Raw genomic sequence first — 102,845 nt, forward strand, 5'->3', positions numbered from 1 at the left:
ACCACAGCTGTACTGAAATCAGGTGGGTCTGGGGAGGGGGCACAAGGCACCACCAGCATTTGCTGCAGAGGGCTTGACTCCAAGAGCACTTATTGTCATAGCAACCCAGGTATCACTCACATCTGAGGAGGAAGAAACCTACACAAGGCCTCAGGGAGATTTGTAAGCAAAGGCAAGGTTTGAGCTCAGGGTTCCTACGCCCAGGCCAAAAGGTACTTTCTGAAGTTCTGCAATCTAAAGCATGTGTTACCAAAGGGAGAGGGTTAAGTGATACACACTTTTAACAGTAGAGGTGGTTGATACCACCAGTGCTGAAGGGGGCTAGGATTCTGGGGTTCTCTGCCCAGGTAAGTAGAGTTTGCTAAGGTCTTGGCCCAGAAGCCAACACCTTCAACTGCGGTGGGACCAGGCACAGTGCCCTGCGCTGACCAAAGCTACTAGTGTGCCTCCATTGGCCACTTCTGAGCCAAGAGCGCCTGTCCTACAGCCCCACCTGCACTCCAAGGCAGTGATGCACACAGGGATCTTTGCATATCAGCGTTTCCTCAGGGGAATGCACAGGTTCCCACCTCCACTGCACTGCCCCTTGGGCCCATTCCAAACATCACTGGAAATCACATTTAAGTCTGAAATTCAGTCAATGGAATCTTTTTAGCAGGAGCAGCCAATGTCATTGATGTTGCTGAGTTACAAGCAACATCTAACTCAAGCTGGGACTCTTAGCCCCTTTGCAGGACATTTGGTCCTGTCAAAAACATCCATGAGCACATGTGATCCCTGCCAAATGGTTTTGGACAGGACCAAATATCAAGGACCTTTTGGCGTGGACCGAAAGTCTCCATGGACATTTTGGACACCACCAAATATGACAAAATATCAAGGACCATTTGGTGTGGACCAAATCTCTCACGGATGTCTTTGACAGGACCAAATATCTGTTAACCCGTCGCCCAGCTCTGAAGGCAGTATCCAGAGAAGCCTTCTGCAAACTGTGAGCGGGGCTGCTTTAAAGGTATGATATTACTTTGTCGATGTGAGTTCTAATGGGGGCAAGTCGTCTCAATGTCCAGGGCCAATAAGGTAAACTAGTTGGCTGGTCTGAACCCAAGGGAGAGGCCAGAGGCCAGTGACAAAGCTTCTTGGTCAAGGGAGGAGTCCATGTCACATTCTCAGTGCCCACCCCAAGGTCTGGCAAATCAGAGCAAGTTGCCACCTTGCTTAAAATCCTTCAATGACTTCCCATCCTAGACTTCTGGTCTAGGATATAGACCAGAATCTTCGTGGCTTTCAAGGGTCTGCATCACTTGCCTCCAGACCTCTACATCAGCTGTATTTCCCTCCACCACCAACCTTGGGCCATGGATTCCAGGTCCAGTGTTACCCTTTCTTTCTTTTTTTTTTTTTTTTTTTGCGGTACGCAGGCCTCTCACTGTTGTGGTCTCTCCCGTTGCGGAGCACAGGCTCATGGGATCCTCCCGGACCGGGGCACGAACCCGTGTCCCCTGCATCGGCAGGCGGACTCCCAACTACTGCACCACCAGGGAAGCCCCTTTCTTTTTCTTAAACTTACAATATTTCTTTCCACTTCAGGGCCTTTACTCACGCTGGGCTCTGTGCCCGAAATGTTCTCATCCCCAACGTTACCTAATTAACTTATGTTAATCATTCAGATCCCAGCTCAAATGTTACTTCCTCAGGAAAGCCCTTTTGCATCCCATCAGACTAGACCAATTCCCCGAATCCCACCTTCCTGCACTCACATTCTCAGAGCATTCGCTACTTTATCACAGCTTTTTAATACAATTTGTAATTACGTATTTGAATACAAATGCCATAGTAATAAAGCTCAGGTAAGCAAAAACACAACTTTCCTTCTCTTTTCCTCTTACAAACAGCCCTTTAATACTCATTTCTACCAATGACAAAATTTAATCTTGCCAATTCAGGGTCAGGCTTTTCTGGAAGTTGCTCTATCTTGCTTCGGTGAATAGTCAATTCAGGATTCTCCTCCTACACAGAAAAGAGTAAACGTAGCAGGTCTGAGAATGTGTGCTTGCACGCTTGGCCCTTGGCTAGCATCTGGGAATTTGAATTTCAGGAGGGTTCCCCCCATTTCCTGATAAGAATGGCTCACTGTGCCTAATCTGTTTATAAAAAATATGGTTTATGCTTTCTTTGGGGATTCCAACTTTTGGTATGTGCTAGGCAAAGGGTGCCTGAGTAACTAGCCCCCCAATAAAGCCCCTGGGCATTGAGTCTTCAGCGAGCTTCTCCGGTAGATGGCATTTCACAGATGTCACAACTTGTTGCTGGGGCATTTAGCCTGTCCTGTGTGACTCCACTGGGAGAGGACCCTGGGGAAGCTCATGCCTGGTTTCCTCCAGGCTTCATCGCATGTGTCTTTTTTCTCTGCTGACTTTGTTTTGCATCTGGACAGGAAAGGACTAACTTAGCAGGCCTGGGTTGCTCAAACCTTACACATTCCAAAGAAAGGTTTGTCTTCAGGACTGGTCCTTAGCCTGGCTTCTTGGAGATAACCTCTGGCCCCTTAGAATATGCTGGCTGATAAGAGGCTTTGGGCCATGCTGCACCAGTGTGACCAGATAAGTTTATCCTAAGAAAGTGATTTATGTAGTGAACTCTTTCTGCTCTGGGGAGGCAGGGAAATTGTCGTGGCAGCTGAGGTCAGTCATACAGGCGTGGCGCACCAATATGACTTAACCCTCCATCATAAACCTTGGACACCAAGGCTTGGGTGCGATCCCTCGTTGGCAACATTGTTGCTGGGAGAATCGCATGTGTTCTCATGTGACTCCACAGGGAGGAGTCACTGGAAGCTTGCACGTGATTTCTCTTGCTTTGCCCCAAAGCCTTTTCTCCTGGCTGATTTTAATCTGAATCCTCTAGCTGTAATAGACCATAACTAGGAGGATAAGAGCTTCCCTGAGCCCTGCCAAGTCCTAGTGAATCATTGAGCCTCAGGGTGGTCTTTTGGACACTGACGTAGTATCCTTTCCCTATAATAAATGATAGCAATGAGTAACAACTGTATAACGGACCCTGTGAGTTCTCTCAGCAAGTCGTCAAACCTGGGGGTGGTCTTGGGGATCCCTGTTATTCTCCATCGCCTTTCTTTCCTAAACTCCTGAGAGACAGGGGTTTCTGTATCATCCTATCTTCTAGGGGGAAGGAAGGTGTCTGATCCATGGTCATCTCTGTAAGAACTAACTTGTCTCATCTGGTTCTCGTTGCCACGCCTGCCGACTTCGTTCATGATTGCCATCCCATTGTAACCTCTCTGGTCGTCTGTCCCATGTACTCCGCATCCTCCGTACCCAAACATTTAAGCCCATTTGGGTCTACCAGCCCTGTTAGCCCTTCATTTCCCTTACAGGAAGCCCAGAACTTTCCATGGCATTTTCTGGCACCATATTAAGGAAAAGAAACTCCAGGAGGCTTCAAGACCATTAGTCTTGAATCAGCCATTGTTGATGTTCCCACCTCTGGCAATGAATGCTGGGAGCAGGGTATCTGTTTCCTATGCACTAGGCTTTCCACGAATTTCACTGGGTTTCTGTGTCCCCAGCTCTCTCTATTATTCCGCCTTGGATTATTTACATCACTATAAATATTTGTGGCTCAGAAAGAATGTAATGTTCTTTCTAAAGTTATCTAGCTAACTCGCTCTTAATATTCAAACTAACTGCCCATCTATTTCCAGATTTAACTTTTGAAAATTCTCAATCATTGATGCATTAATGTAAGAGCACACACAATTATAAATATTGCAACATTGAGTCATGCGATTATAAATATACCTGGCAGAATTTTAACCTACAAAGCACATAACTGATTTTTCCTCCAAGTTCTGCCTAGAGTGTTTGTCTATGTTTGAAAGTGAATATTCAGAGGTTAATAATAAATCCAAACAAGGTGCCTCCTTCGCACTCTGGAGGTTGTATGCAAGTTAGAGGCGACGGGAACACCCAGAGTCACATGATTACTGATCGTTCACAAGTTCAGGGTTGCCTGATATGGCATTTGGTGTCCTGGCCTCCAACGAAGCTGGAGCCAAATTGGGGTTTATACATAGTTTCTGTCACTGCTTTTTCTAGTGAGACTAAAACAAAAAACAAAAAGCACAACAAGAACAACAAAGTATATAGACAGATATTTTTCCCAACCCTTTTCTTTTGAATACCGGACCCTGAACTCCTGACACTCCACACACCTTTTCATTGCATAGTCACCTCTTGCAGTTGCTCTTAGAATCACTACCAGAAATTTAAAGAGCATTTTTGTTGTTGCTGTTGTTGGCTTGTTTACTTGTTTTGGAGCTTCAGAGTTGAACATTGACACTGACCCTATCTTTTCACAGCCAGCCCTGCCTGGCCCCTTGCTCAGGCTTCCAAGAAGCCCACAGCAGGCTTCTCCCGCATTCAATGAGAACCAGAGCTCTCAAGTGTGGGATTACTTACCTGGGGAGATGTAAAGTCCTGTTCCTTCCTTAGACAGTGGAGTCGGGGATGCTAAGAAAAATTACCTGTCAATTTGTGTGGACTTCTTAGATCTCTATCCCCACCCCTTTCTTTCATTTACAGAAAGCCCTGAGGACTCAGAGTAGGGTTGACGGGGTGCTCTTGTGAAGATGTTCCTGCCATTGTGCCCATTTGGGATGGAGAGGAAGGGGCTGGTGGTTGATGGGGGAGGTTGTCATGTGGAGGTTGTTCAGCTGGGCCTGTGAAGGTGAAGCCACCACTGTGTGAGTGTGAGAGTGGGGATGGCCCATCATATCAGCAAGATCATTCAAAATGCCAGTCACCTGGAGATGAGGCCCAGCTCTCTGAAATGGACATCTTCACCTCTTGACCTTGTGCATGATGGCGTCAGGATGACTAGGAAAGAAGTCTCACAAGAGAGTCTACCTTTTGGAATCGGAATATAGGTATCTACAGATGGCCAGAGGAATGGCACAGGGACCCTGCATTTATGCATTTCATGTGACGGCTCTGCTTACTTTCCCGTAGTTGTTCCTCTAAAATTAGTGATGTCATTAAAAATCTAGCCTGTTCTAGATCTGAGAACATGGGGACTGTGTCCACCAGGGCCAGATTGTTAAAAGAGGAGCATTGCCTCTTAGGGTGACATGGGGGTAACAATGGGAACAGAAACTGAAGGGAGAGGATGAAACTTCAGGGTGCAGTGGAGGGTGCACCTGGTTCTAGCCAACAGGACTTTCTTCCAGAGTTTTACTTTGGAGATTATGGAATTTGTTTCAGGATAGGGAGTGGTTGCCCTTCATAGCTTTCCATCTCTGTTACACCAGAGAATTTTTCCTTCCAGGTTTGTTCTCTGGGGACATAGACTCCCAGGTCCCTGTTCTGTGGTGCTGCCTTGTTATCTCCTCATTTTGCCATGGTGGACCCTTGGTCCTGGGTCCTCTTTTGGACTTCTCTGCTGCTCGTTTGCTCTCCCAGAAATGCGCTGGACAGTTTGGCCTTGCGTGGCTGAGGGATTCCACCTTACTGGAGGGTAGCCGGGACCCTAGTTCCAGGACCACTTGTCCAGGCACTTCTTCACAGACAGTCCCAAGTCCTCCAGCCTTTGAAGGTTACACTTTTCTTTAAAATGCAAATAGACTATTTCCAATCTATCTCCTTTGATTTGGAGAAGTCTAGTATGCCCTCCCTGATATGCCCAAGGATGTCCAGGAAGGGGTGTGTTCTCCTGGTCTCCTTTGCCTTTGCATCACTGCTCCTAACTTAGTTCTTAATCTCCAACTAACTGCTTGGCTTGCTGTCCTTCTACTCCACTTTGTCTCACGTGAGGATGGTACACTGTCTTCTGCATTGTCCAAGCATCATTTCAACCAGGTGATGGTGCATACATAATCAGACTTCTACTCAAGGCTTGGAGATGACAACGCAGCACCACAGAGCAGGAACCGACTTAAAATAGCATGTTAGACATCTTTGTTCTTCAGGTGCCTTGGTCATCCCTGCCTAGGAATTTCTCATCAGCTACGTTCCCTCTTAGACTCTAGCCTTCTGCCACTCACCCTCTCTTCCTACCCAAGCCTTTCTCCTGTATTCTCTCTCTCCAGACTTATCCTGCCCACCCATTATTTAACTACCATACAACACCACCTACATTCCTAATGCTTTACTATGCAGGGCAATTGAGTAGCCTTGTTGCAACTCTTCTGTGCAGACTAGTTGAGACCCTTCCTCTCATAACCAAAAGGCCCATTAATCAGCTTTCAAGGAAAAAGCACCAGCTCCTCTGAGATGAATTCTGCCTGCCTGGTTATCTGTGGTATAAAAACAACCACCATTTCATAATGCTCACAGGTTCTGTGGGTCAGGTGAGGGCATGGCAAGGTTGACTTGTCTCTCCTCCATGATGTCTGGGGCCTCAGCTGGGAAGACTCAAGCAGGGGATGACTTGAAGGGCTAGAGGATGTAATCTTCTGAAGGCTTCTGCACTCATGTGTCTGGTGCCTAGTTGTGGTGACTTGAAGGCTAGGTCAGCTGAGACTGTCAACAGAAGCATCTACATGTGACTCTTGCTCATAGCTTAGGCTTCCTGACAACATGGCAGCCACGTGGAAGTCAAACTTCTTACACGGTGGCTCAGGTCTCCAATGAACAAGGGAACACTGAAAGGCCTTTTATTACATAACCTCAGAAGTCACACAGCACCCAGAATCAAGGCAAGGTAACATAGATTTTACTTCTCAATGAGAGGAACGTCAAAGGTGTTGTGACCGTGCTTTAAGACCGCTGCACAGCTCCCTCCCACAGAATGCTGACACACAGCTCCTGGCATTGGGAAGGGTCAAGGGCCCTTTCTCTGTGGCTTTGTTAGGCTCTTCCATCTGCCTAGCCCAAGGGTTCCTCCAGGATGTCTGGGATGTAGCTTCCCTACAACTTTCAGCCCTGGTTCAGGACACCTGGCTTTGGACTTCTTATTTGTACTTCTTATTTGGGTGTCAGGATTGGGAAATGGAGGTCTGGGAGTCCAGTACACCTGCTCTTGGCTCTTACAGCTATAGAACTCTTGTCTTTTGTCAACAACCTGGTTCCCTGGGGGGTAGAATCTGTGTTTATGATTACTACCTCCAGGGGCTTCCCCCAGGCAGGCTACAGGGGCCTGGTAATCAGTGCCCAGTGTCAGTCTCAGGAGGTCTCTGTGGCTGCTGACTCTGAGTTCACATGGGTTGGAGTGGGTGATGCCGCTGGAGCGGGTCCTCTCTTATTGTGGGAGTCCCTTCTGAGGTCCTCTTGCCCTTCCGTCAGTCCTTTGGAGAAAAGACATCTTTGGAGGCTTGTCTTATAACATATGGGTCAGAAGCAGTGGCTTCTGGTTCTGCAGCATTTGTGGGAGGCCCCGCAAACTCCGCACGTTCTCCAGATAGGGAAGTTCAGCCATCACCCCTACCCAAACAGTGAAATAAGCCTTCACAGAGTTGCAACAAGTTGGTTTTGGAGTCCCAATCCACCACTCCTGAGGTTATGGGTGTGCCAAGAGTCTTACCATCAAGATGTGGCTCAGAAGCAGTAGTTCTGTTTGGGGGGCAGACCATGCAGGTCAGTCTGTAAATCCCAAAGGGGGTAACAGTGGCTGCTTGCTGTATACAGCGTTCTGCTGAGCACCCGGCCCTTGGCGAATCTGGTTAATGATGCTCTGGGGCAGGTCTGAGTGCGTGGCAAATTTCAGAGCTATAGGGACCAGCAAGTTATGTAAGTGAGAGAAGCTGGCTGGCAGGGGCCTGACGCTGATGGGAGAACACACACTCCCCGTAAGGACAGCAGCCACTTCTCTGCTCTGTACCCGCCGTGCTGAAGGCAGACCTAGAGTTGCCAGATTTTCTTAGTTTTCAACACAGAACAAAATCCCAGTCTATTAAATCTCCCAATTTTTGTGCTGTTAATGAAAAAAAGAAAAAAACCTGCTCGGGACAAACGAAAACACATTTGTGAGAGGGACGCAACAGAAGCTGTGCCAGTTGCAAGCCCTGTGACCCACAGGGTTAACAGGTAAGGCTAGCTCCATGGGAGTTGACCCTGATCCGTGGATTAGTGTAGCTCAGGCCCTACCGCCCTGCCCTCCACCTCCAGGGAACCTTGGAACCTCCGCCCGGGCCTTGATCTCAGCGTGTTAGCGCAACCACCGCGCAACAGCGGCACTGGAAGGCCCTTCTTAGGCTTCCGCGACCTCGGCAATAAGATTATACCTGTAAATCCCCGCAGGCAGAGCCCAGGGTGGGGGAAGGGAAGGGAAAGAGGGGCGGGGCAGACCGACCGCCAGGCCGGCTCACTTTACCCCAGACCGCCCCACCCAGCGGACCCCTCTCCCATAGACCTTCCTCGCTGGGCCACCCTCAGCCAGGCGTAAATGAAGTTAAGCCAACAAAGCTGGATTTTTTTCCCCCCAAAGGATTTTTGGTAGTAATGAAGGGAAAAGCACAAAGGAAAACAAACAGAAAGAGATGGGCTGGAATGGGAGTGTTTACAGAGCTTGGTCCTCGGAACCCAAGGGGGCCACAATATGCAAGGGGAATCTGGCGGGGGAAGAGAGAGGGAGAGGTGGATTTTCACTCGGGTAAGGGGGCGGCTGAGTCTCGACAGTTTTAGGACGGGGGCACTCCAGTGGTTAAAGGATTTCCCTGCTGGGGGGATGGGGGCGGGGAGACGGCGGGAATCTTTGAAATTCTAGGATGGGTATTCCCATTCCTGAGAAGGGGGGCACTTAGCCGTGGCAGGTTGAAGGGGGTGAATGGGAAAGGAAGGGGCATCTCCGTCCAGGGTGTCTGTGTTATCGGGCGTTTATCCCGGACTCCTGCGCTAGCAGGAGACAGGAAAGCCTTTAAGTAGTCCCGGTCCCGGGAAGGTTTGAAAACAGCGGTGCCCTAGTGAAGCCGGAAAAGATGGAACGGTTGCTATGGCGACGTGGGGCACACATTGGAAATAAATAAATAAGTAGTCCAGGCTGCAGCAGCCGCGCCCCCGCGGGACTCGAGCGCGGGGGAGGGGGCCCCCGCGGGCCCGGGTCCCCGCAGCCCGCGCGTCTACGCCATTGGCAGAACCGGAGGGGGGGGGGTCACCCCCCCGGGGGTGGGGGCGAATGGTACAGTCCTCCGCCCGCGCCTTGGCCGGGCCCGCAGCTAGCAAGCTAGCTCAGAGCCCCGCGCCGCTGCCGCCGCTGCCAGCTTACCCCCAAGCAGAGTCGTGAGGCGGAGATGGAAGGAGTCAGCAGCCACCGGACCCTGTCTTACAGCCGCTGGAGCTACGACAGGTAGGGCGGGCGCCTGGAGGATGGGCTCCGCCAGGACCTCCGCGTGCCCCTGCGTGGGCGCCCTTCGACGCTCGCACTTTTGCAGGAGAGCGGGCACTCACGCCCAGACCCCCCAGGGTGTACTCGGACCCTCGAGCGTCCGGGACATCGGTACCGAGAGCCTCAGATGTCCGAACCCGGAGCCGAGCGACAGTGTCCTCACACCCGCGGGGCAGAGCTGTCAGAGGAGGGCACCGGGGCACTGGGAGCTGGCTCCCACCTCCCACCTCCCCCATTCCCACCCCGGCTATCCTGCGGGTGTCGATCGGCTCTGGAACAGCGCAAAAGAGCTTGGAGGGGCTGCGGGGCGGGGTGGGGCGAGGAGGGGCGCCCCTCAAGTCCAGGCCGCGCCCCCCCTTGGCACCGCCGCCGCTGCCTGGGTCTGCGCCCCGCGGGGCCCTCGGCGGGGACAGGGCTAGCCCGGGGCAGAGTGCCCTGGGTCGCTGTCCGGGACCTGCGAGTCGCTGCCTGCTGGGCGGAGGTGGATGGCAGCCCGAGGCCGGCTGTCGGGGAGCCAGGAGCGGCACCGGCGCCCACCGGGTTGCCAGGCTCCGTGCCAGCCTCGCGGGGATGCAAAGCGGCTGCCGGCGCGTGGGCGGTTTGGAGCAGCGCTCCCCACGCACTAGTTCTGGAGGAAGGGATCCTCCATCCTTACTGATGAAATGAGAGAAAGAAGGACAACGGAATGAGTCGGTCATAACACAGAGTAGATTTATTCTGAGATGTTGTCTTTTCTACCTTTCTTCGGTGTGTTAAATAACACCCCTCTTTTTAAAATGAGGTCATGAGGCTAGTAAAGAGATTTTTGATGTTGTTGTTAAAGTCCGTAACCCCACGTCAGTCTGCAGAATTCTGAAGTTAAGTGTTCTGATCCATGACCCTAAATGGTGAGGGCTGGAAGAGAAACTTCATTAGCCAGGCAGCTCTCACCTCCCTGAAGTCTTGCTTCCTGCCGTCCTCCTCTTCCCTCTGCTTAAAACCTTCCTGCATCTCTGACAGCCCTTGGTTTTAGAGATTCGGAGAAACAGGTGTTCCTCCTGCCCCAGGCCAATTCCCCTGGGACACCTCCTTACCCTCCCTCCCTGGGTCTCGCCTCCCACTGACCCCATGTCTCTTCTCCATCTTCACCTTCCCCCCTTTACTGGCCATCTCCCCTCAGCCTGTAAACATTTTCGAATCTGTCTCATCTCCCTCGGCAAGATGGGTGCACCTGGGTCACATCTCTTTCTTCGCTTTCATTGCCTTCTTTAAGGAAAAATATCAGTTTAATTCTGTTTCCTCATCAACCCTTCATTGCACAGTCCTAGCAATCAGCCTGCAGTCTGCCTCACAATTCCAGTGAACTTGCTCTTTTGAAAAGCAGTGCTCTCTATGGAGAGGAACTCTAAAACGATTGGAATATTAACCTTAAAAGAACGAAACCTGAGACTTACATGGTGGCACAGTGGTTAAGAATCCTCCTGCCAATGCAGGGGACACGGGTTCGAGCCCTTGTCAGGGAAGATCCCACATGCCACGGAGCAACTAAGCCTGGGCATCACAACTACTGAGCCTGTGCTCTAGAGCCCGCGAGGCACAACTCCTGAGCCGACATGCCGCAACTACTGAAGCCTGCGTGCCTAGAGCCCGTGCTCCGCAACAAGAGAAGCCACCTCGATGAAAAGACCGTGCACCACCACGGAGAGTAGCCCCTGCTCACCACAACTAGAGAAAGCCTGTGTGCAGCAACGAAGACCCAACGTAGACAAAAATAAATAAATAAATATTTTTTTTAAAAAGAACAACGAAACCTTCGAGCCTGTGTTCAGATCCTAAATCACACATTTATTCACTTAATCAACAAACATGTATTGAGTGCAAACTATGTGCTGGGCCCTAGAGGTAAGGAGATGAAACTACATTAATTCCTTCCCCCACATGAGCTCCCAGTCTAGATTCTAGTAGAAATACATGGTAACATATACCAAAGGTCTAAAACACATATGGGAAGACATTTTTAAATTGAGATAATTCTATATAGTGACTAAACTTTTCTTTCCCCTTGCATAAACAAACAAAAGTAGCAAGACTCTGGAATTAGACAGCCTGGACTCAAATCCTGACTTCACCTAGCTAACCTTGAACAAATTACTTTTCCTCTATAGACTTGTTTCTTCGTCTGTAAAATGGGGAAGTATCATGAGTATTAGATGGGGTAATAAACATAAAGGGCTTAGCCTTCTGCCTGGGACATAGTAATAAGTGGTACCTATTTCTGTTTTATTAATAAATACTATAAATATCTCTTGGGAACCCTGGTTTTCCATAGAAACTCAGTTTGAAAATCATTGTTCTCCTTTTTAGACCCCTAAATATAGATATTTCCAGGGGTTCTGTCCTCAGAACTCTTTCCTTCTCACCCTGACAACCTTAACACTTTGGGAGCTGTGAGAAGAAAACAGTTTCCCTGGCCTTGGTCCAAACTAACTGAATCTGATTGTCCAGGAATGGGACCTTGGAATCAGTATGTGTGTAAAACTTCCCAGATGACTCTGATACAGCTGGAAACGTTGATATATACCGCCCACCTCCGTTTTCTAGTTACTACTTAGTTTTCAAAACGTAAGTATTGCATTATTCAAAAAGTTACACAGTCTTCAAAAGAGCTGTTAAAAAGATTATACAAGCAACAAATGCATATGGTACACAGTTATTAAAAGTGAAACTCAGTGATTCTGCAGCCCCCCAACTCCAACCCCTAGGAGTAAACCACTGGTAACAGTTAACCCTCACTTTCCTACCCTGTTCTCTGGCTTCTGCCTCTACCACATCCTTGAACCTGGGAGGCACTCTGCGTCACATTCCCATTGAAGTTGACCTCTCTGCTGTGTGTAACCTATTCACTTAAGCTGTTTTCCCCTTTGCTTCTTTTTTTGTTTATTTGTTGTTTGGGGCTTTTTGACCATGCTGCTTGGCTTGAGGGATCTTAGTTCTCTGACCAGGGATTGAACCCAGGCCCCCCAGCTGTGGAAGCGCCAACCCCTAACCACTGGACTGCCAGGGGATTCCCTCCCCTCAGCATCTGAGGCCATTTAAGTATCATTTATCTATTTATGTGGAACAAATCACTCCTACACTTAATGGCTTAAAATAATAACTGAGTTAGCCCAAGATTTTGTGGATCCACAATTTGGGCTGGGCTCAGCTGGGTAGATTTTGTGGTCTGGGCCAAACTCAGCTTTTCTTGGCTACACTGGCTCACATACCTGGTGCCTCAGCTGTGAAGGCTAGCCCATCTGGGGCCTCTCTCCGCAGGCCCTCCCATCTTCCAGCAGGATAGCTCAGCCTTGCTCACATGCTGGTAGAAGGGCTCCCAGTGAGAGAGCAGAAGCTGTAAGGCCTCTTGGGGCCTAGGTTTAGAACTTGTACAACATCATTTTGCCACATTGTTATTGGCCAGAGTAAGTCAAAGGGTAGAGAAATAAGCCTCACCTCTTGAAGGGAGGAGCTGGCCGAGAATTCATGGCAATTTTTACAATCTATTACAATATACTGCCTACATTTTTTAAATTGCTGCCTCCTCTTGGTTCCTACTGTCCAAATGTGAGCACATGCCAAAGCCGTCTCCTCTTTTCCATTCTGTTCCATTCCATTCTATTCTCAGTTATCAACTCAATGCTTTATTTATTTATTTATTTATTTATGCGGTTGCACCGGGTCTTAGTTGTGGCAGGCGGGCTCCTTAGTTGCAGCACACGGGCTCAGTTGTTCCACAGCATGTGGGATCTTCCTGGACCAGGGATTGAACCCATGTCCCCTGCATTGGCAAGCAATCTTTATCCACTGTGCCACCAGGGAAGTCCAGCTCAATGCTTTTTAACATAGAAATCCATATCTTCAACCCCAATCTTTTTAGGAGTTCTTTATTTTATTTTATTTTTTTATTTTTGGCTGTGCTGGGTCTTCATTTCTCTGCGAGGGCTTTCTCTAGTTGCGGCAAGCGGGGGCCACTCTTCATCGCGGTGTGTGGGCCTCTCACTATCGCGGCCTCTCCTGTTGCGGAGCACAGGCTCCAGACGCGCAGGCTCAGTAGTTGTGGCTCACGGGCCTAGTTGCTCCGCGGCATGTGGGATCCTCCCAGACCAGGTCTCGAACCCGTGTCCCCTGCATTGGCAGGCAGAGTCTCAACCACTGCGCCACCAGATAAGCCCCCTGGCAGGAGTTCTTTAGACCCAACCAAGTTGTCAGTTACTTGCCGCGCAGTCTTAATTTGGATGTTTGGTGGTCGTCTGGGTGGATCTTTTCAAGTCCAAAGAGATAGAGCACTAGGAGAATGAGAAAGACTGAGTGGGAGAAGCCTTGGCCTCAGTGTGCTTCTTCACGGCCAGAGAACTGGTCTCTGGCAGATCCTGCAGGCGACGTCAGCTGCCCCTTAACGGGCTACTTGAATCTACGGCTCAGGGTAAGTCCCAGCCACCCTTCAGAGGGGAGCCAAAGCCCAACAGGCGGATCGAGATTATGGCCTTGGAGGCCCCGCACTGGGTGCCAGACAAGATGTTGCAGGAAAGAGAGTGGGGTGCGAGAGGATGGTCACATCCCAAGTCATGTCTGAGTCCCTGGGATGGCCGCCAAGTGTGGGTTCCTGGCTTCGTGCAGGCAAGAATTCAAGAGCAAGACATAGTAAAGTGAAAAGTTTATTCAGGGAGATACACACTCCATAGACAGAGTGTGCGCCATCTTGGAAGGCAAGAGGCCAACCCCAATCTTTCTGTTGAGCCTTAGCCCTACATCTCTACATGCCTGTAGACCTCTCCATCTATATGGGTCGGCCAAAAAGTGCGTTTGGGTTTTTCCGTAGCATCTTACAGAAAAGCCTGAATTAACTTTTTGGCCAACCCAATAGGTAGTCCACAAACACATCTAACTCAACATGTTCAAAATCAGACCCTTCACTGATAACTCTATATTCTCTATTTAGCATCCTGATTGGCAAATGAACACTTCAAGACTTTGACATTGACCTTGAACTTTCCAAGTCTAGTCATTTCATCTGTCTATTCTTATCTATACCACTGATTATTATGAAGATAAAATGAAACAATGTATCCACAATGACTGACACAAAGTGTCATTAAGTCCAGGTGTTCTCAACAGCTTGGCACTTGGCTAACCATCTTCTCTCTACTCAAGCCCCAGTCATTATCCCCAAAAGTTTCAGGGTCCATGTAAATGATTAGCACTCCTTCTAATTTCTGGATCTTCCCATTCTAGAGACTTCTCTTCAGTTATTTACAGGATAAACTCCTAGATGTTGATACCTGGAATTGCTTCACTTCTGATATCATTCACATGAGCATCCCATTCTCTGGGATGACACTATAGGGTCATCCAGTGCCTTCATCTGTGCATTTTCTCCTGGCCTGCCAGCCTTTTCTGGGCCTCTCTTCCCTTCCCAGCCTGGACCACATGAGAGATTAGTTAACTCACTTACTATCATCACTTTGTATTTCCTCACATATGCTCGCCGCCACCCCAGCCCTGCATTTATCAGTGTTAGGATCTGCACTCCCTTTTCTTATTGTGGCACCAGAACACTATATCACAAAACTACACAGCTATGCAGGTTGTCCTTACTTTCATGGTCTTCGTCTGCAGCTGGGACATCTCCATCATCTCTCAATCTTTTCATTTCTCCTGGGTTACCTTCACTCCCATTCCCTACAGCAGCCTCTCCAAACCATCATACTCAAGACCCCTGTTACTTGACCCTGACTCCACACCCCCATACTCTAAGCAAGTGGTATTGCCTTTGAGAAAAATTGATCACATCCGGCTTGATCTTCTGCGACTTCCTGTCTCTGCATCACTTCTACTGCACTTCAGTCACTCCCTTGTGGGGACCTTTTCGTTGTTTCCAAATCTTTGCTATTAGAAACCATTCCATGATAAACATCCTTGTATAACATTTTTTTCTCATGTCTGATTATTTGATTAGAAGAGGGGTTGTTAGTTTCAGATTTGGGGATCGTTGCCAGATTGTTTTCCAGAAGGAGGGAATTGATTTATACTCCCACTGTTAGTCACTTTAGCTCCACGGTTGTATGATTATCTGTTTGTGAGTTTGATCTCCCAGACTTTGAGACCATGTAGTACAATTGCTCAGGACTTGAATTTTGGAGTCAAAGTGACCTGACTTCAAAGCCCAGCTTCCTCAATTATTGGTTATGTGACTTTAGGCCAGTGACTTAACCTCCATCTACAAAAAAAAGATAATAATAATTGTACCTGCCTCTTGAGGGGGTCCATTCATTTAATATGTATTTATTGTGCACCTCCTAACTTCCAGACAACATTTTAGGCATGAGAGACAGAGCAGTGAACAAAACAAAGTGCCTGGTCCCAAAGTTCCTACTGTCTAGTGTGGGGAGATAAACATAGACCAAAATATTATATGTATATGTACACACACACACACACATCTACATATACACACACACACATATATATATCAGTGCTAAGTGAAATATGATATGGTAAGTGTAAAGAAGAAAAATAAAGCAGAATAAGAAGGACAGAGTCTGACTACATGCAAGTTGGGGTGGTGGTGAATATGCTGTAGTATATAGTGTGATCAGGGAAACGCTTTCTGATAAGGTGCTATTTCAGCAGACACTTGGAAAAAGCCAGGGAGTGAATCATGTGGCTAATGGGGAAGAATGTTCCATGGAAGGGGAAAAGCAAGTGAAAAGGTCCCGGTGTAGGAGTGGGCCTAGTGTATATTTGGGAACAACAAGGAGGCCAGTGTTTCCTTGTGCCTCTTCATAATACTTCCTTTCTACTACCCCCGTCATCCCACACTCCCCCCATCCTCAGGGAACCACTGGTCTGATTTCTTTGCATTTCCTAGAATTTTGTATAATGGGAAACATTCAGTATGTACTCTTTTTTGGTCTGGCTTCTTTCACGCAGCACAGTTATTTTGATATTCTTCCATGTTCTTGCGTGAATCTGTAGTTCATTTCTTTTTATTCCTGAGTAGTATTCCATTATATGGGGATACCATGTTTTGTTTATCCATTTACTTGGGTTGTTTCCACTTTTTGGCTATTACAACTAAAACTTTGTGACTATTCATATACAAGTCTTTGTATGTACATGTGTTTTTATTTCTCTTTGGTAAATACCTAGGAGCAGACTGGCAAGATCATTTGGTAGGTGTACATTTAACTTTTTAAGGAACTGTGCAACTTTTCCAAAGTGGTTGTACCATTTTACATTCCCACGAGCAGCGTATGGGAGTCCCAATTCCTCCGCATCCTTTCGCAAACTTGGTAGGGTCAGTCTCTTTAATTTTAGCCATTCTAATAGGTATGTAGTGGTATCTCATTGTAATTTTAATTTGCATTTCTTTAATGACTAATGATACTGAGCATCTTTCCACGTGCTTATTTGCCATCCATATATTTTCTTTGGTGAAGTGTCTGTTAAAATCTTTTTTCCCATTTTTTAAATTGGGTTGTTTCCTTATTATTGAATTTTGAGAGTTCTTTGCATATTCTGGATACATGTCCTTTATCAGATAAGTAAGTGGTCCCCAACCTTTTTTGGCACCAGGGACCGGTTTTGTGGAAGACAATTTTTTCACGGGGGTAGGGGCTGGGGGATGGTTTGGGCGATAATGCAAGCGATGGGGAGCAACGGGGAGTGACGGGGAGCTACAGGGAGCGGCAGATGAAGCTTCGCTCGCTCGCTCGCTCGCTCTCTCGCCCACCGCTCACCTCCTGCTGTGCAGCCCAGTTCCTAACAGGCTTCAGACCAGTACCAGTCCGCAGCCCAGGGGTTGGGGACCCCTGAGATAAGTGACTTGCAAATATTTTCTCCAAGTCTGTGGCTTTTTTTTTTTCATTCTCTTATGTATTTTGAAGAGCACAAGTTTTACTTTCGATGCAGTTCAATTTATCAGTTTCTTCTTTTACGGATTGTGCTTCTGGTGTCATAGCTGAGAAATCATTGCCTAACTCAAGATGACAGAGATTTTCTCCTAGGAATTTTCTAATTTTAGGTTTAACATTTTAGGTCTGTGCTCCATCTTGAGTTAACTTTTGTATATGGTATGAAGTTCATTTTTTAAAATGAATATCCAATTGTTCCATCACCATTCGCTGAAAGGACTTTACTCTTTTTGCACCTTTATCCCTTGTCCTTATATTTATTTCTATACTCTCTATTCTGTTCCATTGATCTTGTCTTTCTTGATGCCAATATCACACTGTCTTGATTACTACAACTTTATAATAAGTCTTGAAACCAAGTAGTTTAGGACCTTCAACTTTGTTCTTTTTCTTCTTCTTTTTCTTTTTCAAACCACAGTACTCATTTATTACTCCACAGTTGTGAAGATCTCTTTCCAGTTATTACAGTGTTTGTGGTCCTGCCTGGGGCTCATCCCCAACCCAGAATCAAGCTACATGGCAAATAAAATTTGGAGGTTTTTTGGTGAGTGTGGAGTCAAAACAAGATGAAAGGGACGATTTGGAGAGGCCCTTTCACCCAAGCCCTGGAGATACCAGGATGTTCTTCTTTTTCAAAGTTTTGGCTATTCTGGGTCCTTTTAAATTTCACATTAATTTTACAATGAGATTTTCAAGTTCTGCAAAAAACAAAATGAAACGAAACAATACGCCTAATGGGATTTTGATTAGAATTATAGATGAATTGGGGGAGATTTGACTCATTAAGATTGGGCCTTCTGATGACCTAGGAAAATGATATATCTTTCTGTTTATTTAGATCATCTTTAATTTCTCTCAGGCATATTTTGTAGTTTTCAGAGCACAAGTCTTTAACCTGTTTTGGAAGACTTATCCCTAAGTATTGTATATTTTTCAATGAAATTGTAAATGACATTTTAAAAATTCAATTCCAAGTTTCGTTCTTAGGGTTTAGCAGTACAGTTTTTTTCTGTGTGGTCACAATTTTGTGTAACCATCACCACTGTAGATTTCTGAAACTTTTCATCACCCCAAACAAAAACTTTGTGCTCATTAACAAAAAACTCCTCATTACCTCTCCTCTCAGCATCTGGTAACCACTAATTTACTTTCTGTCTCTATGAATTTGCCTATTCTAGATATTGTATATAAGTGGAATCATACAATATTTTTTCCTTTGTCTCTTGCTTAGTTCACTTAGGATAATGTATTCAAGGTTCATCCATGCTGTAGCATGTATGAGAACTTCATTCCTTTTTTGACTGAACAATATTCCATTGTATGCATATACCACGTTTGTTTATCCATTAATCTGTTGATGGACCCTTGGGCTGTCTCCACATTTTGGCTACTGTGAAAATGCTGCTGTGAACATTGGTGTGCAAGTTTTTGTTTCAGTCCCTGTTTTCAGATCTTCTGGATGTATACCTAGGAATGGAATTGCCCAATCATATGATAATTCTATGTTTAGCTTTTTTTTTCTATAAATTTATTTATTTAATTTATTTATTTTTGGCCGCATTGGGTCTTTGTTGCTGGGTGCTGGCTTTCTCTAGTTGTGGCGAGTGGGGGCTACTCTTCATTGCGATGCGCAGACTTCTCATTGCGGTGGCTTCTCGTTGCGGAGCATGGGCTCTAGGCGTGCGGGCTTCAGTAGTTGTGGCACATGGGCTCAGTAGTTGTGGCGCATGGGCTTAGTTGCTCCGTGGCATGTGGGATCTTCCTGGACCAGGGCTCGAACCCATGTCCCGGGCATTGGCAGGCAGATTCTTAACCACTGTGCCACTAGGGAAGCCCTATGTTTAGCTTTTTGAAGAACCACCAAACTGCTTTTCACAGTGACTGCACCATTTTACATTCCTACCAGCAGTATATGAGGATTCCCATTCCTCCAGATCCTCAACAGTGGTTATTTTCCATTTTAGAAATTATTATTAGGGGCTTCCCTGGTGACGCAGTGGTTGAGAGTCTGCCTGCCGATGCAGGGGACATGGGTTCGTGCCCCGGTCCGGGAGGATCCCACATGCCGCGGAGTGGCTGGGCCCGTGAACCATGGCCGCTGAGCCTGCGCGTCCGGAGCCTGTGCTCTGCAACGGGAGAGGCCACAACAGTGAGAGGCCCGTGTACAGCAAAAAAAAAAAAAAAAAAAAAAATATATATATATATATATATATATACTTATTTATTTATTATTATTATTATAGCCATCCTAGGATGAGTGAAATGGTTTCTTGTTGTGGTTTTGATTTGCATTTTCCTAATGACTAATGACGTTGAGCATCTTTTTATGTGCCTATTGGCCATCTGTATATCTTCTTTGGAGAAATATCTATTCAAGTCATTTGCCCATCTTTTTTGTTTGTTTTTCTAGTACTTTTTATTGAAGTATAACCTGCATAGGAAAAAAATTCACAAGTCATAGTGAAGAGTTTGGTGAATTTTCACAAAGTGAATACACTCTTATAATCAGAAACCCTCCTTGCCACTGCCCCTGACACAAGGGTGACCACCATCCTGACTTCCATTGGGCTAACTTCTAATAGCAAAGATTAGTTTTGCTGATTTTTGCCTTAAGAGTACCAGCTATAGTCTTGTGTCCTCCTTCTGTAGTTCAACAGCAGATTCATCTGAGTTTTTGCATCAAGTTGCAGTTTGTTCATTCTCGTGGCTATGCAGTATCCTACTGTATGAACTTACCACAATTCTTCCAATGCACTGTGACCAACACTTGAAATGTTTCCAGGTTTTGGCTGTTATTAATAGTGGACATTTTAATGCATGTCTTTTGGTAGATTTTCTTTGGTTGTTTGATTTTTTCAGCTTGAGATATAATTTATGCCTAGAAATTATTTATATTTAAGGTGTACAACTTGATGTTTTGATATATATATTTATTGTGAAATGATGACCACAGTCAAGCTAATTAACAAATCCGTCACCTCACATAGTTACCATTTTCTTTCTTTCTTTCTTTCTTTCTTTCTTTCGTTCTTTCGTTCTTTCGTTCTTTCTCTCTTTCTCTCTTTCTTTCTCTCTCTCTTTCTCCCTCTCTTTCTCTCTCTCTCTCTCTCGCTCGGTGAGAACACTTAAGATGTATCCTCTTAGCAAATTCAAGAATACAATACAGTGTTGATAACTGTAGTCTCCATGCTGTATATTAGAGCATCGGCATTTGTTCTTGCATAACTGAAACTTTGTACTCTTTGACCAACATCCTCCCATTTTCCCCCATCCCTCCAGTCCCTGGCAACCACCATTCTACTCTCTGCTTCTATGACTTTGACTATTTTATTTTATTTTATTTTTTTGGCTGCACTGCGCTGGCATGCAGGATCTTAGTTCCCCAATCAGAGATCAAACCTGTGCCCCCTGCAGTGGATGTACAGAGTTCTAACCACTGGACCACCAGGGAATTCTGACTTTGACCATTTTAGATTCCACATATAATTGATACCATACAGTATTTATCTTTCTGTGTCTGGCTTATTTCAGTTAACATAATGTCCTCCAGGTTTACCCATGTTGCCCCAAATGGCAGAATTTTATTCTTTTTTAAGGCTGAATACTCTTCCATTATATTTATATGTGTGTGTGTATATATATATACACATATACATATATATATATACACATATATATAATCTATTTTCTTTATCCATTTATCAGCCAACAGACATTTAGGTTGTTTCCATATCTTGGCTATTGTGAATAATGCTGCAGTGAACATGGGAGTGGAGATATCCCCTCAAGAGCCAGATTTCATTTTTTTCTGGGTATACCTTGAAGTGGGATCGCTAGATCACATGATAGTTCTGTTTTTAATTTTTTGAGGGACCTCCATACTGCTTTCCTCAATGGCTGTACCAATTTATAGTCCCATCAACAGTATACAAAGATTCATTTTTTTCATAATGTCCTTTGAAGCACATCAGTTTTTAATTTGGACAAAGTTGAATTTATCTTTGTTTTTGTTTATGCTTTAGGTGTCATATTTATAATCCATTGCCAAATCCAAGGTCATGAAGATTTACCACTGATTCCTTCTAAGTGTTTGTGGTTTTAGAACTTACATTTAGGTCATTGATTTATTTTGAGTTACTTTTTGTATATGGTGTGAGGTGGGGGTACAACTTCAATCTATTGAGTGTGGAAACTAAGTTGTTCCAGCACCATTTGTTAAAGAGACTGTTCTTTCCCCATTGAATGAACTTAGCGCTCTTGTGAAAAATCAGTTGGCCATATCTCAATTCTAAAAATTAAAAAAAAATTAATTGGCCCTAGATATATGGATTTATTTCTGGACTTTCAATTCTATTCCATTGGTCTACATGTATATCCTTATGCCAGTACCTCACTGTTTTGATTACTGCAGCTTTGTAATAAGTTTTGAATAGGAGAGAAGGGCAAGGAAGCAAGATGTAACCTGTACTAAACATGTCTAGGGAAGGCTGTGACTCCCAAGAGACTGGGTCCCTGGGATGGCACAAAAGGGGCAGTAGAAAGAACTTGAGCTTTAGTATTAAACAGACCTGGTTCAAATCGCAGCTCCACCTCTTAGTAGCTGTGTAAATGTAGCACAGTAAGGGAAAATCCTTACTGTTTTGGTTGATTATAGAAGTTGTATCTGCTGCTTATAAAAATAACAGTTCAGAAATGTATCAAGTAATCTCCTTTAGTCTCAGTTTCCCCATCTGTAAAATGGGGTGATGATTTCCTTATAGGGAAGGGTCGTTGTGAGAACTGGATGAGATAATGCTTGTGTACCCTTTCAAGTGGGCTGTGGATTAACAGAAACAGGCCACACACATATCCACTATAGGACTAGGTAAAGCGAATTTCCTAATTGGCCTGGATCTTATTGGTGACAAGGGACCACACTGGCCAGGGGTCTCTACAACATATTTGGATCCCTGGTTCCCCACACAGGGCACAAAGCTTCTGGTGATAATCTCTGCCCAGGTAGGTTTCTGTCAGGTTGAGAAAGTAGCCAAGTTCTTACTGTAAAAGGAACCCTTTCGTATTTAAGCCTTACTTGCCATTCCAAGAGAACGCGATACTAACAAAACATGTGCTTCTCTTCTCAAAAAGTAGGTCTCCTGTCACAAGAAAAAAAAAATTAGTCTATCCTGGTTCTTGAATCTAACTTGATGTCAGCAAAACCACAGACTTTTGGTGGGTTGGGGGGTGGGGCTGGGGTGGGAGGGGCAGCCAGAGTCATGTCTGGATGTCCCCCGAACGTTGGATTTGTTCTTTCACAGTATTCAAATCACGCACAGTACGTGTGTGACCTTGGGAAAGCTACTTAACTGCTGTGAGCCTCCATTTCCTCATCTTCATAAAGGACGTAATAATAGTACTTATCTCTCATAGGGTTGTTGTGAGGATGAAGTGAATTAATATATGTAAAGCTTAATAAATGCTGAGTGATTAGGATAGTGCCTGGCGCATAATAAGTGCTATTTAAGCGTTAGCTGTTGTCGTTATGAACTGGCACACAGCAGGGCTCCTCCACTAATATTAGGACTTTTCTGTCCAGTGGAATCTGAAAGTTGGGCCATTCCTAGGGAGAGGGACAGGTGTGGTGACCCAGGCAGGAGGAGCTCTGTGAGGAGAGTGGGCAGGAAAGGGGAAGAGGTGGAGATGGGTCAGACCTGCATGGAGGGAGGCTGTCCGGGGGTTGCAGAGGCTAATGAAGATCCAGTGGGCACCATTTGGGACCAGTTGAGTGAGAGGGCACATTCTAGGACCTCTAGGCCAGTGATGAGAAGCAAAGTACGATGGAGACTTGAGGGCTGGGAACCTTAGCCAGTGCCTGAGGCATGGGTGACAAGGTTCAGCTTCCCCGGGAAGGACTGGGCCTTTAGCCCCCGTGGAGAATTCACAAGTAGTTCAGGACACTGAAACAGACCCCTGTCTTAGGGCTTGGACCCATGCCACAGCTGTTGAGAGACCACTGCAGAGGGATCTGTAGGGATGAGCCAGCTGACTCCAGTCCCCACTGCTGGTGGGTCAGAATCAGCAGAGAAGCTGGAAGGAACTGGGCGGGAGCAGGGCAGCCCAGGCCCTGGGGCAGCAAGGGCGATCACTGTGGCCTGTAAGTTCACAGGCAGCTTATTCTGAGCTAAGGAAGGGACGCTCTTTTTTTTTTTTTTTTTTTTTTTTTGCTGTATGCGGGCCTCTCACTGTTGTGGCCTCTCCCGTTGCGGAGCACAGGCTCCGGACGCGCAGGCTCAGCGGCCATGGCTCACGGGCCCAGCCGCTCCGCGGCATGTGGGATCCTCCCGGACCGGGGCACGAACCCGTGTCCCCTGCATTGGCAGGCGGACTCTCAACCACTAGGCCACCAGGGAAGCCCAGGAAGGGATGCTTTTGCTGCCTGTACACGGGGTTTTATGAAGCAGGAAGATGTGTTGCACAGAGCACTTGGAAGGGGGTTGGAGTCCAGGATTTGATTCCGGCTGCCCCATTCATTCCCATTCTGGCTCTGAGTGAGTCCCTTGGCTCTCTGGGCCTGTTTCCCCTGAAGTTGAAGGGGCTGGACTAGGTGACGAAGCACTCTTGTAGTTCTGTGAATGCGTGACCTGTGGCCTCAGTGTGTCCTGTGATTGGAAAGGCTGGGATGGAGAGAGGAGAATGGTGTGGAGGGCTTGGGGGTCCTGGCCATGGCTGTGCCACCTTAGGTGTTGCTGGGCGGGTGCTGCTTGGCCACCAGAGGCAGGTGACTGGAGGCCTGCTTTGTTCCAGAGCTTTGGGAGTATAGCTACTTTTCTTTTGATGGATTTGTGGCAGTACAAGACCTAGACAGCTGGACGGGGTGGGGCAAAGGGGAGAGGTGGTCCAGGGGTCGGTGGAGGGATAGCTGTGGAGGAGGGTGGTGAGTGGGGGTGGTGTGTCTCCCATGTAGTTGGGATGATGGAGGCTCGGGGCGATTAGGGGATGGGGAAAGGAGCCAGTCATGGTTGTGAGGCAAGCACTTCTGTTTTTGTTTCTTTAAAAAAAATTTTTTTAAATTGGGGTATAGTTATTTTACAATGTTGTGTTTGTTTCTACCGTACAGATAAGTGAAGTAGAGTTCCCTGTGCTATACAGCAGGTTCTCATTAGTTATCTATACATATTAGTGTATGTATGTCAATCCCAATCTCCCAATTCATCCCACCCCGGCTTTCCCCCCTTTGGTGTCCATACGTTTGTCCTCTACATCTGTGTCTCTATTTCTGCCTCGCAAACCGGTTCATCTGTACCATTTTTCTAGATTCCACATATATGCGTTAATATATGCTATTTGTTTTTCTCTTTCTGACTTACTTCACTCTGTATGACAGTCTCTAGGTCCATCCATGTCTCTACAAACGACCCACTTTCGTTCCTTTTTATGGCTGAGTAATATTTTATTATATGTATGTACCACATCTTTATCCATTTGTCTGTCAATGGGCATTTAGGTTGCTTCCATGACCTGGCTATTGTAAATAGTGCTGCAGTGAACATTGGGGTGCATGTGTCTTTTTGAAATATGGTTTTCTCAGGGTATATGCCCAGTAGTGGGATTGCTGGGTCATGTGGTAATTCTATTTTTAGTCTTTTGAGGAACCTCCATACTGTTCTCCCTAGTGGCTGTATCAGTTTACATTCCCACCAACAGTGCAAGAAGTTTCCCTTTTCTCCACACCCTCTCCAGCATTTATTGTTTGTAGATTTTCTGATGTTGCCCATTCTAACTGGTGTGAGGTGATACCTGATACCTCATTGGAGTTTTGATTTGCATTTCTTTAATGATTAGTGATGTTGAGCATCCTTTCATGGAGGCAAACACCTCCTGAGTCCCTTAGGACTTGTCCCCACTGAGGTGTGAAGTCATCAGTCACTGCGGTTTCCCAGGTAGGGTTACTGGATGCATTCAAGCAAAAGCAGAAAGACCCTGGGACAGGGACATCTTATCTGTGACCAAAGGAGAAAGGAAGAACCGGCTATGCCCACAGTCTGGAGAACGATTGCCAAGTAGGGGCTCGTGGGCACCTGCTGATATCTAATCCCTTCATCCTGGAAAATCCTGTGGCTTGTCGATGGATAAATGCCAGCTGAGCCTGGGTCCCATCTGGGAGATTCTGGCCCAGCATGTGCTTGGGAGAGATGCCCACCTGTGCTCTCCATCCTGAGCCAGGTGTGTGTTCCCAGTCAGGCCCCCTCTGAGGTCTTGGGCAGATGATCTGGTCTTCTAATCTGAAGATGGACAAAGAAAACCCAGCATGTGTGTCTGTGTGTCGGGGTGGGGCGGGGGGAGTCAGCAGGCTTTAGGAGACAGCCTGTCTGTGCTGTTGCCATGGAGGCATATTTCCACAGGTGGATGATGCTAGAGCACCGTGCCAGCCCGAATGGAAGCCAGGGTCGGAATGAGGGGCAGAGTTCGGGTCAGGGAGGGCCTGCAGCAGGGTAATGCGGACCTACGATTATCTTCTAACAAGGGCACGTTCCTCAGCAAAGACTTCATCCCAACCTGGCTCTGCCTCCTCTGTGCCCCCTCCAGCGCCGCAGACCAACTAAACCAGGAATGCACAGGGCACAGAGAGGGCACTGCCCTCGTGTTAGCCTTTCCCTCCAGTCTGGTTTACCCTGGGTGGGACATTCTGGGTGGGATTCCCTCCTCTCCAACACCAAGTGGCAGAGAGCAGATGCAGTGATGGGAGAAGGCTTCTGTGAGTGTGTGCACCAGTAAGAGTATATCTGGTGGGCGTTCCTGTTGTGCCAGGGAGTGTGTGCACCACTGTGTGTATTGATGAGTTTGTGCATCTTTGCACGGAGGGGTGTGTGCAGCCACCAGGAGTGGCTCTATGTGGATGTGCATTTGAGTGGAGGCGGTGTGCTGGACAGAATTGACTCTGTGTGTGCTGGGGGTGGACTGGCCAGCTCCCTCCCTGCCTTCTCCCCTCCCTCCCTCCATCTTTTGTCCCTGCCCCTGGCAGGGAGGTTTGGGACGTGGAGGGAGGACGGGTCCACTGCTCTTTCCCACGGCTCAAGACTAGGCGTGGTTGGGCCAGGAGCCTGCTCTGACAGCCGCCTTGCCTGGGCAGTTTCTGGGGGCTGGTGGGCTGTAGCAAGGCCCCGTGGCGCTGGAGGGGCTCCACTTAGATCGCGGGCCTGAAAGGTGCAGGTGTGACCTTGGGTGGTGAGAGGTGGAGAGGAACCTCTCCTGCCCACCTGGCCCTCCCAAAGGAGTTGGGAGCGGGGACCCTGCGTCCCCCACGCCACGAGGGGCTCTGGGGCAATGCGGGGCCGCATCAATGTTGGATGAGCCCGTACTGCCTCTGCGCGGCCTCGATAGCATCTTGCTCGGTCTCACTTTTAGTGTAACTGGAGCGCCTAGGCACCTGCCCGAGCCGGCGATTCGCGATCTTCTCACGACGGCGCCACCTGCGGGGGGACCGGGGGTGGGGTGGGGAGGCTGGCGCAGGCTCCGGTGCTGTGTCCCGGGACCGGGACCGGGTGGGCGCCCGCCCGGCCCGGCCTCTCGGGGCAGGGGTCGGTTCCAGCCTGGCCTCTCCTAGGCCCGTGGGGCCCGGTGCCGGGTTACACCTCCTCCCCGCCTCGGGCCACCTCGCCCTCCCTGGGGTGTCATCTGTCCGGCAGCGGCAGTGTGTCCTTGGGCCGGTTCAGTCCCATCCCCCTGCCTGGCTTTGGGGGTTTTCTGCTCGGGAAGGGGCTGGAGGGGCATCAGCCAGACGGAGAGAGATCCCCTAGGGGAAGGAGGGGGAGTAGCCGCCACTACGGAGAGCCTCTCCCTGCAGGTGAGTGTCAGGGGCCCTGAGTGCTTGGGGGAAAGGGAGAGGAGAGCAGGACTGTGATCTGGGGGGTCCTGACTGGCCAAGCATCTCACCACCCTGACCTTTTCTACTCCAGCCCCTGCACCTTAACCCTTCTGACACCACCCCCAGCCTCACCCTGGGAGGCAGGGGTGAAGTGGACTGGTACTTGCTGGCAGCCTTTGGGGTGAAGTTATTACTGGGTTGAGTCCTGGGTGGTGGAGAGTGGACAGCCCCTCTGGTGGGCAGCAAGTTTGGATTGGTTGTGCAAACCATGGCTGGCAGACGGGCAGCCTGTTTTGGTAAATAGTAAGATGGGACCCAGGCACGCCTGTTGGTTTGTAAATAGTAAGATGGGACCCAGGCACGCCTGTTGGTTTGTAAATAGTAAGATGGGACCCAGGCACGCCTGTTGGTTTGTAAATAGTAAGATGGGACCCAGGCACGCCTGTTGGTTTGTAAATAGTAAGATGGGACCCAGGCACGCCTGTTGGTTTGTAAATAGTAAGATGGGACCCAGGCACGCCTGTTGGTTTGTAAATAGTAAGATGGGACCCAGGCACGCCTGTTGGTTTGTAAATAGTAAGATGGGACCCAGGCACGCCTGTTGGTTTGTAAATAGTAAGATGGGACCCAGGCACGCCTGTTGGTTTGTAAATAGTAAGATGGGACCCAGGCACGCCTGTTGGTTTGTAAATAGTAAGATGGGACCCAGGCACGCCTGTTGGTTTGTAAATAGTAAGATGGGACCCAGGCACGCCTGGTTTACATATTGGCTGTGGCTGCTCTCACACTACAACCTCAGAGTTGCACACAGCTCGGCTTGCAAGCCTAAAATATTTACTATCTGGCCCTTTAAGAAAAGGTTTACCTGCCTGATCTATCCCCCAGTACATGCTCCCCTTCACCCTCCACACCTCTCTTCCTCTCCCCCTACACCTGCATCTCCACACATCTGGCTCACCCCTGGCTGAGTGCTCTCCACACCTGGGGACCTTACTCTGGGGACCGCTCACCTCACGTCTCCTCACTGCTACTTTCTCTGGCAAGAGAGGAAAATGACTGGGGGCAACAGGCGTTCCATAATCAACAGGATATCTGAGAGCTGAGGGCTGAGTGCCTGCAGCGCCTTTGCCTGACCCCAAGCAGAAAGTGAGCCCCTTCCTAGGCCCCAGGAGCAAGGTGAGTTAGCTGATGATGGGCGCAGCTTCTCTGGAAGCCCCCCATCTATCACAGCAGCTGAGAGGATGAACAGGCCCGTTCTAGGTGTGGGCTTCCTGTCACCTCTCCCTGTGGGCCAGGCCAGGAGCAGGTGACAGAACTGAGGTCCCAGTGGAGCAGTGGGGAGACACTACTGAGTGAGCAGGTAATTATAGGGCACAAGTATGCCCTGGAGGGAGACAGGGAGCTCCAGAGTTTCAGCCCCTCCCCTGCCTGCTACCCTATGGCAGACCCTGGGGCCCATTGTGCTCTCTTTTCTCTAAGCCTCAAGCCTTTGAGAACAAAACTAACCCCCTTTCCTTGGTTCCCCTTTGCACACCTGAGTTCAGGGTTCTGTTTTAGGGAAAGGACAGGAGCAGAGGGAAACGCCAGGGCCTGAAGACAGAGCTGCATTCCTGCTGCGCTGCCACTAGGTGGCACCCTTGAGGTGTCGGCTCCCCCTGGGGAGGGCCCTGTGTGTTCTGCCGCTTGCCCCCTGTTCAAGGTCCATTTCCAACCTGAAAGGCTGTGGTCGCACACACTCTGAGTCCCACTAGGCCTGACCAGCTCCGTCTGCCCCCTGAGGCAGCTCCTCGCCACCTCCAGACTGTAGTTCAGGGCATTTTACTTGGGTCATGGGGAGGGACCATCAGGGACAACATGCAGTTGTGATGATCTGTCATCACCTGCCTTCTTCTCTCCGGCAGGGCAACTTGAGGGCAGTTGTTCTATTCTCTGGGCCACGGGGCCTGGCACAGCGGAGGGGGCGGAAGGTGTTTGGTGGTGTATGATGTGCAAACAGGAGGGAGACTTGCCGTCACTCTTTATCCCTGTGGTGTGTCTAGCGCTTCTTTGGTATGCGGCTACCCTGCTGAGAAGCTGGGGCAGAGGGAAGGAGCCAGGCACCAGTGCACCCTGGGAGGCAAGCTGGTTCAGGATCAGGGGAGTCTTTCTCCCTCTGTCCTGTTCTGGCTGGTGCCAGCCTTCTAGGTGTCCTCTAGACGGGATGAGGGGTGCTAAGGGGACACAGCCTAGGGCCGGAGAGCTGCTTGTTTCCGGGGAGAGCTTCCAGGCACACCTGGCTCTTGTCTGGCACTTGGAGCAAGCCACGCTCACCAGGGATGGAGACAGGCTGTGGTGGGCTCTAGCACCTGTGATGGCCTTGCCCCTCTCACTTGGCCCCAGCTCAGCCCATTCCAAGAGCCACCCAGTCTAACAGGGAACAACTGTGCGGCCACCCAGGGGTCCCAGACAGAGGCCTAGAAGCTGCATCAGTGTTGGGGAGGACTGCCATCCACCAAGCAATTCCTTCTGACAGCTAGGGAAGATGTCCGCGCGGACCTCCACCCAGCCCAAGGGGGCCGACAGTGCCAGGGAGGTCTGAGGTCTGGATTCTGCTTAGAAGCAGCGGATGACGAGTGGGGGTTTCTTGGAAGAAGGGTGGATATTTCTGTTGATTCTGTCCCGTTGAGTCAGTGGAGGCCAGGCCAGCTTGTGCTCTTGGGAAAGGGCCCCTTGCAGAATCTTCTACCTGAAGGGCTGACACTGACACGCAGGTGCCATTTCCCTGCCTAGAACAGTCTCCAGAGTGAGACTGGCATCACTCACCAGGGTAATTACTGGTTTGGGTTCAATTTCCATTCAAAACAGTAATCCCAGTCTGAGCTGGTGTCAGATCTGAAGGTTGATTATTAGTAACATTTATCAACAGCCTCTCAGCTCCAGGCAATTACAGCTAATCTGCCGTTCCTGCTCCCAGCCGTGCAAAACCGCCAGCCTCTTCCCTGCCGCCCCCTCCGTTCCCCTCTCCCCTTCTTCTCCCCTCCTCTCCCCTTAGCAGCCAGCCTGAGGGAGGGCAAGAGATGGGAGCCACCTCCTGAGTCCCTGTCCCCCCCGAATGGAGGAGACCCATGTGCGTGCCAGGCACCTGTGAGCCCCAGCAGTGGTCTTCAGGCTGCAGATTCTTGTAGAAGCTGAATCTGGTTCTATCAGAGCTGAGAGGAATCCCCGCAGTTCAGTGAACCCGTGCCCCCTGGTGACTTGTCACACAGTGGCGTTTTCAGCTGCATCAGGGTCCCTCCTGCCCTGACTCAGTCTGTCCTCCCCTCCAGGCCTGAGACTAGGGTGAAGCAAGTGAGACCTTTGCCTCAGGTACAAAATGTAAAGGACCGCCAAAAAGCTTAGTGACCAGATAAATGATATTTTAATGCAATAAGTTTTAAAAACCAAAATGAATGCAAAAACAAAAAAATCCGTAATGAACAAAATCAAAATTTTAGTAAAGACAGGATTCAACCCTGGATAGCAGGACTTGGCTTCACTTGCCTCACTGGAATTCCAGCTTTCTAGGACCCTGTCTTTGTTTACAATTTTGATATTTTATCGAGGATATTTTTGCATTCATTTTGACTTAAATATGATTTATCTTGATCACGGTTGTTTTGGTACTTGCGTAAATTTTACGCCTAGGCGAGTGCCTCCTTCAGCTCACCCCTGTCCTGGCTCTGCTCCCCCACTTCCTGTTGGGCCCTCCATCCCTGCTCCCTCAGTTCTCACTGTCCACTGCTTCAGGTGCGGGGAATTCAGCTTATCTCTGAGCTGGGGTCCCCACCCGGTGCCCATCTTCCACTCCATCCCTGTGGACCCTGCTTCAGCCTTCAGGCATCTTCAAGAGGACCTGCAGGTTGCCATGGTAACTGCTGTGGTAACTGGAGGACAGAACACGCCGGTCTTGCCCCACTCCTATAATCACGTCCAGCCAGGACTGGATAAGTGCAGGCATGTCTGACAGCGTCCCTGATGCACCAGTCTCAGAAGAAGCTAAAACATTGCTGGACATGCGTGGAGATGGGGAGAATTACATTGACCTGAATCCTTCCGGGGCGGCGGTGGGTTGAGAATGGCATGTGGCTAAAGGAAAACTGTGATGACCTGTTTGTGACAGGGAAGCATGGATGCTGACTAACCAGGCTTCCGCAGGGGGTAGATCTAATTCACTGAAGGGCTTTTGTTTCGCTGAGCAGGGCCTCTAAGCGGAGGGACACTTGTCCCCACCAGCCCCGCCCTCCAGCTGTGCTCAGCTTGTCTAAGGGTTAAACCAACGTTGCAGAAAGATCGATGTTGAAGGGGTGTCCAGGACACCAAATTATTTCTGGACTTGAGGCACTGTCGTGTCCAGGCCTAGGTCACTCAGCCACTCAGTGTCCCAGTGCTGTCCCAGTGGGAGATCTGAGGGTCTCAGATGAAATGTGTGGGGAGCGCTTCCACCCTTGCTGTTCTGCTGCAGCATGTCCCTGCTGAGGCTCCACAGCCCTGCTGAGCGGCACGCTCTCCAGTCACCCATCCTGGCAGTAGGTCGCCCAGTGCCTGCTCTGCCACTTACTGGGCAAGTCACTCCCCCTCTGAGCCTCAGTTTCCTCTTCTGGGAAGTAATCAATAACACCTCCCTCCTTTGAGGGGTGTGCTCACCATTAAAAGAGCTAATGTATGTAAAAGAGGTCAGAAATCCAGCCCCGAGTTTCTGTGACTCCTTTTGTCCGTCCTTCTCCAGTCCTCCCCCCAGGGTGTCATGCAGGTGGGCGCCACCGCCAGCCTCAAGGTGAGGATGGGCTTCCTTGGAGGAAGCTGGCTTCATCTACAGGTGATGCATTTCTTCCTGGTCCACATTCCTGTGGACCAATATATAAACCTGAGAGCCTGGGCAGGAAGGGGACGGGGGGGATGCTGTGCTTGAGAAGGTGCCGGCCTGACCATCAGCTTTGAGATGCCCTTTGACTCTGGCTGCAAAGTTCCATTCTGCCTGAAGCAGGACAGAAGGCATCTGAAAGAAGTTCATGAGGTGTGGAGGGATGTGATTTCCAGTTTCAGGTGGCCACACACATATACTCACGCACGTGGAAGCCGCCGCGTGCAGCATGTCTGCTCACTACAGTTTGTGCTGTCTTCCCTGCACTGGCTTTGGAGCTTTGAGGCATGTTGCAAAGTGGAGAGAACAGCAAACTGAGAGCTGCAGAACTTGGCTGTGACCCCTCCACCTTCTGAACCATCGGTGACGCAAAGGGCAGGGGCTGAGATGCCCTCTCAGCTGACAATCTGTGTTCCGTTCTCTAGAGGCTGCGAGAGTTGACAGAATGGGCTCACCTTTGCACTCTCCTCCCCGGCCACTTACAGTCTCCCCACAAGTCCTTCTCTTATCTGTTTGGCAGACTTAGAGGCTAAGGGCTCCGGGGTGCGGTGAGGGTGGGGTCAGCAATGTCTGGTTTTGTAACTAGGCATCATTTTCTGCTCAGAAATTTGAAACTGAATCCCAAAGATTCCTAATTATTATTCTAAGTTCTCACTGAAAATCTGAGTATAATTTTTACAAGAGCATGGCCGAGAATGGATAAGAAAGGGAACAAGCAGGGCTGGACGGAGGAAAGAGAGGCAGAAGGTGACCTGAGCAGGAGCCAGACTGAGACCTGGGAGTGGAAGGCTGGCAGGACTCGGCAAAGGAAAGCTGCTTAGATTCTGCCCTGAGGCAGCGGGGAGCTTCTGAAGGGTTTAAGCAGGGTCGGGAGGCGTGATCAGATTTGCATTTAGAATGCTTACTCTGGTGCCCGTTGGAGGATGGATGGATTTGAGAGGGGCAAGTTCTAAGCAGACACCATCCTGATGCCGAACTCTGGGCAACGGACGAGGAGGCCCCACAGAGGATAGGGGTCCAGGGAAGGGGGAGGGGGGAGCTAAGGGATGCTTGGTAGATAACCTCAGAACGGCTTGGTTGTTTGCATTGGCTGAGGAAGGCGGACAGGGAAAAGAGGGAGCAGTCGTGGCACCTGAGGGGCTGTATGTGTCACTCTCAGAGACAGGATATATAGAACAAATGCTCAGAGTCACAGAAAGTCCCAAGCTGTGTACCTCAGTGTGAGCTTTTGCAGGACATCCAGAGGGATGTGTCCAGAGAGCAAGCAGATGGAAGGGGGTCTAGAGTTTAGGAGGGGAGTGAGCCCATGATATAAGCATGGATGTTCTCTATGTAAAGGCTGTGGGAGTTGAAGCCCTGTGAGGGGATAAGATCACTCGGTACACTTGAGGTTGAGTGAGAGGACAAGAGGCTGAGGACACAGACAAGGAACTCCTAGATCCCCCGTCAGTTCCTCAGAGGCACAGTGTGTGTGTCCCCCAGGACACAGCCTGCCACTGGCCCCTAGCCCAGGGCTGGCCACAGAGAGGGCATCAGTGAATGTGTCTGGCTGTGATTCTTCCAGATGAGGCCTTTGTCCTCAATGTACCTGCCTCTGCCAGGGTTGTCATAGTAACCACAGTTGCAGGGATACTCAGTCTCTGTGTTGCCATGGAAACGAGCACTTGGGTGTCCCTGAGTGGCATGGCCACTGAGGACTTGGAGATTCACTCTGTCCTGAAGGGTTTGGGAGTGAGACTGTGACTGGCAGAGAGGGTTTCCATGTCCTAATGAATCAGTGATGGTGGTGGTTATTCTGACTGTTGCCACGGAGATGGAGGAAGACACCCAGGTGGCTTGTGCTAGCTTCAGTACTGAGCCGGTGAGACAAGGCATTGCAACGGGCTCCAGGTCTTTGTGTGCAGCCTGAACAGGACCAGCCTGCAAATTCACCCCATCCTCTGGCTGCCATGGGGCCCAGGACCCCTTTGCTTTCTTTTGGGGTTTGCACCCTTTTGCCAAGACAGGGATTTTGTTCCCAGGAGGCACTCCCCGGCCCATGGGATCTCAGCATTCAAAGCAACACAGGAAACCTGGGCCCCTGAAACGGGGCCACCGAAGAGATCGGTAAGCACTCGACACCCCCACCTTTAGCCCATGGACCCCACCCTGTGTCCACTGCATTCCCCATGACTTCCCCCCTCTGCAGTCCCAAGGCCCTCCCTTCCCCTACCACATGGGGTCCCACTGCTTATCCCTCCCAAAGCCTCAGGCTCTAGACAGGTGAACAGGGGGCCTTTGCTCCCCTGCCTGCCCGGGATCTTGGGGGAACCCTCCACCACGGGAGGGAGGCCTCTGCCCCTGGCGGCTTCTGCCCTCTGCCTCTGCTGGTGGGCTCCTCCTGCAGCCTCCACCCCGCCCCTGTGCTCTGTTCCTCTGGCTTCAGCCGTTACTGCCCTCATTCTGAGCTGCCTGCCTGCTGTCCTGCGCCCCACAGAGCCAGCACCCGCGGGAAGTCCCTCCACCTGATCCCGCTTAACTCCCGCTGGAAGTGGCTGGGACCGAGGCCCTGGAGGAGGCCTTGAGCGGCACGGTCCGGCCAGGCAAGGGGCAGGAATGACGAGGTGAGGCACAAGGCCGTGGAGTCACCCCTGCTTTTTGTCCTCAGGAGAACAACCAGGAGGAAGTACTGGAAGGAAGGAAGGGAGATCGCTCGGTGAGCTGACAGGGGAGGAGGGTGTGCTGCCCGGGGAAGGGCTGCCCACAGGAGCCTGTGTGGGGAGGGCGCGGGCAGGAGAGGGCGGCTCGGCGGCAGTGGACGCGGTTTGCGCTCAGCCGTGGGCGTGGGAAGTGGGGTGCGCTGGAGCGTGTGACCCCTAAGTGAAGTCTTCCCTCGCTGTGGCTGTTGGGGCTGGTGGCCTGGGTTTGTTGCTCCTGGACCCTTCTGTGGTCCTTTTGCCCAACTCCAGCCAGGGGATCCTGCTGAGAGGGCCCAGAGTTCGGGAGTCTGCTGCCCAGCCTGTCCTGGGTCCCTCAGCCAGGCATTCCCAGGACCACTAAGAGTATTCAGATCCCCAGACCCACATTCTCCCTGCCCTAGGCTGGCATCCCCACGGCCTGCTTCTGCAGTCAGGAGATGGGGCTTTTCTAGGACTCCTGACCGGAGCCTCCTTTGTGCTTTATTGATGGCAGGGTCCCTAGGATATATTTCTTGGCCCAGAGGATGGGCAGGAACAGCTGCCCTCTGAAGGAGGGGCCTTGCCTCATAGATGAGGCAAGATGTCGGACCCCCTTCCCAGGTGCCGTGTGGGCCGAGGGCTCCCAGTACCTGCGGAATCTGCCTGCCCTTTCAGGGACCAGGCGGAAGACATGGGGGGCATCAGGGGCTCTGGTTTGCGCCCTCATGGATGTTGGTCCTGGGTTTCTGCTGAGGTCTCTGATGAAGTGTCCTAAAAGGGGGGCTCTGTGGAGAACCATGGGTCTCAGTATGGCCCTGTGTTCTCCTTTTCTACAGCCTCAAACCAGGTTGACTTTTTAGCCTAAAGAAAAGTTCATGCGGAGAAAGATGGGGAGTGGGGGTGGGGAGGTGGTATATCCCTTGAGGCTACTTCTCAGGCTCTTGGGAAGGAGGAGGGGGAGGGGTGTAAGGATTGAACCCCAGGGGGCGGACTCTGCTGTATGACTAATGAGGCTTGAAGACTTCAGCTCATTTGTCCTCTGCAGCTGGTGCATTTTGAGTGATGTGAGCTGATGAGTCTCCTGCTTGCACCCGCCACCCATACGCTGTCAAGGCCGAGAGAATCTCTAAGATGCATCTAACCCTTTGATTAGCAGGCAAAACTGAGGCGTCAGGGCAGGGTCACACTGCAAGTTCACAGCAGAGTCAGGACCAGAACCCAGGCCCCCTGCTCATGGCTCTATGCACTACAGGCCTGGGAGCCAGCCTCGCTGTGTGGGAGTCAAGGGGCCGACTGGGAGTGCACAGTCCTCTGGTTTTGACCCTGCCTCCTGTGAATGGAGGCCCTGAGCATGCGGTGGGCTATATACCCACAGCTGATGCCTGGCTGGCAGAGACACCTGGCTATACCAGCTTTCTGGGATGACTCTTTCCGGGATTTGGGGCCTCTCTACTTTACCCAGGGTCCCCCACACCACCCTGGCTCTTCCATGTTGAAAGACTCTGGTGCCAACAAGCGTGACATTTTACTCACGGCAGCCTGTATGGGCTCACAGGGCCGTGAGTAGAGGGACAAGGGAGTTGAGGGGCCAGGCAGCCTCAGGGTTAAGGCTGAGTTCTAGGGACATATCTCTGTACGCTGGGAATAGTCATAATCGATGGCAAAGTTACATGGTCCAGCCATGGAAGGACATAGCCAGAGTAAAAGAATCTTGTCACAGTGTTTTTATTGTAGGTTCTACCGATCATACTGGCAGCTTCCATGTCTGTGAGGACAGTTCCTCTGTACCCTGGCCTCTGAGATTTTTGTTGTCATCAACTCACTGAATGTCACCCATTACTGGGATCTTGTCATCGTTTGAAGCTGTCCCACCTCTGAAGTCTTAGTCTCTCCGTACCTCCTATGCATTTTTTCCCTCCACTCCACTATGTCTGTTCATAGACACCTTCAGGCTCCTACCTCCTAGTTTTTCTCCTTGCCCTGAATCAACCCTTGATCCTATGCAGTCTGGACCCCATGACGTGTTACTTCAACTCTTCACCAGTCACCACCTGGCCCCCTTAGTCTCCCACGCCACCCCTAGAACATGGTAACTGCCTGCCTTCTCTAGTCCTTACTTACAGGGGTGGGGAGGAGGGTGGGGGATGGGAATCCCTTCACGAATTGACACTAGTCCAAGTTCATGGTCCACAGCCTCAGCTGAGCCCCCAGTACGGCCCAGCAGTCCTGCTGCCTAGGCCCACTCCAGTTCCGCTTCAGCTTTTTCAAAGCTCTCACATAATCCCTCGACTTTTCTTTCTTTTTTTAAAAAAATATTTATTTATTTATTTGGTTGCTCCGGGTCTTAATTGCGGCAGGCGGGCTCCTTAGTTGTGGCATGCGAACTCTTAGTTGAGGCACGCATGTGGGATCTAGTTCCCTGGCCTAGGATCGGACCCAGGCCCCGTGCATTGGGAGCGTGGAGTCTTAACCACTGCGCCACCAGGGAAGTCCCAATCCCTCTGCTTTTCTACTCCACAGTTTCCCTACTCATTCCCAGCAGTCTACCTAGGCTCTCTCTTTATAAAGTAAAGAAAATTTGCCAAGAGGAAATTTCTTTAACCTCTGCCCTGGCCTGCATCCATGCCCATCCATGCTTCTGGCCCCCATCATACTGAGAGATAGGTGTTCCTCTTCCAGCTAACCTCTCTACCAGAGATCTGGGGACCCTCCCCTCTGCCCCTCCACCCGAGATCCCCCCTTCTGTTGCTTCTCCCCTCTTCATCTTCATCAGCTCCCCTCTCCTGGCTCCTTCATTTGTAAGCCAGTTACGAAATAAAACAAAAACACCTTGACTTTACAACCTCCTCTCTCTCCTGCCCTTCTCAGCCAAGCCTGTTAAAATCAAAGCCATTGTTTATTACCTCCATTTCCTCACCTCCTGCTGAGTCTTTAGTCCACAGCGACCTGGCTGCTGCCCCCACTTTACCACCCGAGCTTCTCATCCTGTGTCTCCAGTGAGTCTTACTGTAAAACCAGCTGAAGCTTTCAGTTCCCAGTTGACCTCTCAGCAGCATTTGATGCCACTGAGTGCACTCTGCCTTTCGAAGCCCTCTTCCTTGCATTCCGTGACCCCTCACTCTCCTTTACCACCTGCCATCCTGATAATTATTTCTCAGTTTTCTTCATGAGATTTTCTTCCTCTGTTCACCCTGGAAGTGCTGATATGGCCCAGGATTCTGTCTTGGTCTCTTTTCTCCCTTAAACTTGTTTCTGGTGGTCTCATGGATTACCATGGCTTTAATTTCCATCTCTAACTGATGACTAGAGCTGTTCCCTAGACCCTTCTCCTTACTTCTACTTTTTCTTTTTAGTTCTATCAGATTTTCCTCATGTGTATTGAAGTTCTGTTCATAGGTACAGAAACATGTAAGATTGTTATGTCCTCTCAAGAACTTAACCCCTTCATCAACAAGAAATGTCCTTCTTTATCTATGGTAACATTTCTTGTTCTGAAGTCCAATTGGTCTGATAATAATATAAACACTCCAGCTTTCTGTTCATTAGTGTTTGCGTGGCGTATCTTTTTCTATCCTTTTACTTTTAACCTCTCTGACTTTATTTTTTTTTAATTAATTTATTTATTCATTCATCTTAGGCCGCGCTGGGTCTTCGTTGCTGTGATGGGCTTTCTCTAGTTGCGGCGACGGGCTTTCTCTAGTTGCGGCGAGTGGGGGCTACTGTTCGTTGCGGTGCGCGGGCTTCTCATTGTGGTGGCCTCTCTTGTTGCGGAGCACAGGCTCCAGGTGCGCAGGCTCAGCAGCTGTGGCTCATGGGCTCTAGAGCGCAGGCGCAGTAGTTGTGGCGCACAGGTTTAGTTGCTCCATGGCATGTGGGATCTTCCTGGACAGGGCTCAAACCTGTGTCCCCTGCATTGGCAGGCGGATTCTTAACCACTGTGTCACCAGGGAATTCCCTCTGACTTTAAAGTGGGTTTCTTTTGGAAATTGTATCATTGTCATTTTTTAAAATTAATTAATTAATTTATTTATTTATTTTGGGCTGAGTTGGGTCTTCATTGCTGCGCGCCGGCTTTCTCTAGTTGCGGCGAGCGGGGGCTACTCTTCGTTGTGGTGCGTGGACTTCTCATTGCAGTGGCTTCTCTTGTTGCAGAGTACAGGCTCTAGGTGAGCGGGCTCAGTAGTTGTGGCTCACGGGCTCCAGAGCACAGGCTCGGTAGTTGTGGCGCACGGGCTTAGTTGCTCTGAGGCATGTGGGATCTTTCCGGACTGGGGATCGAACCTGTGTCCCCTGCATCAGCAGGCGGATTCCTAACCACTGTGCCACCAGGGAAGTCCCTCATTGTCATTTTTATGCAGTCTGAGCAGCTTGGCTTTTTAATTGGAATGTTTAGACCATTTACATTTAACGGTATCATCAATATGGTTGATTTAAAATCTGCCATCTTGCTATTAGTATTCTATTTGTCCCACTTGTTCTTTGTTTTCTTTTTCTTCTTTTCCTACTTTCTTTGAGAGTGGGTGTCTTTTATGATTCTGTTTTATCTCTCTTCTTAGCTTATTAGTTATTAGCTTACGTGTCTTTTATGATTCTACTTTATCTCTATTCTTAGCTTATTTTTGTTTATGTTTTTGTTTGTTTTTCTTAGTGGTTACTCTGGGGTTTACAGTGTACATCTTAAACTTACCACAGTCTACCTTAAAACGTTATACCACTTCATGAATATCATAAGAAACTTACAACAGTGTACTTCCATTCCCCCTTCTTGTCTTTTAGCTGTTGTCATGCATTTTGCTTTTACTTTTGGTATAAACCCAACTATACATTGTCATTATTTTTGCTTTAAACAGTCAATTATCTTTAAAAAAAATACCTTTACTGGGATGTAATTTATATACCGTGCAATTCATCTATTTATAGTGTACAGTTCAATGTGTTTTAAGTTGTGCAGCCAACACTACAATCAATTTTAGAACATTTTAATTTACCCCACACCCCCCCAAAAAACCCATGCCCATTAGTAGTCACTCCTCCTTCCTCTCCCCACCCCCATCCATACACAACTGCTAATTTACTTTCTGTCTCTGTAGATTTGCCTATTTTGGACATATCATGTAAGTGGAATCACACAATATGTGGTCCTTTGTGACTGAGTTCTTTCCTATCATAATGTTTTCAAGGTTCATTCATGTTGTAGCATGTCTCAATACTTCATTTCTTTTCATTGCCAAATAATATTCAATTATATGGGTATATCACATTTGTTTATTCATTCGTCAGTTGATGGACATTCACATTGTTTCCACTTTTTAGCTATTATAAATGATGCTGCTGTGAACATTTGTGGACATGTTTCCTTTCTCTTGGGTATATGCCTAAGGGTGGAACTTCTGGGAGACTGTATGTTCAACCTTTTTGGGGAACTGCCAGAGTGTTTTCCAAAGTGGCTGTACCATTTCACATTCCCACCAGCAATGCATGAGAATTCTAATTTCTCCACATCCTTGCCAATACACATTTTATCTGTGGTTTTGATTATAGCTATCCTAGCGAGTGTGAAGTGGTATCTTATTCTGGTTTTGACTTATATTTCCCTGGTGACTAATGGTGTGCCTGTAAGTCATTTATGTATCTTCCTTGGAAAAATGTCTATTCAGATCCTTTGCTCATCTTTAAATGGACCGTCTTTTTATTACTGAGTTGTAAGCATTCTTTATGTATTCTAGATATAAGGAGTCCCTTGTCAGATAATAATTTGCAACTATTTTATCCCTTTCTGTGCGTTGTCTTTTCACTTTCTTAATGGTGTTCTTTACAACACAAAAGTTTTAAATTTTTATGAAGTCTAATTTACCTATTGTTTTCTTTTGTTGCTTGTGTTTTTGGTGTCATATCTATTGAAATCATTGCTTAATCAAAGGTCACAAAGATTTATGCCTATGTTTCCTCCTAAGAGTTTTATAGTTTTACCTCTTACATTTAGGTCTTTCAGTAATTTTGAGTTAATTTTTGTATATAGTGTGAGGTGGGGGGTGTTCCCAGATTTTTCTTATTTTGGATATTCAGTGGTCCCAGCACAATTTGCTGAAAAAAACTGTTTTTTCTACAATCAAATGGTCTTGGCATCCTTGCCAAAAATCAATTGACTGTACATGTGAGTTTATTTCTGGACTCTCAATTCTACTATATTGATTTATGAGTCTGTCCTTGTACCAGTACCACACTGTCTTGATTACTGTAACTTTGTAGTAAGTTTTGAAATCAGGAAGTGTGAGCTCTCCAAATTTGTCCTTTTTTTTTTTTTGCGGTACGCGGGCCTCTAACTGTTGTGGCCTCTTCCGTTGTGGAGCACGGGCTCCGGACGCGCAGGCCCAGCGGCCATGGCTCATGGGCCCAGCCGCTCCGCAGCATGTGGGATCTTCTCGGACCGGGGCACGAACCCGTGTCCCCTGCATCGGCAGGTGGACTCTCAACCGCTGCACCACCAGGGAAGCCCCAAATTTGTCCTTTTTCAAGATTGTTTTGGCTATGCTGGGCCCCTTGAGTTTCCATGTGAATTTTAGGACCAGATTGTCAATTTCTGCAAAGAGACCAGCTGGTATTCTGATGGGGATTGTGTTGAATCTGTAGATCAATTTGAGGAGTATTGCTGTCTTAACAACATTTAATCTTCTGATCCATAAACACAGGATATCTTTTAATTTATTTAGGTCTTCTTTAATTTCTTTGAAAGAAGTTTGTCGTTTTCAATGAACAGTCTATACTTCTTTTTAAAAAACTCATTCCGAAGTATTTTTTGATGCTTTTGTAAATTGAATTGTTTTCCTAATTTCGTTTTTGGATTGTTCACTGCAAGTATATAGAAACATAACTGATTTTATATATTGATCTTGTATCCTGCTAGCTTGCTGAACTTGTTCATTAGTTCTAATAGCTTTTAGTGGACACTCAGGTGTTATTTATACAAAGTCATGTCCTCTATGAATAGAGGTCATTTTACTTCTTCCTTTCTAATCTGGATGCCTTTTATTTCATCTTCCTGCCTGTTCCTCTTGGCTAGAACCTCCAGTACAATGTTGAATAGATTTGTTTTGATCTAATAGGTATGCATTCAGCCTTTCACTTTTAAGTATGATGTTAGTTTTTGGTTTCTCATAGATGCCCCTTGTCAGGTTGAGGAAATCCCCTTCTATTCCTAATTTGTTGAATGATTTTCTCATGAAGTGGTGTCAAATTTTTTTCAAATGCTTTTTCTGCGTTTATTGAGATGCTTGTGTGGTTTTGTCCTTTATTCTACTGATATTGTGGATTATATTAATTGACTTTTGGATGACAAGCCAACTCTGCACCCCTGGGATGAATCCTACTTGGTCAGGATGTATAATCCTTCTTATATGTTGCTGAATTCAGTTTGTTTGTTTGTTTAATGAGGAAAAAATATTTTACATATACCTGCCTAGTTACCATTTCCAGTGTTCTTCATATGTGTATTCAAATTGTCATCTAGTATCATTTTCCTTTTACTATAATCATGGGTTCCATGTGAATCTGCTACTGGACTGTGACCTCTCTGAGGGTAAAGCCCCGTCTTGCTTGGCTCTGTACTCTCGGTGGAGGACAGGAGTGGGTGCTCAGTGTGAGTGCACTGAATGAATGAAAGCTGGGTATGGAGGCATGGCTGGTGGAAACAAGGAGACCCAAGACCAGCTGCCCTTCACTGGCCTGGTTGTCTCAGAGCAGAAGAGCTCAGTGCAGCAGAGCCTTCCTCCCAGAGCTGGGCAACACTGGGCTTGAGGGTTCGTGCTCTACTGCACAGGGGCTAGACTTGCATGAGCCTTCATGTGGCTGCATTTATACCTGCTTCAGAGGGAGCCCTGCTGTATCGTCATCCTGGCCTGCATGGGCCTGAGCCCCAGGGAGGCTCTTGGGGTAGCTGGGTTTTAGGCTTCTCGGCAGACCTATCTCCTACATGAAAGTCAGAAACTGCCACAAGGAGCCTGATGTGTCACAGGAAATTCGTATTGAAAAGAGATTCTAGAATAGGATGTGGTGAAGGGCTTTGATGATTGGGACATGCCCCCGTGCAATGTAACTCTGCTAGGAAAGTTCCCATTTGCTCATCCATTTTAAAAGTGGTTTATATATATTACTGTCATTCGATTACAAGCTCCATGAAGGCAGGGGCCATGTCTGTCTTTTTCATTGTTGGGTTCTCAGCCTACAGTGCATGTAAACAGTAAGCACAGAATAAATGTTGAATGGACCATAATAGCTAAAATTTCCTGAGGACTTACAGTGTACCACACAGTGCTAAGCCATTTACACGTATTAACACATGTAACAGTCACAACCACCATATTCATTCTCAATATGAGATGAAGAAACTGGGACACACAGTGGTTAAGTAAATTGGTCAAAGTCACATTGTCACATAAGGGGTGAGGCAAGCTTTCAAAGGCTTGTGCCCTTAACCTTTATTGAATGAATGAATGAATGAATTTGTACATATGAGTATTTTGATATATAGTGTCTACAAAGGGGACCATATCATAATAGATAAAGATGTATTTCTTAAAACAATTATCAGAACATCAGACTTTCCATTATTTGGACTGTCCATACTCAATATCAATTAATGTCTCTCTCTATAATATATATAATGTTAAATACAATATTCAATTAAATGTAGTAATTCTGTAAGTATTAAGTAATGCTCACATATAGTCTACAGCATCACTATTAACATTGTGATCTTACTGCATGCCAGGCTTTGTGTTAAGTGTTTTACATAAATTGTCTTATTTAACATTCATAATTCTGTGAAATAGGTGTTAGAATCCCTGTGAATTTCTGTGATATAACTAAGGCTCAGAGAGGCTAAGCCCTGAGAGGTCACAGAGCTTATCACAAAGCCGGATTTGAGCCCATGTCTATTTGACTCCATATCTGTGCTCTTAAGGGCTTTGCTGTACTCCCTCTCCTGTAGTCTGGCTGAAGCAGGGGCTGCCTTGGGACTTCCAAGCTCTCACTCTCCCAGAAAGCTCCCAAATCCTAGGGCCTGGTCCCCACTTCACAGCCCTACCCAAGGGGGATGATCAGTGCCCCAGACAGGTTTTCCCAGACCCTGTCCAGCAGGGAGAGATGAAGCTTCAACAGTTCAGACACTGTGGTGTGTAATCCTAGTACCTTAGAACTTGAGGGATGCCATATTGGAGCCCATCCTAGACCAACTAAATCAGAATCTCTGGGAGTAAGCCCAAGAATCTGAATTTTTAAATAGCTCCCCAGGAGACTCTGATGTCTAGAAAGATTTGGGAACCACTGGCCCAGGCTCAGGAAAGAGGAAATGGATACTCCTCAGGAAAAAAAGTAAGGGCTCTTGCCCAGGCCAACTTCACAACACCTTTTAGAAACATGGTGGCATCATGTGGGATGAACATATATTGTAAAATAATATTAAAAATTTTAAAAGAACATATGTTCATTGCGGTAAATTTGGGATACATAAAACAATATAAGGAAGAAACGTAAGATTACCTATAATCCTAACACCCAGAGGCAACTCCTGTTAGCATTTTGATTTCTATTTTTTTAACTTTTCTTTATAGTATAGTACACATAAAAATGCACAAATATTGAGTACACAGATTATAATGAATTTTCACAGCTGAACACAGTTATCTTTTTTTTTTTTTTTTTGCGGTACGCGGGGCTCTCACTGTTGTGGCCTCTCCCGTTGCGGAGCACAGGCTCCGGATGCGCAGACCCAGCGGCCATGGCTCACGGGCCCAGCCGCTCCGCAGCATGTGGGATCTTCCCAGACCGGGACACGAACCCATGTCCCCTGCATCAGCAGGCGGACTCTCAACCACTGCGCCACCAGGGAAGCCCTGAACACAGTTATCTTAACAAAACTCAGACCAAGAAACAAAACATTGCCAGCACCCTAGAAATTCCCTTTGAACTCCTTTCTGGTAACTTCCCCCTCCAAAGCAGTTAAACCGACTTCTAACATTATGGATTAATTTTGCCTGTGTTTGACATTTATATAAATGGAATAATTTGTTATATCCTCTTGGGGTCTGGTTTATTTTGCCAATATTATATTTGTGAAATTAGGCAAGTACAGTAGTTCATTTATTGTCACTGTATAGTATTTGTGTGACTATAGCATAGTTTATGTGTCCATTTTACTGTTGATGGCATTTGGGGAGTTTAAAGTGTTTGGCAACTGTGACTAGTGCTATTATGAACATTCTTTTTTTTTTTTTTTTAAAGTACCTGACACATTCAGTCCTTTTTTTTTTAACTTGCTTATTTATTTATTTATTTATTTTTGGCTGTGTTGGGTCTTCGTTTCTGTGCGAGGGCTTTCTCTAGTTGCAGCAAGCGGGGGGCCACTCTTCATTGCGGTGCGCGGGCCTCTCACTATTGCAGCCTCTCTTGTTGTGGAGCACAGGCTCCAGACGCGCAGGCTCAGTAGTTGTGGCTCACGGGCCTAGTTGCTCCCCGGCTAGGGATCTTCCCAGACCAGGGCTCGAACCCGTGTCCCCTGCATTGGCAGGCAGATTCTCAACCACTGTGCCACCAGGGAAGCCCTATGAACATTTTTGTACCTGTCTCTTGCTGCATGTGTGTATGCATATCTGCGAGCTATGTACCTAGGAGTGGAATTGCTGAGTTTTATGTTCAGCTCCAGCCGGTGTTGCCAAAGTTGTCCAAAATGGTTCTCCAAATGCACTTTTGCCAGCAGTATATGAGTCCTGGTTGTTCTACATCTTCACCAAAAGTGTTTTTATTTTAGCCGTCCTGGTGAGTGTGTGGTTTTGTTGTTTTGCTTTGCATTTCCCTGATGAATAGTGAAGTTGAGCACCTTTTCCTTCATGTTTTGTTTTGTTTTTTTTGGTTGTACCTCATGGATTACGGGATCTTAATTCCCTGACCAGGGATTGAACCCGGGCCCACAGCAATGAAAGCACTGAGTCCTAACCACTCGACCATCAGGGAATTCCCACCCTTCATGTATTTTTTTTTTTTAATAAATGTATTTATTTTATTTATTTATTTTTGGCTGCGTTGGGTCTTCGTTGCTGCATGTGGGCTTTTCTCTAGTTGTGGTGAGCGGGGGCTACTCTTCGTTGTGGTGTGCAGGCTTTTCCTCGTGGTGGCTTCTCCTGTTGCGGAGCACAGGCTCTAGGTGCACGGGCTTCAGTAGTTGTGGCTCACGGGCTTAGTTGCTCTGAGGCATGTCGGATCTTCCCGGACCAGGGCTTGAACCCATGTCCCCTGCATTGGCAGGTGGATTCTTAACCACTGCACCACCAGGGAAGCCCCATGTATTTCTTTTTAATCTTTTACTATGTGCCCACTCCTGGCAACCCTTAGTTCATACAAAAAGAAAAAAAGAAAGAGAGAGAGGGAGGGAGGGAGGAAGGAAGGAAAGAAGGCCGGCCAAACCATAAAGCAAAAAACATCTGATAAAATAAGAAAAAAAAAAAATCAGGGTAAAGTCCTATGTTATTTTTCTCTTCAGTGAAGTCTGTCATCTTAAAAATAAACTCTGTCTGACTATAAGACCTTAAAGAAAATACATGCTCTGCTGTTTTTCTGCCTCTTGGCTCTTTCTTCCTGTGCTTTTCTCAACCACTTAATTTTCACTTGCCCTACCAACAGCATGTGGACCTTTTGGGGGATGCATTTTTATAAACTTTGCACTAATATTCTTCAAAGAAAGGCTGTTGTGACATAGGAAAAGCTTAAACTCAGGGTGAGAGAAGAAGCCTTGTATAGCCAATGCCCAGAACTAGTTACTGTCATGCCCCTGGAAACAGTAAAGCTTTGCAGAGTAGAGTGGAGTCAAGTTTTGGACATTGCAGAGTGAATTCTAAAAATAAGTTTGTTTTGTTTTGTGCTGCTATTGCAGAAAATTGTTTGTTAATCAAGAAAATGGATTTAATTCTCTTTAGGTACTATTTTGGAAGAAAATCTTCTTAGGCATTATCCAAAAAATTATGCAGTTTGAGTTCGTTCACAAAGCAATTATATATGTTTGTGTGTGCATATATCCTTTTTGCAAAGTTGTGTCGACTGTTCGTCATCTAAGTTTTTCACGTAACATGTTTTCCCATATCATTTAATATTTAAAGCTTTTAGCGGCTCTATAATAGCTCTTTTTATGGACTTAACTGAAATTTATTTAATCACTCTCCTATTTTGGTTATTTCAGTAATTTCTAATTCTCAGTGATGAACATCTTTGTACATAAATGTCCATGCTCACCTGATTACTTTCTTAGAATAGCTTCAGAGAAGTGAAATTAATGGCTCAAAAAGAGTGAATGTCTTTAAAGGTCTTTGTTTTGTTTTTTTTGCGGTACGCGGGCCTCTCACTGCTGCAGCCTCTCCCTGTTGCGGAGCACAGGCTCCGGACGCACAGGCCCAGCGGCCATGGCTCATGGGCCCAGCCGCTCCGCGGCATGCGGGATGCGGGATGCGGGATCCTCCTGGACCGGGGCACGAACCTGTGTCCCCTGCATTGGCAGGCAGACTCTCAACCACTGCGCCACCAGGGAAGCCCTTTAAAGGTCTTTGATACATTAGTATTAGACATTCCTTCCAGAAAGACCAGCAGTATATGACGTGCCACCCCATTGCACGTTTGCCAGCTTTGCACTCACTTCAATTACAGTGTCTGTTGCCATATAGAAGACTGTCGTTTTGAACCTAATAAAATCTGTAGCCTTCTGGATTCAGGAACATGCTTAGAAAAACTCCCCTACTCCCTATGCATGATTAGAACAGTATTGTCTAATATCTTCTCCTTGTAGAAATGTTTTCTTTTTTACAATAAATCTTAATCCGCCCGTTACTTGTTTTTGTGTCTGATATGAAGTAGGGATATAACTTTTTTCCCCCAAATGGATAGCAAGTTGATCTGTAAACCATTTGGTAAATAGTACAACATTTCTTCAGTCTTTTGAAAGACCATCTTTATCATAAGCCAGTTTCCTCTATAGACGTGAGTCCCTTTCCACACTACATTGGTCTGCTTGGGCGTTCTCGAGCCAGTTTCACTGTTTTGGTTATTTCAGTCTTAGTACAGTTTGAGAGCTGATGTAGCAAGTACCTCCTTATTCTTTCTCTTTTATACAATTTTCTTGGCTGTCTTGGAAAATTGGCTTATTTTTCCAGATGAATTTTGGAATAAATTTATCCAGTTAAAAAAATCCTACTGCACTTTTGATTAGAATGGCATCAAATCTATAAATTCATTTGTAGAAATGCATACCAAAATTATAATACCAGACGGGAACAGAGTATGCATCTCCTTAAATCAGGGGTGTTTGTACAGGTAAGATTTCTTGTGTTTTTTAAAGAATTTTAGTATGTTTTCATGTATGTCTGAGACATTTCTTGTAAAGTTTTTCAGGATATGTTATTTCTTCTGTTGCTTTTGTGAAAAGGATAGGATCTCTTGTTTTATATTTTTAACTAGATATTTCTGATATGTAAGAAAATTATTAATTGTAGTGTCACCAGCTCATCCTCACTGAGCCCCTGGGACACTGAGGCCTGAGGGTTAGCGACTTGCCTCTGGCCACAAGGTGAGTCTGGAGCCCAGGCCTAGATGCCCAGCCTGGGTCCCCTGGAAGCCTCCTAAGTTAGACAGAGAGAAGGACTTGTTGTAACTCAGTAGTCAGGGAGCCCAACTACTGTTTCCATGGAAACCTGTAGGCAGCATCTTCTGGGAAGACCAGGATGTGGCGTCCAGAGAGAACAGGCTGCACTGGGGTAGGGCCAGTCTAGGGTGTGTGTGTGTGTGAGAGAGAGATGGGGGCGGGGGAGGGAGGGAGAGAGAGAGAAACGGTTTCGAAAGAGAGAGGTGGGCGCCTCACCATCATTCACTAAGGCCTGGTGCAATACTCTGGATTGATGCTGGGCGGTGGCTGTAAGGAGGGGAGATGTGCCACTGAGATGACTTTCCTGTGTCCAGCAGACCCAGTCCGAGACTGCTCTTAGAGTGAGCTGGAGGTGCTCTAGGCAGAAGTGCTGGCATCTGCCCATCATGGGACCTGGAGCCCAGCTGGCATCTGCTGGACACTGGTTCCTCCTCCCTCAAGGCCCAGGAGGGAGGCCCTCACCCAGACCACACAAATGCTGGGGTGATGGAAGCAGAGATAGCCCTCTCACCCCAGGACCCACCTCTGCCCCTAATGGGCCGGGTGACCAGGACAGTAAAGGAGTACAGGGTGGGAAGATCTCACATGCCGCGGAGCGGCTGGGCCCGTGAGCCACGGCCGCTGAGCCTGCGCGTCCGGAGCCTGCGCCCCGCAACGGGAGAGGCCACGACAGTGAGAGGCCCGCGTACCGCAAAAAAAAAAAAAAAAAAGAGTACAGGGTGGTGGTTGGGGGGACTGGGCAGGGCCTGGCCTTTAGGTGGGTCTGAGGGTCGGGACCGCCAAGGACAGGGTGTGCCTCTGCCACAGCCTCAGTCTGGCAAGACAGGAAGGGGACGCCCCCTGCGTCCTGCGAGCATCTGTGGAGCTTGTAGCTGGGGGCCCTGACTTCCCTGCTCACCTTCCCACCAGCCCAGGAGAGCCTGAGCTCAGCACTCACTGCGCCTGAGCGAGGCCCCCAGACCCCAGGGAGACCTGCTCTGGCCAGGCGTGGGAGGAGCTTCTGGAAGCAGGTGGGGCATCTTTGTTTGGGGGGTGGGGCGCTGGGGAGAGCAGGAAGGAGGTGGGCTGCTGGAGCCACCCAAGGTGCCTGAGGCTGGGTCTGAAAGACACAAAAGTATCGAGCCAGCAGTGTTTGTCCCATCCCTTGTCCCGTCCTGTGTCATCCTCCCTGGGCCTCATGCCGGGGCGTGACCTCCAGGAATTGAGCTGTGACCCCAGGGAAACTCACTCCAGCTTTCTCAGCTCTTGCTGCCAGGATCCCCTCACATTCCTTGATCCAGGAGGTGGGCTTAGAGTTCTGGTAGGGGGGTGGGCGGAGTCTCCTGCCTTGGAAAGGGGGCGTGATACGAAGATGCCTGGAGCGTGAGCTCGCGTGCGGGGTGGCACGTGTGAACGCCTGTGCTAGGTGAGCGTGGAGGGATGAGGCGGGTGACGGGATACACGCGTGCACGGTGTGTGTGGTGCGTCTGCAGTGGGGCAGGTGCGTGGTGGGCAGGGTGTGGCACCCATTGATGTGTGAGATGCCTTGAGTCGGGGGTAACAGGTATTTGGTGGAGGGGATGCGCATATGGAGTATGTGAAGGCGTTTCGGGTACGTGTGCGTGTGTGTATATTGTGGTGTAGGGTATGGGGATAGCGGTGAGTATAAGATATAGCTGCAGGAAGAATATATATGTGGCGCGTCTGACGTGTTGTCCGGGAGGCAGCTGTACACGTGCTTGCTCGTCTGCACCTGGAGGAGGGGCGGGCACATTGCTGTATGTGGTGTGGCTTGGGAGGGGGAGGGCTACATGAAGTTACATGCATCCAAGGTGTGTCCAAGGTCATGTGTGCGCGCGCGCATGTGTGTGTGTGTGTATTGGGGGAGGGATGGAAATGAACTAGCATGTGAGTGTGCAGAGTGTGTTTGGAGAAGAGACAGGCATTGGTGGTCGTAGTCTTTCCTCTCCAAGTTGAGGAACCTGAGGCTCATGTGGGGAAACGAGCACGATCCCATCCCTGGCAGCTCACAACCTAGACTCTCGAGGGTTGGGGAGAGGACCAGCCCCTCTGGTGGCCTGGTGGGTTACAGCCGGTCATGTTCAGTCCTTTAGGATTACTGTCCTGCAGTTGGGTCCCATCGCCCCATGAGAATCAATTGTACGATAAAGGAAGCGTTTTGTAAGCCAGTTGCTAAATATAGCTGTTATTAATACTTAAACTATATAAATGTAAAATTAAATAATGTTAAAAACAAAGGTGATAAATACTCAGACCCCCCACTTGTTAATTTTTTTACTACATTGGACCGCACCTGTGCCCTTGAGGTGATGTGTGTCCCTTGTGTCTGTGTGGCGGCTGGTCTGTTGTGAGGAACCGCCGTGCATCTGTTCCCGACTCCGCATTCGGTCACGTCTCAAAATCGAAGTATTCCTTCCCTGGAAGTCAGCTGATGCTACAAGTTAAGACTTGATTTATTCTTTTATTGATGGTCTAGACCTAAGAAAGGGATGGAAGACAATTTTAGGAGTGAAGATTAAACTTTCAAGTTTGTCATGTCTGTGGCTGCCTTTTTGTGAATAGCACAAACTATTGAAGAATTATTTTTCCAGTGTTCAAAAACTGTTAACCGATTCAGTAAAGAAGTCACTCAAATCACTGATGAATGAGTGATGTTTTGACACAGTTGTTTCACCTTCATCTTACTTGTTAAACGAAAATATCAACCAACATGCAAGTTGGAACTACGCCCATTCGTCACTGCAGCCATAGGTTGGCTCCAGCTAGAGCATAAAGCAAAAATCAATGAACACATTGATTTGGGGGACAATCAACTGGCTATATGGAATTTTTATTTGTAAAGTATGTGCTATACATCCTTTACATCAGCAAAATTTATAATAAACTTACGTATGTATGCATGCAAACGTTGTTTGGAGACCTGGGTATTAAGCATCGCCGTGTGAAGCTCTCAGTAGGTCCTAGTTACCTACCCCCCACCACACGTCTCCTTTATTGTGCATGGGGTGAGGGGAAGGGGGCGGGTGCAACCTCAGAGACACTGGGAGCCGCTTCTCAGATTTCCAGACAAGCTGCAGTGGGTCACCAGCTCAGCTGGGACCTCCTCCCGGTCCTGGGCTTTGGGGCTCACCTGGAGGCCCCATTCATTCAGCACTAGCTACCTAAGCCCCTTCTCTGTGTCAGGTGCTGGGGAGTCCCAAGTAGGAGGAAGACATGGTCCCTGCCTGCATGGAGCTCACAGCCCAGAGGAGGAAACACCCAGTCCCAGCCAGCCACTCCCTTGAGAGCATGGGGCAGAAAGGAGACCCCTCGCCCAGCTGGAGAAGGAGGGAGGCCAGGACAAGGGCAGCTGGCCTGATACAGTTGCTCCTCAGCACCATGGGCTCTCTGTTAAACACACAGAGACTCTCTTTCGGTCAGTCTGGGCGGTGCCTTGCCCAGGAGTCTGCAGTGTGCTTGGGGGTAGCGAAGCGGGCGACCCTCAGGCCACCCTTGGAGAAATCGTGACCTGGGGAGAGAAGAAGGTGTGTGCAGAGGCAGAGAGATGAGAAAGTTGAAGTCGCTTGGGGAGATCTGGAAGGAGACTTGAAGGGGGACTGGAGCAAAGCGGAGGTGGGCCAGCCTGGAGGGGAGGGCAGGGAGAAGCAGGAGACAGAGGGCGGCAGCTCACACAGCCTCACAAGGGGTTTGGATTCTGTCCTGTGGAATGAGCGGCTGTCGAAAAATCCTTGTTAGCAGAAAGGTGATGTGCTCAGATTGACCTTGGAAAGTGTGATGCTCTTGGAGCAGGCAGAACTGGAGATCAGGAGACTGGAAGGAGGCTGGAGACACGTGAGGCCTAAACCCAGAGAGAGCCATGGGGGACAGAGGAGAGGGACTGATAGGAGGGTGCTGAAGGTCGAACCCACAGGGCTAGGTGAAGGACAGAGGAGTTAGGGTGGCATCTGGGTTTCTGGGGTGATTGGGTAGATGTTGCCAGAAAACATAGGAGATGGAGCAGGTCTGGAGTGAGATGAGTTCAGTTTTGGACCTGGGGAGTTGGGGTTCTTCTGGAGGGACTCTGAGGCATTTGGAGCTCAGGGGAGCCATCAGGAAGCAGAGTTGGGAGTCCCAGCAGGTTGGCAGGGGGTTGGGGGGTGGGAGTTGAGAGGTTCCCCGGGAGAAAAGAATGAGAAGGTTTTCAGAACACGTGTCGAGATCCAGTCCTGATGGGCCAGGAACTCAGGTGCCTGACTTGGCCTCATTTCTGGAAGAAGTGGCCCAGACGCCAGGTCCCTGCATTCGCGAGAGCCAGATAGTGGGCGGGAGAAGGCTGGAGGAGTTCAGAACCATGGGCCGGGTGGCTGGCTGCCTTCGGTAGGAGCTGGAGGTCACAATGCTTAGGAGTCTTGGGGCCTCAGTTCTAGCTCCAGTCCTGGCTTTGCTACCAACTTGCTGTGTGACCTTTGGCAAATCACCACCCTCTCTGGGCCTCAGCTTCTTTTTTTGAAAATGGGAAGGTTGGACCAGACCAGTGACTTTCAAATGTCATTTGGAGCCCCAGGGTCACCCAGAACTAACTCCAGGGAATCACTGGAGGTGGAGGGAGAAGCTGAGGGTGTGGTGCTCCAGTCCCCCCCCTCCCCCAGCTTCGTCCAGAGCCACTTGCTTTTATGTTTTCTATGTTGGTTGCCAACCAGAACCACTGAGTCAGAGAATCCCAGGTCTGTGAAGCCTTGTCCACAAAGACACTATGGAGACTGAAGGGTAATAAAACACGATGAGAAAACTGAACTATCCTCAGACAGATACTGTGTGAGCCTCGATGCCCGTTTCCCATGGAGCACAGTCACGGTCATGCCCTTGGTTACCCAGGATTTGGTTCTGCCTAGGTGCGGGCAATCTCAGCAGTTGATGCAGCCCAACTTGCTCCCTCCTCCTGGCTGGTGGGTCACCAGCCTCAGCCGTCAGTGCACCCTCACGGGGGTCTGTGTACACCGGCCCTTCCCCACGGCTCCCAGGGACAGCACAGTGTGAGGTTGGCTGTGAAGCAGCAAGGGGCCTCCCTGTCCCTTCATGTCCTCCGTCCACTGTTGCTATAAAAGCAGAACAAAGATTCTCTGAACAGGATGCAAAGCACTCGAGTGCTTCCTAAAGTCTGGCCTCCGTGACGACGCCCACCGAGTGCCGAGGCCTCAGTCGGTAACCCTGGCTTCCTCCAGCCCCACCGAGCTGCCCCCAAACACCCCTCATAGTTGGGCACTATCAGCAAACAGGAGGGAGGCTGGGCGTAGACCAGGGTGCGGGAGGGTGATGAGGGGGGGCCCAAGATGCGAGCGGAAATGTCCTTCCAGTGCCTGCAGGGAAAACTTGGACCCTTCAGGTCTGTGTGACCTCACGTCCCCGGGAAGCCCAGACCTGGCTTTCCTCGCTCAGGGCAGGGCCCCTGAGCTAGGGAGGGGTGCTGCCCACACCCTCACTCCGGGATCCTGCCGCGAGGCGGTCAGCTCAGTGGGGCCAGCCATCATACCTGTTTGTCCCGCGCGCCTTCAGCCCAAGCTCATTCCCAGCGTGTACAGCCCTGCCATTGCTGGGAAGGTGGTGCTGCCCCTGCCCCTACCCCTGAAGGCATCCAGATCCCCCAAATCAGGCCACACAGGCTTGAAGACTGTGCCTTTGGGGAGCTCCGGGGTCCCCAGGTCTCTTGCTACCTCGGGAACAGTTGGGAGGAAGACCTCAGCAGAAGCGGCCTCCGCCCTGTCACTCCTCAACATCCTAGATAGGGCTCAGAAACTTGCTCCAGCACCCCTGGGACGAGCCCCCCAATCCAGAGTCCCTCCCCATCCTTCCCCTTGCTCTCTCAGTTCCCCAGGACCACAGAGGCCACTGCAGCGGTTGTCATGTGGCAGGGTGGTTGGATGGGGGCAGGGGTGACGACTCTCGGTGTTTCCTGACAACAGGCTGGGGGACTCAAGCACCAATGTGAAGCTGAAGAGAGTCCTGGAGACAGGGGGAGACAGTGAGACCGAGTCTGCCCAGGCCACGCCCGTGGCCGGGGTGTGGCCCTGGGCCTGGGGAGGGTCGCTGTTTGAGAGGAGGACGCAGCTTTATAAAATGACTCCGTAAGTATGGCCTGGGCGGGAGGGGCCGCAGGCCCCGATGTCCCCCCTGGGACGTGGGCGTGGGCTAGGCGCAGATGCAGCTGGTGACCCTGCAGCAGGCAGTGGGGGAACCGGACATCTGGGAGGCGGCCTGTGTCAGGGACACACAATGCTGGGGCCAAGGCAGGGGCTGGGAAGCTAGGTCTCTGGGGACCTAAGGAGGCTGGTTCCTATTTCAGGGGCCTGTGGAGGACCTTCCCCGATGCTCTAGGCTACTGGGCTGGGGCCTTCCCTTGAGGGTTATGTGTGTATCTGTGTGTGTGTGTGTGTGAGGGACTGTGGTCTCTGCCATGACTGCTGACTGCAAGCTGGCGTTTGGTCCAAATAAGAGCCCTCCGAACCCAGCAACCCAGGAAGACAGATCCATGGCTTCTTTCTTAGGCAAGAGAGGCTCTAGGACAGTGATTTGACTCGTGCAAACCTCCGGAGATTTGAAAAATACATGTTCCCAGCCCCTACCCCCAAAGAGTTTAGGATGGGGCCCAATAATCTCTAGTTTGCAAGCCGCTCAGGTGATTCTAATGGAGCGCAGTAGCTAGGTGAGGACTCATACCCCGGGCTAGTCCTACTGTAGGTATGTGGAAGCCCAGGCCTCTGCCTGCAATGCCACCAATAGACGCTCATGCTTTGACTCTCAGAGATGTTCTAGTCCCCCAGAATCTCATGTGAGGGGAAGGCCTCTTTAATAACCTCTTCCTGAGACACACAGGAGAAAGAATGGTGCCCAGGGTGGTCCCTTGAGGGAGAAAGACTCAGGAAGAGAAGGATGAAGCCTGAAAGGATGGGGTTCTTGCACCACCACAGTGTCTGGGGCCTCACGCACAGGCCTGTGGTCCTCACAGCCATCTCAGGGCCCAGGGCCCCCAGGTCCACACCAGCCCCTGCACTGCCCCCATCTGGTCCCGCGGGTGAGCCTGGCTCCTTCTGCACAGACACAAGAGAACAGAGGTTCAATAGAGGACATCTTGGAAGGCAAGCGTGCCCAAGGATCATGACGGAATTTTGTCAATTGGAGTTCCTTTTTTTTTAACATTTTTAATGTCTTTTGAAAAACGACCTTTAAAGCTTTCCTAATTCACACGACGTTTACTGACTTAACTGAATCAACATGAAGGTAACGTGAAGTAACTGACTGAACGTTTACATGGTGGAGCTGGAGTCTGTGGGGCTCTGAGCTGGGTCACTTCCTGTCTGGCCTGCCCAGGGACTCATGTCCATTCCCCCGACCCTGCACACATCCACACCTCCTGGCTGCAGAGCATCTGAGGTGCTCACTCGACCCAGTTTGCTGAGTCAGTCCCCAGGTGCTGAACCTTTGGGCCCTCTCCAATTTCTTGCTGTTATAAATATCACTGCTATGAATATCTCTGTACAAATTACTTTCTTAACATTTCACTGGGAAGCAATCCCCGAGCGAGATCACTAGGTCAAAGGATGTGCACAGTTCTGTATTGTCACATATTACTAGATAGTTCTCTGGAAATATTGAACCCATTTACCATGGCCCCAATTATGTATGGCCAGTCCACACAGCCCTCCAATAGTAAGGTTCATCGTTTTTATTCGTTTGGAGCTGTTTTATTTTATTTTTTTAAAAATTATTTTATTGACGTATAGTTGATTTACAATGTTGTGTTAATTTCTGCTATACAGCAAAGTGATTCAGTTTATATATATATATATATATATATATATATATATATATATATATATATGTTCTTTTTCATATTCTTTTCCATTATGGTTGATTGCAGGGTATTGAATATGGTTCCCTGTGCTCTACAGTAGGACCTTGTTGTGTATCCATCCTATATATAATAGCTTGCATCTGCTAATCCCAAACTCCCAAACCATCCCTCCCTGCTCCCCGCTCCCCCTCCCCCTCCCCCTTAGCAACCACAAGTCCGTTTTATTTTGTTTTGATTTTTTTCCTGTCTTGCCATATTGGTCAGGGGCGGTGCTGTGAAGCTGTTTCAATATGTATTCCCATAATGACTGGTGGAGTTGGGCATTCTCTGAAGGACCCAGAGAACCTGATGGTCAGGGATTATAATGGGACCAGTCCTGAGTCAAAGAGCTAGACCAGGGCTGAGAAGTGGAAAATGTTGGTTTTCTAGACTTAGCCCTTCTGCCCCCAGCAGTAGGGCAGCGTGCACACCAGAACCGCAGTTCTACCTGCTCTGAGGCTGAGCCACGAGTGACTCACAGCCGCCTGTACCAGCTGTGGCCTCCTGGGTGCATATGTTACCATGCTGTGCTTGTGGCTGTTGTCATGGGGATAAACCCTGTTTGGGCTTTGTAGTCTACTTGCCTGTTGTTTGACCCTGACCACCACTGGGGAGCTACACCAAGAGTCTGTCCACTGCCTGTCAAGCCAGGGCTTGGATGGTGGCCAGAGAGGCCATCTGGGTAAGGTCAGGAACATTTGTAAGGTCTGGGCTGTCATGTCTTGGCTGAGGTCCAAGCTTGAAGAGCTTGGGACAAGGAGGGCCTTAGGGAACATTGACACACATCAGGGTCTAGGACTGTGGCCTGCAGATAATGAAGGGAGGGCTCACCAGTGATACGAGGGACTCAAGACAGAGACAGTGAGGTTCGGGGGCATGAAACCCGGTGATGGAAACTGGGTGCCTTGGTCATTGCAGGCAGGGCCACGGGGCATCCTGGGATCTCAGAGCAGACAGGCCGTATGAAGGAGGAGAGTAAGTCCAGGCAGACATGGCTGGTGGGTAGAGGGAACTAAGGTGTGAGGTTGACAGTCACAGTTTCAAAGCAGTCAGAAAATTTGAAAACACAGAGTCAGATATGGACGTTCAAGGATATTCTGGGTAGGATGGAGCCATAGAGCAGTATGTGAGCCAAAGGGGTCTGGGAGTCCCCGTACCAAGGGCCTGTCCGTGATGAAGCAGGACACTGGGGGAGGGGAGGACACAGGGCCAGTGTGTGATACAGAAAACAGGGACCAGCCTCTTGGAGGGGAACTGACAGAAGCTGGCCAGGGATCGGCATTCCAGCCCAGCACCTGGACTTGGGTCTGCGGAGGGCAGGCCCAGATCATGGACATGGGGCTGAGGGGGCAGCCGGGAGCTATCCTGGGCTCCAAGGTCCTCCAGCCTTTGGGCAGGAAGTGAATTCCCTTTCCCTCTCATCCCTGGCCTGCTGCTCATGGACCCAGGGCTTGGGTGGGGCGTGGGCAGGTGGTCATGGACAGAGGAGACGTGGCAGGTACGCCAGGACCCTCAAATGGCAGCTAGACAGAGCTGAGGAGTGGTTTGGTGCAGCAGAAGCGTGGATTTCGATTCAGATAACCTGGTCTAATCCTGGCACTGTACGTTACTGTGTGACCTCAGTTTACCATCTCTGAGCCTCCGCTTCCTCTTCTGTAAAATGGGGATATTCACTATAGGGTGGTTGAAGAGATTAAATTAGAAAAAAATATATGAAAGTGCTCAGCACAGGTTGTTGCTCAACAAATGCCAGTTTCCCTCCTTTCACCTCTTTTAGCTCCTAGAGCAGGGTCGCGTGTGTCTCAGGTGGGCTTCTGGGGAGTGGGAAGGCGGGGGGCGGGGCCTGGGGGGAAAGGTGGGGGAGGGGTTGCATATGTGTTGGTAAAGGCCAGGAGCAGAGCTGGAATAGAACCTCAGCTTCTGGGTTAATCTGACTTGCACTGCATGGTGAATTTAGCCCAGTGGATGCACAACGTGGGAAGTAGCAAGTGGGAGGGTTAGATCCTGGCAAGTTTCTGAGCCTCTGTTTCCTTGTCTGAAAAACGGGTTTATTAACACCTTATGTCCGGAGTCGTGTGAGGAGTAGCGATAATGCATGGAGAGCGTCGCACCACTCGTGCACATAGTAGGTCCATTCGTATACGACAGTATGGTTGCTGTGGCCGCTGACACCTCTTCTGACCTCAGAATCATGTCACTGTAAGGGGTTTCTCTCTGTGATCCTGGGGTCACAGAGAGAATGGGGAATATGCATGGTAGGTAGTGCTCCGGCGTCCTAGGGTTGGCTGCAGAGGGAGGATGCAGGGCGAAACTGCCCTGAGGCCCCGGGACACTGCCAGGGGCAGAACGGGCACTCAACAGTTCTCTCCCACACGTAGGGTGTTCCCAGGCAGGGGCCAGCCGGTTTGCTCAGGACGGGGCTGAGGTCTCGCTTGGCGTGGGGTGGGCGACCTTTTCCCTGCAGGAGCATTGCCGGAGGCAGGCAGCACAGTGGTGGAGGGAGTCAGGAGGGGCCCAGCATGGGTCAGGAGTTGGGGGTGATGGGGTGCCAAGCAGCTCTGTGCAGTCCAGAGGGAGCTGGCCCTGGGTTCGGTCCCTGGACAGGTCAGCTGTCTGTGCCCTGGCCCTGATCCCAGGCCTGGTCCATTACTGTGCACCATGCCAAGGATCCAGACATCTGGAGAGAGTCAGGCTGAAGCTGCTTCAGATTCCCCCTGGGTCACCTTGCTCTGGGTACCACAGCTCTGGGGAAAGAGGTTTCCAGGGTTCTGAACCCCAATCTGTCACCTGCAAGCTAGACACCTGGGGCAAGTCTAGCCTATCTGACTCTTTGTGTCCCTTTCTGGAAAATGCCCTCATGCGTCAGGCCCCATGCAGCAGCGGGCAGAATCAGACCTGGTCCCTGGGCCTGGTGCTCTTGAACTAGACTGTTTATTACTGCTGGTGTTTGGGGACTTCGGCAGTGGTTACAAAAGCGTTCTGAAGGGGTGTGAAGCCACCGCACAAGCTCCGCCCCTGTCAGGTGTGCAGCCCCTGTATATGGCAAATGGCCCCCAGTCCCCTTCCCCCGGGACACCCCTGGATCTGTCTGGACCTGCCATGATCCTCTGGGCAACCTGTATAGCCCGCCACCTCTCTGCAATGCACACAACACACACACACACACACACACACACACACACACACACACACAGCCATCACCGTGTAAAGATGGGTCCCCGCCCTCTCTCTGTTTCTGCCCTCCATCCTGAACCTCTCACTCCAGTGGCTCTACTCCTGCTTCCTGATCTGCTCTCCATCCCCCACTGCCCCCCAGCATCTGGCTGCAAGAGATATTGGTTTGTCAATGGCCTTACCCCATCAGTCTCACACTAACTAGGTCCTGCATCTCCAGATCATACTTCTGCCTCCCCTTCCAGCAACAAGATCTAGGAAATGTCACTCACTCTGTATTGGGCACTTGGGAGCTAGCACAATGGGTTGGTTGATGGGCTGTTTTTTCCCAGTTTCCTGTCCTGTTCAGCCAGTGTCAAGGAGTCATACAACCTTGGGTTTGGACCCTGGCTCTGCTCCTTCCTAGCTGTGTGAACTCAGGCGAGTTGCTTTACCTTTGAAGCCTGTTTCCTGGTCTGTAAAATGGGAACACTAACAGTACCTTCTGTGCAGGGCTGTCATAAAGATTCAGTGAGACCCTGTAGATGCAGCTTTCAGCACAGTGCCTAGCACGTAGTAGGTGCTTAATAAATGTTAGCTTCTGTTTCTTCGTGCCTAAGAAAATATTTGGAGTAGTCAGGAAGGATTATCTTCATTTATATACCCACCAAATAAATATTGATCTCCTTTGTTCCAGGCACTGCCCTAGGTACTGGGGAGACAGCAGGGAGCAAAGCAGAGGAAATCCCTGCCCTGGGCAGTTTATATTTTGTTCCTTTCCACCCCGATGAACTCACCCTCGGCTGTCAGCCCACCCTTCCTCTCTGCATCTTCCCCTGAGGCAGTCTCTCCACCTTTTCTCCCCCAGCCTCAGCCTCCTCCTTCAAGACTCCCTGAATCTCATCTCTTGGCCCATCCTCTCGCTAAGCTTCGTATATTCTCCTCACTTACCTGGAACGTGTCCTCTAGACACGCAAACCTAGCATATCCAAACTGGAACTCACACATCCAACCCCCCTCTCAGACCTCTTCTCCCACTGTGTTTCCTGAGCGGGGGTCCCTGTCCCACCTCTAGCTATTCCTCTATCATCACCATCTGCATCTTCATCATCACCCCTTACGGAGCACTTACTATGTCAGGCCCTATTCCAAAGGCTTTTATTTATTAAATCATTTAATCTCTTGAAATCCCTAAGAAATAGTTCTGATTGTTTGTAGATGAGAAGACTGAGGCCAGAGTGGTTAAATGAAGAGACCAAGGTCCCACGACTCATAAATGGCAGAGCCAGGATTATTAGCAAAAAAGACCTAAAACATAAAATCTCAAGGTAGCCTGGCCTCAGAAGCTGTCTGCAGAGGCTGTGCTTTCCCTAAGGCTGTGCACCCTGCCCCGGGCCCGTGGCCTCACCTCAGCCGTGCCACTCACCCGGGTCCCCTTCTCGCCCACAGGCCAAGCCCCTCTGGTCTGGGCTGTTGAAGAGCCCACTCATCTGTATCTCTGCTTCCCTCTCGCTTCACCCCAGGCCCTGTTCCAAGGGCTGCCTGTGATCTTCTCCCTCCCAAGGCGGGACCGTTCATTTCCTGTTGTTGCTAAGAGATTCAAGACCAAACAGCAAACCATTTGGAGCCCGGCCCCGAATAACCTCCCCGTTGATTCCGTATTCCACGCCGCCCACCCCAGCGCTCTCCCATCTCCCGTGTCTCCGTCACTCCCTCTTCATTAAATCTTCATCCAGCCCCGAGGGGTGTGTCTACTGCAAAGCCCTGCCTGACGCTCCGCCAGACTCCACTGCTCTCCCCTGTGCCCTCACGGCACTGGACCCCACTGGTCCAGACCCTCGCTGGCTGACTTCACTCTGCTTGGGACTATCGTTTGTCGTTTGTGTCCACCTGTGTCCTCCACTGCCCTGCGATCTCTGGGTCTCAGGGACTCCCAGGGCCAGGTGCAGAGGAAACCTCAACACCGAGATGAACAGAGCTGCTTACACTGTCACTCGGTGATTCAGGGCAGGAAAGATCCAAGTGTCTTTCTGTTTTCCCATCAAGTCCTGCTGTAGAAACCAGAAATGGGGGATGATTTCCCGATTGTCAAATCCCAGAAGGATGGCTGAGCTGGATGGGCCAGTAGAGGTCATCTGTCTTAATCCTTTATCTTTGAATTGTTGGACTGAGGCCTGAAAGGGGAAGACCTAGTCCAAGGTCACTCAACAGGGAGAAGTTGTGACTAGAATTCAGACGCCAGCATACTTTCTGCTTTGCTGAACTGTTCAATCTTTTCTTTGCTCTTTCTGTACATAAACTATATGCCTACTATAGTAATCCCAATTACTTCCACTGAAAATCAGCCCACATCTCAAGGCTCTGGAACGTTCCCCCCTCCCCTTCCAGATAACCACATGCTCGCTTCATTTGACACTGTTGTCATCACAACTTTGCATTCCCATTTTCTTATTTAGTACTTTTCTGTAATCCTTAAATTAAGTTCTTATAGAGAATGGGGTATATTTCTGGGTTGCTTATTTTTGTCCATTGAAGTTTCATGTGAGATTCGTATCCATCAACACACCGTTTTAGTTGTTGCCGCTTTATATTTTAATATCTAGTGGGGCCAGTCCTCCTGTCATTAGCCATCACTATCAGAATTTTCTTTGCTTTTCTTAGTTTTCTTTTCCTCCAGATAATTTTTACCTGGGTTATCTAGAGGAATCAAGGGCAGGGAAATAGTTTATCCCAGGCTGCCCTAATCTTGGGCATCGATACGGGTCAATTGAATTGGGTACTCTTAACTCGTGGTTCTGAAAATGGAAAAGAGGCCCATTGATTGGGTGAAACAGGAAAAGGAAGTGGTGGCCCCAACTCCCTGACCACGCCCTCCCTTGCCACTGCCCTCTAACCTGCCATCCTGGGAGGTAGGGCAGGATGCCTGCACAGTGGTAGGCGTGCTGCCTCGGGATGGATGTAGTTGGTGCTGGTGATCACTCAATGACTGTGAGTTTGCCTGAAACTGGGAGCCTCTCGACAGCTGCCTATGTGGGGTGGGGAGCCTGGGGAGCAGGCCTGGCCCACGCATCCTCTGACATGCACCACCAGCCCTGCAGCCTTCCCGCCTCCCTGGCAAGGGCGCAAGCCTCCCGCAGAGTCTGTCTCCACCCTTAGGTCTCTTTGCTTTGGTGCAAGAGTTTGCCTCTCACTGCCCACTCTCCCAAAGTTGTTACCACAAAAACAACACCTCACCTCTTATTAGCCCATTTACCCCTAAAAACACTCACCTGACGTACAGAATGGGCACCTAATTATATCAGTAACCCACCTGCTTTGTGAGGCAGAATTTAGGAACACTTTTTTTTTTTTATGTTGGAGTATAGTTGATTTACAATGTTGTGTTAATTTCAGATGTACAGCAAAGTGATTCAGTTATACATATACATATATCTATTCTTTTTCAGATTCTCTTCCCATATAGCTTATTACAGAGTATTGAGTAGAGTTCCCTGTGCTGTACCATAGGTCCTTGTTGATTATCTATTTTTAGGAACACTGCTGATTGACACTAGTCAGCAAGGCAAAGCGAACACTTTGCCTTTCTTGTCATAGAACCCGGGTCCACAAACCATCTTGGCCTGTGCCCTCCTGTCCTCAGGTCATCTCCTAAGGGATCCTTAAGAAATCCCTGTACATTATCAAGTTTCAGAATCCCCTTCAAATTTTTCTTTGAACTAAGTGAAGTCCAATTTAGGAAAAATTACTACCTTTAAAATAGTCTTCTTATCATGTAGGAATATATTAGGAATCTCCATTCAAGTTCTTTTTATAAATCTCAATGATATTTTATAATTTTCTTCATGTGGATCACAAATAAGTTTCACTAATATTATTTTAAAACATGTCACACATGATCTTGCCACTGTAAATGAGATCTTTTTTTTCGATCTGTAAACGATTATTTTATAATAGTAATAGAAGTGTTATTGACTATTTTCTTTTTCTCTTTTTATCTGGTGACTTTATTGAGCTTTCTGATTCTAGAGGTTTTCTCATTGATCCACTTAAGTTTTCTCAGGATCCCAGTACAGTGTGCCTTTTGCAATAATATAAATTATGACTCCGCTTCCTAATACAGTAGACTAATGAGTATGCATCAATGTCACCCTCAGGAACTTTTAAAAAATTGGGGTAGTTTGTTTGGCTTCATCCCCACTGAACCACCACCCTGGGGCTCAGCAGTGGGGCCTGGAACTGGAAGCGGTGAGGGTGGGAGGTAAATTCCAGTCCAAGGAGACAGCCTCTGCTGAGGTTGGGAGAACATGAGCCTGACTTGTCTGAAAGCAGACCAGTATGGCTGGAGAATGGAAACTTGATCGGTTTCGTGGATATTTAAAATTTTTTTGGGTCTGTGAGCAAGGGAAGTCAGTGAAGGATTTAAAGCAGCAGATGCAATGGTAGATTTGCATTATGAAAAGATCACTCTCACTGCCATGTGAGAATAGACTGCAGGGGAGCCGGAGGGAAAGCGGGTGCAGCTCATTATGTAACAGCAGTTCATACATCTCCTTATGATGTGTCAGGCGCTGTTTGAAGTGGTTTCTGTATATTAACTCTTAAGTCTCCAGGTGCACAGGGAGTTTGTGGCAGAGCTTACTTGAAGCCAGCAGGTGTGGCTCCAGAGTGGACACCTGAAGCACACAGGTGATCCCACAGATGAAGTAGTATGGACGAGGGTGGTGGCATTGGAAATGGTGAGAAGATTGAAGAAGGGGACCAACTGAAGAGATACTTCGGGTTTAATATAAGCAGGACCTGGTGATGGATTGGATGTGGGGTGGTGGGGGGAGGAAATACCAAGGTACCAGTTTTCCCACATATTTGTGACCATTTGGAGTTTTTCTAGGACTTGTCTATTTACTTTTCCATTGGGTTGTTCACGTGTGCTTATCACCTCTACTCTTTCCTGGGGGAGGAAAGAATTCAGACCCATTGCCAGGGTGCGTTCTGCATCTCCCATGTGTCTTCTGGGTGTATGGCTGGGTGAGGGATGGTCTCTGCTCACCATACTTTTGCTTAGGGGGGTATGAGAGCAAGGTGAGCCTGGTCTGAGTGTTCCCTACTCAGATCTCCCAGGGCCTCTGGAGGGGGAGGTGGGAAATGTGCGTCTTTTTAATGTAAATTGTCAGATGGGGCCCTGGATACTGGAACTCTAGTGATATTGGAGGCCTTAGACACTATCTAATCCAACCGCATCACCAAGGCCTGGGTGCACCAAGGCCAAGAGAACTGGGAAGAGATTTGTCGATGGTCATGTAGGAGGCCAGGGACTTAGTCAAACCTGGAATTTAGGTCTCCCAACATCCAAGACACTAAAGGCACCTTTGGATCAAGTGAGGACATTGGCCAACAGTATTAGCAAGTGTCTGGTCACCTGCCCTGGTCGGGGTCCAGCGACAGTGTATCAGAGCCAATAGGTGGGATGGGGCAAAGTAGAAAATAGGTTGGATTGAGCCAGAGAAATGGGTTCTAATCACTCAGGAAAGCCAGATGGGCTGAAGTGTGAGTAGGGGAGCTGGGACCTAGCAGAGGGACGTGGGCAATTTTGGAGCGGATGTTTAGGAGGCTGGGGCAGAGTGGAGGGTGGCTTGAGCTAGAGGGACACACAGCACCTCCCAGGTCCCCGCCTGATGGGGAGGGGAGACCTTTGAAGTCCCTTCTGAGGGCCAGCCCAGCCTGCCCACCTCCAGGGAGACCGCAGAAGTCTCGACGAGTGTGAGGGCCCGGACGGGGCCAAATGGCCTAAGAGGATCCAGCCAAACTCCAGGGCCTCATCCCACTGAGCAGAGCCCTTCACTCCTGCCACCTGCCCCATGTCAGCCTCAGGGTGGTGGGGTCAGGAAGGGGCAGGGTCTGCGGCAGCAGGGAGGGTGGTACCTGCAGAGGAAACGTGAGAGAGGGTGGGCTGTGATGAGGGCCAGGGATCAGGGAGAGAGATGCAGAAAGAGGTCCGAAGCAGCCTGGAGTTGGAGAAAGGCAGAGGTGGGTACCTCCCCTCCCAGCCCCACCAGCCCTGGGCACTGTCTCACCCGAGGACGTCTAGAAGGGGCTGCCCAGAGCTCAGAGATGCTGAGGCGGAGGGCCCTCCCCTCGCCCCCAGAGCCCAGGTAGGGCAGCAGCCGCCGGCACTGCCTGTTCTCTCTCACTGCCTGAGATGGGCCCAGGCCCTGAAGCACAGGCTTTGGCCAAGGCGAGTAAACCCTTGCTGTTGTGACCACCCACAGCGCTTATGCTTCCTTTCGTATAATAGCTCCTCAGGGCTGCTGTGAGCAATCAGTGAGATAATACAGGCAACACTCAGCACAGTGCTGGCTCCACACCAGGGCTCAATAAGTGGAAGCTCTAATTACTACATGTTGTCACACCTCCGCGGTGATTTGGACTTTCGACACAGCGATCACAGGTTCACATTCCTTCTCTGCGTTCAGCTTCACACACCCTATGCAGTAGGCAAGATGTGCATTGTCCCCACTTAATAGATGAGGAAACTGAGACGAGCCCAGGCAAGTGGTTCCCTGGCCACCCAATGAGTTAGCAGCACAGAGAGGACAAGAATTCAGTTCTAAGTCTAGTGTGTTTTCACTGCTGTGTGTTTCTTCTATAAAATGCAAGACTTTCATCCTTATTTCAGAGTTGAGCAGACTCTAATCGCCTTCCTTTGTCTCCTAACAGCCCTGCTGTAAAGAGTTAAAATATCAGAGAAATGTAGTGCTGGAAGGTAGGCTTCGAGAACATCCCACCCCCTGAATTTCATGAGGCACAGAGAGGCCACATACTCACTCAAGGTCATATAGCATATCAGCAACAAAGCCAGGACCGGAATCTGGGTCTGGTGTTCTTTCATCTATACCTGCTGCCTCTGTAGGTCTTAGCGACTTTTCTCCCCATTTCAGAGATGAGAAAATCCAATCTAATCCCCTAGCTCTGCCTTAGAGGACATCACTTCTTCAGTGACCTTAGAATGGCTGATGGCTTTAGAATCTGATTAGAATCCTATATTTATGAACCATTATCAGCAAAAGGGAAGGGCCGTGGAGCGAAAAGATGATGTGTTAGGGGTAATAAACTCTGCAGATAGTTTAAATTGCATTTCAGGGTCTTATTCCTCTTGCTAGAGAGATGCGTTTGCGAATTCAGAGTAGGGTTGTTTAAAATGTATTTCACATTTTAAATAACCGTGGTTTTCTTAGATGAGGGGAAAAAAACTGGTCAAAACCGCAAACTCATAGGCTTTTCTGAAAGGTTACAAAATAAAATGTTCTTTGCTGGAGGATATAAAGGCAGTGGCTCTCTGTTTGACAAAGGAGAGGGCTCTGCTGGATAAATCTTGCATTATGAACAAATGAGAACTCCCTCCCTCCCTTCCTGATCAGCTTAATTCATTGTTGCTTATCTGCAAATCCAATAACGCTGGTAAAACAAACCCCTCCTGCAGGCTGAGGACAGGGGCCTGGGCACTTCTCCTCAGAAACCTTTTCCTATTTATAACCTCAGCGCCTGCTCCTTGGAAGGCTGGGCTTAGATGCCCTGTGGGGAAGCAGGCAGGGATGCTGTGCTTCAGCTCGGGGTCTCCCAGCCACAACCCCACCCCGGTCTGGGTCCTCTGAGCAGAGGAAGCTCAGCAGATCCTCAAAGTGGAGCTGGTAAACTGGGCAAAGAGCCCAGTTTATTAAGTATACTTCTCGCACTTCCCAACCCCCCTCCAAGATATTGATAAATTTCCCGGCTCAAAATTGCCGACGTTTTTAATGCCTCCGTGCATTGGAGTGTGGCCACCTGGGTGCCACCTCGGTAATATATCATACTACGTGAGGTGACTAAGGATATTTCAATGTGCAATTTTAAAATAGTATTTATTAATTTACCAAACCCCTTGTGCACTGAGAGTTTGTCTACTGTCTGTCTCCCCACGGCCACGGTGGTGGGGCATTGTCTGTGCTGTGGAGGGGTTCCCAGGAGGTCTAAGGAGCCGAAACCTGGAGTTAAGAGGAAGCCAGCACCTGGAAGGAGGGACCACCTGAAAAGGAGGCTGTGGTCCTAGGGTGGCCTCACTGATGGACTAGACTGCGTCTTTCTCACCCTGGGCAACTTTTCCTGAGACCATTTGTGCGTGTGCCAGCGTATGGACCTTCTTTATAGGACATTAGACTTTCCTACAGTCTTGTATCTCATAAACCCGTTCCTCTGTCATTAAATTCCTCGTAAAGGATGCTCAGTGGTCCATCCTGTGAACGTAGAATTATTTACTTAACCAAGTCCCAACTGATAGCCGTTTTGTAAACCCCAGCTCCTGCCAATCTCCCCCATTAGAAATAAAGCTGGGATGACTATCTCTGTACATAAACTTTTGACTCCAGTGCATGTTTCCCTTGGCTAGATTTCTAGGACAGGAATTAATGAGTCGAAGGTCTAAGGCCATCATCGTTGGGTTTTCTCTAGAGGATAGCCATTACACTGTAGGCTCGAGAACTCTCGGCTGCCTGAGTTTGATTTGAACTCTTTCATTTATTTTCTGTGGGACTTTGAGCAGGTTATGTAACCTCTTGTTTCTTCATCTGCAAAATGGGGATAGTAACAGTACCTACCTCATAGTGTTGTTGTGAGGATTAGATGAGAGAAGCCATGTGTAGCTGTTGGGTTGACTCATGAGATGGAATCATAAAGTCAACCTTATTTTTGTGTCCTGTGGTCTCTTTAATTTTATTCTTAGAGGTTGTTTTTTCCCCCTAAACCTAGATGAAAGTGAGGGTAAGTCCCATGACTTTTCTGGCTGTTTCCAAGTAACCAAAGGTTGTCCTGTCAGTAATTAATATGTCCTATCTATTGTGATAAAAAAAACAAACAAACTTTAAACTTCAGAGTTACACCAGCTTCTCTTGCCCATCCCAGTCTACTGCAGGCCAGCTGCTTGTGGGAGAGGGTCCATCCTGCAGTTCTGACCCTCTCCGGGGTCCAAGGTGAAGGCACAAAGCAGGAGAGGAGAGGAGAGATGGGCAGGAAAGTTCTTCCCTGACTGATATTCTTTTTTTTTTTTTAAATTAATTTATTTATTTGGCTGTGTTGGGTCTTTGTTGCTGCATGTGGGCTTTCTCTAGTTGCAGCGAGCAGGAACTACTCTTCGTTGTGGTGTGCGGGCTTCTCTAGTTGTGGCTCAGTAGTTGTGGCTCGTGGGCTCCAGAGTGCAGGCTCAGCAGTTGTGGCACATGGGCTCAGTTGCTCCGCGGCATGTGGGATCCTCCCAGACCAGGGATTGAACCCGTGTCCCCTGCATTGGCAGGCGGATTCCCAACCACTGCACCCAGGGAAGCCCCCCCTGACTGATATGCTGATGAGCTGGTGTCACACTCTCTGGGCCGTCTCTGTCGTTGGGGTGTTTTGTGGGTTCTGAGGAACCATTCCATCACTGAGATGTCTCCCCAGGCGAAGCTCCCTTGATGCGGGTGATGCTTTCTCACCATGGCTCATCCTATGGACCCATTCTCAGGCCCTGGGAAAGCTGAACTCATGCCCTCCCGCACTGTGACCTCCCCCCGACAAGGGGGCCCTCTGGGCTGGGATCTAAGACAGTCACACCTGTTGTTCATGCTGGGGCCCACACTGGTCCACAGGAAATACTCCTGTATCCATCACCCCACAAACCTGAGAGCACAGGCTGACCCTGAAGCAGCAGCACCTTCTCAGCCATCAGGACAGGCGTGACTCAGATGCCCCAGCACTGTGGTCCCAAGACTACTGTGGCCACATACTGAGCTCTCCTCAAGCCCTCTCTCCGGATTGGAGGTGAAAGCCATAACCCCTCCCCCCTTCCCACTCAGGGCTCACTGGACCCTGGGGGCTTTCTCTAAAACTCCTTTTCAACCTCCAACAGCCCTTTTCTCAGCCTCCTATATTTTGTACGTACCAGAAATGTGCCAGCTAATGGTACAGCCTCTTCTCCATGTCACCTTTGGTGCTATCCCACCTCACTCTCGAATGTGATACCTATTGCCTCGGAGCCTCACTGAAGAGTTCCATCTCATCCCCCTATTGCCCATATTGCTTTTATGAAACATGTAGAGGGTGCCCAGCATAGAGTATGTGCTCCACAAATGATGGTCACGTCTGATTCAATCTCATAGGCTCTCCGTTTACATCGACTTCATCACCATTATATTTGGTTTTCTTCCTATTACTTTGTTTTATGCTTTCTGAGTCTTATGCTTCCTTTAGACTATGATCATTTTTTTTCTTTTTTCCTTTTTTTTTTTTAAATCTGGCTGCGTACTGTGGCGTGTGAGATCCTAGTTCCCCAACCGGGGATCGAACCTGCATCCCCTGCATTGGCAGCACGGAGTCTCAACCGCTGGACTGCCAGGGAAGTCCCTAGACTAGGGTCACTTTCGTTGTTGTTGTGGAGATTTTTATTTGCTATTCTCTTAGGCAGTGAGACAAAACAGACATATTGTTTTTAATTCTGCTAGTGGTTACTCTACATTTTTCTACAGACATCAGTAAGCCTATTTATCTCACTTTTTTTTTTTTTTCGGTACGCGGGCCTCTCACTGTTGTGGCCTCTCCCGTTGTGGAGCACAGGCTCCGGACGCGCAGGCTCAGCGGCCGTGGCTCACGGGCCCAGCCGCTCCGCGGCACGTGGGATCTTCCCGGACCGGGGCATGAACCCGTGTCCCTTGCATCGGCAGGCGGACTCTCAACCACTGCGCCACCAGGGAAGCCCCTATTTATCTCACTTTAATCATGTGTAATGGGGCAGTGGTCTTTGTATATTCTGCAGTTTGAAGGGGAATTTCAGAGGGCACTCTCTGGCTGTGCACGTATGAGCCACCATCTTGCAATGACATTTGCCCAACAGCTTTGCAAGGCACTGGGCTCTGGTGTAGGGAGTTTCATCTCTGCCCTGGACTTTCCCATTCACCATCTAACAGTTTTCAGTACCTCTGGTCTTGTCTCCCTTTATCCTCCATTTTGCTCCCAATTCTCTCTTTCTAAAAGGTACATCTGGACAGGTTACCCTTGGCTTAAAACCCTTTAGTGGTTCCCCACTGGCTGCAGGATAAAATCCAAGCCCCCCATCTGGGTGCTCAGGGGACCATGTGACCTGACCCTTATGCCATACTGAACCACTCACCTACATGCCACCACATTAGGTGATTTGTACTAGGTTGTCAAGTGCATTGGTCACAGACTCTCACATCCCCTGCCTTTGTTCATGTCATCCTCTTTGTCCAGAATGCCCTTTGGTAAAAGAGCCCAGGACCACGCCTGGCCAGCCGTAGAATCTCAGGAACTGTTAAACTTCCCCCCCGACTTCCTTTCTCATCTGTCTATTAAAACCCTCCTTGGGACTTCCCTGGCGGTCCAGTGGTTAAGACTCTGCGCTTCCACTGCACGGGGGGTGTGGGTTCGATCCCTGGTCAGGGAACTAAGATCCCGCATGCCTTGCAGTGAGGCCAAAAAAACAAACAAACAAACCCTCATCTTTCAAGGTCCAATTCAACTGTCATCCTTTCTTATTCTCAGGAAACGCTTGTCCTAACCTGACTCCCCTTCCTTCAGTACAATTGGCTGCTCCCAACACTTTGTACACCTGGATTGTGACTCCAGAACCTTGGTGCTTCCTGTCTCTGCTGCCAAACTGAAAGCTCCCTGAGAGCAGGGTTGAGCCTGATGCCTGCCAAAGTGCTGCATGGACCCTTGAGCCCAGTTGGGTTGAGCTGCCGTTTGGTTGGTTGCATTGCTTTCCTCAGAATGCAAGGGTACGATGCCAAGCTAGGAGGCAGGACACCTTGGGACTTGGTACCCAATCTGAATAGATATTCTTTTATTATTTATATCCTTTTGCTTCCAAAATTGATGAGAGGTGGCCCACACTCAATAAAACAGTTAAATTAGAAATAGAACATTTAAGACTCCACATGGAAGTAGCACGGTGCCAAAATGCTAACCTTCTTCCTTGGATGAACTAGCCTTGCTGAGGGGAGCTTTCACTGGGGTCCTCTCCAGCTGGGATGGCAGATGTGAGGGTCTCCTTCGGGTTGTTTCTGTTCCCATGCATTCTTTCACTCCACTCACAAACCATGATTATGTTTGAAAATGCCTAAGATGCAACGAGGAGAATTTAAATTCACAGCAAATACCTCATCCTTGAGGAATTGGACAGGTGGTGAGGAGGCCGTGTGGGTTTGCTATGTTTCAGTAGAGGTAACCTTGTTCCTGGGCTAAATTTAGAAAGCTTAGGTACTTCTTCAAGGGTCAGTGTACAGCAGAGCTGTATTTTAACCACAGCTTAGTACAATATTCTTCACATTGCTTTCTGGAGTGGCTTTTTGGTAGAAGCCAAGGGCCTAGGCTTAAGATGTCAACCAGGGAAGTCATCTAAGCAGCAAAACCCACCACCAGTTCTGAGTTGAGTGTGAACACTCACACATCCCTGTAGAACTCACAGAAGCATATGCTTAGATTCTCCCCATGCACATACATCAACATACCAACTAACAAATGTTCTTGTGCAGACCCACTCTGACTGCAGGGACACCTTACACACACACACACATACATGGCACACAGCCCCACTGGCTCCCCCATATCCCACGTGCACACACAGCCTTGGCAGGAAGAGACATGGAGAGCCGTCTTATTTCTGCACCTCACTCTGACTCCAGATTTTGCTCCCTTAGGACAGAACTTAAAGTGTCTATTTAATAGATTCAATTACTCCAGGCTCCCGAGACCTTCCAACTTGATTCTGATTGCTTTAAGGTGTCAGATAATTTGGGAATAAAGGGGAAAAGCAGCCTTAGGTTCTTGAAGAGGAAGTCGTCTAAGCTCATCTCTGAAGTGGTAGCTGCTGATGGTCTGGAGGGTGGGGCTGACCTCTTGCTTCCATGCAGGGTTCTGTCCATAGGTCCTGACAGACAGAGGCCCTCAGGTAGTGATTTGCTATGCTGCCTTGGTCTCCAAGGCAGGGACCAGTCCCTTTCTGCTGCCCTTCCTGGGAGCCCGACAGGGGTGAAAATGGAGGCCGAGGCCAAGTATCCCAGCAGGCAAGGAAACAGCCCTACTTTTTGCCCCCCTGCACCCTGCTCTGGGGTGAATTTTTTTGTCTGCTCTCTGTCCCCATTGACAGTGATAGCTCTTGGAGATTGATAAATAATCAGAGGTCACAGCCTTTGGCAAGCGTCAATGCTGTGCCAGTTGGAGATGGATATGACCTGTCCACTCCAGAAGCCTGAAGAGGGAGGCTGGGTGTGGGTGCGTACATGCATGTGCACTGCAAGAACTGTGATAGGCAGGAGGAAGCTAAGGACAAGGGCTGTGTGTGAATCCTGGCTTCACCATTGACCAGCTGTGTGACTTTGGGCAAGATCTTTGCCTTCTCTGTGCCTTAGTTTCTTCTGCTATAAAATGGGTATGATAATAGCACCTACCTCCTAGGGTGGTTCTGAGGATTACGAGTTACAGTATATAGCTAGCACCTGATGCTCAGCAAATGCTCCAAACGTCCTGGTTATTGTCTTTATAGCAAATGTGTCAGGCTGCAAGGCTGGCAAAGTCCTGGGGTGGGGAGTCCCGGCTGTGGACCCAGGGCAGTAGGATGGGGCCCTCCCTCAGCCCATTTGGCTGTCCTTACACTCTCTCCCCACCAGTCAGGCAGTCAAAGGATCCCACATGGACACTCTTCTGCCATGGTTGGGGGATGGCACTGCTGAATCCAGGGTACACAGGAGGACACCCACCTGCAGTGTGGAGACGGTGCCCCTCAGCAGACCCCTCCAAGATCACCTGGTCTCTCCTCCCTGCTTCTGCCAGCCCTGCTGTGGACTTGCTATCCTTCACCTCAACATTCCACAGTTTGCTTTAAAGTTGGTGCTCGTCACAGCCAGGACCTCCTCAGTGCTCAGAGACTTTAAGATTATCTTTGTTGAGAGGTTTTTGCCTCTCAACAGTGTGGCCCTTAGAAAGGGCTTTGGAGGGCAGAGACCCTGGCTCCTTTTCAGCTCCATGGCGGCCAAGCTTTATGTCCTTGGGCATCTTGGCCTTCCTGAGGCTTTATTCTCTGGGAAACAGGAACAACTACTTGCCTCTCAAGGCTGCTGTGGAGGTTAAGTAATATAAATTTACAACGGCTGGGGATGCAATAGACGGTAAATGTATCCTTGCCTTGACTGCTTCGAGGGGAAGCACTCCTCCGCAATGAGGAAACAACTCCTTTACTAAAACCAAAGAAAGAAGGTCCCCCGGGCGGCATGTGAGAACTGGAGGCGGCATGGAGGGGGGAAGCTCAGCCTCCAAGCTTCGGACCTGAACGTTCCCCAGGACCTCTTTCGGTCCTTTTTGGCATCATTCCCTTCCTATACAACTGGATCCCACCCCCTACTTCTCCCCTCCCCCTCCATTTGAGCATAGGTTTCCCATCCCTTAGTGGAGATAGGTAGGCCAGGTAGGCAGGTGTTAGAATTATCCCCGTTCCACAGAAGGAGAAAGTGAGGCTTGAGGTCGGAGACCCGCCCAGTGACAGCACCTGTTCACCCAAAGTGGGCTCAGGCGCCGTCACGTGTGCGGAGCCTGGGGACCCGGGCTTTCGGTAAGGGGGATGGGGGCGTTTGGGACGCCGAAGCCGGTCTGGGGGTGGGGTCTCCGCCGGGGGCGGGGCGAGGGAGGAGGGGGCGGGCCGCCGCTGCCACCAAGCAGAGCTCGGGCGCTGGGCGCGGAACCCAGCCCCTCTGGCGGCGCCGGGCGGTGCGGACGGCCTCTCCCGCCTCCACGCGCGCGCACGCCCGCCCGCCCGCCCGCCCGCGGCGGCGGCGGCGGCGGCGGCGGCGGCGGCGGCGGCGGCGGACCCGCGCACTCCGCCGCTTCGCCCATCGCGCCGCGCAGGCAGTCGCTCGCCGAGCCCGCGGCCGGGGCCCTGGCGTGCAGCGCGGGCCTCGGCGGGGCCCAGCGCTCCGGCCCGGGAGGATGCGGCCCTGGGCGGCCCGGGAGCTGAGCAGGGCCCCCGCGCCGGCCCCCGCTGGCCCCGGCCTCCGGAGCCGCAGCTGCCGCCCCGCCCCCGAGAGACATGACTTCCAAGCCGCATTCCGACTGGATTCCCTACAGGTACGCGGGCGCCGGCCCCCACCTTCTCTTCGACTCGGGGGCTCAGGCCTGGCCCACCACCCTCCAACGCTGAGGGCTTGGGGCAGGGTCGAGGGTGCCGGGCCAAGGTGCCCACCACCCCGAACTCGGAGCGCAGGGCTGGCTGGGGACACTGGACTGGGGCGCAGGGCAGCTGTACCCTCTTCATCTGGCCCAGCCCCGGGGGCGCGGGTTGGAGGCTCTGGGCCTTCCTGTCCCAACTTTGGGGGCCCCAGTGGACTGAACTAGCGTGCTCCGCTCCCCCACTTATCCGCCGGGGTTGCTGGAAGAGGCCAGTGCTCTGGGCCTGTGTGGGCCTTGGGGCAGTCAGTGCCATGTGGCCGCCTGGGGAGGGAGTGAACGGTGCTGAGCCCCCTCCTAGGCCTAGCACACCGGTCTTACTCCAGTATAGCGGCGTACACACACCCATACATCTGCAGGCATGCATCCACAGGACCCAAACTCTCCTGCTGGTCGGTTCACACACTCAGGGCATGAATTCCTGGAGACAGTCATTCCGAACCTAAAGCACAGACTGCTTTTATATACAAGCACCATGTATTGCTACACACACACACACACACAGATTCTCGGGCTCACACAGGTGTACTCCTGCCTATCCGTGCACATACACATCCTATATTTGGGGAATACCTGCCTCCCACTACCCCCACACAAGACTACTCATATCTTTCAGAGAGTCAGAAATCCACTTGCTAACTGGTTTACACCTGGACACACACCAACTCACAATATATGAGAACTGCCTTCACGTGCACAAGAGCACCTAGGAACCCAGGCACACTCAGGGAAGCATGGCCACCCTGTGTTCCCTGATGCTGTGGTCTGCCCCAAGGACAGCTGGGCTTTCCTGCCTGTGTGGAGGTCGGGGTGGGGGAGGGGTCCCTGGGGCTTGCACAGGTGCAGGCCTTTCTACATCCACTCTACTCCATTCTCTTCATTACCACTGGAAAAGAGCTCATTGCCATGGCAGCACCAGATCCTTGGCCACCCATTGGCTCCTTGGTTGCCATGGGCTACGGGGCTATCTCCAGGCCTCCCCTGAGAGGCATGTGTGTAAAAGGGGTGCCCACTGCTAAGGTCCACTATGTTCTTGCTGGCCCAGGTGCACATGCTTGTGGCTGGTAGGCACAGACTCTCCAGACCTGCCTTGTATCACAGCCTACCCTCAAAGGGAACTGATTCCAGTCACTGATAGAAAGTAATTCTGACAGAGCTCTTCTATGAGTCTGTCCAGACAGCATCCAAAATGGAAACCAGCTGAAACTGCCTGAGGCTTGTTAAAAGCAGATCCTTCTACAAAGAAGCACCTGTCACTGGCCTGGGGATTCAGAGTTTCTCTTGAGAATTGTTGTTGTCTCTAATCTCAGCACCTTTGGGGGCTTCAGGGCTTCCCAAGTTAGAATTTGTGGGTGCCCCTCCCACCAACACACACACGTGTGTGCACACACACGGGTCAACCCAGGGTTTCCGGTAGACGTATACAGTCACACCTCAGAGTCTCGCATAGACCAGGAGATTCTCCCATCAGGGGACCGGGGCTGTGCTGACTTAGGAGGGCTGTCACCCTGCACAGGGCATCCCAGCTGGGGGCACAAGTCGGTTCCAGAGCATCCTGGCCTTCTTGACAACATGTGGGCTAAGGACCTTCCAGAAGACAGTGCCGCCACAAAGAGTATCATTAACCTTTTCTAATCACCCAGCAGAGGTGCCTGGACAGTGCCTGTGGGCTCAGAGGCCTCTAGTGCTGGGGAAGTACCTGAACGGCGGGGGTGCTGATGGCAGGGTGCTGGCCACAGACTAACTCAGGAGGCAGGGAGGACAGGGGCAGCACATGGGGCTGGGATATGACGGCGTGTTTAGATCATGGCAAGCTGGGGGCCAGGCCAGATCGTGGTTCAAGGAAGCCTCTCCCAGGAGCCAAGGACCAAAGCAATTTGTAGAGTGAGTACACAGGTCTTAGAGAAAGTCTGCCTCAAACTGGGGAGGCTTAAGCCTGCCTCTGGGAAAGAGGGCCCTAGGGAGGTCGGGTCGTCGCTGGAAAAGGGCTCTGTCCTCCGGCGGCGAGTGCCCAGGCACTGGCATCCTGCAGAGAGTGAATTGGCACTTGCCCCAGCCTAGGCCCAGCAATGCCATCCCCTCATTCCTTTCTTGAGCCCACACACTCCATCTGGAGCACAGAATCCTGCCGCCCCGAAGCCCAGCCCCAGGGAGCAGCTTGGCACCCTTGTGGCCCTGCCCTGGGCACTGTCCCAGTGCTCTGCCACCCTGCCTTCTTGCTCTGTGGCAGGGAGGGTAGGTGTCTAGCTGGGGGCGGGCTGTAGTCAGAAGTTGCCAGACTCTCTCCTGCCTTGCTGGGGTCTTTCTGAGCCTGTACTGTGCCTGGGAAAGCACTGGACTTGGGTGTAGACTTCCAGAATGGGGAGATCTGGCTGAGAGGAGATGCAAATGGCCTTTTGCACTAGCAGGGCTGCTGATTGCAGTCAAAGCCACATGCCTGCCTGATTACAGAGAAAAGTGGGACGGAAGGCGGCAAGGCAGTGCACTTGCAGATGAGGGGGATGGGTACGTGTGCACGTGTTTTCGTGTGGAGTTTCCCTCATGTCAGACCGGAATGTGTCATTTGGCTTGGGGACCACAGGTCGGTCGATATCTCGTTAGCTCTCCTGGTGAGGGCTCTGTTCTCTCTGTGGTGGTTGCACCTGCGTCCCCTGGGCCCGGCTCCTTTTCTTTGAAGCAGTGACAGCTGGTGATAATCATCTTAAGGGTAATTGTGACTCAGTTTATAATGATCACAGATTAATTTCACGTTGACTTAGAAGCGAGCCATTTAGTTGATAAAGTGTAGCAGTTGGAATAGCTTTTTGCCTTTTTTTCTATTATTACTACTACTGATTTCTATTTCTGCCATTCTGTCTTCACCTGAGTTCTTGAGGAGCATTAACTGTCCCTGCTTCATGATTTTACAACTTTTTATGGGTTGTAGGTGGAGCGCTGAGAGTCAGGAAAGCCTGCTGCCCACAGGTGTATTGGAGCGTGGGAGTGATGGCCAGCCCTGTCCTCAGTGCTCTGTCTGCACAGTCCTGCGGCCGTTGCCCGCTCTCTCCCTCACTGGGCCGTGAACTCCTGGAGACCAGGAACTGCATCTGGAGAGCAGCCTGTTTGTCTGGCATGACCCAGCATGGATGTGATGCCCACTACTTTGAATCAAAGTGGCATCCCCAGGTGGATTTTAGGACTTCCTGGCTTTCCTGGTGCCACACTTGTGTTCTCAGCACACCTAAGGGCTGCAGTACTCTCCCCTCACAATGGGGCTTTCTGAGTGCTGCTGGAAAAGCACAGCTCTAGGTCAGAGAATGAGAACCTCAGGCAGGAGTGGCCCTCACAGGCTGTCCGTCCTCTGTGTGAATGCTCCCTGTGTAGCATCCGTGCGAACAGCCTCCATTCAGGTGGACGAGAACGTTAGAAAATCCTCCCTTGCGGTGGTGAGCCTAAGCCCGTCTCTGGGTTTCCCCTCCTCTTGGTCCTCGTTAAGATCCTCCTGGATCCCCCTCCTCTCACTCTGCTTACCGGGGAATGGAATGACTACTTATTAAACAAGACTCTGACTCTCAGTTCTCCCTCTGGGCGGAGCCTCAGAGGTGCCCAGACTCTGTCCCACTGCTTCACTTCTGGCAACGGGAAGGAAGAGCAGAATCTCCGCTCCCAGTTCCGCAGGGAGTCTGTCTCCTCTCCCACCCTGAGCGTCTTTGGGAAGTCTTCCTGCTGCTGCCTGGGGTGGAAGGAGGACGCACAAGGTTGGCAGATGATTCAGGGAGCAGGGATCCTGTGATGCCCTCAGATCGGTCTCTGCCCTCCTCCAGCGCGGATCCTGGAGCCGCAGGCGGGGGCCTGGGTGTGGCCTGTCCAGCACCGAGCAGAGTGAGGCTTTTATCCCCTCTCTCTGGACCCCTGCTCCTGTTGCTGTCCTCCAGGCCTCGGTACCCCCGTGGGATGGCTTTGATACTGATCAGTCACCTCAAGGCCTCTGTAGACAAAACCGCAAAGTCTTTCATCAGGCTGCTTGTCAAGCCCTGTCTCCTCCGTTCTGCCTGCGTGGGAAGACCTGGGTTTGGGGGCCCACCTGTAAGACTTGACCACTTCCTGTTAGGTTTCCAGGGTCTTCTGAGTTCATACTCTCTTAGTGAACAGTTAGTATCTCTTCTACTTTGTGTCACCTGTAAGTCTGCTGAGAGGGCTGCCTTGTGTCAGGTCATCGATAAACTCGCTAACCAAGAGAAGCATGATGCTAGAAACCTCCTTTGATGATGGCATGACGCACTGTTGCCAGAACCTTTGTCCGTCTGACTGGCCTGGCACACCGCTTACGTGGCTTTGTCTCCCCCGCATGGTATCGCTGCCGGTCCCTGCAGCTCCACGCGGAAGCCTGGCTGTACTGTCCTCCTGTCTTTTCTGATAGGTCCGTGGACGTGTGCCCTGACTTGCACACTTGGCCTGACCCTAACGGTCACGTCCCTTCTAGCTGTTCAGTCGACCCCTTCCACACGGTCTTACCTGGGGCCACACTGATCTGCACACTGTAATTTCTTCCCCCATCTGAACAGGAGGCTGTGTTTGCATGCTTCCAGCCTTAGGGCAGCTCCTCAGTTTCTTTTTTGTTCTTCAGAGATCCCCAGCTCTGGCTCCTGGTTTCTGTCTGCATGGCTGAGCAGTAGAATTACCTGAGTCACTTGCTTTAAAAAAGGAAGTGTAAGGTGGAGGATTCATTCTGGGGCATCTTCCCCAGCAGGTCTGAATTATCAGGTGAGGCTGAGTGCCCCCAGCAGTTTGGATTCACCTGGTGAGTTTGGGAGCCAGTGGCTGGAATGGAGACGCCTCATCTTGTGAGGCTGGAACTCTTGCGAGCAGCGTGGTCCTCTCCCTTCTGGAGCTGCCCCACCGTGTGTCTTTCCCACGATGTTCCAGTTAGCCACTCGGCGGCAGAAGATCTAGACATGCTGGGTGGGCGGGTGGGGTCTGGCATGCGCCACAGAGTTTGCAGCCAGGCACATTGGGTGGTCTTTCCTCCCCTGACAGCCCACTTCCCTGATTGCCTGAATCCAGCAGGGGCAGGTTCCACTGTGACTGAGGGGAAGGAAGGAGGGCAGAGGGCGGGGAGTGGGCGTGGAGAGTGGGTCTGCCCTGAGGTTGGCCTGGCCGCCAGGCCTCTGGTCAGCTCTGGTGGATGAGCTGCAGCATGGAGGTGGGGTCTAAGAGAGGGGGCACCCGCTTCCTAACTGTGTTGGCCAAGTCTGGCTGTTCCAGCCGTGGGGGAAACGTTCCTGACTCTTCTGTTGTCACACATGGTTCACTCTTCGGATACCTGTCTGGCGCCTCAGAAGAAGCAAGGGGATGTGGAGGGGCTGTCTCCTGGGAGGTGAGGGGGCCACTTGGTTGGCCTTGGGCAGAGCAAATGGACGGGTGGACACAGCAGACCAGGTTTCTCTGGCCTTCATGAGCCAGTGACCGGTGTTTCCCTGGGCCTCCCTGGTCCGCCCCTCAGCAAGAGGTGACCATCGTGAAGGAGCCGCCAGGGTCAGCTGGAAGACCCATTCGTCCGTGCCCTGTCTCCTGTCTGAGTCTCCTGGCGGGGCTGCAGCTGGCAGCCTGGGCTGGGCAGTGGTTCCATTATAGGAGCCTGAGTCATTAAAAAGCCATTACCGTCTGCTCTCAGGGTTATCGTTTAGTGCTGTCTAGAACAGTGCCGTCAGAAAGAGGCAGGCCTGGGTGTGTCCTGAGGAAGGAAGATGCCTAGGAGAGATTCCGTCACAGGAGATGGGAAGGCAGGGACATCTGGTGGACGGGGAGGGGAGGGGGCCTGGGCCTGCTGCGGAGGAGAGAGGAGCTTCCGTTCTGCTGTCCCTGGAGACGCCGTCATTATTGTCATTGTTCAGCTGTGTGCAGGGGAGTCTTTGTCCTTCACCAGGGACAGATGTAGTGTGCTCCGGATACGTTGTTGTCAGGCAGAAACGCCACCCGGTACAGGCTTGCCTATGCTGGGTGATGTGGTCCACCTGGGGCCTCTGCGGCTCTCCTGGAAACGCCGTGCCGTACCAGGAGCCTGCTGTCCTGCGCGTGGCGCTGCCCGCTCTCGGAGCCTCCTCATTCGGCTGGATCGCCGGCCCTCCTGGATGGGTCTTGCTCAGCCAGGCGTGTCCTTATTCACCGAGCACGTGCGGCTTCTCCCAGCCTTGCATCGTCCACTCCTGCGGCGTGCCCGGTGGTGAGGGAAGAGGAGGTGGGTGGCTCTCCAGGCACTTCTGGGGTGTCTTGAGTTCTTGGAATCTCTTCAGAAGCCTCACCCTTGTGTTCATCCGTCTTTCTTTGAAGGCCAGTGACTAAGTCCATTCTACCTATAATCGTACCTGCTGACCAGTGTTACTAAAGCCTAAGGCTCTTTGTCATTCTCCCCCGTCAGGGAATGGGGTGGGGACAGAGGAGGAGGAAGTGATGCTTTCGTGGAACTGCGTGGAAACTCCATGGGAGTGGGACAGTGGCCTGTGGTAGGAAGACGTCCTCCCCTCATGGATGAGTCGAGCAGCCACCGTGACCGGCAGTTTGGAGGTGGCACTGCTAACGCGAGCTTACCTCTCAGCGGGATGTCGCCCCTCCATGTTAGGGGTCAGAGCCTTTCATGGTGTCGGCACCGTGGGAATAATCGTCTGTGTCCTGCTCAGGCAAGCCCAGGGCTGGGGATGACCCAGGTGACTGCCCCCGGGCCTGTCCTATGAGAGTGCAGTGGCTCGCGTCATCCCGGTGAGCCAGGGAATGGCCTCTCCTGCTGTCAGGAAGGGGAGGAGCCAGCACTGCCTTGTGGGGGTGACGTGGGCTCCTGTGGCCCAACCACCAGGACATGCTGAGATGGCAGGCCTCCCTGTGTGGGCCAGGCACAGAGCTTGGCAAGCAGGGCGCAGTTGGATTTCAGGCCCCGTTGCTCCTCTCGGCCAGGTGGCACACAGAGCCAGACTGTAGTTGTCACCCGTATCCTGGAAGCCACAGACCAGAGCGGACAGTGGTGTTGCACACTCACCCTTTGAAGACGTTTCGCCCTTGCGTTCTCCAGTCAGGCCATGGACTGGAGGTGGAGAGATAGGAGGAGGAGTTGTAGCCTCTCGGACCTGACAGGGCTCCCAGGCACCCTGCTCACCCTGGTGCCCCCCTCCAGCCTGTGGTGCGGCCTTCTGTGATGGGATACTCACCACCCCAGCCAGCTGGGAGTTTCCAGAGCTATTCCTGTCCTCTGGGCCTGGCATTGCCCTCAGGGAGGCCGTGTGCAGCTGTGCGCTCTTAGGCAGGTGGGCTACTTTAGGTAGACTGAGGCCTTGACTAGAAGCGTGTCTGTTGAGTAGTGTGTTCTCCTGTGCTCTGGCCGCTGAGGGTTTGGTGAATGAGGCTGTTCTGTGCAGGGCCCCAGATCACAGCTGGAGATCCTCTTGCGTGTAGAGCAGCCCACAGGCATCAGGAAAGTCCTTCCCCGATGGCAAGTAGGTAGGACAGCTGCTAGTTCAAAATATGCAGTCTTCACAGGTTGTGGCCAGGGAGGTGAAGCCAGAGGTGGGTGGTGGGCTGTCTGCAATCCATGGACTTGCTGCCACCCTTTGGCTGGCTTCCGCAGCACAAGTAGTTTGCCTGAGCTGAGACGACGTTTCAGGTCGATTGTTCCAGTTGGAAAGGGCTACTGCTGTCAGAATTAGGTGGAAATGCTTCACCTTGTCTTCAGGGTGATGTGACCTCATCTTTCCCCCTTACGTGTGTACTGTACTCAGCTACACACAAGCACACCCACCTCTTAAACGGGTGTCTGCATGCATTTATGTTCAGGTATGTGCTTACACATGTAGATGCCCTCACACATTTGGACATCTCCCAGTGCACACGCATGAGATATTCCTGCAGCCTCACACACAAACCCAACACACTTGGACATACCTGTGCAGGCATCCACACAAGGTCTGATTCAGGGTCAGGCTCTGGAATAACTGGGCCAGGGCAGCCTGGAGTTCCCAGAGCTCAGATCCTCAGGCTCCAACCCCACCCCATGCAGCTGTCCTGACCTTGGCTTTATAGGTTTGGGCCTAGGTCTCATGCATGTGTCTTAGACTAGAAACAAAGTTAAGTGGTTGGGGATCCCTACTTGTGCACTTGGCAGCAGAGCTGGTCTGTGCGAGATGATGCTGCCCGTCCCAACACCGTAGGTAGGGACTCAAGGATTTGATGCCCTGCAGCCGCCCACGCTGTGTCTGTGGCCAGGGAAAGGGCCTGGTGGCCAGTTGACGGGCTGTGCGTTGTTGTGCTGTGTCTGCCCTGCGCACATCTGCACCAGCCCTAGCCATTTCCCGAGGGACTGGTTGGTGTCATAGTTTCACTCTCCCAAATGAGGGGACCTTCAGTCCTCTTTAAGTGGGGCGGTGCGGGGGGTGGGCAGTGTCAGCATTTCCACTTTACCACCTGGAGAGCCAGGAGTTTGCCTTAAACGGGTGGGGAGAGAGTCTGCTTCAGAAGACCCAACCTCCACCAGAAAGGACGGAAAGATGGAGCTGGAGGGACAGGCCCTTGGGTCTGAAGCCCAGCCTCGGGCCTGGCTTGTGCCTGATGCCTCTGGATCTCAGTCAGGCCTGGCCCTTCTCATGGACCCAAGGGGAATGTCTCCTCTATATTTACTGGGGCAGGGCGGACTGGGAAGTCCTTGGGGAGCAGGCATCCCAGCAGGAGTAAGTCCCCAAAGTGGCAGAAAGATGGCTCATGGCTTCATGTCTCAAGCTGGTTCCCAGATAGTAGCTTCACCCTTCCTCCCCCTCCCATGCCCAGCAGCCATGACGGGAGGGGTTTAAAGAGACCAGACATGGCTGGGGGTGGCCTCTGGGCTGTCCTGGCTCCTTGTGGGCAGGCCCTGAATACTCGTCTCTCCGTCCGCAGTGTCTTAGATGATGAGGGCAGCAACCTGCGGCAGCAGAAGCTCGATCGGCAGGTGAGTGAGGCTGGAGCCGGGCGGAAGGGTGGTCGGCGCTGGCTATCCCGGCCAGAGTCTGGGCCGGGGGGAGGGCTGTCCTCCTTCCTGGGGTGATCCTGTCTGGTGGGGAGAGGGGCCCCTCCCAGGAGAAGAGAGGCGAGCTCTCTCCTTTACCAGCTCGGCATTAGCACTGCCCCAGCATCTGGGGTTTCTGCCGGCGGGCAGCTTGGGTGACCGCAGTTGGACGTCTGTGCCGTGATCCTGCCAGGGCAGCTGCCTGGGCTGACACTTGCCAGCTTCCGCTGGACCCCACATCTTGGGGCACCAAGGACATGAGGCCAGGGTGGGCTGTGGACCGCACTGTGACCTCTGGAACCGAACCGAGCGAGCAGGTCCTCTCCGGTCCCAGGCTGGGCACCTTCCGTTGGGCAAGGCGGTCGGCCCTCTCAGGGCCCGCCGACCCCTGTGCTTGTCTGCTGCCTCTGTAGCGGGCCCTGCTGGAGCAGAAGCAGAAGAAGAAGCGCCAGGAGCCCCTGATGGTGCAGGCCAATGCCGATGGGCGGCCCCGGAGCCGGCGGGCCCGGCAGTCGGAGGAGCAGGCCCCCCTGGTGGAGTCCTACCTCAGCAGCAGTGGCAGTGCCAGCTACCAAGGTAAACCCCACCCTTGGGACAGCCTGGGGAGGCCCCTGCGCTGCAGCTTTAGACCCCAGCACTGCTTTGGGGAGCCCGTCCGGGACTTCCTGTTGCCCTGAGTAGGCGGGGGGCTCATCCTGTCAGGGGTGCCCAGGCCGAGTATGACTCCCAGCCCAGCTGAGTGGGGCAGGCAGAGGGAGGCTGGGACCTGGAGCCTTGGGCTCCTGAGTCCGGTGCCGGGGCCAGAAGGTCCAGCTTTATGGACCCTGGAGTTCAAAAGTCCAGGTTTCTGATCTGAAACATTTCCCTGAGAGCAGGAGGCAGCTCCTAGGAGCAGAACAGTCTGCTCCCCGCCAGCATGCTGCCTCCTGAGAGGAATCCATCTCAGCTTCCCGCCTGCCCAGTGCCTCTTATGGCAGACACCTGTTGCCTCCCCGCCCTGGCCTCCCCACACCCTCAGTGTCCTGGCTTCTGGCCTGCCGGTGGCGGCACGGAGCCGTGCTAGCCAGCAGCCTGCAGCCCCCATCTGTGTTTGTACACCCTGGGTCTCGCCAGGGGGCTCTCGCAGCTCATCCTGGGCCTGGGGACCGGGTGGCTCCATTGCATCCCAGTGCTCGGCACCTTCCTTCCTGCTCCGGACCCTGGGCTGAGCCCTGGGTCTGCCTCCGCCCTGACCAGGGTTGGTCTCTCTGAGCCTGAAAGGAGGACTCAGACTCAGTCCCCGCTGCCCCCTGCTGGTGCCGGCAACCACGGGGGCTTCTCCATCAGCCAGTGACTCCAAGAAGGTTGCAGGCATCTGGCTTTTGCAGCTGGAGGGAGCCACGGTGTTCCCCTCCTTCTGCGGCTTCCTCAGGGCGTGCTGCCTCCAGCCCCTTCAGTTTACTGGTCGTTGCCTCGCCTCGGGGCCCCTTCACAGTAACGCCCCTGTGTGCTTCAGTTCAGCAGCTCAGGCCACAGCTGGCGTGTCTGTGCTCCACCTGAGAGGCCCTTCAGGGGAGGGTCAGTCTTTGGGAGGCAGTCCCAGCTCTGCTCCACATGGAACTGGCCTCCGGCCCCACCCTAACCTGGCAGCCTTCTCCGCGTGCTTCGTCTGTGGGTGCCGGCGCAAGGGGGGCGGAAGTGCCTTGCAGAGAAGGCCCCCGCCGTTCTGCATCCAGTGGAGCCTGGCACCTGGCCATCCGAGGCTGCCCGTGGGAGGGGAGCCTGCTCCTGGCGCCTCGGGCCCTGCCAGTTGGCGCCAGGGCCAACGTCTAGAGGCTTTGAGAGAGTCTGGCAGGTCACAGCTGTGCGGGCACTTTGGCAGGTGTTTCCTGAGCACCGTTTGTGTGCCGGGTAGGGCCAGCCCCGCAGGAAGACTGCAGCCCCTCTGAGACAGCGCGAACGGCCCAAGTCCGAAGGCAGCTTGCTCACTTGTCATCTGCTCGCTGGTCCCCATGAGCGAGTCACTTACCTTCTCTGGGTCTGTTTCCTGCCCTGTAAAGTGAGGAAAATTGTGTCTCAGGGCTTCGAAAGTTGAAGCAGCCATGGTGTGTTCCAAGAGCCACTCAGCTGAACGCTGTCCCCCGCTGCCACTGCAGACCGGGCTGGGTCTTCTCCACGGCCCGGCTTCCCCGGCTGTGAGGAGGCCCCTCACCCAGCTGGCTGACCTGGGATTCCGGTTTCCAGGAGCCCCGACCGCCCTGCCCCCTGTAGCCTCCGCTGCCTCCTGCTCTGCCCTCTGCTGGCTCTTGGTGTTATATACAAGGGGATCGTTCTCAGAGGAAGATGAGGGAGTTTGACATAAATCAGAACGGACAGTTTATCCCAGTAATGAGTTTCTGACCTACTGGCCATGCTCATTCATGTTGTATATTTACCCATTGCTTAAATGTTTATTGAGGGTCTATTCGTGTCAGGCTCTGGATTAGAGGCTGCGGGTCCGGGGTGAGCACAAACGGATGTGGTCTCTGTTCTCTTATGGACCCTAAGGTCTAGGAGAAGAGAGAGAATGAAGTAGGTTGTTATAGGTGTGCTTTGCAGAAAGAAGCCGGGCCCAGTGAGTGAATGGCAGAGAGCCTGCTCCCAGGCTAGCGGCCAGAGAAGGGCTTCCCCGAGGAGATGATGTCTGAGCTGGAATCTGCGGGATGAATGGGAGTTGGTGGGAGCGTGGGCGGGAGCAATGAGGGCGGTTCAGGCGGTGAGACCGCAAGAGCAAGGCCCCGTGGCAGGAAGGGAGTCCAGGACGTACAAGGCACCGCAAGAGCCTGGTGTGCCTGGGACTTGGGGTGCCCGGGAGCTGAGGAGTGCGCAGTTAGACCAAGGGGAAGGCCAGACTTGCAGAAGGATGTCGGTGGTCATCTTATGAGCACTAGGAAACCACCCAAGGACCCTGAGCAGATTGGGGTTCTGAAGTGTGGAGAGCGTGGAGACGCCCAGCAGTGGCCCTTCCGAGACCTCTCTGTTGGCGTGCGGCTCCTGTCCCTTACTGTCCTGCCTCAGGGGCTCATCCCATGAGGCCAGTGCAGCTCCCTGGGGTGCTGGCCCTCGCTGTGGTCTCTCCCGGGGCTGCAGCTTTTCTGTCTTTCACCCACCATTTCGATGGCCCACATTCTCCCAGACGCTCTCCCACCCCCTCCCAGACTGCTCTGCTTCTGGGTTGGCCGTGGTGCGGGCCAGGCTGTTGACTTAGCACCCCGCGGGGGCTGGGGTGGTGCCGCCTCCTTCCCACTTGGCCTGCCTGGCAGAGACGGCGTGTGGAGGCCCTGGCGGGGCTTGGCCAGTGGTGGGGGAACTGGGAAGTGTTGTGCTGGAGCTCTGGCCTCACCTTGCGCCCGTGTCTCTGTCTCTCTGTCTCTCTCTCTGTCTCTCGCTCGCTCTCTCGCGCTCTCTCTCTCTCTCTCTCTCTCTCTCTCTCTCTCTCTCTCTCTCTCTCTCTCTCTCTCTCTCTCTCTCTCTCTCTCTCCCTGCTCTGTCTCTCGCTCTCTCCTGAGCAGTTCAGGAGGCCGACTCGCTTGCCAGTGTGCCCCTGGGAGCTGCCCGCCCCACAGCGCCAGCCTCAGCCAAGAGGACCAAGGCAGCCGCCGCGGCGGGGGGCCAGGGCGCGGCCTCTGGGAAGGAGAAGAAGGGGAGGCACAAAGGTTGGCTTGCCCTCCCTGCTGGCGTCCTCAGGAAGCCCAGCCCCTCTGTGGGGTTGGCGGGAGGCTTATCCTCCAGACCTCGGGGTGCGGGACCGGGCGGGAGGCCTTGGCGAGGCCCTGGGTGGCGCTCCGGGCCCCGCGTCCCAGCTGGCTCGCAGGCCTCCTCGCTCCTGCGGCACCGGGCTGGCCTCGCGGGCTGCCGGGACGTGACGTCCAGCTCCCCGCCCGGGGGGCCTGAGCGCCTCTACCTCCGCCCTGACCAGGACGCTCCCTCCGGGGGGCTCACTGTCTCCCGCAGCCCGTCCCCACCTTGGGCAGCTTCCTCGACTCTTCCCTACTCCCAGTTCCACCCTCTGGGCCCCCCAGACCCGTCTGTTCCCTCTGCTCCTGCCTCTGCAGAGAAGATCCCTGGAGATCAAGGACGGTTACGGGGCCCTGCCCCGAGCCCTGTCTCTGCTGGCTAGACACCCTGTCTCCTCAGGCCTTTACACGGAGTGGCTTCGGGCCTCTGGGTCGTGGCGGGACAGTGGCGTGGTGGGGTCCGTGGGCTTGTGGAGCTGACTGACCGCAGCATGCTGGGTAGAGCCTTGCTTCTGGTCCTGAAGTGTGGCAACTTGGGCAGGGAGGTTGACGGGGGAGGGGAGCCCCTCCATTCGGGGAAGCAAGTGTATGCCGACCTGGCTTTTTTGAGGGGCCTGTGTGTTTTTACGACGTGTGTGAGTCTGCGTGTGTGCGGGAGAGAGATCAGCTTGGACGACGTAGAGCTGGCCGCGTCTGTGCCGAGTGGTGGCCTTGCCGTGTCGGATCCGGCCTCGTTCTCCCTCTCGTCCTTTCCACCGTGCAGTTGGTTTGGGAGCTGTCTGCTGTCTGCCTGGGATGTGAGGCATCTCAGTCCCACCCTCGGCCACAGATGTGGGGGAACGGCAGAAGAAACGGAGCCCATGCCCCTTCCTAGCTCGCTGATCGTTGAGAGGCTGACAGACAGCTGTCATTCCTTTTTAAAAACTCGGTTTTGCCAATGAAGTTTTCAGAGGGTCCCCCCATTCTTCCCTCACCCTCTTCCTGGACATCTGAGAATCCAGGCTCTCCCCCCGCCCTCCCCACCCCTGGATGGGACTCAGGAGTGTCCGTGGCCTGCAGGCACCGGCGGGCCAGCGGCACTGGCAGAAGACAGGTCCGAGGCCCGAGGCCCCATGCGGATCCTGACTGTGGGCCAGTCAGACCACGCCCGGGACGAGGGGGAGACAGCCGCTGGTGGGGGCACACGGCCCAGTGGGCAGGACATCCGTGCCACGATGCAGAGGAAGGGTGAGCCCCGTGGGGGTCCAGTGATGCCCCCCAAGCCCAGCCCCAGGTTCTCAGATGCACCCTTCTTGGGGAGCATGACTCTCCTGTGTCTGTTCCAGCCCCTCCCAGGCCCTGGTGTGGGGCACACTTGGAGAGCAATGAGAAACTTCGGCAGGGAGGGGCCCCTGATAAGGCTGAGTTAAGGGAAGTGTGAACTACGATAACCAGCCAGCTCGCAGCCCAGCCCTGTCTCTCCCCATCCCCATCTGCCCCCAGGGAGGCCCAGGTTTGGGGACAGGTTTCCTTTCCCTTTGGTTCCTTTGAAAAAGCTCCTGCTTGCGAAACGTGCCCCCTCTGTCTGCTGAGCTAGGGGGAGCGGGGCCAGGAGGCTGAGAGGCAAGGCAGATCCTCCCAGGAAACCTGCTGCCCACATTGTTTCCCGACCATGGGATAGCTTCCTGGAGAGAGGGCTGTTGAGGCACCTTGAGGCTGGAGATGGCATCCCAGGTGTGGAGAAGCATGTAGCCAGGGGGTCCAGGCAGGCTTTGGAGAGGAGTTGGTGGGCCCCACGCATCAGGCTGAGTAAGGAGTCGGGCCTTTCCCGAGATTTCACGGCCTGTGCTAGCCAAGGCCTCTAGTAGGCCTGAGGCCAGAAGTGGAGGCTCCCAGTGCGGGGTCAGCTCAACTCAGGACTTGCTACACGGAGACAGGGCACCCTGACCGCTAGAGAGGGAGGGTCTGATGGCCGAAGCTGGGAGGGGGGCTGCACCTGGGGATAGTGGCCAGCCCCAGCTCTCGTACGCACCAGAGAGAAAGCGTCCTTGTGTGCATCTGGTTGTATGTGTGGGAGTGTGTGGATGCACATGTGTACATGCAGCTCTGCACGTGTGGGTGATCAGAGCCTGGGAACCGGTGACCGGGCGTGCCTGTGTGACCGCTCGTCCCTTCCCGCTCCTCTGTGGCCCAGGCGTCTCCAGCAGCATGAGCTTCGAAGAGGAGGAGGAGGATGAGGACGAGAACAGCTCCAGCTCCTCCCAGCTGAACAGCAACACCCGCCCCAGCTCTGCGACGAGCAGGAAGTCCATCAGGGTGAGTACGGAGCTTCCTGCTCAGCAGAGGGGCAGACGGCAGTGTCACCCAGCTGGGAGGGGAATGAGTGTGAAGTGACGGGGAGCTGGCTTTTCTGGGCCAGGGGCTGGGCCCAGGTGCCTATCAGGAGCTTCTCCGGCCTGGGCTCTTCTGTCCTCCCAGTCTCTTCAGCCAGGCTGGGGGCTGGGGGGAGCTGGAGTTGGACAGGATGGCCCCTGAGAACCTGCCCATTTCCTCCTTCCCCACCCCCAGGGCTGCTGAGGTGAGGGAAGGGCTAGGAAGCTAGCTGCTGGTCCCAGGGCCAGGATAGCTGGGTCCACATCCCAGGGGGCCTGCCCTGTCTCCCACCACTACCACGTTGGGGGCAGCTTTGGATACCAGACCACCAGTTTCAGCTGTTCAGGGTCCCTGGGGCTCAGGCTTCTCCTCTCTCCTCCGTAGGAGGCAGCCTCAGCCCCCAGCCCCCCAGCCCCAGAGCCGTCGGTGGATGTTGAGGTCCAGGATCTTGAGGAGTTCGTCCTGAGGCCGGCCCCACAGGGGATCACCATCAAGTGCCGCATCACACGGGACAAGAAGGGCATGGACCGGGGCATGTACCCCACCTACTTTCTGCACCTGGACCGTGAGGATGGGAAGAAGGTGAGGTTGGCTTGGACACACAGTTTTCACCCTGTGGGCTTGAAGTCCTGGGGGCTGGAATGGGACTGGAAGCCTCAGCTCCAGCACTGACCTGCCAGTTCCCCCAAAGGGACAGAAGCCTCCATGCCTGGTCAGTGTGTGTGTGTGCACACACGTATGTTCCAGAGCTGAAGCAAGGGAGTCACTCGTGAGTGCAGGTGTGTGAGTGGCACCCGTGATTGTGTGTGGACCGGAGGCCGGGCCTGGAACATGACCCTGCTCCACTCCCAAGGTGTTCCTCCTGGCGGGAAGGAAGAGAAAGAAGAGTAAAACTTCCAATTACCTCATCTCTGTGGACCCAACAGACTTGTCTCGAGGAGGGGACAGCTACATCGGGAAACTGCGGTACGAGCACTCCCCCAGGAGGCCGGCAGGGGTGGGGCAGGCAGGGGCGGGCTCTGTAGAGGGCATCTCCTGTCCCCGAGGGAGATCCAGGCCAGGGGTCGATCCTCTCCCAAAGTCGTTTCTATCAGATCAACCATAGGCCCGGTCTGTGCCAGCCTAGAGCCGATCTGAAGATGGGCCTCACATGCCCTACCCTAAGCTGCTCCTAGGCAGAGGGGATGCGGGCCCGCAAAGGGGGTTGGATCAAACCCTAGGATGTCAGTGACAACGTAGGCCACCGTGGAAGAGCCGCCTTAGCCCCATGGTCAGTGCCAAGGGGCATGGCTGAGAGTGGGCCCTTGAGGGAAGAGAAAGCAGCCTTAGGGTGGGGGAAAGGCTCTGAGCTAGGCCTCAGGTGAGGGAAGGTGTGCTGAGGAAGAGTGCCCGGTTTGGGAGCATAAGTCAGGCTTAGCAGTCAGGAGCTAAAGCTGGAGATGGGGCTGGACCAAAGCTCACAGGCTGAATGGGACAGAGTAGTAGAACATCTCCACCCTCCATGGGGCGCTGAGTCCCCTCTGCAGTCTTGTCAGATGCCACTCTGGTGGCTCACCTCCCGTGTGGGGAGCCACTCCTGTTCCTCCAGGGAGACTTTCTGTGGAACTCAGATTTCCCTGAACTGAACCGAGATGCTCTTTGATTAAACTCAGAGCAAGTTGAGGCCTTCTGTCCAAGAAGCGCCTCCAGAGGTGGGGACTCCGTGCGCAGTGTGCCTGTGCCCCCAGGTCCGCTCCTGGCCCAGCCCAGAATGCTTCGCAGGCTCGCCACAGGACAGCCTTGGGGCACAGGGTGCATGACCCTATGCTGATCGTGCCTGTCCTTCAGGTCCAACCTCATGGGCACAAAGTTCACCGTTTATGACAATGGAGTCAACCCTCAGAAGGCATCATCTCCTTTGGAAAGTGGAACCTTACGTCAGGAGCTGGCTGCTGTATGCTACGTGAGTCGTGGGCTCCCGGGTCTCTGGGCTCCAAGTTAGACGTGACACTCAGGACTTGCTACCTGTCTGTGGCCTATCCCATCTACCTTTACGGGCAGACACGGAGGCGCAGTGGAGTGGCCCCTGCCTGGGACAGGACACAGCTGGCCATCTGCTTGGCGAGTTCTGGGGACTAGGCCTGGCTCTCTGAAGCCCAGCCTGGATGCCTCCTGGAAAGGAGGAGGCAGAAGGCCTGGGTTCCTGTTGGTGCAAGCTTCCAGTCCTCCCTCCCGTGTTCAGGTCCTGAATGGACTGGAAGGCCCTTTGCATTATCATCTCATTGAATATTCAACCTAAGAGCTCCATCCTATCTTCTTGATTGTATAGATGAGGAAACCTAAGATCAGAGGTTGAGTCACTTGCCAATGTCACACAGCTCACAGATGACCAAACTGGAATGAATATAAACACAAAGGGTTTCTCCATCTCATTTCAGAATGAGGACCTGGTACCATCAGCCTGGGAATGCATAGCTGTTTTGTATGATCCAGTGGTGCCACCTGCTGGTCGGCTTTGGGGAGGCAGTCTGACTCTTCAGATAGTGAGCCCCAGGTGCTATTGGAGGCTCTGAAGAGATAGTAGTGAAGAGAGAGACAAATACAGACCCTTATGGGATGTGAACCCTTAGTGGGGAGATAAGCTATAAGACAGTCATATAAGCAAAATAAATATGTTCTGATAAATGGTAAGAAGGAAAAAATAAAGCAGGGAAGAGGCCTATGAATGTCCTTTTAGGAAGGATGGCAGGGAGGCCCCACCAAGGTAGTGCTTAGGTAAAGGCCAGAAGGAAGTGAGAGCCAGCTGTGCAGGTGTCGGGGAGAACACAGCGAGTGCCAAAATCCTGGATGCCTGGCATGCAGGGGGAATAGCAAGGAGGTCAGAGAATGCAGGGAAGTGGTGAAGAGAGGGGGTAATGGGGCCGTATGACGTGAGGCCTTGCAGGTCGAGGGAAGACCGTCAGCTTTTACTCTGAACTGAAGAGGAAAATGATCTGACTGACCAGGACCACTCACCGCTGTGTGGAGAACAGATGACGGGGAGGAGGGCGGGGGGGGGGGGGGTGGTGGTGGTGAGGAAACAAGGATTCCAGCTAAAGGCCAGTACTGTGATCTTGGTGAGGGGTGGTGGTGGTGAAAAGTGGTTGAACTCTGAATATAATTTGAAGAGAGAGCCGACAGCATTTGCTGATGGATTAGAAGTGGGGTGTGAGGGAGAGGGGGGAGTCAAGTATGACTCCAAGTAGTTTGAGCAGATGGAAGAATTGAGATGCTCTTAAGTGGAGCGAGGAGGACTGTAAGAGCAGCTCATTTGGGCAGAGTGGAGATTCAGGAGCGCACTTCCGGACATGGTAAGTTTAGAGATGCCTGTTAAGACATGTGAGTGGTGGAAGCTAGCTCAGCTCAACTTTATTCCCTCCCCCCAGTCTCTCCAGTAGGTAAGTTGAGTCCTCACAGGGCCAGTGTTGAGTTCTCTGTCGCTATTTCCTAGGAAACAAATGTTTTAGGTTTCAAGGGGCCGCGGAAGATGAGTGTGATTGTCCCAGGCATGACCATGGTTCACGAGAGAGTCTGTATCCGGCCCCGCAACGTGAGTCTCTACCCCATCCCACCCGCCTTCCCCATTATCCCAGCGTCTGCATGAGCGTCTAAGGGCAGAACTCCAGCTGGTGTGTATGTGTGGAGGAGACACAGTGTGAGAAGCCCTGGAGGTCTAGGGAAATCTAAGGACTCCCACCCCTGGGGCAGATCCCTCTTTGGGGGGGGGGTCATGGTGCCAAGGCCTGGGCCTGGCTCAGCTGAGGCTGCCCTCCCAGGAGCATGAGACGCTGCTATCACGCTGGCAAAATAAGAACACGGAGACTATCATTGAGCTGCAGAACAAGACGCCTGTCTGGAATGACGACACGCAGTCCTACGTACTCAACTTCCACGGGCGCGTCACTCAGGCCTCCGTGAAGAACTTCCAGATCATCCACGGCAATGACCGTGAGTGTTTCTGCCCTGACTTGTTACTGTCCACATGGTACCCGGGGCCCTTAGCTCAGGGTTCAGCTCACCTAGCCCTGCCCGTAGAGGTCAGAGGACATGGATTATACGGCTTAGATTAGGTGTAAAGAACTTTCTAACCATAATGACTGGGAGGCCCTGGAGGAACCTTCTCTGGAGCCCTGACCCGAGATTCTGTGCACTCAGCAGAGTCTCAGGCGTGGGAACACCCTTTGAATGGACTTCCTCTCTTCTTCCCTGTCTCCTGGTGTTTGTATGCATCTTTCTCCTCTGCCACCTGTTCCATCTCTCCTGCCACTTCTCCCAATTGGTCTGTGTTTTACCTCTGGGATTCTCTTGGCTTCTCTGCTTCTCGCTTTCTCTTCCCTCTTGTGATTTGGGTGTCTGTCCTTCCCCATCTCCGCCATCCCTGCTCTGCCCTTCTGTCTCTGTCCACACTTGTGCCTGGCTCCAGCGGACTACATTGTGATGCAGTTTGGCCGTGTAGCAGAGGACGTGTTCACCATGGATTACAACTACCCATTGTGTGCGCTGCAGGCCTTTGCCATTGCCCTGTCCAGCTTCGACAGCAAGCTGGCCTGCGAGTAGAGGCCACCTCGTGCCCTCTGGGGTTGCCCAGCCTGGAGTGGAGCTGCCTGCCTGCGGAGACAGCCCTGCCGACCCCCTGTACATAGGCCGCGTGCCAGGTGACCCTTTGGCTCTCAGTGGGCTCCTGGGCCCAGCCATCCAGGTACTGGCTCCTGCGCCTTCACTGCTGAGGCAGAGGAGTGGGGGATATGAAGGGACCAGCGTGAATTCTTTCTGCGCCCCAAGATCAACGCCCCCACCCCCGACCCTTGGGTTAGTATCCTGCTGCAGTCACGTTTGCCAAGCTGAGCAGCCTCTTCAGCCGGGGAGGCAGGAAGAGGTGAAGAGGGAGAGGAAGCACAGTGCAGGGCTGCTGGGGCCCGGCCATGCACCCAGCCCAACTGCGAGGGGCACAGTGAGTGTTGTGTGTGTTAGTGTAAGTGTTAGGGCACACCTACTTTACAGAGCAGAGGGCTGGGGAGCCAAGCCTGGCCCTTACAACTACACAAAGTCCTCCAGCTTCAGAAGGCCTCAGCTGGGCCTGGGAAGAGTTACTGGCATGGGGAAAGGTGAGTGGCAGGACCTTGCCAGGGTTGCAGGGGCCCGGCTGTGGCTGTGGGAATTGGCTGGTGGCCTAGGGTTTGAGCTCATTTGATTTCTCTGTGTGCACAGAGGCGGCAGGAGGCCAGCCCCCAAGGTCAGATCTCTTATAGAGGATGGGGCCTGCAGGACGCAGGCTCAGCATACAGGCGGCGCGTGGGACAGGGCTGTTCCCCGGGAGCTCCCTGCTGAGCAGTCCCTGCGCAAACCCCATGAACCCCAGGACACCAGCCCCAGAGCCCCAGACTGCACACAGGTAGGCGTGCCTGGAGCTCCCGCCTGTGCTTCAGCTCCCACTGCAGTCAGCCTGGGCTGTGGTTGCTGAGGGATTGTATGTGGTTCTTCTTAGCTGGGAATGGGACAGGGTAAGGAGAGCAGGAAATGTTTCAGAACCACAAAAGATCAGAGGTGGCAGGACCCTGAGAGATCATCTAGAAAGTAGGACTTGCCCTGGGTCACCTGGCTGGTTAGGGGCAGAGTTCGGAGTTTCAGCTCCCTTGATTTCCTTGTTTCCACCATCCCCCAAGAAACTGCTCTCTCTGACCTTCCTGGGGCACAGTCCGCATGCCCGTGCACCTGATTCCGGAGACTCGGAGATGTTCAGTGGGAAACTGGGCGGTTCCCTGCCGAAAGCTGCCTGGATTTTTGCATGTCCGTCTGATAGTGACTGGCCTGTGCCTGGCTCCTCCCCGAGGGCAGGCCTCAGCAAGGCTGCTGCCCATTTTGCTACCTAGGTGTGACGGGTGGGTTGTGGGTGTTCAGGGCTGCGCCTGACCTCTCCCTCCGCCGCCCTCCTGCGTGGATGGTACCATCTACTCTGACGACTTGGGCAGTCTTGCATATTTGTCATTTACCCTGACAGAGGCTACTCACCCAGATGGAGATCAGAAATCAGTGGGAAGCAAGCAAGGGTTGTTCCCACTTCAGAGCAGATGTGCTTGGAAAGACTACATAGAAGTCGGTTTTTTAAAAAGTAAACATGTTAGCAAGGCTCTGAGGTGAAGTTGTTCTGACTTCAGTGGGAGTAGCATGCTCTCATTTCCTGGTAACCTGGGTTTTCCTACGTTGAGTGCTTAAAGCAAGACATTCTTGTTCTAGCAGGGATCTGCCCACACCTGGGGCATATGTCTCTGTGAGAGGTCCCTCCAATGATCCAGGTTTTGTTAACATGGTCTAGTTTCTGGACAGCTCTTGCTTGACTTGGGGCCATCTTTAGGGCACTAGAACCTTCTATACCGGAGCTGGTCCACTTGCCAATGAAATACTGTCGCGCCGTCCTCCTGTCCATAGTCCCAGTTTGGCTCTTCCTTTCTTGACTTTGAAAAGAGAGACCTGCTGACATTTAGAATGATGGAAAGTAGATGAGCTCTAAAGTCTAGTCAAGCTGTTTCTCTGGGTCAGTGATTTTAAGGTAGAACAGGTTGGTTCTGGATCCTCATGAGAGAGGGGATCCTGGGGCAGAGTGGAAAATTCATCAGAAGCACAATGGAAGACTAGTCCCCTGCTTTTTCCTCTAGTACACAGGGCAGGGGGTTGAAAGGTGTTTTCGTAGGGTCAGGAATGTGGCCTGAGAGTCCCAGCCTGGGCATGGACAAGGGTAGCTCAGCAACAAAACCCTCTGTTGGGCACTGAGTGACCAGCCAGAGTACTCGAGTCACCTGCTTAAGACCCCAGCCTCGGAAGGAGGTCTGTTCTGAAGACCCCATTCCTGGTGATGCTGGTTCTCCTTGACCACTGGCCTCATAGCCATGGGCCCAAAGACTCATAAAGCTGCCAGGGCCCCTGGAGGCCACCTGGGCTCAGCCTCTCCCACAGGAAGAGTTCTTGCCCTTCATACCCTCTAACCAGATGGTCCTTGGTTGGGCAGGGAACTTGGTGATGGAATGAGCAGTCCCTAAGGGTGTTGGGCAGCTGGGACCTTAGGCAGCTCCTCTGTAACTGCTCCTAGCTCTAACTCCCTCCTCCTGGGGCCACACCCCCAAACAGTTCTACAGAGCAGTGAAGTTCACTTCCTTAACTCTTCCCCAATTCTGGCTTTTCTTTCCTTCTGGCTCCAAGGTGCTCTGTGTCTGTCTGTGTGTCTCTGTGTGTATTTGGGGCAAAGGGCAATCTGTGAACAATCAATTGAGGTTTCCTATTACAATCATATTTCTACAGATGAATAGGAAAGGAATAAGGATGTAGTTATGATCACCGGTGGATTTTGTTCATTTCGTGCTCTTTGATCGGAAAGTATCCTTCGGAAAGTACCAACTCTTTCTCCCAAGGTTCTGATTGGGAAGACACCATCCCCAAAAGTTTAGTTCTTCAGTTCCCACTTTGCATTACCTGAAGAAATTGGTGTGTTGCATGTGTGCTTTTGGATGAATTTGGACTTATTCTAGTTGAATGTGCCTTAAAAATCATGACACTAATTCAGAACGAGCATGTAAGGTCCAGACCCATGCTGAGGACAGGTGTTAAAAGCCAGGGAGTGTGACAATCAATCACAGGCTAGAAGACAACATTTGGGGCCCACCTCCTTCACTGACAAGGGCAACAAAATTGTAGACGCAGACATCGTTCTTTGCTCTGGAAATGGTGGGGCATTTACTTCTAAATGAATTTACCGTATATTTAGAGGCAGTTCTGAATTTAGCAAGCCACAGTGATGTGCTTTCCTTACAGTGAGGGGAGAGGCTGGGCTGGCTGTGTCCACGGCTTTGCTATGCAAGCACAAATTCCATCTCCTAGATGGAGTCCCTGGCTCTCCCTTCCTGTGGGAACACCAGCCTGCCCCTCTCTACAATTCTTCACCCGAGCTGAGATTCCCCTGTGACCTCAGGATGCCAGGTGGCCCTCAGGGCACATTTTTCCAGATAGCTGAATGAGTTTGGTGCCCAGCACTGAGTGGGGCCTCACTCCCCTGCAGTCAGGGCCTGGCGTTGGGACCCTACACTGCCCTGGGCCCTGGCTTGTAGAACTTTAGCAGCCCCAGGAACAGGCCAAAGGATGGGCTCTTGTTTGAGTTTAGTGGTCACCTGTCCTTCCATACCTCCTGTTTGTAATTTTCTGTCATCTCAGGATATGGGGGGAAAGGTACAGCAGAAGTATTTGGGACGGGCTTGGGTTTTGAATTCCAACCAAGTTGAGAGGCAAGTTGGTCTTACGGAAAGCACTGCTGCACTTAGTAACCATGTGGTTTTGAGCAAACCACGTGATTGCTCTAGGTCTGTTGTCTCACCTACGAAATAAGGAGGTTGGACTGTCAACAGCTTGCAGTAGGATTCAGGGTGAATGAAAGTTGATCGTTGCTCTCATCACTTTCTGGCTCATCACCGTGCCTTTTTTCTTTCCTAAGAAAGACGTCACACCCCTTTCCTCTTCTCTTCTGTTGTCCCTCTCTCCTTCTCTATCAAGGTCCAGGCAGAGCTGGAGATGAGGCCAAGATCCAGAATTTCCTAGAGAGTAACAGAGTGGCTTAGAAAGGGAAGCCCGACTCTGGCCTCTTTAATCCTGCATTTGGTGACTAAGGGGACTTAGGATGGTGACACTTCCCTTGTTGGGAGCATACATTTAGCCAGTTTTCATAATGCCTAGAATGTGTATGTCTATTTGCACAAGATTGTCTTTTCCTATTTTGGAGTGGTCAGACATTTTATTTTTGTTCAAAATCATCAAGTTTTAGACAAACTTGCAAAACTGTGCTTTTATTAAGTGACTTTTTGAATAAACTCTTTGGTATTCTGGAGCAAATGTATTTGTTTACTGGTATGTGCAATGACAAAGTTGGTATTTTCCCATGTTGACATTATGTATGTTGTAGAACTTAGTGTTTGTCTAAGTACAGACCACAAACCATGTATCAACAAATTAAACTTGACCTGTTTCAACACTGCTGTGCACTTTCTTCCCCCTATAAAAGAAAAAGACATGTTTCTTACCTAAAAGTTTTTTTCTACATCATTCATTCCTTCTGTCCTAAGAGCCTCAGGGGTGGGCAGGAGGTGGTGGTAACAAGGGGATCATAGCTTGTTTAGAAACCATCACATATGGGTGGAAACTGTCTTCCCTCTGGCCATGCTCGTCAAGCTTAAGGATGGTCAGAACCACACACGCAGAGGCTGGATGGGCTAGAAGAAGGGTAAGGACAGAAGGTACTTAAGTTAGAGCATCCTCTGCAGGGTCAGCTGTGCCAGCTGGAAGAATGGGCTGCTGCTTCCTAAGTAAACCCCTGTGGGCCTGCCCCGTACAAACAAAAACAGGGCCACAGAGCTGAAAAAAGGTGAGAAAGGCCCAAGTGGTAGAAATAACATGAAGACCCGGCCACTGGGTTCCTCTAGCCCTATGCAGAGCAGCCTAACCTGTTTAAACAGGACTTGGACACACTACACACTTGGGAATTTTCTTTTCGGCCTGTGGCAGATCTGAAGCCAACAGCAAGGGAGGCTGCAGTTGTGGCTGCAAGCAGACAGGAAGGCTGTGGGTCTGATCCTGAGGGAGGTCAAAACTGAAGTCACCCAGAGATTGCAGGACCTGTGCTCTGGGCCATTCCCAGCAGTCAGGGTAGCCTTGGAGGGTGTCAAGGGCGACAGCCCAGCAGCACAGGACCTGATGACAGAGTGTGATGCTGTTGATGGCACTGGCGTGAGCACCTAGCACCGGCTACACCCTGGACAGACACTACACACAGCATTGCGAGGGGGGATTATTCCCAGTGCATAAGTGAGGAAACTGGTGCTCAGAGAAGTTAAGGAGTAATCAAGAAAAAGGAGAAATTTGGCCTATTTACTTTGTATAAGAAAATGGGAAAGGAAAAACAAGGTTAGGTACATTTTAGAAACACTTGTGTGAAAATGGTCAAGGCAAAGTCTGTGATACTTCGCGTTTTTCTCATTGCTGGGTAGCTGAAGTATTAGATTTTCCTTTGGTACCTAAATAGTCTGGGTTGAGGGAATCTTAAGAGTGTGGTAATAAGTAGGGTTGGTTTATTACCCCAGATTTGGAGTTTTTTGTGGTCAACAGCATTTCCTACCTTAACTGTGGCCTCTCTCCTTGGCTCTGCCTCTGGGAAATAACATTTGCAGGGAACTACTAAAAAGGAAAGAGATTTTCGTTGTTTAGTGGTCAGGTTAAAGACAAATCTCGTAAATTAGCCCTGGACAGGGTCCGTGGAGAGTCCTAGCTTACAGCTATTATCCTGGCGTAATTAAAGCTCCCTTTTCCCAAGTCCTAGTTTACAGCTATTATCCTGGCATAATTAAAGCTCCCTTTTCCCAAAGTGTCCCAGATTGGACCGTAAGTCATTGGATCATCCCCAGGCCATAGAGGGTGCAGAGAGTGGGGTCCTCACAAGCCGTCTCTTCTAGAGGCCAAACGTGCCCGCACTCCTCTATGCAGCTCTCTGGGCCTGGCTCCTGAGCTCACATAGCACGAGTCCTGGAACTAAGGAGGTACTCTCCTTGTGCTCTTACTCTGACCAGGAAAAGGGGATCTCCTGGCCGGATCACCCACCTGATTTACCAAGCATGGTCCCAGGTGATGCAGTTGTTTCCTGGGCCAACTATCTGCCCCCAGAGGTATGACTGTGCTCTGCCACGGTGCCTAAAAGTCACTGCAGACCTAGTGCCAGGGGACTCAGCCTAGATCAGTTCTGGAGAAATGAAGACCAGGAGGAAAGAGACAGCAGGCATGAGAACAAAAGCCAGTCCCATGCTTCTGGTCCTCCTGGATTGTATATACAAATATAATTGTCATCCCTGAAGAATAACATAATTCTGAAAAATCCAAAAAGGACTGCCTAATCTGAAATTATTGAGAAGTACATTAAAATTTTTGAAATATAAATACATAAATATATTCCTGCTATACAAACCCACCAAGAACCATGGCAGCAAGAGCTATCATGAGGTCTTAGTACTTCCAGCAGGAACTATTTCCGTAAGCCAATTTCCCCCAAAGATTAACATTCCAAAAAAGAGTTGGTTATGTGACACCTTACATACCAGCCTCATCAAAATACCTGAACTTCGTCCTTTTACTTTCACACCCCACTGCTCTAACACCACTCTTTCTGCCAAGAATGTCCTTTCTCTTCCTTGCACAGCTGGAGTTCTTAGCATCCCTCAAGACCCACCTCCTCTGTGAAGTTTCTTGAAGTACTTTAGCAAAAATGATCTTTTTTGGTGCTCCCATAGATTTGGGTCCGTATCTCAAATACAGCATAAAACCTTGTACAATAAAAAGTAAAGTGGCTACCGCTTATTGAGTGGTTATCCTGTATGAGATAGGATAGTGCTGTTTTATAGGCACTGATGATTTCATTTAATCCTCATAACTACCCTGTGAGACCTGGACTTTGACCCGCCAGCTTTAGTGAGAAAGCCAACGTTCTTGGGGTTAAGGAACTGGCCACATTCTACAACTAGAATAGACAAGGATGGAATTGTGACCAACATTTCTCTGCCTGCAGAATTCTCGATCTTGAGCCCTTTTATAGTTCACAGTTCATTTTTAAAAATAAATTGGATACGGCTCCCACATTCAGCTGAGTTTTTTTAAAGGTAGGAATTGAGCCTTCTGTTCCCACTGCCTAGCTCTGAGCAGTGTCTGCTGAATGAATAAATGAGTGAATAAGCTAGAAGGAAACAAATACATACCTCTAATAAGGGAATCATATCCTAAGGCAAAAAAGAAACTCGAAACAGGCTCCCAGAACTCTTCTCATAAATCAGCCCCTCATTGTGAATGAAGAGAAACAACACGAAAACTAATTTATCGAAACAGTAAAGAGCACCTACATTATTTTTTACCTTCAGCATTACATTACATCTAGACAGTTTTCAGTACATTTTACACTGTATTCTTTACAAGTGAATCAAATGTTCCACACAGAGATAGAGACAATATGCTTTCTATAGACTCAGTCTTCAGTGACTTTTCTCTGTAGTCATTAACTAACAAATTCACAGCAGTAGCTGATACATTACCTTAATACAATCCTGTACCTGTGACAGCAGTGTGTATGCTTATGTGATTTAATAGTGATTAAACTATCTTCCTGGCCGCTTGCTCATGCCAGGCACAATGAAACTCTAAAAGCCAAGTCTACCTTTACATGATTTCTTAATTTTCAAGTCTTCTGCATTTCATGACTGGGAATATCCTCGGGAATGTGTCCTCTTTCAACTCTTAGGTCTTACCTGTAAACTGAATTCACTCATCCTTACTAGACAGAATACATCTTACCTCAAGGAGACGCGTGACAGATCGCAGCTCAGAGATAGGCTTTTGGTTTGGTCACAGTCCTCCCAGTCCTAACCGACCTCCTACTTTGCCCAGCTTTTCTCAACAGACTCAGACATCCACATATGGAACAAATAGTCTCTTCCCGGGCAGTGCTGCATTGGGTCCCTGCAGCTTCCCTGCTGGGCTGGCACTTGGTCTATAAGCTCAGTCCTCCTCGCTTCTGTTTCAATTGAATTTGTTGTGAGAACAAACTTCCCAGAGGGTACAACATTCAGAAACAGCATCTAAGCAAGGACTGCCTATAAGCGCATGGGTTCTCTCCCCATCACCGGCTCCCTGGCCTTCTGAGCATCTCACGGCAGGACCACCACCCTTCGGCAGGCTTTCCTGAAGCCTCAAACCTTGGCTCTGCAGGGCAAGGACTAAAGTCTCTAACTCAAGTTTCCTCTGGCCACTGAAGACCAGAGGTACAAAGGTACTTATGCATTTGGCAGTTCTGTTAAGCAGAACAGGGATAAAGGAAGCTAGAGATCCAGGCAATAGTAGAGCAAAACCATCCCCCAATAAGCCTCTAGGTTCATTCTCAGGTCAGTGGGAGTCTTCTACTCTGGAGAAAAGTGGCGATCTGAGGCAGCCTGGGTGCCCCTAAAAAGGGCCTTGCTGTGAGAAAGGGGCTTCAGTTCAGACAGCAGAGTCTTACCCTGCTCTGGCCCCACCATCCCCACTAACAGAAGGTTTTCTTCTTGAGCTCAGCGGACTACTAACCTGCTCAAG

At 51.1% G+C, this 102,845-nt stretch overlaps 1 protein-coding gene across 1 annotated transcript; it reads left to right on the top strand.

The window, feature by feature from the left end:
* Nucleotides 1-33,939: 33,939 nt before the first annotated feature.
* TUB (TUB bipartite transcription factor) lies at nucleotides 33,940-94,265 on the top strand (the record flags this gene model as incomplete). Its single annotated transcript, XM_082844632.1, is given in 14 exon segments — nucleotides 33,940-33,981; nucleotides 33,984-34,096; nucleotides 34,638-34,685; nucleotides 83,475-83,526; nucleotides 83,997-84,159; nucleotides 87,114-87,257; nucleotides 88,398-88,565; nucleotides 89,512-89,633; nucleotides 90,075-90,272; nucleotides 90,544-90,656; nucleotides 91,518-91,632; nucleotides 93,160-93,258; nucleotides 93,485-93,656; nucleotides 94,132-94,265. Coding segments are annotated over 14 exon segments (1,683 nt in total).
* Between the last annotated feature and the right edge of the window lie 8,580 nt (nucleotides 94,266-102,845).

This window comes from Leucopleurus acutus (assembly GCF_964270905.1).
Source record: "Leucopleurus acutus genome assembly, chromosome: 8".
Lineage (NCBI taxonomy): Eukaryota > Metazoa > Chordata > Mammalia > Artiodactyla > Delphinidae > Leucopleurus > Leucopleurus acutus.